This window comes from Malania oleifera, chromosome 10, assembly GCF_029873635.1.
Source record: "Malania oleifera isolate guangnan ecotype guangnan chromosome 10, ASM2987363v1, whole genome shotgun sequence".
Lineage (NCBI taxonomy): Eukaryota > Viridiplantae > Streptophyta > Magnoliopsida > Santalales > Ximeniaceae > Malania > Malania oleifera.
The window spans coordinates 77,295,615-77,439,793 of record NC_080426.1 but is presented as its reverse complement, the minus strand read 5'-3'; the positions used below and the strand labels follow the sequence as shown (position 1 = coordinate 77,439,793).

At 35.8% G+C, this 144,179-nt stretch overlaps 1 protein-coding gene across 2 annotated transcripts; it reads right to left on the bottom strand.

The window, feature by feature from the left end:
- Window positions 1-41,517: 41,517 nt before the first annotated feature.
- Window positions 41,518-141,817, bottom strand: LOC131167045 (calcium-dependent lipid-binding protein). 2 transcript variants are annotated; one of them, XM_058125800.1, is made up of 12 exons: window positions 141,605-141,817; window positions 141,265-141,395; window positions 137,776-137,877; window positions 113,950-114,000; window positions 92,864-92,984; window positions 82,486-82,607; window positions 82,241-82,339; window positions 78,040-78,120; window positions 77,858-77,943; window positions 70,816-71,041; window positions 58,768-58,932; window positions 41,518-42,194 (listed from the first exon to the last, which is right to left on the bottom strand). In XM_058125800.1, exons 2-12 carry the CDS (start codon window positions 141,367-141,369, stop codon window positions 41,844-41,846), a joined length of 1,509 nt encoding a protein of 502 aa, XP_057981783.1. In that variant the 5' UTR covers window positions 141,370-141,395; window positions 141,605-141,817; the 3' UTR covers window positions 41,518-41,843. The 2 variants fall into 2 exon arrangements, with proteins under 2 accessions (XP_057981783.1, XP_057981782.1); XM_058125799.1 differs by having other exon boundaries at window positions 141,578-141,746.
- Between the last annotated feature and the right edge of the window lie 2,362 nt (window positions 141,818-144,179).

The window sequence follows — 144,179 nt, the reverse complement described above, 5'->3', positions numbered from 1 at the left end:
ATATTCAAAATCTACCATTGCATCAATCTTGATAGTGTTGCTATTCATGCGTTAACTTGTGCTTGGCAAATTGATTGGTTGATTAAGTTTTGTTTAATTGTATGATTGTGGATTGAATAAAGAACTAAGTTTTTGTGTGATTACTAAATCAACAAGAAGTTAAGAATTCACTGAAAGAATTAAAAGAAAATTCTAATAACCCAATTCACCCCCCCTTTTGGGACAACTCCTTAAATTTCAATTGGCATTAGAGCGAGTTTATAACAAATCCTAATAAGTAGTTATATAAAGATCTAGATGGCACACCTAGGAGTAGCTCCCTTTGGAGAGGGTCAATCCTCAACTAGGCCTCCCACCTTTTGTGGTTTAAATTACCCATTTTGGAAACAAAGGATGAGAATTTATATTCAAACCATGGATTGGAAAGCTTGGAAGGTTGTCACACATGGTGACCTAATCCCTACCAAACTAGTGGATGGAAAAAAGGCACCTAAGGAAGAAAAAGAGATGACCGAAATATATCACAAAATGGTGCAAGTTAACTCTAGTGCAATAAATGCCCTATATTGTGTACTTGATATTAATGACTTCAATAGAGTTATGGCATGTAAAACAGCAAAGGAAATTTGGGATAAATTTGAAGTAACGTACGAAGGCACCGTAGATGTTAGAGACAATAGGATTGATATGTTAACAAGCAAATATGAGACTTTCAAGATGAACCCTAACGAAACCATTACTCCACTCATGAGATGATCCTAAAAATCCGTAGAGAACTTCCTTCAATATGGGAACCTAAAGCCACAGTTATAACGGAAGGGAGAAATCTTAAAAAAACATCCCTATATGAACATATAGGATCCCTTCTCACGTATGAGATGACCATGAATGAAAGAAGTGGTAAATCTAAAGCTCAAGAATCTTTAGCCTTTAAAGCATCAAAAGAAAACTCTAGTGATGGAGATGAAGAAGATGAACTAGCCTTCATATCCAAGAAACTTGCAAGAATACTAATAAGGAAGAATTAATTCAAAAGAAAAATCCAAAACTCAGGTTCAGATGAGGAAGAAACTAAGAAGAAAGAAACAAAGAAAGAACTACCTACATGCTATAATTGCAAGAAAGTAGAACACCTAAAACCGGATTGTCCAAAACTTAAGAAAGATTCTAAAAAAAAAAAAAAAGGCAATGAAAGCAACTACTTTTGATAATATGAGTACAAGTAGTTCCGATAACGAATCAAGTGACTAAGAGGTTGCTTATGCTTGCTATATGACATGGTATGATGAGGAAAGCTCCTCATCCAAATCTTTTAATAGTTCTTGTAGTGATTCATCTAATGATTCTGATGATGAAAGTATGCCTTCTTATGACGAACTTTAAAATGATCTATTAAAGGTGCATAAAATTCTAATTAATGTAACGAAACGATACACATCATTGAAAAACAAGAATGAAGGTGTAATGAAAGAATAAGAATCTTTAAAACTTACTGAAAGAGAAAAGGATAAAAAATCCATAGATTAGAAAGTAAGAATGAAAAGGTGATAAAAGAGCTAGAAGTTCTAAAGTCCAAAACTTCCATGGATAATGAAAAAGACTAATATTTCTGAATTAGAAAAATAATCAGCAAGATGTCTCTAGACCAAGTAAAACTACAAGAAAAAGGCAAAAATATACAAAATTCATAAATCTGTGATCTTAAAGGAAAAATTGAAGATCAAGCAAAAATAATTTACAATTTCACAAGAGGAAAAGAAAACTTTGATAAAATGATAGGAACACAAAGAATGTCTTTAAATAAAGAGGGCATAGGGTTCAATGGAGTGGAAAATACAAGGAGAAAGAACCTCTATATAGGGTACTTCACAAAAATACCCAAGACTTATTAACTGAAAGTTTATTTAAGGTCTAAATTCTTGGAAAGAGTGTTAGATTACATATAGAGCATCATATTGAAAAACCAATTCCATCAGTACAGGGCTTGAATCAAATTCATATACACAAGGCTTGAATCAAGTTCATATATACAAGGCTACAAGAGCTGAAACTTATATAAGAGATGGGTTTCATATCTTGATTGAATTTTGTGATTGATTACTTTGAGTTATTAAAGTACTAAATCTTGATAGCATTGCCGGAATCAATCTAACTTGTGTATATTGTTTTGATCATTTTGGTTGAATTGAATTGTTGGAAGAATATTTGAAAATCTACAAAGCATTCAAGTTACCATACTTACACTTATTTATAACAGTTTATAACTTAATTAATTTTTTGCTGAACTTGTGATCATAAACCAATTTTTTTTTTGTTGTGTTGTGTTAAGTATTGGTTTGTGGTTTGAATAATTAACTAAGCTTTGCTGGGCATTAGCTAAATAAATAAGAGGTTAAGAATTTATGAAAGGAATTAAAAGAAAATTTAATAATCCAATTCACCCCCCCTCTTGGTATCTATGAAATATATTGGTATCTATGAGTATGATAATTGATACTTGAGCATGACAACATATTTGTATCCATGAGCATGTGATGATATTGATATGATATTAATATATGAGTATGAGATTAATTATTGATCATATCAGTTTGCATGCTAAATGATGAATCACTTTATACATCTTTTGCATGATTGACTAATGGATAAACATAAGCATGATATGGCAGATGATATTGAAATAACATTGGTACTACTCTTGATATTGGTATCTATGAGCACTTAACATGAAAATAAATTTTTTTTGGAGTATGACATGTTAAATTTTAAAAAACAATTGGTATCACAATCACTTATCCTTATGAATACATAGTTTTCAATTGGTATTACAAATGAAAATTTGAATTTATTGACTATGAGATACATTTCATTCAGGAGGAGTTAGACTTGTTAAATAATGTTTGAAAACTAAGGTGTAGTCTCAAAAGGGGGGGGGGTGAATTGGATTTAAAATTTTCTTTTAATTCTCTTCAAGAATCCTTAACCTCTTTTAATTCTTTTTTATGAATTCTAATCTTCTTTTTGATTTATCAAATACACAATCAAATACTTAAAACAAAATTCGATCCACAACCACAACACAAGTACTTAAAAAATCAAACCAATCAATCTTTCAAACAACTACAATATCCAAACTAATATATAAGTTTCAGCTTTTGTTGTTAGCAGCCTGTATATATGAAAGTTTGATTCAAGCCCTGTGGTTACTGCTTTTTCAAAATGAAGTGTAATATAAAATCCAATACTCTTTACAAAAGTTTAGACGTAAAATAAACTTTTAGTTTAAAGAGTCTTTGGGTGTTTCACCAATCAACGTACTCCCTTACGGTTTCTGCAAGGTATGGATCAACCAACGTACTCCCTTTCGGTTTTTGCAATCCTAAAAACAAATTAAGCTTAAGTTTACTTAATATCAAATCCATGTAGTTTTCAAGATTAAGGAATTTAAAACATCCACGCAGTTCATATATGCTGAAAGTAAAGAGAGTAAGGGAAAGAGAGAGTGAGACCAAGGTTTTTACGAGGTTCGACTTATCCCCAACCTACGTCCTCGCCTTTGGCAAACCACCAAAGGATTTTGCAAAATCAGTTCCTTTGTTAGGTGAAACAACACTGTTACACACTCCTTCAGTAGGCTAGAGCTTGCCTCTTCAAGTGATATCTCTTCACTCGGTCACTCCTTTAATAGGCTAGAGCTACACCTCTCTAAGCAATACCCCACACTTAGCCAACGATCCAAACAATCCTTGGAGTCATCAATCTACAATAAAATCAAAAAGAATTTTTGTGTACAAGAAACACTCTCTAAAAAGAGCAAGTTAGTACAAGTTTAGCACTTTATACTTCAATGTAAAAATATCAATATGAAATAGAATGAAGCTCAAGTGTAGAATTCACCAAATTCTTTCTTAGATGAAGAATGACAGTAAAAACTTAGAGTAGTAAGGATCAGCACTTCAGAATATCTTAGCAAACGAGTTTTGCAATGAGTGAGTGAGAGAACTTTGTAAGAACAAGAGTGCTTTCAGCTTATCAATCAGATTTTTCAATTCTTGGTATGTTTTGATTTGCAAAACCATGTATTTATAGGCTTTCAAAAATATTTTCGTGTTGCCCAAGATTATTTGGAGTATCTTCCAAGTTTTTATAAAATTTGGGGCACAAGAAACCTTTATTTTGAATTTAAAATATTTAAAAACTTTGCTCATTAACAATGTTTAGATGACTGAAGTCTCGAGTTCAATCTTCTGAAGTTCTTTAAAGCACTAAAAAATCAAGTTTAGGCACAGGGTCAGACGACTGAACTTGAGGTTCAGATTTCTAAAGTCTTAGTCTAGTCGACTAAACTCACACTTCAATATTCTGAGGGTACATTGTATCCTCAGGTTTTCAACAGGAAAAAAATTCAGTCTTTTGCACTTAATGTTCAGTCTTCTGGGCAGACAAAAACTTGACAGCTTCGACCCCCCTTCAGTATTTTGGTCATAACGTTCTCTATACAACTCCAAATTAGTTGATCTTGGTATCAACAGAAAGCTAAGAGAATATAATATAATGTTTATGTTGAACATTTTTTAAAATAAGGAGTTTTTGTAGATAAAAATGCTCATCAATACGGATGTATAAAAATTAACAACATTTGAAAAATCCTATTTTTGGTGCTTTTCATTCCAAAAATAATTTTAACCTTTTGAAATAATTTTTTAACCTAATAAAAATATTTTTCAATTATTTTAAAAGGTATCTAGGTCCAAGAAATTAACCTAAGAGCTTCAAAATATTTCAAATGATATTTAAACATTAAAACACTTACATAAAGACTTCTAAGACATTTGACATTTTAAACACTTAAATCTTCATGCTTGTTTTGGCTCTTTCTTGGTCTTCAAGCTTTAATATTCTTTGAGATTTCTCTTTAACATCATGCTCTCATATTCTTCAAGCTTTCTTTAAATCATTTTTGAATCCATGATTTAAGCTTCATATGATCATCCTTCTTTGAAGTATAACCTTTCAATGGATCCTTGTGAACACTTGACATTGCTTTCTCTAAGTGGGTCCTAAAATGCCATCACTTAACCAGATATGTTAAGTTCCCACTTTTTTGTTAGCATCAAAACAGGATTTTAAGCCTTGTAAGGCCAACAATCTTCCCATTTTTTATGATGACAAACAAGGAGCAAAAATCCGAGTGAGCCTTAAAAAGACTCCCCCTTTCAATAAGCATCATCTTGACAAACTTAACAATATCATGATCAATTTTTTTAAAAAAATCTTTTACTATCATTCTCATCACATTATTCAAGTTCAAGATCATTCAATATCAAATACTTCTCCTTTCAAAATTTCAAAATTTTGAATTTACCAAGCTCAATTTTTGCTCAAAACTACTCTCCCTATTGACATCAATAAAAAAAGTAGAATATCAAAAATCATATTTTGAGCATATGAATATCAAACATGCATATCAAGCATATATCCAGTTCAAAATTTTCAATTTGATTTTTGAGATCATTTATCTCAATATATTTCTTGTCATCAACATTCTTTTGTGATTCCTATAATTCTTGAGATAATTTTCTGATTTTACCCTCTAATTTAGAAATATATATGTCTTTCTTATATTCCATAGAAGATAGGGATCGAAGATCTTCTATCATCTTTTTATTTTTGCTTTCTAGTTTCCTGATTTTTAAATCTTTTTCATTTTCAGCGAGATTTTTATATTCTAACTCCTTTGTCATAACTTCATTCTTACTTTCTATTTTCTTGATTCTTGAATCCTTTTCTCTTTCAGCAGTTTTAAGGGATTCTAACTCTTTCATTATACCTTCATTCTTATTATTCAATGAAGTATATTGTTTAGTCACATTAATTAACATCTTATGCATAAGTCATTTTGAAGTTCTTCATAAGATGACATGCTCTCATCATCGGATTCATTAGATGAATCACTATCATATTCATTTTCCGATTTGGATGAGGAACATTGTTCTTTATCATCATCCCATGCCATGAAGCAAGATAAGCAACCTCTTGGTCACTTGATTTACATTCCAAACTACTTGTACTCAAGTTGTCCCAAGTAGTGGCTTTCATGACCTTTTTCTTTTTCTTTTTAGAATCTTTCTTAAGTTGTGGATACTCCAGTTTTATATATCCAACTTTGTTGCAATTATAACATGTAGGAATTTTATTTCTTTATTTCTTTGTATTGGTTTCTTCTTCATCAAATTTGGAGTTTTGGATTCTTCTTTTGAATTTATTCTTCCTTCTTAGTATCTTTACAAGTTTCTTAGATATGAAGGCTAGTTCATCTTCATCCATCTCTTCTTCACTACTAGAGTTTTCTTTTGAAGCTTTGAAGGAAATAGATTCTTGAGCTTTTGTTTTTCCATTCCTTTCATTCATTGACATTTCATATGTGAGGAGAAAACCTATAAGTTCATCTGAAGAGGTGTTCTTCAAATTTCTTCTTTTGGTTATTGCAGTGACTTTTGGTTCCCATATTGGTGGCAGCCCTCTAAGAATTTTTCTAACCATTTCATACATTGAATATGTTTTTCCTAAGGCATTGAGGGAGTTTATTATGTGAGTGAACCTAGTATACATGTTTGTAATTGATTAATCCGGGTTCATCTTGAAAGCTTCATACTAGCTTGTGAGCATGTCTATTCTACTATCTCTTACATCAATGGTACCTTCATAGGTAACTTCTAATTTATCCCAAATCTCTTTGGCTGATTTGCAAGCCATGACCCTATTGAATTCATTCATATCAAGGGTACAATATAATGCATTCATAGCACTTGAATTAACTTGCAGCATTTTTTGATCTAAGTCATTCATGTCCTTTTTCTCCTTAGGGACTTGTTTTCCATCTACTAGTTTGAGGGGAATTAGATCACCATCCATGACTACCTCCCAAGCTTTCCAATTCATAATTTGAAGATATATTCTCATCCTTTGTTTTCAAAATGTGTAGTTTAAACCACAAAAGATGGGTGGCCTAGTTAAGGATTGTCCTTCTCCAAAGGGAGCTACGCTTAAGTGTGCCACTAAGATCCTTTTATAGCTACTAATTAAGATTTTCTATAACTCGGCTCGGATACCAATTGAAATCTAAGGTATAGTCCCAAGAAAGGGGGGGTGAATTGGATATAAAATTTTCTTTAATTCTCTTCAAGAATCCTTAATCTCTTTTAGTTCTTTTTTATAAATTCTTGTCTTCCTTTTGATTTATCAAATACACAATTAAATACTTAAAAAACAAAATTCAATCTACAACCACAACACAAGTACTTAAACAATCAAACCAATCAATCTTTCAATCAACCACAATATCCAAACTAATATATAAGTTTCAGCTTTTGTTTGTTTGCAGCCATGTACATATGAAAGTTTGATTCAAGCCCTGTGGTTACTGCTTTCTCAAAATGAAGTGTAATATAAAATCCAATACTCTTTCCAAAAGCTTAGACGTTAAATAAACTTTCAGTTTAAAGAGTCTTTGGGTGTTTCACCAATCAACGCACTCCCTTTTGGTTTTCGCAAGGTATGGATCAACCAACGTACTCCCTTTCGGTTTTCGCAATCCAAAAAAAAAATTATTCTTAAGATTACTTAATATCAAATCCATGTAGTGTTTAAGATTAAGGAATTTAAAACATCCACACAATTTGTATATGCTGAAAGCAAATAGAATAACGGAAAGAGAGAGTGAGACCAAGGTTTTTATGAGGTTCGACTTATCCCCAGCTTACATCCTTGCCTTTGGCAAACCACCAAAGGATTCCACTAAATCAGTTCCTTTGCCAGGCGGAACAACACTGTTACACACTCCTTCAGTAGGCTAGAGCTCACCTCTCCAAGTGATATCCCTTCACTCGGTCACTCTTTCAATAGGGTAGAGCTACACCTCTCTAAGCGATACCCCACGCTAGCCAACGATCCAAATAGTCCTTGGAGTCGTCAATCTACAAGAATATCAAAAAGAATTTCTATGTATAAGAAACACTCTCTAAAAAGAGCAGGCTAGTACAAGTTCAACACTATATACTTTAATGCAAAAATATCAATATGAAATAGAATGAAGCTCAAGTGCAGAATTCACCAAATTCTTTCTTAGATGAAGATTGGCAGTAGAAACTCAGAGTAGTAAGGAACAACACTTCAGAATATCTTAGCAAAAGAGTTTTGTAATGAGTAAGCAAGAGAACTTTGTAAGAACAAGAGTGCTTTCAGCTTATCAATTAGATTTTTCAATTCTTGGTATGTTTTGATTTGCAATACCATGTATTTATAGGCTTTCAAAAATATTTTCGTGTTGCCCAAGATTACTTGGAGTATCTTCCAAGTATTTAGAAAATTTGGGGCACAAGCAACCTTTATTTCGAATTTAAAACATTTAAAAAATTTTCCCATTAACAGTGTTCAGATGACTAAAGTCTCAAGTTCAGTCTTCTAAAGTTCTTTAAAACACTGAAAAATCAAGTCTAGACATAGGGTCATACCACTGAACTTGAGGTTTAGATTTCTGAGGTCTCAGTTTAGTCAACTGAACTCACACTTCAGTCTTCTGAGGGTACACTGTCTTCTCAGGTTTTCAACAGGAAAAACTTCAGTCTTGTGCACTTAATGTTCAGTCTACTAGGCAGACAAAAACCTGACAACTTCGACCCTCTTTTAGTATTTTGATCATAACATTTTCTATACAGCTCCAAATTACTTGATCTTGGTATCAACAAACATCGAAGAGAAAATACAAAAACTTTCATGTTGAACATTTTTTAAAATAAGGAGGTTTTGATAGAGAAAATTGTTCATCAATACGGATGTAGAAAAATTAATAGCATTTAAAAAATCCTATTTTTGGTGCTTTTCATTCCAAAAATAATTTTAACCTTTTGAAATAGTTTTTTGACCTTATATAAATATTTTCCAAGTATTTTAAAAGGTATCTATGTCCAAGAAATTAACCTAAGAGCTACAAAATATTTCAAATGATTTTTAAATATTAAAGCACTTACATAAAGACTTCTAAGACATTTGACATTTTAAACACTTAAATCTTCATGCTTGTTTTGGCTCTTTCTTGGTCTTCAAACTTTAACATTCTTTGAGCTTTCTCTTTAACATCATGCTCTCATATTCTTCAAGCTTTCTTTAAATCATCTTTGAATCCAAAGCTTCATTGGATCATCCTTCTTTGAAGTATAACCTTTCAATGGATCCTTGTGAATACTTGACCTTACTTTCTCTAAGTGAGTCCTAAAATGTCATCACTTGACCAGATATGTTAAGTTCCCACTTGTTTGTTAGCATCAAAATAGGATTTTAAGCCTTGTAAGGCCAACAATGTTATTACGATGGTAATCATTGAAAATTATGATGTACAATCTTTTGTGTTTTCTCATGCTTCCTTGGAACTTGTTGTCTATCTTTTTATGCATGATGAATGCAAAATTTTGATTACAGTTGCTCAATGCCTTAAATTTATATATATTTTTTGATATCTTACTCTTTTTGATTGATGTCAAAAAAGGGAGAAATTTTGGGCAAAAATTGAGTATGATCTTGCATACTTAAGTTGTTATATTGGTATTTGATCTTGAATGATGTGAATGATGTGATTACAAATATTGTTAAGATAATGCTTATTGTAATTGGGAGTCTTTTTAAGACTTACTCAATTTTTCGCTCCTTATTTGTCATCATAAAAAAGGGAGAGGTTGTTGACCTTACAAGGCTTAAAATCTTGTTCTAATAAAAAATAAGATGAACTTAACATATTTGGTTAGGTGATGATATTTCAAGACTCAAGTATGTGAATACAAAGTCAAATGCTCATAAGGATTATTCGAAGCTTATGTTTCAAAGAAAGATGAACAAATGAAGCTTAAAGAATCAAAGCATGGATTTAAAGATGATCTTATAAAACTTGAAGATTATGAAAGAATGGATGTTAAAGAAGACTTGCTAAAAGATTAAAGTATATTAAAGCTTGAAGACAAGATGGAGCCAAAGAAAGACAAAGTAAGAGAGCTCAAAGAAAGACAAGCATTAAGAATTACGTGTTTAGAATGTCAATGTCATAAGAAGTCTTTATGTAAGTACTTATTGTTTAAATATCTTGTGAAATATGTTGAAAGCTCATTAGGGTTAATTATTGACTTAGAGACCATATTTAAAACCCCGCAAAATATTTTATAAGAAATCAAAGAAAGAGAGCAAAAAGGATTTTTGAAAACAAAAATGAAAATTATGAAGTTGGTTTACCCAAACGACTGAGGTGTACCCTTAGAAGTCTTAAGATGCAACCTCAGATGACTGAAGTTTTACTTCAGATGTCCGGAGAATTTCTTTAGAAGACTAAAGAATTAGTTTAGTCAACTGAAGATTTATTTGATGAAACACAGAATAGGCAGAACACCCTCAGAAGACTGAACCTTCATTTCAGTCGTCTGAGTTGGGACTTTAAAAGACTGAACCTGTAGTTTAGTCGTCTGACCCTGTGTCCAGACTATATTTTTCAGTACTTTAAGGAACATCAGAAGACTAAACGTGATAGCTCAGTCGTTTGAACACTGTTAAAGGCTAGAAATTTTAAATGTTTTAAATTTCAAATTAAGGTTGCTTGTGCCCCCAAATTTTCTAAAAACTTGGAAGATACTCCAAGTAAACTTGGGCAACACGAAATCACTTTTAGAAGCCTATAAATATATGGTTCTACAAATCAAATTAAAATAGAACAACAAAGAATTGAAAAAATATGTTGCATTGCTGAAAGCACATCTTGCTATCTTGCTGCTCTCTCTTGCTCAACTCTTTGCACAATCGAATTACTGAATTTTTGAGTTCTTGATCCATCCTACTTCTAAGTTCTGAGTTGCTAAATCTTATCTAGAAGGAACTCGGTGATAAATTCTCTTGAGCTTCATTGTATTTCATATTGATATTTAAATTCTAAAGTACACAGTGATTGAAATTGTACTAATTTGCTCTTTGTGCGAGTGTCATTGTACGTGACTATTTCTTCTTGTTCTTTAACGATTCCAGGTTGTTGGATTGTTGACCGAGTGTGGAGTATCACTTGGAGAGGCTCTGCTCTAACTTATTGAAGGAGTAGCAGAGCGTGGGGTATCACTTGGTGAGGTGTTGCTCTAGCCTACTTAAGGAGTGTTTGAGTGTGGGGTATCGCTTATAAAAGGTTTGTTCCGCCCGAAAAGGAATGACATTGTGGAATCCTTTGGTGGTGTTTTCCAAAGGCGAGGACGTAGGCTGGGGATAAGCCGAACCTCGTAAAAAATGTGATGTCACTCTCTTTCCCTATTTTATTTAATTTCCAACAAATATTAACTATGTGGATGATTTAAATTTCTGATTATATACACGGCGTGGATTGGATATTAAATAATATAAAGCTTAATTTGTTTTTGAGAATTTGCGAAAACTGAAAGGAAGTACGTTAGTTGATCAATACAAATTGCAAAAACTGTAAGGGAGTACATTGATTGATTCAACACATCAAGACTTATTAACTGAAAGTTTATTTAAAGTCCAAATTCTTGGAAAGAGTGTTGTGTTTCACATTGAGAATTAAATTTCATTATCTACAGGACTTGAATCAAATCCATTAGTACAAGGCTTTTTATCAGCAAGCATACATTCTCAATCTTTAACTTGAGTGCTAATCCTTGCAAACCATTCATATTCAAAATCTACCATTGAATCAATCTTGATAGTGCTGCAGTTCATACGTTAACTTGTGCTTGGTAAATTGATTGGTTGATTGGTTGATTAAGTTTTGTTTAATTGTATGAATGTGGATTGAATAAAGAACTAAGTTTTTGTGTGATTGCTAAATCAGCAAAAAGTTAAGAATTCATTAAAAGAGTTAAAAGAAAATTTTAATAACGCAATTCACCCCCCTCTTGGGACAGCTGCTTAACTTTCATAAATCAATCAAAATATATAAAGGATATGCTTAAGATGTTTGATATGGAAATTTGCAAACTAATAGGAAACCCAATGAGCATGTCTATAAGTCTTGATAAGGATGAAAAAGGACAATCAGCAAATATAAAATATTATCGAGGCATGATAAGAAGTCTACTATATTTGATAGCCAGTAGATCTGACATTATGTTTAGTGTATGCATGCATGCTCATTTTCAGGCAGCCCCTATGGAATCTCACCAAATAGTCGTCATAAGAATCTTAAGATATTTAATAAGTACTATTGCCTTGGGTCTATGGTATCCTAAAGACACTGACTTTGAGATGATTAACTATTTGGATGCTGATTATGCTAAATGTAAAATTGATAGAAAAAGCATAAGTAGTACTTCCACTTTCTAGGAAAATCTCTTGTATCTTGGTTCTCGAAGAAACAAAATTTCGTAGCCTTATCTACTGTTGAAGCTGAGTATGTGGTAGCAGGGAGCTATTGTGCACAAACTGTCAACATGAAGCAACAACTAAAAGATTTCAAGTTGGAATATTGAGCTATACCTATAAAGTGTGATAATACCAGCACCATTAATATCTCTAAAAATCCCATATCCCACTCAAGAACCAAGCATATAGACATAAGACATCATTTCTTAAGAGATCATGTGCAAAAAGAAGACATTATTTTGGAGTTTGTGAATACAAGTGACCAATGAGCTGATATTTTTACCAAACTTCTTCCAAAAGATAGATTTATATCTATACGAAGAAAACTAGGATTATTACACAGCATAGAAGTTGTTTAAAGAGGATGTTGAATGAATAGTAAAGTAGAATTTAAAAGGAAAGTGAGGTTAGGCGACTGAACCATACGACACAGTCGACTGAACCCTTTCTGACTTTGTTAGTATTTTAGGATCAGTAAGGTCATGCGACTAAGCCTCTGAGCCTGAGTTGACTGACTCGATACTGTCTGGTAAAATTTAAATGCACTAAATTGTCAGGCGATTGACCCTCGATTTCAGTTGACTGACTAATGACAATTTAAATACCTAAAGTGCACGAAAACCAAACCTTTCAACTTCCTAAGCACTTAACCCTATTTTTCTCTTCTCCTCCACCTGTTCTCCTTTGATCCCAAGTGCCTACATCACTCAAAAATCCTCCATTTAAACTTTGAAGAACATCCCTCTACATCATTCTTTAACAATCATCTAGGGTTTTCATCATTCATTTTCTTCAAAATGCCAAGAACAAAACAAACAACAAATCGTGGTTCTACTTCAGGAAAGGATGACAACAATATCAAGCAATGGCTCGTAACTCCTCATGCAAAGCTATTATATAGAGAGCATATTTGTTCAACTAATCCTATTCTTGGTAAGGTTCTGGACACAACGTTCTTTGAAGAAGAATTTCTCGACATTTTAACCATGTTTAGAAATTTAGGATGGAAGAAGTTTATTACTTATCAAGACAAAGGGCTCTATCTGAACTTGGCTAAGATTTTCTATGCTAATATGGTTAAAGGAGAAACAGTAATCACTACCCAAATCATGGGAAAATCTATTGCTTTTACTCCACAGACCTTGGCAACGATTCTCAATATTCAACAAGGTGAATTTGAATGTCCAACATTTGGACAATCTTGGATCATGGAGCAAGGTTTCACCCCTGAAGAATTTTTGCCACTGATCATTACTGAGGAACCAATCTATTTTGGTCATCTTCCACTTCATAAGCAACTAAACCTTCAGAAACAGATCCTATATAAGCTAATCACATACAACATCTTGCCTCAAGTTGATTCTCACAACTACATGTCATATTTGGACTATTTTGTCATTTGGTGCTTACTAAAAGGGAAAAGGCTTGATTTATCAAGCTTGATTCTCAAATGGATGATCTCTCACACAGAAGCCCATCGAGTAATTCTTCCTTATGGAGGGATTCTGAACCTTATATTTGCTCATCTCAATATAACCTCTCCATTTGACCTATTCATCAAGCGTACCCATTATGATCTTTTCACCTCTACTACACTTAAGCAAATGGGTTATGAAAAACTAGATCAAGGTTGGTTTCCTAAGTTTAATCATAGACGTCTATAGGCTTAGGAACAACAACAACCAATTCCACAACCTGATCAGCACCTTGCTCCTCCAGCTAATGATGCACCATCTTGGTTTTTAACTTACCATTAGCAATTCACCGATTTTAGTGGTGAAATGAGTGTTGTTTTTCGAACTCTTCAATACAACTTTGCTGCTCTTCAAGTTAACTATTCTTCACTAGATCAATGGCTTGGTCGTATTGAACAACATATAGCTGGTTCTTCATGAGGAAAAGATCCTATGGAGATAAGTGAAGCTGGCACTAAAGAAGAAGTAAATGAAGAAGAATATGAAGATGATTACGAAGAAGAAGAAGAAGGAACTGAAGATGAAGATACAACTGCAGATGCTTATATATTTTTGTTGAAATTTGTCTTTCAAATAGTTGCTTTGTAATTCTTGGATGTTTCTAATTTTGTTTTTGGACTTCTTGATACTGTTGTAATTCTTACAACATGATAATTGTTGTTCTCTATTTTTGTGCTGATACTGCTCTCTGCTTTAGTTGTTTGTGTTTATCTCTTTTTGAGCAAAACTGAAAGCGCATTGTTGATACACACTATTGATGATATTATGATTATGAATTGACAATATGAACTTAATATTTATGACCTTGAAATATGAACTTAAATTGAATTTGATGATATGATATAATCTGAAATGCAATCATATGAATAAATGACTTATTTTCCAAATTATGTTAAGACTACGCTTATTGTAAGGGGGAGCCTTTTTTAAGGCTTACTTATTTTTGCTCCTTATTTATCATCATCAAAAAGGGGGAGATTGTTGGCCTAACAAGGCTTAAGAATCTTATTTTGATGAGAACAAATCAAGGGAGCTTAACATATTTGGTTAAGTGATGATGTTTCAAGATTCAAGTGGTTTTAATAAAAGATTCAAAATCTCAAGTGCTTGATGAAGTTCATTAAAAGCTTGGACTCAAAGATAGAAGATCAAATGAAGCTTAAAGTCCTTTGAAGAAAGAAGTCAAGATAGACTCAAAGAATAGAAGCAAAAGCATGAAGACTTAGTGTTATAGAAAGTTAGAATCTTAAGAAGTCTCATGTAAGTACTTCATAAAATTTCAATATAAATGGTTGAAGCTCTTAGGAATTATTATGGACTTAGAGACCCGTTTTTGAAAACCTCAGAAAATGTTTTAAAGACTCAATTAAGTTTTCTAAGATTAAAGATTAAATATTTAAAATCAAAGTTTTTGAAAATTTCTGAAAGTTGTAAGATCAAGCTACTGATAGTATTTCATCAGATGACTAACAATTTTATACTGAAAAATTTTGAGCAAATAGAATAGAATCAGGTGATTGAACTCTCAGGTTCAGGCGACTAACTCAGTACTGACTTTTGAAATATACTGAATTGTAAAAGATTAGGCGACCGACACTACATTGACTTTCAAAATTTGTTGTTCTATAAAAATCAGGTGACTGACCCTGATAGTCTCAGTCGACTGACTTTCGTAACTTTCAAATTAAAACAGTGAGGGAAAGTTTCCAAAACTGATTTCTTGGTCCCCAATCTTTTTGAAAACTTGGGAAACACTGCAAGAAACTTGGGAAATATGAAAATTAAGTTTTCTATTTATAAATACATGTTAAACCTAAAGATTAAGCACACCAACAAGCAGCTATTGATCAAATTCTCATACTTTCAAAGAGTTCTTGCTAAATACTTTGCTGAAAGCTATTGCTGAGTACTTGTTGAATTAAAGCTTGCGGTTCTCTTGCTCTAACAGAGATTTACAATCTAAGAAAGAACCCCGATGATATTTACTTTGAACTTCATCTCTTTATATTGTTTATTTACTGAAGTATATTGTGCTTTTAACTTGTACAAATATGCTCTAGCTGAGAGTGTTCATTGAACATCAACAAAGTTTAATTTTCTTGTTTTTTTTTTTTTATGATTCACGGTTGTTGAATCATTGGCTAATGAGGAGGGGTATTCTTATTAGAGAGGGATCTCCACCTGATACGGAGAGGTTATAACTTTGCTTGGTAAGAAAGTTGGAAAAGAAAATCCTTACAGCGGTTGCTTGAGGCAAGGATGTAGGCTGCTGGCCGAATCTTGTAAAAATCCGGTGTCTCTCTCCCCTTCCCTAAATCTTTTTAAATTCTGCATAGATATTAAATGCATGTATGATCTTTATATTTTGCTAAACATTTGGGAGTGCTGAAATCTTGACTCTGAAGCATATTTAAATTAAGCATACATTAGCTAGTTGGTTGGTTTGATAAATTCATTAAAGTTCTGATTTTGAATATTAAAATAGCTACAAGGTATTTTAAATTAAAAGTTTTCAAAAATCAAATATCTGAAAATTATATTGATTGGAGTCAAGGAATAAAGTCTGAGTTTTTGAATTTGGAATCTGAGTTTTATTTTTAAACTATCTTAATCTGATTTTTGAAACTTAATCAGCTGAGTGCCAATATCAAAGATTTGAACTTGAGATTGAATATTTGTTAAACTTAATTGATTATCAATAGTATTGTGGTTATTGTTAAAATTGTTGAAAGTATGAATTTTTGAGATTAAAATTCAACTAAGGAATTTTTAAATACAAAGTAAGCAAAGAAATTTTAAAAGCCCAGTTCACCCCCCCTCTTGGGAGTATACCTTACTTTTCAAAAAAGATAAAGATGATTGAAAAGAACCAGACATGGGAGTTGGTAGACGTACCTAAACACAAGAAAGCTATAGGAGTCAAGTGGGTTTATAGGACTAAGCTTTATCTTGATGGTTCTGTAAACAAGTACAAGGCAAGACTTGTTGTCAAGGGATATGCCCAGATGTTTGGGGTAGATTTTTCTGAAACTTTTTCCCTAGTTGCCAGGTTGGATGCCATAAGGATGTTGCTGGCTCTTGCTGCACAAAAAGGCTGGGTTATACCCCAAATCGATGTCAAGTTAGCCTTTTTGAATGGATACTTGGAGGAAGAAATTTTTGTGAAGCAACCTAAAGGGTTTGTTTTTTTTAGGACATGAGGAGAAGGTATATCAACTAAAAAATCCATGTATGGTTTAAAACAAGCACCAAGGTCATGATATAGCAAAATTGATGCACACTTAGTGAACTTAGGCTTTGAAAAATGTTTGAGTGAATCTACTTTATATATCAAGAAGATTGATGATGAAATACTTGTGGTATCTCTGTATGTTGATGATCTACTTGTTATAGGAACTAGCAAGGAGCTGATTGACAAGTTTAAAGAAGAAATAAAAGATGTCTTTGAAATGACAGACCTTAGGAGGATGACATTCTTTCTTGGTACGCAGGTACATCAAAAGAAAAATGAAATATTTCTATGCCAGCATAAATATGCAAAGGAAGTCCTCAAGAAATTCAATATGGAAGAGTGCAAGCCAACTGCAACTCCAATGAATCAAAAGGAGAAGTTTTGCAAAGAAGATGGAGCTGAAAAGGTGGATGAAAGGCTGTAGAGGAGCCTAATAGGCTGCCGAATGTATTTAACTGCAACTAGGCCAGATATCATGTATGCATTGAGTTTGCTATCAAGGTATATGCATTGTGCTAGTGAAATTCATTTTCAAGCAGCAAAAAGAATTCTTAGATATGTTAAGGGCAAAATTGATTATGGAATAAGATTTAGTCCAGTTAAAAACTTTAGTCTCCATGGTTATTCTGATAGTGATTTGGTTGGATGTGATGATGATACGAGAAGCACCTCAGGTTACTATTTTAGCATTGGTTTTGGAATTTTTTCACAGTGTTCTAAGAAGCAAGAATTCATAGCTCAATCCATAGCAGAAGATGAATATGTAGCTATTGTTGCTACTGTGAATCAAGCCCTTTGGATCTGGAAACTTATGATAGATTTGCATATGGAACAACAAGAAGGCACACAACTATTTGTGGACAACCAAGCTGCAATTTCAATTGCTAATAATCCAGTGTTCCATGGCAAAAAAAAAAACACTTCAAAATAAAATTTTATCTTCGAAGTGAGGTACAAAGGGAAGGAGAAGTGCAGCTAATCTACTGCAAAACAAAAAATCAAAGTGCTGATGTAATGCCTCGAACCCTTAAACCCCAATCCGATGCATTATTTCCTAATATTTCATAAATAAATAAATACATACGCAGCGGAAAACATAACTATGATCCACAATCATACAAATACCAGAGTGTACTATTTCTATCCATTATTCATAATAACCATTCATCACCTGTATTCTCATATATACACATATCTCCAAAAACATTAAGTATTCACAAACACCAGTATGTTCCACAACCATTCATATCTCAGAAGACTTAAAACATAAAACATAAAATATAACTTATATACATCCCAAAATATCATTAAAATGTTTATACCCTTTTCTTTTTCTATAAACCCAAAAATGCTATATCCAACTCGAGCTCTCTAAGCTCGATCTCGAGGAGGTCTTGAAAAAGATAAATTTGTATTTGGGTGAGACATATCTTAGTAAGGGAAGAAACAAATTTGTATTCAGGTGAGACATATCTCAGTAAGGGAAGAAACAATATATTAAAATAGCGTATGGCCAACATGAGATTTATAAATAACATACTATTTAACATTTGCAGATATTTAACATAATTTCTGAAAACATTTCTTGAGTCTAATCAAACACATGCAAAGTATTTACTCACGAGACTACCCAAGGATAGGGGTGATTACCCGCCCATACAAGTAGCATCTCTCTGTTCTGATACATTAGGCAACCCAAAGGTCATAACTGAAACATACCAGGGCACTCACCTTACTTAGTGAGCCCTCAACTAATAGATTAATCTCGTACTCACACAGTTCATACAAAAATTTACCAGCAAAGGCTCCCAAGAATTGGGAAATCTACCCGCCCATACAAATAGTTTCCCTCTACCTTAGAGCGTTATGAAGTCTACTACTACATCTAATACTACTAGTGTACTCACCTTTCTCAGCAAGCTCTCAGGCGAAGAGTTTGTTCCGCCCAAATGTAAAATGTTCTACTAGCATAAATACCGTTAATAGGATAATACATTATCTTGTCTATTATTTCAATAATTCATATCTATTCATGTTCTCAACTTTAACATTTCATAACATTTCACTTTACGTAACCTTTCACATTTTACATCGTTCACATTTCACATTTCATATCCATTTCATTCACATTTCCATTTCATTTCATTCATTCGTACTATAACTCCTTTTAGCTGTACATCAGTTAGTCCACATAGATATATGCTAGCCTGCTAACACAACTCCTTTTAGCTGTCATCAATTAGTCTACAACTCTTTTAGCTGTCATTGTATACATGGTTGCATTATCAAATACAAGCAACATAATCCTTATAACATTTCATTATCAATGCATTTCTTACATAGCCTGCATCTTATACATATAACATATGTTTACACTGCATTACTATCCACTCATGCCACAGTTTTATAGTAAAATTCAAACATTGCCTATAAAATAAGCCAATCAACATTTAACGTTTATATACTGAAAATATACCTTCATTTCTATTATAATTATCCTGAAAATATTTTTCACTTTCATCAGTCCATTTTCACATATACATAGCTAAATAAGCAGCCCTGAGCTCAGAAAACATAATTTAAATGGTTGACATTTTATACCTACATGAAACATATATATATATATATATATATATATATATATAACATATTAAATTTTCATTTAATTCATGAAAACTTGATTTAATATATTAATTTTCCCTTACCTGAATCCTTGAATTACACCAACATGTATCCCAAACTGATGCCTGTGATTCTTACCCGAACCCTAGTTCAAAACCCCTAATTTAATTCAATAAACCTCAAATAAACTACTATTTCAACAATTTCTCAATTTATAAACTTCAATTAAACCTTTAAAAACCCAAAAACTAGGAATCCTAACCCTTACCTCAACTTAGGAGCGTTTCTCAAAAAGCCCATTTTAGGAAACTGATATGCTAGATGTGTAGAGAATCTTCCCTAGAACACCGTAGCGATCTCCGATTGTCGATTCGGGCTAAATCTTGGCCAGATTCTTAGAGAGAAGGGAGAGAGATGAGTTTAAAGAGAGAGAAATGAATTCTTTTGCAGAGAAGCTACCTTAGATCCTTATATACTCGTTGTTGCCATGTGGACTCATCGACGAGAAGATAGGACTCGTCGATAAACCACTAAAGAACACTCGTTGACAAGGTCGTGAGCTCTTCGATGAGTTTCAGAACATCTCAAACCTGCTCGGTTAATCCTCATCAATGAGACATGCATACTCGATGATGAGGCTCACATGATCTCTTGTTAACGAGAAAATCCTGCTCCTCGACGAGCACCTGTTTGTTACCCTTTTAAAATTTCTTTTCCCTTTCTTCTTTTTCCTCTTTTCCTTTTTATTATCTTTCTTATTATTTTAAATAGTTAAAATTCTCAGGGTCATTACATTATCCTCTCCTTAAAGAAATTTTTTCCTCGAAATTTTACCTACTAATTCATTTTTTTCCTCATTTCAAACATTCATAAACTCATTCTATTTCGTATATCCATACTATTCATAACATAACATCATCATATAAATTTTCCAGCTATCCATAATTTAACTAAATCATTACTTTTTAAATCATAAATTCATTCTTTATTTTCTGATGGCATCCTTCTCAGCCTGAAGTGTATACATTTAGGCCGAAGCACCTCTTCCAAGTGGTACCTACTGTTTTCCCCGATCTTGGTTTTGAATAGATACCATAGGCAATGGTTACTGACAATTTTTATTGATTTGCCCTGGCTTACCGTACCTGAAATAATTAGGAGTGCCAAACCAGCATTCGCTTCAATTCCTTTTATTACATTTCTGGCATACAGAGTCCACTGCATCCTTTCCTTTCTTCCTTGATCCCTGACTAACCTTAGACTAAAAACTAGATGGTGCAGGTCTCTTCTTCTGTTCTGAAGGCTTTGTACTTCTCTAGATACTCTTCTCCAACACCAAAGCCTTATCAACTAATTCTAAGAAAGTCTGAACCTGACCTTCCTTACCTCATTCGAGATCAGAAATGGTGTGAAGCGAGAAAGCTCCACAAATTTCGCTGCATATTCCGAACGGTCATCTCCCCCTGGGTCAAATTAGTGAACTCCTCAATCTTTTTGTCTCTGATAGATGAAGGAAAATACCTATCAAAGAATAACTCCTTGAATCTATCCTAGGTAAGAGTTATCTTTACTAGCCTTTGTTCCTCAAGCAGTTTTGTAGAAAGCCACCAGCGTTCGCCTCTCCGGTCATCTTGAAAGCCGCATAACTGACAATCTACTCATCCGTGCAATCGAGTACAGCTATGATCTTCTCTATTTCTTGTACCCAATTCTTTGCAGCTACCGGATCATGTCTTCCTACAAAGGCTGGAGGGTTCATCCTTATAAACTCCTTAATGTTGCAACCCTGACCTACAGGTGGACAGATATGTTCTTTGGGATCCTTCTTCATCTCTGCCCTAACTTGGCAGGCTATACCCCACAGCGCCTTGGAGGAATCAATGTCCTATTCACTGGAAGTATCTGAACCTTCCCTTCCTTCAACCTCTATATTCTCATCTCCATGATCCATCCTGAAAATAGGACAGAAAAGAGATAAGAATTCCATATCATAACCCTAACAACATAATTATATAATTTAAATCCAACATACATCCAAGTTCTCCATATTAGGACCAGTCTCACAGCTCAAAAATGAAATCATTTAAGGTTTACCTTGGCTTTTCTGAGGCCGTTGACTGCTTCAGAAAAATCACAGGAAATCGTCGACGTATTTTTGCCTCTAAACTACAAAACAAAATCCTATACTTCCCTACACCACACCTACTTATCAACGCCTAACCTATTCATCTAGTATCCTTATCCTAACTAATTCGTATACTCTGATATAAATTATCCCTAAGTTAGCAAAACCCAAAATCTATTACTCTGATACCAAAATGTAAAGCCCCGAACCCTTAAACCCCAGCTTGGTGCATTATTTCCTTATATTTCATAAATAAATAAATACATACACAGCGGAAAACATAACTATGATCCTCAATCATACAAATACCAGAGTTTAATATTTCTATACATAATCTATAATAGCCATTCATCACTTGTATTCTCATATATACACATATCTCCGAAAACATTAAGTATTCACAAACACCAGTATGTTCCACAACCATTCATATCTCAGAAGACTTAAAAAAGAAAACATAAAACATAACTTATATACATCCCAAAATATCATCAAAATGTTTATACCCTTTTCTTTTTCTATAAACCCAAAAATGCTATATCCAACTTGAGCTCCCTAAGCTCGATCTCGAGGAGATCTTGAAAAAGATAAATTTGTATTCGGGTAAGACACATCTCAGTAAGGGAAGAAACAATATATTAAAACAACGTGTGGCCAACATGAGATTTATAAATAACATACTATTTAACATTTACAAATTGTTAACATAATTTCTGAAAACATTTCTTGAGCCTAATCAAACACATGCAAATTATTTACCCACGAGAGTACCCAAGGATAAGGGTGATTACCCACCCATACAAGTAGCATCTCTTTGCTTTGATACATTAGGCAACCCAAATGTCACAACTAAAGCATACCAGGGCACTCACCTTACTCAGTGAGCTCTTAGGTAATAGATTAATCTCGTACTCACACAGTTCATACAAAAATTTACCAGTGAAGGCTCCTAAGAATAGGGAAATCTACCCGTCCATACAAATAGTTTCCCTCTGCCCTAGTGCGTTATGCAGTCTACTCGTACATCTGATACTACTAGTGCACTCGCCTTTCTCAGCAAGCCCTTAGGCGAAGAGTTTGCCCGCCCAAACGTAAAATGTTCTACTAGCATAAATATTGTTAATACGATAATACATTATCCTGTCTGTTATTTCAATAATTCACATCTATTCATGTTCTCAACTTTAACATTTCATAACATTTTACTTTACGTAAAATTTCACATTTTACATTGTTCACATTTCACATTTCATATCCATTTCATTCACATTTCCATTTCATTTCATTCATTTGTACTGCAGCTCCTTTTAGCTGTACAACATTTAGTCCACATTGATATGCGCTATCCTGCTAACATAGCTCCTTTTAGCTGTCATCAATTAGTCTACAACTCCTTTTAGCTGTCATTGTATACATGGTTGCATTATCAAATACAAGCAACATAATCCTTATAACATTTCATTATCAATGCATTTCTTACATAGCCTGCATCTCATATATATAACATATGTTTATACTGCATTACTCTCCACTCATGCCACACAGTTTTACAGTAAAATTCATACATTGCTTGTAAAATAAGCCAACCAACATTTAACGTTTATATACTGAAAATATACCTTCATTTCTATTATAATTATCCTGAAAATATTTTCCACTTTCATCAATCCATTTTCACATATACAATGCTAAATAAGCAGCCCTAAGCTTAGAAAATATAATTTAAATGGTTGGCATTTTATACCTACATGAAACGTACATACATACATACATATATATATATATAACATATTCCATTTTCATTTAATTTATGAAAACCTAATTTAATATATAAATTTCCCCTTACGTGAATCCTTGAATTACACCAACAGGTATCCCAAACTAATGCCTATGATGCTCACCTTGACCCCTAGTTCAAAAACCCTAGTTTAATTAAATAAACCCCAAATAAACTACTATTTCATCAATTTCTCAATTTATAAACTTTAATTAAACCTTTTAAAACCAAAAAAATTAGGAATCCTAACCCTTACCTCAACTTAGGAGCATTTCCCAAAAAGTCCAGTTTAGAAAATTGATTCACTAGATGTGTAGAGAATCTTCCCTAGAACATTGTAGCGACCTCCGATCGTCGATTCAGGCTGAATTCGAGCCGAATTCTTAAAGAGAAGGGAGAGAGACGAGTTTAGAGAGAGAAAAATGAAGGAAAAATGATTTCCTTTGCAGAGAAGCTACCTTAGATCCTTATATACTCGTTGTTGTCACGTGGACTCGTCGACGAGAAGATAGGACTCATTGATGAACCACTGAAGAGCACTCGTCGACAAGGCCATGAACTCATTGACAAGTTTTAGAATAACTTAAACCCATTCGGTTAATCCTCGTCGATGAGACATGGATACTCGGCAACGAGGCTTAAAAGATCTTTTGTCGACGAGAAAATCCTGCTCGTCGATGAGCACCTACTTGTTACCCTCTTAAAATTTCTTTTCCCTTTCTTCCTTTTCCCCTTTTCCCCTTTTCCTTTTTATTATCTTTCTTATTATATTTTAAATAGTTAAAATTCTTCGGGGCGTTACAGTTGACATCCTAACAAAGGCACTTTTGAAGATTAGATATGAATTCTCGAGGTAGAAGCTTGGTGTATATAGCTCCAGAGTCAAAGAGGAGTGTTGACTGGTGTGACTCATAAAGCTAAATCAGTTTTATTTGCTGCTATTCTTTAGGAGCTTAATCAATTTTATTTGTTGCTATTATTTAGGATTATAACCATTTCTTTATACTGATTTTTAAGCACTTAGCTTTTATCCTCAACATGTAGTAGATTTTTCTACAATTCAGTTTTAGCAAATTTTTCAACAATTAAGTTTTAGTAGATTTTTCTGCAATTTAGATTTAGCATATTTTTATGTAGTTCAATTTTCATTATGCTGTATAAATAGATAGTTTATTACTCAATAAAAATCAGCCTTCTGCAGTCTCTAAATCAAATTCTCTCATTATCCTTAGTCTTTGGTTTTTTTGCACCTCACTCTGCAGGTCTTTTGTTTACCACCTCTACTTTATTTTTTTAGTGATTCTGCAAAGCATAGGTTTCGTACTCAATATGTTCACCAAGAAGGGTTTATTTTGAAAACTCTTTTTTACCAGCAAAGTGGACCAACTTTGGTTGTATCTTTGGCCCCTATACCCAAGTCTAATTAAAATCTTTTATGTCAACTTAGTAGTCACTTGTTTCAATTCCAGTTCATCATTGAAAAAGCTATATGAAAAATGTGACATTGGAGTTATCTTTAGACAACTTGCTGACTTTTTTCATTTCCAAGCATTCGCGTTTCTTTGTTGAACACCTAACACTATAGAGGGTCTACGACAATGCTTTTGAATATTGACTTGTTATTTCTCCAATTGATGAACTTACCTCATTTTACTCTTATCTCACGCAATCCCTATGGCTGTGTTTTATCCTCCTTGTATCTTTCAGCCAACTTAACCTTTTAGGAGAATATTCTTTTCTAACCCTCAAATCATATGCCTATGGCATTCATTAGCAACCATTAGGTTTGTTAGAACTGAGAAAAGATGCGAAAAAGAAGGAGAATATTCTACTCCTTCTCACACATTTATACCCTCTTTTACTCCTTTTATTATCCCTCTTCTTACTCAATCTGGTCCTCCACATCCATTGATAATTAATATTCTCTAGCTATCAATCCCTATGTTCATATGCATAATGAATACATTAAGGCAAGATCTTTGTACTTGTCCACAAGAAAACTCATCTTCCAGGTTCTAGGGTGTAGAATTTTAGCCAGGGATAGTCAAATGGGATTGCACAAGGACTATAGAGTGCAAAGCACTCATCATCCAACAAATAAGAGGAGCTAGATTCTCTTCTACACAACTTTTATGTCAAGGATTTTGAGTATGTGCTCAAGTGTTTTTAAACAATTTGTATTAAATAACTTATTTTGTTTTGTTCAACACACTTGTTGCCTCCCTCCTAGTTCCTTTTGCTAATGACAAAAAAAGGAGAAATAGTCTTGGTTTTTTATCGATAGTTTTTGCTAACTTGATATTTGTTGTTGGTGATGATATTATGAAACATATATGATCGTTTTAATTGATATCTGATGTTGTCGATCGAATAATATTTGTGAATCTAGATCGAACACTATTGTTGACATATGTTATGTGTGCTTGTTTAATTTCAATATATTTCATTTAGTTCATGTTTTGACGATTTTCAAAACACATTGATTTATGTCTTGGATAATCTCTTTAAACTATATTTTGTCAAACTTATATGTTATATACCCACTGTTAGATGTCTTATTCAACTCATCATGAGACCACTCATCATTCCTAAGGACCAGTCGGCCAGGTAACTCTCTGCTAAGGTTGGTTGTGCATTCCTTAAGGGTGATTAACTAGTCCATCTTAGTAACCCATATTAGTGTATTTTTGTTCTATTTTCAATTGTGTCATAATGTGATTGTCCTATGGAGTTAAATGCACATAACATTACAATTGAAAGAGAAACAAGTACAAATAGACAAATAGAAGATCTCCAAACTCTCTCACTGTCACGCCCCGATTTTCGTACAAATTTTTTTTCTCAATAATAAATAAATAATCACTTGTCATTAACCACAACCAAAAATCAGCCACGTCAACAACCCTACTACCATTCGTACGACCCGACCCCCATTGGGTATTGGGTAAAAAGTCATTTTATTTATAAAACGTAACAGCGGAAGACAGTGTATTTATATCATTTAGAATACAATACCCAGAGTATCTACATACACACATATACATCATTATCACAAACTCAAAAACTACTTAACACTATGGGAATTACACCTCTCCTAGTTCAGAAACTCATCCTGTGTGTCAGGGTCTCAACTCCCAATGGTCACGGAGCTCTATCGCTTGGCCTATCTTTGTCCCCTGAAAAATTTAGATAATTTGGGTGAGACACATCTCAATAAGAAGAAATAAATTATTTACATTATGTGGCCATATGAGTACAATTATAATACACTTTACTTTTCAAATCATCATTTCACCTGAAAAAATACACTAGCAAAGATATTCTTATAGTCATATAGATATACAACACAAGCTTTTATAAGCTTTAAAACCATTTCTCAAATTCAATGATTTCCAACACATATTTACCGGTGAAGTTCTTTAGAATAGGGAAGATTACCCGCCCATACAGGTAGCTTCCCTTTACCCTAACACGTTATGCAGCCGGGTATGGCCATATCCGATACCTATCAGGGCACTTACCTTACTCAGTAAGCTCTCAGGCAGAAAGTTTCACTTTGCCATAATTATTTATGTTATTAACTCATAGTTCATTTCCCATATTTAACATTCTTTACTTCTCAATTTCCATTCTTTCTTTCATTTTTTCATTTTAGACAATTTTATCAGTCTTTCACTTTTCGTGTTCATTTTACTTTCCAGCTCATGGGTATCCTTGGTATCAAATACCAACATCGCATCTGTAACTCATGGCCACCCAGAGGATCTTTCTATCCATGCCATGCTTCCCCCCATGGTCAAGATTGTGCGGCCCAAAGGCTGGATCTAACAGTGGTTGGCCGACCTGATTAGATCAAAATATCATATCATGTCTGTAATACAACTGGGTGGCCTATAGCCCTGATCTAGATTCAGGGGGCCCAACAACCCTACAAAATGGCACAGTTGACTGTCACGCCACACGCTCCAAGAGTCTGTGTGGTTGCACTAACACCATTAGCAAGGGTATCATGCTCAATATCATAACCATCCATCAGGGTTCACTACCACATACCCGCAATCATTATGCGGTATTGGTATTCCTTCAATCATATTCCAGTATATCCCAATTCAGTTCAATATAAATATTCTCATCGTTTTCTGTGCACATTTCATCATCTCGTAATAAAATATATCATATTTCACATATTTTTCACTTTTTCCCAAAATACTCATATCAATAATTTGTACAAACTCATTTCTCATGCAAATAATTTCCACTCACAAATAAATACCACATTTCATTATTTTCCAATATCAGAAATTCACAAAATCTCATCTTTCAGGCAAAACATTTCTACTCACATATAAATACGATATTTCATTATTTTTCACTAACCGCATCAATAATTCTCATTTCAATATTTTCTCAAAAATTACTCATCGTTATATTTCACACTCCAAAATATCACAATTTAAAATTACTCAAATGCCACATAATTTATCTGATATTTATATCATAATAATTTTTAGACAAAATATCATATGCTCATTTTCACATATTAACTCAAATAGTAATTCTAAAAATACTGTTATAATTTATTTCCTTTATTTGACTTACTGAGAGACTCGTTAACACCCAGATTCTACGCCCTTGGCGCCTGAAACTCAAATCCTGAAATTCACATTTTTCCTAAATTAATTAACTCATTTCCCCCAAAACAATACTCAACTAACCTTCCCTAAGCTCCATATACCCCAAATTATCATTTAAACTATTATTTAACACCCCCACTTAATTTTTCTGAATTTTACCTGTGGGTCCCAAAATTACACCAACGGCGCTCACTCGGACCCTAAATTCCAGAAATCCTACTTCAACTCTAGATGCTCAACATTTTAGCATTTTTAAATTAATCCTAATTAATTAAAAATAAGCCCCTTAATAACCCCCATACCCCAAATTTAGGGTTTTGCCCACGACGACCCCACGAGAATTCCGTCCCGCTAGACTTGTAGAGAATTAGCCCTAGATTTTCGTGGTGGTGTCCGTTCGTCGATTGGACTTATAATTTGCAAGAAATTAAAGAAAAAGGGAAAATTGGCTTACCCAACGTCTATGCCGCTCCTACCACCTATCTGCTCCTGTAGAAATGACGGCAGCGGATAATAGAGTCTAGCGGTATCTTCCGATGTTCAATTAGGGGAAATCTGCCACAAAATTGAGAAAAAAGGGAGGGAGAATGAGAGGAGAGAGAGTGTGTCTGTACGCAGGAAAAGAAGAAGAAAAGAAGAAGAAGAAGAAGAAGGGGAAAGGGGAGGGGGCCCTAGAGCTTACCTGAAGCTTCAGGTATGTTATAATAATAATAATAATAATAATAATAATAATAATAATAATAATAATAAAATATTTAATTAATATTAATAAAAATATATTTTATTAAATAAAAAATAAAAATAAAAATATATTTTAATTATTATTATTTTTATTTAAAATATAATTAATTAATTAATTATTATCATTATTATTATTATTTTTGGAATCACTCCACTAATCTTCTATATCCCTTTTTAGGGTTATTACATTCTTCCCTCCTTATAAAAATTTAGTCCTCGAAATTTACTATTCGTCTACTTCTTATTCTTAGAGAGAAACACCCCATTTTTATTAATTATCATCACTTATTGTGGAGGAATACCATGGTTACAAAGAGGGTTCTGGGAGATTACAACTTTTCCAAAATTCTCCCAAAGTCATTCATATTTCAAAATTAAAAATCCTATCTATCCTACGTTACACTATACAAATAAAAATATATAATATTATTCCTTTCACTTGACTGGCTCAACTCTAAGCTCCATTGAATAAGTGTGGATATCTCTGGTGCATCTGATCCTCCAGTTCCCAGGAAGCCTCCTCAACGTCATGTTTGCGCCAGAAAACTTTCACCAGTGGAATCTTCTTTGTGCGTAGTTCTTGTTCCTTCCAGTCAAGAATCTGCACTGGCACTCCTTATAAGCTAAAGTATCACCCAACTCTAGTCCTTCATATATGATCACATGGGAAGGCTCTGGGACGTATTTCCTCAGCATAGAAACATGGAATACGTCATGGATCCTAGATACCGGTGGTAACGCCAAACGATAGGCAACCGGACCTACTCTCTCAAGAATTTCGAATGGTCCAATATATCTAGGGCTCAACTTACCCTTCCTCTCGAGCCTCATAACTCCCCTCATCGGTGCCACCTTCAAGAGCACATGATCTCCTGCGTTAAACTCTAGTTCTCACCGATGAGTATCAACATAACTCTTCTGCAGGCTCTGCGCTGTCCTAATCCTAACTCTGATGAGTCTGACTTTATCTTGAGTCTGCTGTATCAGCTCTGACCCCAATACCTGTCTCTCTCCAACCTTATTCCAGTATAACAGGGATTGGCACCTCCTGCCATACAGTGCCTCATAAGGTGCCATCCCAATGCTAGTCTGGTAGCTATTGTTATATACAAACTTGACCGATGGCATATACTGTATCCAACGACCTCCAAAGTCCAGCACACATGCTCGCAGCATATCCTCCAGAATCTGTATCATCCTCTCTGTCTGCCCCTTTGTTTGAGGATGAAAAGTTGTGCTGAACGACAACTGAGAGCCTATGGCCCCTTGCAGACTCTTCCAAAAACGAGATGTGAACCGTGGGTCTCTGTCTGAAACTATGGACACTGGGACACCATGGAGCCTAACTATCTCCTGGATATATAACTCAGCCAATCTGTCCATGGAGTAGCTAACTCTGATTTGAAAAAAGTGGGCAGTCTTCGTCAATCGATCCACCACTACCCAGAGAGCATCCTGTCCATGCAATGTCGGCGGCAATCCTGAGACGAAATCCGTTGCTATATGCTCCCACTTCCACTCAGGAATGTGGAGTGATTGCAATGATCCCGTCGGTCTCTAGTGCTCAGCCTTCACTTGCTGGCACGTCAAACACTAATCCATATACTGAGCTATCTCCCTCTTCATGTTGCTCCACCAGAAGGACTCTCGAAGATCCCTGTGCATTTTAGTGCTACCTGGATGTACAGTATACAGGGACCGATGTGCTTCCTCCAAAATGACCTTCTTGATCTCAGGATCGGCAGGAACGCATAACCTGGTATGGAACCTCAAGGCTTCATCATTTGAGATGCTGAACTCTATTTACTGACCATCCTGTACCTTTCCCATAAGCTCTACCAATTCTGCATCATTCCTCTGAGCTACTTTAATCCTCTCCGATAGAGTCGGCTACAAAACCAAGTCAGCAATGAACGCATGATGATCGCCCTCTTCCAGCTTTACACCAAGCCTCTCTAGATTCATCTGGATCGAATGTTGAATCTCCACTGCCGATACAGATGAATCCACTAATTTTCGGCTCAAAGCATCAACAACCACATTAACCTTTCCCAGGTGGTAGTTGATAGTGCAGTCATAATCCTTTATTAGCTCCAATTATCTCCTCTACCTCATATTTAAATCCTTCTACGTGAAGCAATATTTTAAGCTTTTATGGTCAGTATATATCTCACACCTACCCCCATAAAGATAGTGCCTCCAAAACTTCAGTGCGTAAACAACCTTCGCCAACTCTAAATCATGGGTAGGGTAGTTCTTCTCATATTCTTACAACTGTCGTGAGGTATAGGCTATCACTCTCCCTCGCTGCATCAACACGCATCCGAGCCCTTTATGGGACGCATCACTATAAATTACGAACCCCTCTTCTCCTGAACGAATCGTCAACACAGGGGCAGTGATAAGTCGCTGCTTCAATTCCTGGAAGCCCTGTTCACATTCATCAGACCATTCAAACTTCACTCCCTTCCTGGTCAATGGGGTAAGTGGGCCTGATAATCTATAGAAGCCCTCAACAAACCTGCGGTAGTAGCCAGCCAATCCTAGGAAACTCTTGATCTCGTGCACGTTCTTTGGTCATATCCAGTCTACTACCACCTCAATTTTATTCGAATCAACAGAAATACCACTCCTGGATATAACGTGTCCAAGGAAGGTAACCTGTTCCAGCCTGAACTCACACTTCTTGAGCTTTGCATATAATTTCTTTTCTCTCAGCACCTGAAGCACTATCTTCAAATGTTTCTCATGCTCCTTTAGGCTCTTCGAATACACCAGTATATCATCAATAAATACTACCATAAACTGATCCAAAGACTGGTGAAAGACCCTATTTATCAAATCAATAAACACTGCAGGAGCATTTGTCAAACCAAACAGTATAACTAGAAATTCATAATGGCCATATCATGTTCTAAATACCGTCTTCGGAACATCTTCCGCCCTGACTTTCACCTGATGATACAAGGAGCGTAAGTCTATCTTCGAAAAGATTAGTGTCCCCTATAACTAATCAAACAAATCATCAATACCCTGGAGTGGGTATTTATTCTTGATAGTTACTTTGTTTATTTCCCTATAGTCGATGCACAACCTCATCGACCCATCCTTCTTCCTCACAAATAAAACCGGTGCTCCCCAAGGTGACACATTGGACTGGATAAACCCCTTATTTAATAGTTCCTGCAGCTGTTCTTTCAATTCTTTCAACTCTATCGGTTCCATTCTATATGGCGCCTTCGAAATCGGCACTATCCTCGGAACTAGATCAATAACAAACTCTACCTTACGATCAGAAGGTAGTCCCAAAAAATCCTCAAGAAATGCATCAGGAAAATCCCTCACCATTGGGATCTTCTTCACCCTCAGCTCCCCTTCTAATACTGCCTTCCCATAGGCTAAATATCCCTGACAGCCTTCTGACAGCAACCTACGTGAATGAATAGAAGATAGTAACTAAGGTAGGGTGCGCACACGTGATCCCACAAATTGGTACTCCTGTCCCTCTGAAGGTTTGAATACTACCACTCTCTGATGGCCATCAATGCTAGCACAGTGGGCAACTAGCCAATCCATACCCAAGATTACCTCAAACCCATGCATGTCTAAAACTCGTAGATTAGCTGAGAAAGACCTCTCCTGAATACCCATTGGACAGTCTCTGAGTACCTTTCTACATATCCCAATAGCCCTAGTTGGTATAGCAATAGACAAACTAATATCTAATTGCTGAAGCTTAAACCCACACAACTTCACATATTCTTGGGAGATAAAAGAATGCGTCACCCCAGAATAAAAAAAAGACAGTAGCTTTAAATGATAATATTGAAATAGTACCTGTCACCACATCTCCCGTAGCCTCAGCATCTCCTGCCGTCAGTGCATAAACTCATGTCGGGGTAGTATTCCTCTGTTGTCCACCTCGAGGTGCCTGATAGCCTCCTCTGTATGGTCGAGGAGCAGCTGCTACAGCTGGCAGTGCATGACAGTTCCTCGTAATATGCCCAAGCTGGTGGCACTGATAGCAGACAACCTCCTTCGCTCGGCACTCTCCTGGGTGCCTCCTCAAACATCTAAGACAAGGAGGGGGCATCTGTCTGCCCTGCACTGCTCGCTCTCCTGCTCCCTGTCGTAGTCCCCCTATGCTATCATATCTCCTCCATGACCCTCGAATGGACCCTGCCTGAAAATCAGAAGGCGCAAGTCTCTTCTTCTAGCTCTATGCTGCTGCGCCTCTCTGTATATTGCTCAATCACCGCAGCCTTGTCCACTATCTCTGAGAAGGTCTGGTCTCGGAAGCCTACCACCTGGTCATACAGATTCTACCTCAGGCCCTCCTCAAACTTCCTCGCCTTCGTCTCCTCATCTAGCACCATTAACGAGGCAAATCGGGACAGCTCATCAAATCTCGCTACGTACTGCTGCATGTCATAGACCCCGGTGTTAGATACAGAAACTATGACGCCTTTGCACTCCTGATCGTAGTGGGAAAGTACCGCTCAAAGAAAATCTTCCTGAAGCGACTCCATGTCATCGCTACAGGGTCAGGCCTCTGCTCCTTAAGTAATCTCACTGACCTCCACCAGCGCTTTGCTTCCCTGGTCAATTTAAATGTAACAAATAACACATTCTGCTCATCCATACATAAGAGGACTGCTAGTATGTCCTCTATGTCCTGAACCCAGTTCTCTACTACTAGTGGGTCTGCTCTCCCAGCGAAAGATGGGGGTCGCATATGCTTGAACTACTCGATCGTGCAGCTCCACTCCCCCGAGCTCCTGGCCATCTCAGCCATCACCTGCTAAGTGACGCTACACAACACTACGTCAGGGTCTGCACCACCCATACTAGAAGGTTCTACTCCGTCACCTCCCGCACTCATGTTACTGTTCCCTCGATCCATCCTACAAAGGAAATAGCTAATCTCAACATACAATCACTATCACACAACCCATACACCATAATAATTCATAAACTACTTTTCTATCCACATCCTTAATCCCCATTTAAGAGTCAGTCCTACCACTTAGAAACACAACTCAGCAATAGTATCCATGGTTTTCCTGAAATTGTCACCCCAAGTAAAACATAGAAACAACCCCAGTACTCCTGTCTCTAGGCCGCAAGACAGAATCCTAAATTCTTACCTCATCCTCTAACAATCACTAACTCACATTTCAATCTACCCATCACCTATTTTCCTCAAAGTCCACTCCTATACTCTGGTATTCTATTCTACTGTCTACTAAAGTCTACAGAACCTAGCAACCTAGGCTCTGATACCAAACTGTGACACTTCGATTTTCGTACAAATTTTTTTTCTTAATAATAAATAAATAATCACTCGTCATTAACCACATCCAAAAATCGGCCACGTCAATAACCCTACTACCATTCGTACGACTCGACCTGCATTGGGTACCGGGTAAAAAGTCATTTTATTTATAAAACCTAATAGCGGAAGACATTATATTTATATCATTCAGAATACAATACCCAGAGTATCTACATATACACATATACATCATTATCACAAACTCAAAAACTACTCAACACTAGGGGAATTAAACCTCCCCTAGTCTAGAAACTCACCCTATGTGTTAGGGTATCAGCTCCCAATGGTCACAGACCTCTATCGCCTGGCCTATCTTTGTCCCCTAAAAAATTTAGGCACATCTCAGTAAGAAGGAATAAATTATTTACATTGTGTGATCATATGAGTACAATTATAATACACTTTACTTTTCAAATCATCATTTCACCTGAGAAAATACACTGGCAAAGATATTCTCATAGTCATATAGATATACAACACAAGCTTTTATAAGATTTAAAACCATTTCTCAAATTCAATGATTTCCAACATATATTTACTCGTGAAGTCTTGAGAATAGGGAAGATTATCCGCCCATACAGGTAGCTTCCCTCTACCCTAACACGTTATGCAGCCGGGTATGGCCATATCTGATACCTATCAGGGCACTCACCTTACTCAATAAGCCCTCAGGCGGAGAGTTTCACTTCGCCTTAATTATTTATGTCATTAACTCACACAGTTCATTTCTCATATTTAACATTCTTTACTTCTCAATTTCCATTCTTTCTTTCATTTTTTCATTTTAGCCAATTTTATCATTCTTTCACTTTCCGTTTTCATTTTACTTTCTGGCTCACGAGTATCCTTGGTATCAAATACGAACATCGCGTCTGTAACTCATGGCCACCTTGAGGATATTTCTATCTACGCCATGCTTCCCCCCATGGTTGAGATTGTGCTGCTTGAAGGCTAGATCTAACCGCGGTTGGCTGACCCGATTAGATCAAAATATCATATTGCGTTTGTAGTACGACTAGCCGGCCTATAGCCCTGATCTGGACTCAAGGGGCCCAACAACCCTACAAAATGGCACAATCGACTGTCACGCCACACGCTCCAAAAGTCCATGTGGTTGCACTAACACCACTAGCAATGGTACCGTACTCAATATCATAACCATCCATCAGAATTCACTACCACATACCCGCAATCATTATGCGGTATTGGTATTCCATCAATCATATTCCACTATATTACAATTCCGTTCAATATAAATATTCTCATTATTTTCTGTGCACTTTTCATCATCTCGTAATAACATATATCATATTTCACGTATTTTTCACTTTTTTTCCCAAAATACTCAAATCAATAATTTGTACAAACTCATTTCTCATGCAAATAATTTCCACTCACAAATAAATACCACATTTCATTATTTTCCAATATCAAAAATTCACAAAATCTCATCTTTTAGGAAAAACATTTCTACTCACATATAAATACCATCTTTCATTATTTTTCACTAACCACATCAATCATTCTCATTTCAATATTTTCTCAGAAATTACTCATCGTTAAATTTCACATTCCAAAATATCACAATTTAAAATTACTCAAATGCCACACAATTTATTTGATATTTATATTATAATAATTTTCTAACAAAATATCATTTGACTATTTTCACATATTAACTCAAATAGTAATTCTAAAAACACTGTTATAATTTATTCCTCTTACCTGACTTACTGGACTCGTTAACACCCAGATTCTACGCCCTTAGCGCCCAAAACTCAAATCTCGAAATTCACATTTTTCCTAGATTAATTAACTCATTTCCTCCAAAACAACACTCAACTAACCTTCCCTAAACTCCATATACCCCCAAATTATCATTTAAACTATTATTTAACACCCCCACTTAATTTTTTTGAATTTTACCTATGGGTCCCAAAATTACACCTGGGCACTCACCTAGGCCCTAAATTCCAGAAATCCTACTTCAACTCTAGATGCTCAACATTTTAACATTTTTAAATTAATCATAATTAATTAAAAATAAGCCCCTTAATAACTCTCGTATCCCAAATTTGAGATTTTGCCCACAACGACCCCATGAGAATTCTGTCCTGCTAGACTAGTAGAGAATCGGTCCTAGATTCTCGTGGTGGTGTTCGTTCATCGATTGGACTTATAATTTGCAATAAATTAAAGAAAAATGAAAAATTCGCTTACCCCAGGAGATACGTCTACGCTGCTCCTACCACCGATCCGCTCCGGTAGAAATGATGGCAGCGGAGAATAGAGTCCAGCAGTATCTTCCGATTTTCGATACCCTCTCTCCTCGATTTCGTGGCAGATTTTCGATAGGGCGAAAATTTGCCACAAAATCGAGGAGAGAGGGAGAGAGAATGAGAGGAGAGAAAGAGTGTCTGCATGCAGGAAAAGAAGAAGAAATGAAGAAGAAGAAGAAGAAGGGGAAAGTGGAAGGGGGCCTGGAGCTTACCTGAAGCTTCAGGTAAGTTATAATAATAATAATAATAATAATAATAATAATAATAATAATAATATATTTTATTAAATAAAAATAAAAAAATAAATTTTAATTATTATTATTTTTTATTTTAAATGTAATTAATTAATTAATTATTTTAATTTTTTTTTTCAAGAATCACTCCACTAATCTTTTATATCCCTTTTTGGGGTTATTACACTAATCTTCCAACTATTAACTTTTTGTGTCCAATCCCTGTTTTGATGCTGACCTTTTATCTATGCATTGAGTGCTTAAATAGGTCTATAATTTAGCACACACATATGATAAGGGAAAAATGGAAGTCATAAAGAACTTTGAGCTATGCAACTTGGCTTATTCCATGGAAGACGGAAGATTAAAGAATAATGAAGATATTTGATTATTTCATTTGTAATTACATTTTCAGTTTTGGTATGTAATAATGCATTTCATGCATGATGTGATTGAAAGCTTAGGATGACCATAAACTAACCTTAGGAACCATACCTTTCACGAAAACCTTTTTTCATAAAAACTAAAATCATACAAAAAGGTTTAAATAATTTTTGAAAAACAAAAGAGGGCAAAAATGTAATTTTACCATAGCCCAGTTAATCGACCCTTTCAAAGCCTTAATGGCTCGATCGACTATCCTTGCCATGTGGCTGTTCTTGTAAAACATCGGCCGACCGACTGTTTCCTTCTATATAAGGCTAGCCGACTAACCATGCTCAGTTGACTGGTTTAAATGACCTAAGAGTGCCCTAGTCGACCGAACATATGAAGGTTCAGAAAATTGCCTTTGGCTCAGCTGATCGGCCCTCTCCTCAACCAACCAAGCCTTGCTAAAATTTAAAAAATATACAAGGGTCAGTCAACCGATGGCTTGCTCGGTCAATCGACCCATTTGGGTTGACTTTGTTTTTCACATGGTCAGCCGATCGACGATGCCCCTGGTCGACCAAACCTCTTGGGTTCGCGTGATTTTTCAGCGCTAATCACGTTTAATTTTTTTAATTAAACAAATTTAAAAATACCAAGTGTGTCCCTACGGTCAAAATTTTCCAAAATCTATATATACCCCTTTCATAAGCTTAATCAACAACAAGATTAGCTAGAAATTTCTTCTAAAACATTTCTAGTGCTTTATTCATTTTTCACTCTCTTTTCATCATTCATTTGAAAAATCTTTTGGAGAGAGCATTCATTTTGTACATTCATTTTTCATATCAAAGCACTTACTCTCACTCAATCTTTATTTTGAATATCATACTTGAGAGTAAGCTTATAAGTTTTCTCCATATATTTTCTTGATAAATATTTATTGGAGAAACCACTTCTAACTTGTGAATCTTTGCACATCCATTGCAAGATTTAAAAGTTCACTTGTCTTTATTGCAAAAATCATTTTGAGCTAAAACCCTTACTTTCCTTTAGCTATATTTTTTAAAATCACTATGGGGAATATTTCTTAAAGGTCTAAGATCTTTGACATATTTATTGTGTACTTCAATTTTAAATCAAAGATCATATATTTTTATTTGGGCAAAAATTACTTGAAAGCAAAACCTTAGGTTCTCCTACACTTGAAAAAATATTTTTGGACAAAGTTTTATTTGGGTTTAAATTTTTGAAGTACTTATCATATATATATATATATATATATATATATATATATATATATATATATATATATATATCTTGCGAAAAGATTGCAAAAATTATTTTGAGAAAAATACCCATACTCACCATAGCTTAATTTCATATCATACGTGAGTGCATTTTGAGCTTCAACTTGTATATCTCTGTTTGTTGTGAGAAGCATTTATATGTACAAAAATATTATTTGTTGTATTCTAGGCATGGCCTGAAGAGGGAGACTCTCCCAGTGAAGAGTCCCAATTTGGCTCGAATCCGGTTAGGTGAGTTAGAATTTGCACCATCCTATAAAATGTGCACAATTTGGTTCAACCTGATAATTGAGCTGAGGTGTCTCCATCTCGTAAGGAGAATTGGTTGTGGCTCAGCCCCTATAATTAATCTAGGGAGTCTCCGCCCCATAAGGAGAGTGTAAACAGCGTCGCTCTGCCCATTAAGTGAGCACTTAGTGGAATCCTTTTGCTTGTTAGCTTGAGGCAAGGACGTAGGTTGGTTTGGCCGAACATCAATAACAATAACTATGTTATTCTCTTCCCAATGCTCTTTACTTTCTGTACTTTAATTTTAGAACATGTATGTTTTATTATTTATTGTCTTGATCATTTTACATACATGCTTTATATATTCGTACAATTGGAATCTGCTTAGAAAGACCCTAGGTTGCGAAATACTGTATGTAATTTAAATTTAACCCAGGAAGTTTAAAATATTCCAATTCATCCCCCTCTTGGGAATACACCATTCCTATCACCAACTCTAATGGTCTAAATTCTTGTAGAACCATAGCTTAAAAATGAAGTCATTAGTCCAAAATAGTTTAATATCATCAAAACAAAGTAAACCTTGGAGCTAACAATCTCCCATTTTGATGATGACAAATTATTTTCAAAAAATGGGAATAATTTTAGATATTAGCAGTAAAAAGAGTTTCCCCTAAATTAATGCATATCAATTCAAATTGCAAACAAGGTTCCTATTTTTCATGCTTTTTCCCATTTGACATCATCAAATTCAAAAAAAAAAAAAATGACAGATGAAGCCAAATAAAATTATAATCCAATTAAGTGTAATAAACACAACATATTTAAACTCAAAATCATGATTTTTCAATGAACATTCAATCATAAGTAAATCTCAATTTCATAAAAAAAATGTTCATCATAAACAAATAAACAATCATTAATTTATGTCACATTATGAGCATTATATTTAAGTATTTTTTGAATTAATATGGTCAAAATATATCAAAATCATTTAAAAAAAGCGCATCTTTTTAACTTCATGCTTCCTATGTTTATCAAAAGTTTTCAAAATTTTCATTTTTTTCATTGTCAATAGAAAAGGTAATGGAGGATATGATTTTTTGTTAAAATAATTATTCATAATTAAAATTCAAGTTTCAAACTCAAATCAAAATACACAATTTTTTCTATAGTCAATTAATATTCACAAAATTTTTCAAAAATCATATTTCTATATGATCATAATCTTAGCAATATTTTCAATAGCCTCAATTTTATATTCATATTTAAATATTAACAATCAGTCATATTCAATATATTCAACAATGAACATGATATTTGCTTATATACATGTACCCTTAAATCAATGCATATTGATTGAAGATATCAACATAGTTCCACAATGAACATTTTAGTATAATAAATTGATAAAATCATTGATATCATGTTCAAAATTTACCCTCAACAAATGATTGTTGGTTTACCCTTATTTTGAAATATGCTGCAGGCTCGGGAAATGCTACCTATTTGCTTTATGATAACTGGCATATCTTCAGTCCTCTCATTAACTATTGTGGGTTTTAGCTCAAGCATGATCTTGCATTACAAAATTTGAATCTATCAGTTGCTTGGAAGTTGATTAACAACAATTTATTTAGTCTTCGCAAAACTGGAATTGAGTTTAAAAATCATCTATTCTTTGGTTGTTCTTACACAAGCCAACTTTTCTTAAAGGTAAATGAAGAATGTGGAATAGTGTAGGGGTTGTTAATGACAGAAATTCAAATTTGGCAAAGTTAAATTCTCTTGTAGGCCAAAAAGTTAAAAAGAAAGTGATTATATGGGCTACAATAATTTACTACATATGGAAGATAAGAAATGATCAAGTTTACGGTCCAAATCAAAATGTTACCATTCAACAGATTCTAATGAATATAGAACTCAATTTTGTGAAGAGTTTGTTAGTTGATGTTGTATTTATAGATGTTACTTTTTGTTAGGCTATTTTCTTTTTATCACTCTTTGGCAATATAAGTTGCTTACTTTTTGCCAAAAAGGAAAAATAAAAATTTTAATTACACAATTTAGTAATTACATAAATCTAACTGTAATAATTTAGTAAAATAATTTTAAAATTTAATTTTATATTAAAAAAATGTGCAATTACATATAAATTCCTAGGATAAATTTATACATTTGCATCAAATTATACATATAATCTATAAAATATATAGATAAAATTCTTGTTAAGAGATTTATATATTTTAATAATATATAAATCAACAATTCATACAATTTTTAGAAATACATTTATAATAAAATGAAATATGAATAATTAAATTTTTAAAAATAACTTATATTAAATTACAAATTTAATAAAATTGAATAATGTTGACCAAAGTCACCAGCTTGCAACCGAATCCGAACAAGAACAATTATAGTAAGCGCATCTCGAATTGCTCCTATGAATCCACAGAAAAATAAGATTTTTCCTTTTAAAACACTAGCTAATGTCCCAAACACAGCTTAAAATATTGCCAAACAAGGGTCAAAAGCTTGGATCATCATCAGCAGGTAAAAAAGTACAGCCTTCGATTTAGGTTATCAAGCAGCAAACTGCTCGTCTTTTCTTTCATTTTTTGGTTTTCATTTCTCATTTTTCTGTCTAACGTTTCTTATGTTTTATTGATTTATTTAAGCAGCCTGTTGACGGGGGGGAAATAGCTAAAATGATTCCTGTCCTCCCTCGGTCTCTTCTTCAGTCTAACAATTACAATTCATTTTGAATTATTCATATATATAGTTTTATGGTAGATGAAGTTGATTCAACTATACTGAAACAAATTTCAAACAAAGTTTTAATACACATCTACCACGCAAGTATGCGATGAACAACGCTAAGACTTAAACAACAACTATATTGGTGGCACAGAAGATATTTAAACTAGCAGAAGACACAGGTGAAGACACCCGAAAAGAAAAAAAGAAAAGGAAAAAGAAAGAAAGAAAGAATGAACAAAGGCATAATGTCACTCCAACCATCGAGGCCAAGAAAGGACGCAGCCAAATTCACACACTACACCAGCATATCTGCAGAGGAGCTTAGAGTGGCTTGGCACCACCATTCTCTTGGGCGCTATTCACTGGAGTTGTGGAGCCACTCTTCTTAGTGCTGCTAGATTGCCCCGTTATACTCCGGCCCATGAACTTCCCAGCTTTGCTCAGGCCACTGCCAACAGCTCCCAGGCTGCTCCCAACAATCCCAACTCCAGCACCGAGACCAGTTCCCACTAGCCCAACCCCAGAACCAACAAGAGATGCTGCTCCATCAAGTGCGTCCATTGTGCTCCCTATGACTCCTGCCTCTTTCAGTTTCTTTCTCTGCTCCAAGATCCTCTTCTCTTCTTCCAGAGCAGCCAACTGCTCTTCCTTGTTGAATTCATGGTACAAGACCTGAAATTCCAAGCCAGACTTAAGATCAACTATGAGTCTTTAACACCGGTACATACATGCAACAAGAAATTATTATATCATAGGGTCCCTAATGCTAATTTATAGGTATATAAACAAGATTTGGGTTGGTGGATATCCACCTTCTGCCCCAAATACCACCATGCTTAACTAAAACCCACCGCAAATATAAATAAATAAACAAATATAAGCATGCATGTATTATGTGTATATATGGGCGGCGCCAATGTATAAATGTAATATTTTCATTTGATTGTTTATAGATTCTAAATGTACTATTTTATTTTATCAGAAAGGTTATGTTTTAGCAATAATATAATTATATTAAAATAAGGTAAATTATTTTATTTTAATAATACATAGGCATTGTTTTTTTACTTTTCAATATTTGGTGTGTTTATTTTTTATAGTTGGCAGTGTGGATCCAGATCCCCAACAAGAGACAGATCCCCTAATGAGGCAGTGGCTTGGTTAAGAGAACCCATTAGAGCCGTAGCGAAAGCAAGTACGACGATATGGAAAAATGCTCCAAGGGGAATTTGGAGGGCGGTAGGGGGTGGGTAGGTGGATCATTCTTGGTAGGATGGATTTGAGTGATGCCCATCCTGCCCCAAATCCCTACAAATTTAGGCACATTGCAACGTCATCTTATTTATTTTTCCACTTTAACATATCAAGTTAAATACCATAAAATACACAAAAGGATGACAAAGGCCACACAAAAGTGGGTTACATAAAAATTCCCTAAATTTTTACTAAATTGCACTTCAGTCCCTAAAGTTCAAATTTGGCCCTTAAATTATCAGTTTCAGCATTAATGAAAATACGACTTGAGTTAGCCGGAATATGAAATTTTAAGATTGAAATTATCAAAATTTAAACTTTGAGGGGTAGAAAGCAATTAAGTGAAGCTCTAGGGACTTACGGTGTAACGAACACAAGAAACCAAATATATTTTCCACAGAATCATTAAAGCATGCAAAAGAAGCAAGCAATTGAGGATAATCAAAAAATCGATGGAAACAAAATATCTATTTACGGCTTGTCCAAATATGAAACAAAATTTTTTTTATAAAAAGAAGAAATTTCATAAAATAAAATGAAAAAGAAAGTGAAATAAGGACCATATGAAATTGGGAAAAAAAAAAAAAGAAAAAAAAAAGAAGAATAAAATATTACAATGAAAAATAACACTGCCAGCAAATCTCCCTGTAATCCGAAAAACACAACAATTTAAACATCTTCTCCAACAACCAAATGTGAAGCCAAATAATGAGTCCCATTACATACAATAGAACACGCCCTCTTCTTCCTCATAAAGATATAACCATTCTCTTCCAACCAAATACCTGAGAAGACAGTAAAAGTCTACACCTCCATGAGGCCAAGGCATCTGTACCTTTCCCAAAACCAGTAAAGACATACCGACAAATCCTCCACTGATTACGCACAAACCCTACTCTCTCCAAGCAAACCACACAACCTAAGAGACGGGTGCAGAAGAAAATGAGATGCTGATTCCAAACTTTCAAAACAAAGAGAACATATATGGAGACAAAGCCTTAGAAGTTCTACTCTGCAATAAATTGTTGTGTTAACTCTATTAAGAATCACCAACCAAATAAAGTCCTTTAGAGGGGGCATTGTGCCGTTGCCTTCCAAACACTATGATGAAGTGGAAAAGACATGTTTTCACAAATCAAGTGCTCAAAGAAAGATTTACAAGGGTTATCCCTATGAGCAAAGATCCTCCTGTGGAAGGACAACAACTCTCCAATAAACACAACAAAGAAGAAAGCCTTCCACCTCCCTATCATATGGAGACGTATGAAAATAGAAATCTCAAGACAAATTATATCTGAAAATATAAAGGAAGATATAATTCCATTATGCAGTGAGGGAAGATGATAGAGGTGGAGAAAAGAAAAGAAAAACGCAAGAACACCAACCAAAAGCTCTTCCTTGGAGAATTGTTAACCACAACAAATTTGGAACAAAGAATAATACATATATGATATACACCTTCAAAGACTCAAAAACATTTTTCATCCAATCTTGCATCCCATCTATTTATGCATGCCAAGTTTACTTCTAATAAGTTTGTGCCAAAAGGAATTTTCCTCTCAAGGAAAAACCAAGGCATTTACCCAATAAACTAGTGTTTTTAGACACTAACTAACCAAGTCCCAAACACTTCTCCTTAGATCGACAATCTCTCAACTAACCAAATGATCCCTCCAAACTCCAACCCTAGACAAAATAAAATCTCTCATGCTCTCTTAATACTCCTAGCTACCCTTGTAGAAATTCATAAAAATAGATAAAAAAAGAACAAGGGATACTAGAAAGACAAATAAGATGATGCAACTATCTAAGAAAAAATAAAGCACCATTCCACCCATCTAGATGCTTAGCCCCATCATAGGACCCCAAAAGCCAACATACCTAAGTTATCACCCAATGAAAACCCTAAATAAGTCAAAGGCCAATCTAGAACACCACATTGAGGACCTAAATAAAGAAACTCTAAAGATCTCGTCTCACTAATATTCATCCTTGTAATTCCACTACAACAACAACAAACCAAGCCTTAAGTCCCACTATATGGGGTCAACTACATGAATCCTTTTCTGCCAATTTATGCGACCATAACCAATTTCCTTCAATAGATTCAAACTATTAAATCCTTACTATCACATTCTAAGTTATTTTAGGTCTACTCCTACCTCTTCTACTACCCCTTGTAGTAACTAAGTCACTCTTCCTCATTGGCGCACTATTTGGTCTATGCTACAAGTGCCCAAACCACCTGAGTCGTCCCTCCCTTATCTTTATCTTCTACAAGAACTATGCATAACTTACGGCAAATATGTTCATTCCTTAATTTATCTTTTAACGTTAAACCACTCATCAATCTCAGCATTCTCATCTCAGCAACTTTTACTTCTTGGATATGTTATTTCTTAGTTGCTCAACAAATTCGTATAAAATAGCTGATCTTACAGCCATCCTGTAGAACTTCCCTTTTAATTTTAAAGGTATTCTGCAATCACACAACACACTCGGAGCACTTCTCCATTTTACCCAACTTTCTTGAACTCTATGCATCATATCTTCTTCAATTTATCCTTCAACTTGCATAAAAGATCCATGGTATTGAATTCCACTAATGACATTGATTTTTTCATCATCAAGTTTAACTTTGTCTCTAGTATTCCTCCTATTATGACTGAAATTACATTTCATATATTTTGCCTTATTTCTACTCATCCTAAAGTCTCTAGATTCTAAAGCATTTCTCTATAATTCAAACTTAGATTCTACTCCACCCCCAGTTTCATCAATCAAGACAATGTCATCTACAAACAACATACACCAAGGAACCTCATTCTGGATACTCCTGGTAAGTTCATCCATCACTAAAGCAAAAAGATAAGGGCTCGAAGAATATCTTTGATGTACACCTACTATGATTGGAATTCTCTAGTCTCTCCACTTGTAGTCCTAATGCTGGTCATTACCCCTCAAAAAACAGGAAAATAACATTAAAAAAAAACTATTTACGATCTTCTAAGGAAACCGAATGCTTTCTTTCCCGAAAATTTTACATTAAGTTTGCAAACTAAAGATGAGACACAACCACCTCCTCATTCCTCACACCAATCCCTCTTACAAACCTCCTATTCACAGCCCTCTCTACAATTCTGCTCAAGATATCAACCACAAGAACAAACAAAAAAGGAGATAATAGACCCCCTTATCAGATACCCCTCGAAGCTGTAACCACAACTTAGGTTCGCTATTAATAATTACTAAAAAAAAAAAGCATTAGACCCAAGCCCACCATATCACACCAAAAAACATTCCTATCAAAGACCTTATCTAAAAATTCCAACCGACTCAATCATAAGCCTTTACAAAATACAGTCTAAGCACACCCCCCTTTTCTTTCCTCCAATGAACATCCTCCAAAATCTCATTTCCTATATTAGGAGATAATGCATTATTTTAGTAATTTAAGTTGTGTGAGGGGTATTTTTATCCTTTAACTCTTCTTGATTATCATTAATATGTAAGAGGGAAGACCTGGAGCTGTATGTATGCTCCAAGAAAATAGGCTCCTCTTTTTCTTTTCTTTTTTTTCTTCCTATTTTCTTCTCTTGTACTCTTAATCTATTCCTCCATTCATAACTTTACAGCATGGTATCAAAGCATTAATCTCCACCGAATCTGATTTATCTGAGTTGCTCTTATACACTCGTTTTTTGTTTCTCTTATCGTCCCCTAATCAGTTCTCAAATTTGACTTTTTTGGTTGGTTTGAGTTGTTGGACACTTCATCTCGGGTAGGCCATGTAGCACCCACCAAGAATTCACTGTGTGTGTTCGTGGTGGTTTGCTGATGTGAAGTCAATTACTCTGATTTTGGCATACTGCTGCTGGTCTGCTATTCAATGGATGATTGTGGTATGGTATGCTGTCTTGATGTGGCGTGTGATCGTGATTGATTGCTTGCAATCTTGTATAAGTTTCTGATAGTTGCAACTGGTGTTCAATGAATTTCATGTTCTTGCCTAAACTCACTTCTAGTCGCTGCCAGATACAGTGCCCACAGCTGCTGTGCTACCATGTTGTTTTAAGTGCCTGCAGAGCTTGTTGAGGTCTGTCTGATGTGGCGTGTGTTAGTGATTGATTGCTTGCAATCTTGTATTAGTTTCTGATGGCTGCGACTGGTGTTCAATGACTTTCATGTTCTTGCCTAAACTCACTTCTAGTCGCTGCCAGATACACTGCCCACAGCTGCTGCGCACCATGTTGTTTTAAGTGCCTGCAGTGCTTGTTGAGGTCTGTCTTCTTCTGCATGGTCAACTAATTCCTCGCAGGATTGTAACTTCACTTTTATGATCAGAGCTGCCTCTTGAAGTTTGGATCTTTGTAGTTCTGAAGTGCTGTTCTCTGTTTGTGTGCCACCAGACTCTGCACACTTTATTCATTCCCAATACTGGTAAGGTAGTTTGATTACTTCGGGCATATTTGCCAAATGGCAATTGGTACATACAATACGACCAGTCACTTCTCACGGATTCTCACAACCTTGCTGTACAAAAATGGGATATGCATTTGAAATGGATATCCAAAAAGTCTTTACCTTCTTTATTTTGAAGTATTTTTCTATATACCCTTAGAAAAGGGGGAGATCTTCCTATTCTTTACATAAATTCAATACAATACAATACTAACTAAAATATAAAGTATGGCTGGCAGGCAATGTTGGAATCTATATCAACCTAGATGAGCTAATTGTAGTGTATAAAGGGTGACTTTGATCTCCATAGAGTGATCTTTGACCAATTCTGTTACCCCCCTGTCCAGTTTGCAGAACCGAATTAAAAGCAGAAAATGAATTGAGGGAGGATTGGAATCGAAATTGGAATGCGATCGCTTATTGGAATGCTATTACTGCGTTTGGTTAGTAACACAAAATGATTGTAGGAATCACATTTTCAATTTCTTTCCAACCTTTGATATTCTTCAATGGCAGCTATAATGGAATTAAAAATAATCAATTTTTTTTATAGATACCTCTAACACATAATTATTTAATTTCCAATTTTTCAAATATATGACTTCATTTCAACATTATTTTTGTTGGATTTTTTTTACATTTTCAGATCATAATATTTTTTTTTCATTTTTAATAATAATAAAAGATAATGTTCTTGTTTGGATTTTCTTATTATATTTTCAAAAGTAAACAACACCAACAATAACAATAAACTATTATTAATTATTTTTGTTGTTGTTGCTCCTATTTCTATTATTTTATTGTTGTTATTTTTGTTTTTTATTTTTATAATATTGATTATTATTAGTGCAATTATTATTTTTCCTCTTATTATTATTATCATTCTTTTTTAAAGTTGGTGTTCCTATTGCTGTTCAAAATGGAATATGCACTTGTATCCAACATCCAATCTATGTGTTGACTCTACGAGTCCAATCTTGTTTTGATAATGACAAATCACTTGATATTTGATCTGTGCATTGAGTTTGTGAACATGACTTACACTAAGCATGCACGGAAAATCAACAAATCTTAGCAAGATCCATGGAACTTAAAGAGTACGAGAATCAAGATGCAAGCGATAAAGTTCAAGAATATCTTGGGAAAGGGTATTTAGAATTCATGTACTTACATTTTCGTATGATTTAATTTGAGGCTCATTATAACTTAGAATGGTTTTAGGATTCATGCATTTCATGTACATCATTAGGAAACTCTCATGGACCTTGAAATGTTTTCAAAATCATGGAAAAATATGTTTTATGAAAGACCCAAGAAAAGGAGCCAAGCATATTTTTAATTAGAAATGAAAATTTGAGAAAATGGGGACTTCGGTCGCCTGAACTCAAATCTCAGTAGCCTGAAGAATTTCTTCGGTTGCCTGAAGATTAAGTTCAGTGCCTAAAGAATTAAAAGGGAAAGACAGAACCTGGCAGAGGTACCTCGGTCGCCGGACCTTGGAACCTCAGGCGCCTGAAGTCACCACTTTGGTCGCCTAACCCTGTATTCCAACTTGATTTTTGCTTAAGGAACTTCGGTCGCCTGGACCTTTACCCTCAGGCACCTGAAGTCGCGGGGCTGCTAAAAACCAAATTTTTATTAAGTGAACTCGCGAGCCATTTGATTGATCCAATGGCTGAGATCAATTCTAAGGGTCATTTACTATACATATTAAATGTCTAAACCCTAGAAGCAAGCTAAGACACACAACAAGAAAAATATACATCTCATTGCAAGACTTGAACCCTAGAGCTGATTTTCTGCACTCCTTCCATCTTCTTTTGGGCAAATCTTTACTGAAATCAAAGGGCATTCATTCATCAAACTAAACTTCAATCCAGTATTAAGGTTTGATCTTTCAAGTTATTACTTTTCAAGAACCTCTCATCTCTTTACGTGTTTATCATTACAAAGAGGTTTTGATCTTGAGTGTGTATTCACATATAAAAACTGATTTTTGAAAAATCATGTCTTGAGAAAAACTTTTTAGCCTGGTTGATTGATTTGTGATTCAAGAAGTATATAAACACATATATATATTGTTCATAGGGCTTCTTATTGAAAAACCTACTTTGATTAAAATATTGGAACTTGAAGGAAAATTTTGTGATTTTTGTTGAGTTGTATTCAAGTCAAAGTTTTGTTAAATAGCTCACTTCAAATATACTTGTGTATCTTTACAAAGTGAATCAAAAACTCTAGTTGACTCCAAGGCATTTCAAATATATTTTCACTTGGGAATTTTGATTAAATAGGGATTTGTGTGTTCAAGCATATCATACATAAAACGAGTTTATCGTTTTCATACATTCACGAGCTTCAAGTTATATCATATGTTAATGTGCTAGGAAATTGAATTGTACTCACAAACTTTTGTTAGAAGCATTGTTTTGAGTGTTATTTTCAGATTTCATTGTAAACATGGTTCGGGTTGTGAACCGGGTGTGAGGAGGAAGCTGTACCTCTTGTGACCAGCGAATAAGGAAGGAGTTGTACCTCTTGTAAGCAGCGGTTTGTAAGGGAAGCTCCGTCCCACTTTAAGGAGCAGAGTTTTTTTTTTTTAGTGAATCCTTGAGTGGTTGCTCAAGGTGAGGACGTAGGCCAAGTCAACTGAACCTCGTAAAATCACGTTTGTCTTCTCTCTTCCTTTTACTCTTCATTTTTCGTGTTATATTTAAATTGAGTATATTGCATGCATAGATAGGATTGCCACACTCATACATAATTGAGCAACAAGAAGTAGTTGGTAAATTGATAAGAAGTGTGTAAAAGGAAACTAAGTGGTTTAATTTTTTTTTATATCCAATTCACCCCCTCTCTTGGGATTACACCTTAATCAACATTTGGTATCAGAGCGGGTTTACATAGACTTGATAGTTAATTTGTAAAACGATCACATGGCACACATCGGTGTAACTCCATTCGGTGAGGGACACTCATCCACTAGACCACCCATTTTCTGTGGTGTAAATTACACCTATTCGAAACGTAGGATGAGCATATATCTATTGAACGTAGATTGGAAGGTTTGGAAAATTGTGACTAAGGGAAATCACATTCCCATGAAAGTAATTGATAAGATTAATGTACCTAAAACTGAGGATGAATATACTGAAGAGGATTGGAAGTTTGTTCAAATTAATGCCACTGCCATGAATTTACTTTTCTGTGCACTAGATGTCAATGAATTTAATAGGGTAATGTCATGTAACTCAGCTAAAGAAATTTGGGACAAATTAGAAGTTACATATGAAGGCACTAAGGAAGTCGAGGATAGTAGGATAGACATGCTCACTAGTGAATATGAAGCATTTAAAATGACGGTTGATGAATCAATACAATCCATGTACACTAGATTCACACACATCATTAATTTTTTAAATGCTCTTGGAAAAACTTACCCTTCTTATAAGTTGATCAGGAAAATACTTAGGGGATTACCTCCAGTGTGGGAAGCTAAAGCTACTGCAATAGTAGAAGGGAGAAATCTCAAGGAGATGTCGGTGGACGAACTCATTGGATCACTTATCACCTATGAGCTAACGATAAATGAGAGGAAAAATGAACAAAGCAAAGCTAAGAAGGTCACTGCACTTAAGGCATTATCAAGCTATTCAAGTGAAGGAAGTGATTTCGAAACGGATGATGACATGGCCTTGCTAACAAAGAAGTTTGGAAAATTCTTGAAGAAGAACAAAAAGTTCAATAGAAAATTTCAGAACTCTAAATCGGAAAGAGAAGAGCAAAGCATGAAGAAAAAGAAAGAGAATCCACCAACATGCTACAATTGCCAAGAAGTTGGACACATCAAGCCCGAGTGCCCCAAACTCATAAAAGCTTCAAAGAAAAAGAAGAAGGCACTGAAAGTCGGCTGGGATACACACAGCACTAGCAGTTCAGAATATGAATCCAACGACGACGAGGTTGTCAATCTGTGTCTAATGGCACATGATGACTTTGAGGTACAATCATCTCGTTCATCATCTTCATACTACTCTAGTGAATCTGAAAATGAAAACGATATGATGTCATATGATGAACTGAAACAAGAATACCTATACACTATTAAAATGCATGAGAAGAAAACAAAGAAAATTTCTGAGTTAAGAAGTAAAGTCAAAATACTTTCAAATCTAGTTGCAAACCAAAATGAATCTCATGCATCTTTTGTGAAAGATAAAGATTTGAAAATTGAGGAGTTAGAAAAGGACTTGAAAGACAAATATGAAATTATCTACAAATTTACTGAAGGACAAAACAACTTTGAAAAGCTCTTAGGATTTCAAAGAAATTCTCTAGAAAAAGAAGGGCTCGATTTTAATGGTAAAGAAAATATAAGGAAAAGACAACTTTATATGGGGTATTTCACAAAAGAATCAAAGTCATTTGTTCCAACTAAGAATCATTATAGATATACTACATGCTTTAAATGTAGAAGGTTGGGTCACATACAATTTGATTGCCCTTTCAAAAATAAAGATGTAAAAATTAAGAGAGTATGGAAGGTGAAAGGTCAAACTAGCACTAACCCTCTTGGACCCAAGACAATCTGGGTACCAAAGCTAGTTGTTTAATTGTGTCTTGCAGATTTGCTTAAGATCCACATCTTCAAAAGATAGATGGTATATGGATAGCGGATGCTCACGCCACATGACCGGAGACAAATCAAAATTCACATCCTTCACACTCAAGGATGAAGGGTTTGTTACTTTTGGAGATAATGCTAAGGGAAGGATCATAGGTGTCGGTAAAGTCGGTAATGATTCCTCACTCATTATTGATGATGTTTTATTAGTTGAAGGTCTAAAGCACAATTTATTAAGCATAAGTCAACTATGTGATAAAGGCTACAAAGTATCATTTGAACATGACAAGTGCATAGTTGAACACAAAACTGATAATAAGATACTGTTCATTGCTAAGCGACATGAAAACGTATACACCACAAGTTTTGATAACCTAACTTCACAAAGTGTAACATGCTTATCTGCTATGAATGAAATAAGTTGGATTTGGCATAGGAGACTAGGACACGCAAACATGGATTTAATTTCAAAATTAGTTACGGGACTGCCCAAGACAAAATTTGTGAAAGATAAAATCTGTGATGCATGCCAACTAGGAAAACAAGCAAGAACAAGCTTTAAGAAGAAGAAAGAGATCTCTACTACTAGGCCACTTCAAATGCTGCACTTAGACTTATTTGGACCAAACCAAATTCAGAGTTTAGGAGAAAAATCATACGTTTTTGTCATAATTGATGACTTGTCAAGATACACATGGGTACTATTCTTAGGTCATAAAGATGAAGCATGTGAAAATTTTATAAATCTATGCAAGAGAGTACAAAATGAAAAGGGATACACAATTACCAAAATTCAAAGTGATAGGGATAGAGAGTTTAAAAATCAAGGCATGGAAGACTATTGTAACTCATTAGGAATTGCCCATAATTTTTCAGTTCCTAGAACACCTCAACAAAATGGCGTAGTTGAAAGAAAGAATAGATCTATACAAGAAATGGCCAAAACTATGCTCAACGAACATAAATTACCCAAATACTTCTGGGCCAAGGCAGTGAATACCGCCTACTATGTACTAAATAGAGTTCTAATTTGACCATCACTTAATAAGACTCCTTACGAGTTATGGAATGGCCATAGACCAAACATATCATATTTTCATGTTTTTGGCTGTAAGTGTTTTGTGCTTAGAGATAATGAGCATTTAGGAAAATTCGATGTAAAATCTGATGAAGGTATCTTCCTAGGGTATGCCTTAGATAGTAAAGCCTATAGAGTATATAATAAACGAACATTGACGGTCATAGAATCTATTCATGTAGTGTTTGATGAGACAAATCCATTCTTTAAAAGAATTGATGAAGATGAACCTGAATTAAACAAGGAACGAAAAGAACTATCAATTGAGAATGATTCAGAAAAGAAAATTGAACTTAATGAACCATCCATTAAAATTGATCAAACTACAAATGAGGCTAATGAACCACCTAGAGAATGGAAATACATAAAGAATCATCCCATAGATCAAATAATAGGTGAACCATTACGTGGAGTATCCACTCGCTCCTCTCTTAGGAACATGATGAGTCATTGTGCATTTTTATCACAAGAAGAACCTAAGAATGTGAGTGAAGCTATAGAGGATGAATCTTGGGTGCTATCCATGCAAGAGGAATTAAATCAATTTGAAAGAAATAGAGTATGGACTTTAGTTCCCAGACCAGAGGATAAATCAATCATAGGGACCAAATGGATATATACGAATAAGAAAGATGAAAATGGAATAGTTGTGAGAAATAAGGCTAGATTAGTAGCTTAGGGATATAATTAAGAAAAAGGTATAGATTTTGAAGAAACATTTGCCCCAGTAGCTAGGATGGAAGCCATACGAATGTTATTAGCATACGCAGCTTTTAAGGATTTCAAGCTATATCAAATGGACGTGAAAAACGCATTTTTAAATGGCTACATAAATGCGGAAGTGTATGTAGAACAACCCCCAGGTTTTGAAAATCATAAGAATCCAGATCATGTTTATAGACTGACGAAAGCCTTGTACGGTTTAAAGCAAGCTCCTAGAGCTTCGTATGAAAGGCTAAGCGGTTTTCTATTAGAAAATAGATTTATAAGAGGAAAGATAGATACAACCTAGTTCATAAAGGCTAAGAAAAATGATATTCTCCTAGTGCAAGTATATGTAGATGACATCATCTTTGGCGCTACTAATAAAGAATTGTGTAATGAATTTGCCAATACAATGCAAAATGAATTTGAGATGAGCATGATGGGTGAACTAAATTTCTTCCTAGGACTTCAGATTAAACAAGCAAATCATGGAATATTCATAAATCAATCAAAGTATATTAGAGACCTACTCAAAAAATTTAACATGGAAGACGGAAAAATACTAGGTACACCTATGAGCACTTCATTGAAATTAGATACAGATGAACAAGGTATACCAGTAGATGTCAAACTATATTGTGGAATGATAGGTAGCTTGTTATACCTGACTGCCAGTAGACCAGATATAATGTTTAGCGTATGTTTGTTCGCAAGATTTCAGTCTGCTCCAAAAGAGTCTCACTTGCTAGCTGTTAAACGTATACTTAGATATTTGATAGGAACCGTGGACATTAGGTTATGGTATCCTAAGCACACATTATTTGAGATTCTTAGTTATTCAAATGCTGATTATGCGGGTAGTAAAGTGGATAGGAAGAGCACTAGTGGTACTTGTCACTTCTTAAGACACTCCTTGGTCTCTTAGTTTTCCAAGAAACAAAATTCAGTCGCTCTTTCCACAGCTGAAGCTGAATACATAGCGGCAGGTAGTTGTTGTGCTCAAACGCTTTACATGAAGCAACAACTGAAGGATTTTGGATTAAAATATGAAACAATTCTCATAAGATGCGATAATACGAGTGCAATAAATATCTCAAAGAATCTCATATTACATTCACGAACTAAGCACATAGAAATACGACATCACTTTCTTCGTGACCATGTACAAAAAGGGGATGTAAGACTTGAGTTTGTATGCACGGATGAACAATGGGCCGATATATTCACGAAACCACTTGTGGAGGATAGATTTATACAAATTAGACGTGAATTAGGTCTCATGCATAGTCGAGAGGTTGCTTAGAATCTTTTTAGATGATATAATTAAGGGGGAGCAACATCACTTAATAATCATCACTTGGTATCTGCATTATTCAATATTTGGTATCAACAATTGGACACATTTCAAAACCGTAAAGTTTCTAAGGGGAGAAGAACATAAGGGTACGTTTACTCTTGATTTAGTTATTATACACCTTTTTGTTGATGTCAAAAGGGGGAGAAAAAATAATAACACACAAAAATCAAAAGCAAAAAAGAATGAGCAAAAACTGTTATTAATGCTATGCAAAGGGGGAGAAATTGTAATGATGCCATAGTTGAACATCATGAGCATATTTCATATCTCATTTGGATTCGAGCTAAATATTGTGTATATGAATCTGAGCATTAATTGAGGGGGAGCCTTGCTAGGCGTAACCCATTATATATATATATATTTTTGCTCGTGCATTTGTCATCATCAAAAAGGGGGAGATTGTTGACTCTACGAGTCCAATCTTGTTTTGATAATGACAAATCACTTGTATTTGATTTGTGCATTGAGTTTGTGAACAGGACTTACACTAAGCATGCACGGAAAGTCAACAAATCTTGGCAAGATCCATGGAACTCAAAGAGTACGAGAATCAAGATGCAAGCGGCAAAATTCAAGAATATCTTGAGAAAGAGTATTTAGAATTCATGTACTTACATTTTCGTATGATTTAATTTGAGGCTCATTATAACTTAGAATGGTTTTAGGATTCATGCATTTCATGTACATCATTAGGAAACTCTCATGGACCTTGAAATGTTTTCAAAATCATGGAAAAATATGTTTTATGAAAAACCCAAGAAAAGGAGCCAAGCAGATTTTTAATTAGAAATGAAAATTTGAGAAAATGGGGACTTTGGTCGCCTGAACTCAAACCTCAGTAGCCTGAAGAATTTCTTCGGTTGCTTGAAGATTAAGTTCAGTCGCCTGAAGAATTAAACGGGAAAGACAGAACTTGACAGAGGTACCTCGGTCGCCTGACCTTGGAACCTCAGGCGCCTGAAGTTGACACTTCAGGAGCCTGAAGTCACCACTTCGGTCGCTTGACCCTGTATTCCAACGTGATTTTTCAAGGCTTAAGGAACTTCGGTCGCTTGGACCTTTACCCTCAGGTGCCTGAAGTCGCAGGGCTGCTAAAAACCAGATTTTTATTAAGTGAACTCGCGAGCCATTTGATTGATCCAACGGCTGAGATCAATTCTAAGGGTCATTTACTATACATATTAAATGTCTAAACCCTAGAAGCAAGCTAAGACACACAACAAGAAAAATATACATCTCATTGCAAGACTTGAACCCTAGAGCTGATTTTCTGCACTCCTTCCATCTTCTTTTAGGCAAATCTCTACTGAAATCAAAGGGTATTCATTCATCCAACTAAAGTTCAATCCAGTATTAAGGTTTGATTTTTCAAGTTATTACTTTTCAAGAACCTCTCATCTCTTTACGTGTTTATCATTACAAAGAGGTTTTGATCTTGAGTGTGTATTCACATATAAAAACTGATTTTTGAAAAGATCATGTCTTGAGAAAAACTTGTTAGCCTAGTTGATTGATTTGTGATTCAAGAAGTATATAAACACACACACACACACACACACATATATATATATATATATATATATATATATATATTGTTCATAGGGCTTCTTATTGAAAAACCTACTTTGATTAAAATATTGGAACTTGAAGGAAAACTTTGTGATTTTTGTTAAGTTGTATTCAAGTCAAAGTTTTGTTAAATAGCTCACTTCAAATATACTTGTGTATCTTTACAAAGTGAATCAAAAACCCTAGTTGACTCCAAGGCATTTCAAATATATTTTCACTTGGGAGTTTTGATTAAATAGGGATTTGTGTGTTCAAGCATATCATACATAAAACGAGTTTACCGTTTTCATACATTCACAAGTTTCAAGTTATATTATATGTTAATGTGCTAGGAAATTGAATTGTACTCACAAGCTTTTGTTAGAAGCATTGTTTTGAGTGTTATTTTCATATTTCATTGTAAACATGGTTCGGGTTGTGAACCGGGTGTGAGAAGGAAGCTGTACCTCTTGTGAGCAGCGGATAAGGAGAGAGTTGTACCTCTTGTAAGCAGCGATTTGTAAGGGAAGCTCTGTCCCACTTTAAGGAGCAGGATTTTTTTTTTAGTGAATCCTTGAGTGGTTGCTCAAGGCGAGGACGTAGGCCAAGTCGGCTGAACCTCATAAAATCGCATTTGTCTTCTCTCTTCCTTTTACTCTTTATTTTTTGCATTATATTTAAATTGAGTATATTGCATGCATAGATAGGATTGCCACACTCATACATAATTGAGCAACAAGAAGTAGTTGATAAATTGAAAAGAAGTGTGTAAAAAGAAACTAAGTGGTTTAATTTTTTTTTATATCCAATTCACCCCCTCTCTTGGGATTGCACCTTAATCAACACTATGGTTTTTTTGCAACAATTTCTTGTCAACCTCATGTTTAACATTTTGTTAGTACTATATCAATTGGTACCTCTTTAACTAAGGCATAAGAAACTTCAGAATTCTAAAACAAGTCAATGGAAAATTGGTTTAAGGGGTCATTGCCAATACAACTTATCTCTGATTAGATGGTCTAGATTAGTACCAGAAGAATGGAAAAATGAAGTCAATCAACATTGTATGGTCCACAATAACAAAATTAAACCAAGGGGATTTATATTTAAAAGTCTAATTAATTCATTATGAACAAGTTATGAAGAAAACTCTATATCAAATACAACAACAAAATAAAGCCTTAAGTTCCACTAGGTGGGGTCCGCTATATGAATCCTTTTCCGCCAATTTATGTGATCATGGACTATTTCTTTTGACAGATTCAAGGCTATTAAATCCTTAGTCACTATCTTCTTCTAAGTTATTTTAGGTCTACCCCTACCCCTTCTACTGCCCCCCATAATAACTAACTCACTCTAAAACTTTATATCAAACAAAATAGAAAATTCAAAAATATCATAGATACAATTTTCTATCATATAAAGCTATTAGTTATAGGGTGATAAGTCTGTGGTTGGTTGTCGCTAGGTGTATGCTACAAAGGTTAATCCTGTTTTGTAGCTCGTTTGAAGGCTTGTCTTTATTTTTAAATGATATATGTACAATTTGGATTATTTTGATGCATTCTCCATGGTTGTAACTTGCCTTGGTTTGTTCATTGCCTTAGCCACAACTTGTCATGGCCTCTGCATCAATTAGATGTAAAAAAATGCATTCCTCCATGGTGATCTTCAAAAGGAGGAATATGGAGAAACCACTTGGATTTGTTGCTCAAGGGGAGTATGCATTGGTGTGTTGCCTAAGAAAAATCCTTATATGGTCTAAAGCAATCTCCTAGAGCATGGTATGGTAGGTCTAGAGTATTTGTACCAGTAGGCCTTCAGCGATGTGAACTAGATCACTTTGTATCCTATCACCATACTCTATTAATAAGAACCAAACTACTGTGACTTGATCGAGTGCTAAGTCTGAATATATGGCCATGGCTAAGCTAACAAATCCTAACATATTTAATTGCTTCTACTATAGTGAAAACTAAGAGACATAAAAACCTAACAAAATGCTAATATTCTAATATATCACTCTGTAAGCATCGTATCACAAACAACACTGCAAGCATAACATAAATGATACCACTATAGTGCCAGCAGCCATATCAATAAATAGGAAAAATAGCTTTAAAAAGAAAAAATGCAGAGAGAAGCCATAAAAGATTTATGAGGGAACAATAATAAACTATAGATGAAGAATTTATAAATATTAGATCAAAATGTCTACCTTTATCATAAGGGTTCCTCTATCCTTCTTATCTTTTATTTTAAGCATATCGAGTGAAGGTAGCAGTCTTAAATCAATATCCATTGGAGTTTCGTCTTCTAGCCCAGTCAAAGGTAATTTTGCTATGCCCAATCGCTTGTCTTGCCCAATGTCCTCATCAAAAACCTAAGGCATCCATAAGCATAGTTTGCATAAATAATAGCAAATATCATGTGCTAACAGCATAAAATAAAATAAAAACAAAACTTTCAGCTAGCATCACTCTCTCTCTCTCACACACACAGATGTTGATGTAGAAGCACTTAACATATTGTCTTAAAAAATAAAGCCACATCACAACAACACTTAAATATAGTAGACCCTTAAACTCTGACTTTCATTCCAATTGCTCCAGTATAGAAGGTTTTGCAGCATGAACATCACTAGTTCTTTTACAAGAAAAAATATATCTTTCCTTCATTTCGTAAGTTGTATGCCCTAAAACCTGATTGTTTGGCTAGGACATTTTATATTTTGCCCGCAGATAATTGATAACAGCAAGTTAATTATCCATACCAAGCAAATATTATCTATTTTATGTGAATATGTACATAAAGTCCAAGTTAAGAAGATAAATTCTTAAGAACACGAGAATTATGTACTTCTTTCTTTTGCTCTATAAAGAACAAATGGATCTTGTAGGATTCCCAAGAAATTCTTCAATTTCTTTTGGAAGCAAATATACTATATTCATTTTGAGCTATTTATAATTCTATTTAAGTTAAATATTTCATTTAGAAATATAAAAGAAAATTAAAGCAGCATCTAGGATCTGTCTATCACCTACAAAAGCACTCTAGCTAAAGGAAATATTGTCCTCTAGAATTGTAGCCATGCTCTTAGATAACACCTTATTCAAAATCATATAAACACTCATACCAAGCTAATTGGTCTAAAGTCCTTGACTTTAACCACATAATCTTTTTTAGGCACCAGGGGAATAAAGTAGAATTCGTACGCCTTCCTACCACTCCATTGTCAAAGAATTCAAGAAAACTTTAAGAAAATCTCCCTTAGAGGTCTCCTAAAAATCCTAAAAGGAAATCCATAATAAAACCATCTGGCCCAAGAGTCTTCTCTCTATCCATCTCAAAATTAAGCTCTTAATCACCTATTCCTCCAAAGGTCTCTAGGCAAACTACTTTACAGATAAAACCAATCCAACCCCTTAACCAAAACTCTCACCCTATCCTCCTCTAAAGAGATTCGTATAAAAATTAGTAATCAACCCCGCAATATGGTCAAGATCTATAATAACCTCTTTATCATGCTCAAGATCATTAATAAAATTCCTTCTTCTCCTACCATTCCCAGCCTATGGAAAAGTCTAGAGTTACAATCTCCACTCTTGATCCAAATCATTCGAGATTTTTGCCTCCAACTCATCTATTCCCTTGAACAAATTGTTCAAATTCATTAGAGAATTGGATTCATCTTCCAATGTCCTTAGAAATGTGTCCCTTCTCAACTAGTATATCAATCACTCCCTAAATCCTTAAGAATAAATTGAGTATCCCTTAAATCACACTCCCTGATAAAAGTAATGAATCCCCTTATGTTTGAGGTAATTTTGGAGCCTCACAATTTCTTATTAGTGGATCTAATGACATTAAAATCATCCTTTCAAAAGCCACTGTGAGTCGAGGCACGGGGGCAAGGGCAGGGAGCGTACATGCCATAAATTGAGCTAATTCATCCCACAAAATTCCTCTCAGCCTAGGATCATTCAGTACATAAACCGAGGTAAACCACCACTGGGCCCTACCTATGACATCTAAAGGGATAGACAAATAAAAAGAACTAGTGAGAACTATTAAAGCGTGATATACATTGTTGGCCCACAACCTAACAACTTATACTTTTAGGTAAAGTGGTAATCTAACATGATATTAGATCTAGTTACCAAGAGGTCCTAGGTTCTAATCTTGTAGCATGTGTTTGTTGTGTAGTGTTTAAAAAATTATTATATTTCCTCTCCTGGGTGTTATTTATCATGTGTTTATCTCTCATTCGTGAGGGTATTAAAGCCTGATATACAGTGTTGGCCCACAACCTAACAACTTAAGTTTTTAGGTAAAATTGTAATCTAACAAGAACATCCAATTGTGAGCAAATTTGGTGTCACAAATGATCATGATACCGCTGAAGGAATCAGTAGAGGCTAACCCACCTCCATTTTAGACTCTTGACGCAGAACAATGTTTGGGACAACCTTAACTATAATATCCTCAATTTGACAACATTTAACAAGCCAACCCAAACCCCTAATATTCCAGTTCAAGATCTTCATTATACTACCTAACTGCCCCTAACTCTTATATCCTTCTCCCCTTCATAGTCTATATTAGAGGCCAATTTTTTGCAATTCTTTCTCCACTTTCTTTTCTTTTCCTTTCATAGGTTCTAGGGGAAACAACAATCTTAACAACCTGGCCTAAAGGTATCACTATAGAGCACCCCATTCTATCTAGAAACTCATGTGATTTCCGATTGTCCGCCTTACCTACAAACCTCGATTTAAGATTAATAAAAGAATTGAGAATAGAATGAAGTCCACGTCCTCAACAATATGAAAAGATTTTGTGAACCTATTGAAGAATTTGAAAACATCTTCCAGATTAATTTTAAAAAGGAGAATAGGTAGAAGTCCCTTAACTCCTTCGTAAGTGCATCTTGCTTTGAGATTACAATTGGAAACTTATCCAGATAATTCTCTAGTTCTTCAACAGCCTCTGCATTCTCCACATTTTTGGATTCCTGAATGAGTTTCAGTAGTAGATTGTTGTCTTCTTTATACCATTCGTCCACTTCAATGTAGGATCCATCTATAGAATTTTCGATTCCACCCTGTGGCTGCATCTTTGCTTGTTAGAATCTATATTTTCCATACTCGACTCCTTACATGTATCCTTGTTGGATGTTGCATTGCCTTCCAAAATATTCTCTGTGGCTGCAGCCTTCTTTGCATAAGCTTCCCAAATTGCAACCTGTAAAATCTTTTGTAAACCTATGTCCATCTCTTTTGGTATGAGGAATTGAAGACACAGCAACACCTATCCCTTTCTGCTCTTGCAGGACTCTATGTGATTATTCTAAGGTGGTTGAAATGTTACTAGGAACCATTTTTGCTTAATCAACCCCCCTACTCAATTTTGCTCATGCCTCCGATGTCCCTTCTAAGGCTACTCTCATTTTCCCCAACTGCTGTGAACCTGCCCCTTAGACAATTCTGGACTTTTAGTTGCTTCAAAATTTTTTTTTTCCCACCCAAGCTAGGTCCACCCATTTTCCTTGGGCTCATCGGAAATATGAACTTCATAGTAAGGCCTCCTGGCCCAAAACATATAATGTAAAATTTATTCTCAAGTTTAATTACCTTCGGCCCATAACTCAATCCATTACCCTTAGGAGAATATTTCTTAAAATTAAAACCAAATTTGGGCCTTGATACTACCCAAAAATCACTCCCTTTGAAATTCATGATTCCAAATTCGACGACTTGACTTGCTGAATTTCCCAACCGGTGCCACCAAAATTATCCCATCTCCAATCACTAGAATACTTCCATTCTTTACAGTCTTTGCATGACTAGGCTCATTTGGAAGCCCATTATACACGAGACTCTTGCCCTCTTGCTTCACTATATCTATAGATCCACAATTTTTACCAAAAAGAATCTAGAATATGCTGTGCATTTTGTTGTATTTTACCTTTATCACCTTTCAATGATTTGCAGAAAACCCACCAGCCTGAGGCTTCCTTCCACCCCCCCCCCCCCCCACCACTGCGGGGAATCCTTGGTAAAAACTTCCCCCGGGAGTCCACAAGTTTCTTGATAACAATCATATGTTTGAATTCAGAACTTATTTCTACATTGAAAATGATTATTGGGTATTCAATGCTCCCAAATCTTAGGGATGGAGTGGTGCCAACCGTCAAATGCCAAAAAAAGTGCCAAGAAGGCACTTGAATCTAGCTTACACAGCCCTTACGAAGATGTTGATCAAAGTTCTGCATGTTCAACCCTTGGACCATAAAAAAGGCAAAGAAGAAAGAAGATGAGCTTAGTGGCTTTGAGATATGAGCAACCTTGCTAGATCCAACTTTTAGTTGCAAGGTGGAAGCCATTGCATACCTACAGTTAATGCAAAACAAGTTGCTCTAGAAAAATGATACAAGATATTTTACACTAGAAACAATCCTTTTGTTTTGTTTGGGAATCCCTTGCAAGGGACGAGGGGAATGGAGTTGGGTCCACTAAACTAAGCATAAAAAGTTCTACTTACTATCAACATTTTATAGAAAAATCCACCACCGAAAATATCATTTTGCACTCTAACAATTTCCAACTCCAATTTTACAAGTAAACAAATGGAGCTTTAGTTAGATAACATTCTTAATTGTATGGCTGCAAACGACATGTAGCAATAGTAAAAGAAATCTCAAAAATGACCAGCACTCCCAAACCCAATGCCCACCCAAAAAAGTACATATACGCAAATATTTAGGTCAACTCAAGCAGATGCACCTATATATACTAGGCTCCAAAAAGGGTGGACTGTGGGTAGCCTTACCTTCATTCAACTGATTCCTTAACCAAGATCCAAACTAATGTACTTTTCATTTTGGCAAATCTGACTACTTAAAGACTTAATCAACGCATCATCCTAAACAATTCGGCAATTTTTCATATGATCAGTAAATAGCCATATGGAATGTGCACATAAGAGAATCTAGGTTGAGTAGTCATGGTTCCACCCAATGTTACATAGAAGGAGGAATGTTATGGTTCAAGGAATGGAACAAGAATCATGGTGCAGCACCCAGGCAATAAAGGAATGCTTAGGGTTGAAGAGATTAAACCAAATTTGAGAAGCTCCAAGGGACAACACTCTTGGCCCTAACTAGATTCCAAGCATATTTGAAGAAGAGACTTGAGGAAGAGAGCAGCCATGTTACGTGGTCCTCAAAATTCATTATGGGAAGAAAAGCATCAACAGAGTCCAGAAAGGCAGTTTTGGGGATCCATTTGTCATAGAAGAAAGTTTCTTTGCCATTTCCAACATTTACTTTAAAGCAGGGGTAAGCCAAATGTTTGGCATTATTGAATTTTCCTCCAAGTACTATTTAAGGAGGGCTTCATTGCCCAGATACTCCTGCCTTTTAACTTGTAAGAATGAACTTAGGCAACCCACAGAAACAGATAAACCATGGCAATTTGAGAGCAAAGCTGCTCTCCATTCAGAAATGAGAATCAAGCTCAAGTCACCTTCATCCAATGGTTTACAAACATCATCAATTTAACCTTTCGGCATTGAGTGTTGCTCATATCCTTTCCAAAGGAAGGTCTGAATCGCTTCTCAATCTCCTTAATCACAAAATCATGAAGAAATAATGCAGAAGACCAATAAGCTTGAACACTCAAGAAATTATAATATCCCAACACATGAAAAGGGATATGAATGAATTGCAGAAGAAATTATTTTAACCAGTAGGTCAGTCCCACCTGCTCACCCTCTTGGTTACAAGAGGGAGGCCTAGGTATTTGACTGCCAAAATGCCCACTAGATTATTGTTGTTATTTTGGTTGTTATTATTATTATTGTTATTGTTCGTTATTGTTGTTATATCGTTAATGTTTTAATTGTTATTATTTTTGTTATTATTGTTACTGTTATTGTTTATCATTATTAGTATTATCAGCAATGGCACAGTGGAGAGACGGTCAACTTGTGTTTGTTCATAATTATTGTCTAGAACTACTGGTGGAGAAGTACTTTGTAAAAAATAAGTACTTATCTAAAATTAGTCTAGAATTACAACAATTATAAGTACTTTGATAAGACCCTAGTGTTTTATCGTGGAGAAATTGGGGAAATTGAAATGATGGAAAATAGAAAGAGAAAATAGGGTTGATCACTTTGAGGGGATCCGCCTCCAAATTAGGCGAAGGCAATGAATTATGTTATTGCTTGAACGCAAAAGCCCCATAGGATTACATTTATAGAGGATGGAGAACCCTACTCTTACTAGAAATGTAAAATATCCCAGTCCAAGTCCTTAATGGACTCCATCCCAATCGATTTGGGAATCCTAACATTTAAATAGAAATCCCAACATTAGATAGAATCTCAATTGATAGAGGAATCATAACACATTACTTAGAAACCCAACTGATTTAGGAATCATAACATTAAATAGAAATCCAAATTGATTTGGAAATCCAAACATTCCCGCTTCCTTCAAATCAACCCTGTCCTCAAGGTTGAGCAGCATAAACTCTGAGAATTTCTCCTCCACGGATTGATAAGTTTCCCAAGTTGCGTCTTCAGCTAGTAAGTGAAACCAACGAACTAAAACTTCTATGATGTCTCGACTTCTATGTTTGACCACTCGGTGGTCCGGAATTGCTTGTGATTGCACTTGAACCTCACTAGTAGGTGCAATATCAAACAAGTGGCGTTGCACAATAACTTGCAGCCCTAACTTCTTTTTAAGGCAATAGATAAGAAAAACTAGATGTACCTTAGAAACTGTTGGTAAGCGGAGCCAATAAGCCACAAGGCCTATACGTTCCACGATCTTATAAAGCCCATAGAACTAAGGAGACAACTTCATTGAAGAACAAGTAGTCACTGATATTTGTCTATAGGGGTTGTAGCCACATAAATACTCAATCTCGAACACTGAGAATTTCCTTTCACTATGGTGCTTATCAGCTTACTATTTCATACGAGCTTGAGCTAAATCACTTTGTCATGATCATGTGACTCCTTGTCAACTTGATCAATTCTAGATGATCCAACTAAATACCTAGCAAGAACAAGAGGAGCTCAACCATCAACAACCTTGTCAACTTTGTAACCGCACGCACAATGGTTTGCATCTCTTTGTCATAAACAGACATGTTGAAGTGGGATGGAGGAGCCTTACTAGTAAAAGCAATAAGGAATCCATCTTGCATTAAAATTGCACCAATGCCAGCTCCTGATGCATAAAACTCAGTGATGAACATCTTGTTGAAATTTGGCAAGGCAAGAACTGGTGTGGTGGACATTACATGATTTATCTTGACAAAGGCATCTTCAGCTTCCTCACTCCATTTGAATGCATCCTTTTTAAGTAGAGTGGTAAGTGGAGTGCTAATCTTCCACAATACTTCACAAACTTGTAGTAGTAACCTATCAACCCCATAAATCCTCGCAGCAATTTGATTGTTTATGGAGCCCATCTGTCATCGCTTGTATTTTAGAAGGGTCAATTGATAGAAAGGTCAACTAAAACACCTTCTTGGGAAAAAATATGCTCAAGGTATTCCACATGCAGTCAAGAAAAACTTCATTGAGATTTCTTGACAAACAAATGATGCTCATGAAGAGTGGTGAGTACAGTTCGCATATAACATAAATGATCTTCAAGAGATGAGCTATATACCAGGATATCATCAAAAATTTTGAGAACACGCTTATGTAGGTAAGGTTGGGAAATGTCATTCATGAGACTTTGGAAGGTAGAAGGCGCAATGATTAACCCAAAAGCCATAACCAAGAACTCGTAATGGGCATCATGAGTTCTAAATGCATTATTTTGAATTTCATCCTCGTGTACCCGAATCTAGTGATAACCTGATCTCAAGGCGAGTTTGGCAACTATTGGGCACGTCCCAACTCATCTAACAATTCATCCACAATGGGGCAGGATATTTATCCTTCATAGTGTTCTTGTTCAGTGCTCAATAATCAACACACATCCACCAAGAGCCATCCTTCTTCTTCACCAATAAGACAGGAGAAGAATATGGACCGACACTTGGTTGAGTAATGCCAACATCTAACATTTCACTATCTTTTCTATTTCTGATTTTTGAAATTAAGGATAGTGACAAGGATGGATGTTAGTAGGGAGATTACTTGGCAAAGGAATGCGGTGATAATGTATTCCTTGAGGTGGCAATCTCTATGGCTCCACAAATAGGTCAAAAAATTATGATTCTAACTTTTCATCCTAGCCAAATTGATGTTGTAACTCCTTTGGCACTTGAAGTTGAACCACGAAACCATGTCGCTCCTTTCTAAGGAGCTTCTCCATATAATGGCTAGAAACTATAGTGACATTGCCACAACATTTGCCCTTAATAGTCATTCTCTAGCTGGTAGTTGTTAGAATCTTACTATTCGCAATTCGATTCATACAATTCAATTCACTTCTACACTAGATTGATTTGAATCTTACTAGAAAATCTTAAGAAAAAAATCATTGTCAAATGTATCAATTCACCTCATGAATTTAATGATTCAATCCGAATCCATCGATTTCACATAATTCTAAACCTATCATATCTTGACAAGCCTAATTAGTTTGACCTCCAAAACAAAATTTTTCTCTCTTTTTTAATAGATTTTATTTTTACATGATTACCTTTCATTCCTTGTCTATGTCATTTTTATACTAAAAAGGGGAGGAGAAAATAGGATTTTAGGTCTTATGTTGTCTTCACGAAATCATTCTTCACTCTAAAGGAGTACAGTGTCCTTCCATTGAGAAGAAGCGGCACAACACTCACCCGCTATGGCTGTACACTTGTTTCATTTTGTTGTTAAGATTTCGTCTTTTAGTAATTTGCTCAATTGTTATCATTTTTTAGGTTAATTGTTTCAATATATGCATGTCATTTTAGAATTGAATCTTATGATTCGATTCGATTCAATTGTCGATTCCCAAAATTGGAATTTTAATTCACGACTAGAATCTTGATTTGACAACCATGCTTTGGCCATTCACAGTGAACTTCACAACCAATTTAGAAAAATTCCAAGCTATATTACCTATAGTCCTTAACCATGCAATACTCAAAACCACTTCATAGTCAGTGGGAGCAAAAGGAAATCAACATAGAACCATGATTCTGCATAGTAAGTTTAACCTTTGGATACTTGCTCTAACATGTCAACGTCTTTCCATCTGCAACCTTCACATCAGATTTTTCACATCACTCCACAAGATAGGCTAGTTGTTTAGCAATTTTAGACAGTGTCCATGAAATTATTAATACTACCCATCTCAATTAAGATAGTAACAAGTTGGCATTTTAGGAAGTCATTAATTTTCATGGTTTGAGGATTAGCATACCCAGCTAAAGCATGAACTGAGGAAATGATAGATTCATCATTACAATCAAATTCCATACCTTCCTGATCTAAATTAGTGCAATTATGCTCAACCTCTTCTAGCTCCTCCACTGGTTCAATCATCAAAATTCGCCCCTTTTTGCAACAGTGCCCTCTGTCACTTCTCATCACAGTGCCAGCACAAACTCTTCGTCATTCTCTCTTTATGTTCATCCTAAGTCAATCGTTTGGCGAGAGGATTATGAGCAGTGGGTGGAAATTGCAGCAATCATAGTCCATGGCCGACGTACTTTGACTTCATGTCGAATTTTAGGCCAAAGACCTTCAATAAAAGATCCTACAAGTCGGCTTTCATTCCAATTTTTAGTCCAGTTTGATAACTACCCAAATCATATCTTGTACTCTAATATAGTGCTAGTTTAGCACATTTTGGCAAGCTCTCCATCAATATTCTCATATCCAGTGGACCCAAATCGAACAAGTAATAGGGTTGATCACTTCGAGAGCATTTGCTTCCAAATTAGCCAAAGGCTTTGAATTATGTTATTGCTTGAATGGGTAGGGAACCCAACTCCTTTTAAGAACGTAAAATATCACAATCCAAGTCCTTAATAGACTCAATCCTAATTGATTTGGGAATACACATTAAATAAAAATCCCATCATTAATAGAATCTCAATTGATATGGGAATCATAACACATTAATAGAAATTCTAATTGATTTGGGTATTATAGCATTAATTAGAAATCCCTACTAATTTGGGAATCCTAACACATTTTAATTAGAAATTCCAATTGATTTGGGAATCCTAACATTCTTTTTCAAATAAGTATTTTTTTCAGAAAAAGAATTTTTCAAAAAATACTTATTTTCTTAAAAAAGTAGTTTGGAAAAGTACTTTTTGAAATAATTACTTATTTATGCGTAAACCAAACACTAATTATCGACACAAGTACTTAATTAAGTACTTTTTAAAATAAGTACTTGTTTTTTGAGACGTTCCAAACTGGATCATATTATTTAGTGGCTGTGATAATTGTCCTCAAAAAAAAAAAAAAGAAGAAGAAGAAGAGACGATAATGGCTCCCTCCTGTAAGAAGAGGAATCACTATTCCATTGAATAAGGGAATGAATAAGTCAATCTAAAATGCAATTTCACCCACATTTTTTTTTTTAGATGAAGGTGTATTAAGATTGGATGAGAACACAAGCAGAGGACAACAAGAGGTCCTTAGAAAAGAAAGCTAAAAACAAAGAAATAAAAACAACTCCAAATCATAACTGCCCACCAATCCAAATACCTAACCAGCACAACCAAAGAAAGCCAATTTTCAGACTCTTTCTATCATAGTTAATAGAGCATTGCAAACTTGTCAATTCCCTTTGACCCTCCTTGGCCTGCCTTATACCACCATCCAAACAGACGTTCTGTCCCTCTGAATTAGCTAACTGCAAACCCTTATTATCTAACAATTGTTGGAAACAAGAACCACGAACAAGCTCAGTCTGCTTATCCTTGCCTATTCCATCCTTTTCTGAACCTTAAACTCCCAAAGAAGAGTTTGATCAGACCTCACGAACCTCATCGAAAAGTAACCATCCATCATAATAAATGTCACTATCCAACTCACTCTTCTCATTTGAAACCCCAGTTCTTCCCAATAGAATAATATCCTTACCTAACACTTTTCTGTAGATCACCTTCAACCCAGTCAAAGGTTCCTCGATATAAAAGCTGCCATCACTGTGTCCTCCCAAAACTTAACTTTCCTCACATCTGCATTAGAAGACCTGTCAACTGAGGAGCCCTTTATTCAATACTCTTCTACCCCTCATCAATAAAAACCACATGGTAATCTGACCTTCTGGGAATCCAAGATTTTGTCTCCCCTTCCATCCCCATGTTGTTATTATCCAAAGTCGCACCGTCTCAATTCCCATCCTGATACACAATCAAATCAGCCTCATCCTGCACATTAAGACCTTCATCCTCCAGAGAAGCCCCTCTTGAGGGCTCTTTAGATTTCATAAGATTCCTTCTGTCATCTCTCTCCTCACCAAAAGAGGATATACACTGCCTACTCAAACAAACCCTTCTATTTGGAGAGGACATCTTATGAAACTTAATTTTTAGAGACCTTTAATGAGTTGGACACACATTTTTCCTTTTTCAAGACTACAATATTGGCATGCAATCATTTGACCAATTAAAATAAAATATATAAAAAAAAAAAAACGTACCCATTTTGAAGCATATTGAAGGAAGTAAAACTAGTCAGCAAAGGTAATCCAGGAACTGTTGAACTACCTTCAACCCTGCATATGATACTTTTAATACGTAATTTTTTCATTGCAACATTTTGAACTTTGAGTTCGCATTAAGCCTCTTAACATTTCCCAAAATTGATTTAACCAATGAATGCCTTCAATTTCAACACAATGTTAGCAATTTCTTTCCAGAACTTCAAACGTCTCAAACAACCAAACCTCAATATATAGCCCAGCCCATGTTTACCACTTACAACTTCTTACACCTCCTTCCTGGCTTCAAGCTCCCCCTCAACCTAGAGGGCTTTTGGGCCATGAAAACAAATCTTAAAATCCAGAATCAAGCTATGCAACATAAAATTTTCATCTCTGAAAATTTTTACGAGGTTTCCTGTGCCAAGGTGTGGAATTAAGAGCAGCTCTTTACAAGTTGGAGTTGGTCCTATAGCCGTATCTAATTTCCATTTGCCCTATTAATGAACAAAAAATAACTCTAAGCAGAGAAATTAAATCCTAGACAAACAAAAATGCAGTTTTTTTCACCTGAATTTATAAATGGCTAGAAGAACATATCAAAGAAAAATTAAAGAAAAAAACTTTGATTGATCAAACCTCAAGAATAAGAGATTGAGTCTCCTTGTCTTCTGCAATCAACTCAAATGTTTGATTCCAAACAGGATTCAGGTTGTTGTCAATAACCTTTGTTTTGTACTTATATAGTGGTCGAATATGCACAACCACATAAGGATCAGATTTTCCAATCATCTCCATGTTCTTCAAATCATTTGCTTTCACAACTGTCACTGTAAGCTTTCCCTGTGGTTTAAGTTCTAATTCACTGCAAAAAAATAAGAAAATTTGTTCCCTTGATAACTGCCAAAAAGGTCAATATTTAACAGTCTACTGATTCACATAATAAACCTATATGAACTTGATAGACAATAGAACATCTACATATCAATGCTTGAAAACAATATGGTTGAGTTCAAGCATCATAACCCAAAAATAGAACACAAAAGAGCAAGTTCCTACTTCTATTGCATGGGTAATGTGATGTTCGTAAAGAGAATTGACAAGTTGAACTAAATAATTGACAAAGAAATGGAACATAGGATAAGATACCAGTAAAAACTCATGCCTAAACATCTGAAAGTCAGTTGCACAATTAGTGGGAATTCAAAAGAAACTATACATGTATGATCTCTCTCTCTCTCTCTCTCTCTCACACACACACACAGAGCCATATGGTAGTTGTCACTGGTTACTGGTTATTTAGCCTCAATTATTTAGTATAACTGCCATGTGTTAATAAGCAAGAGTTAGTAACGGTATGATGGTCATTTTAATGTACATGACAAAAGAAAGATTAGAAAGACAAGATTTTTTTTAGATGATAAAAGAAGATTAGATTGAGAAAGAGAACTTACAACCTAAGGCCACAAGAGGTCCACCTGAAAAAAATAAAAAGCGGAAACAAAACAAAAAATAATAATAAAGATGAAAATTAAAAATTAAAAGATTAAAAATTAAAAATAACTGAAAAGTACTCCTAACCAAGAAAACCCCTTTCAATCCTTTTCCATCATAATTCATTGAGCACTTTAAATTTGCAAACTCTCTCTGACCCTTCTTCGTTTTGTACTTAAAGCCATCAAAGCGCACTTCAATTCCACCAGCATCACCACATTCTTAAATCCAATTTATCCATTATATCTGGGGCTTCTAAGTCCTTCCTAAAAATCACCTCCACTGGTGTAGGTAAAATTCCATTATTGCGCTACTGGTTATTATCCAACCCATTGGTCTCAAAAATAGGAACCCTCCAATCCTTCCAACCGGGCAGGATGTACATATGATAGATCCCCTGAGAACATCACAGGAATCAGAAACATATCCCTATTGTTCCTGAATCTCATCCAACAGCAAGCCGCCACCAGTCAAGCTCGCTGATGTCATCACTATTGTTATCTGAAAAATCTCCCCATTTCTTAGCCTCCTTTCCTTTGCTAACTCCATCACTTGCTATATCCTTCAGTGCATCTTCCACAATGTTCAACTCTCCCTCCTTATAAGCTTTGGCCTTATCCCATTGGAATGCTCTCTTTCTGTTTCATATAATTTCTTCATTTCCGCACCCATCATTGCAGCCTTCTGACGCACAAACACCATAGGACCCTTAGATTTCTCAGAATTAAATCCTGAAACACCAGATTTCCTACCCAATCCAGCTTCTTATTTTTTTAATTAGTGCTGCTGACAGCAGCCACTAATCCCTCAGAAAAACCAGAATCAACAGCCAATCTGAGACTTCTATTAGTATCATCATTTTCTCCACAAACTGATTTCAAAACCAAATTAAAATCATCCTGATTATAGACTGAATGTTGATCCATTCTATGCTTATCTTGGAAAGCTGGAGAAAAGTTTTGTATGCCATTAACATCTTGCTGAATACCCACCTCTACCGTATGTAAATTTTGTCCAGGAAAACGGGCTTGTTCAGAAACAGGGTCATTCAAGAGAAGGGCCTGAACACCCATATCCTTGCCCTGGGCCTTTTTTAAGATAGGAGGCCTGTCTGTGCAAGCCCCTGTTTATAAGAGACTTCTTTTGAATCCAGAGAAAGGCCCACAGCATTCTTGTCAAAACACTGGTCCTATTCTATTAAATGGCTCAATTTTGTTAAAAAAGAAGCACCACCTTTGTCACAAACTTGGCCCCAATCCAGGATGAGTAACCTCATCATCCCCTATTGCAGCCCTAGCCGCCTCTGCAAGATTAGCAGCAACCACTGGGGCCCTAGTACCCTGCACCTTATGGATGTTAACCTCCGATGGAGCAGCACTGTAATCTGGAAACGGTGCACCCGATTCCTTCAATCGCAGATCAGACCCGCAACTAAGACACAATTTTCCTGATTGTGGACTACTTGAACAGCCTTTGCCTATCTTTCCTTCCATTACCACCTTACTCCACGATATGGGTACTGAAGTGCTTATAATGCCTGCTCCTTAAAAAATGGGACAAATTTCCTTGGCAAATTCGCAGAACTCATTCACAAAGCTTTGCCCTCGAATTCCTTTTACACCTCCAGGAATGAACACCAAAAAATTCTTACCTTTCCCTCTCAGCCCTAATTCCAAAAACTTCCCAACCCTCATCCACCTAATCACCATGCAGCAATGGAAGTTTCCCTTACAAATGCTTCTAGAGCCCCTTTCCAACCGAAGTAAAGCTGATAAACCATCAGCAAGCCAGGAAACTGCCTCCTTCGTGACCCACCTATTTCGAGAAACATTATTCTCAAGCACACACAGTAAAGGGGTTTTCCCCTCCTTATCCAATCTCAGATCGAAGGATTTTCCTTTGATCTGCACTGAACGCTTTAACATCATCTCCTGCTAACTCAGCCATGTTCGTGTTTGCACGAGGATGAGAGTTGTTATGCAAGAGAAAAAGAGACCCATAGGTACCCATGAGTCCCAGACAAACATTTTTTCTTTTTAGTAACATGTACATGACAAACATTATAAATAGAGAGGATGATCTATTATATCAAGACATGATCCTCAGACCTAAATCCTAAGTGCCTAAGCCACCTATGAACCAACCCACAAAACCCAAAATCCTAAGCATGTCTACCACCACACAAGAGCTGCTAGCACCATCATAGGCATGAAAATCAGTCCAGTAGCTGCACGAAGTCACCAGCAATCACAGCAGCTTCAAGAAGACATAGCAGTTGCTGGGAATTTCCTGGATGACACTGCCATTCAGGAATAATTAAACTCCTTGAGATCTTGCAAAACCAACATCATGGCCAAGCACAGACACTGCTGATCTGCCAAGCCGTGAAATCCCATTGCCAGAGCCTCCCTCAAGCATTCTCAGGCCCCAGTTGAAGGCAGGCAGCACCGATTCCATGCACCGGCATGTGAGGCCTCATACAGCCATGTTTTTGGCCTGAACCGGTCCTATATTGTTTGAATCCCTCTATAAATCATTTTATCATGTTTCTGGTGATGGATTTTTCTCCAAAGATCCCACCCTTTAGTTGGTGATGCATGGCTCTTTGAGAATGATCATATGTTATTGCTGGAGGCTGTTTGTCAGTGGTAGCTGAGTTCACTGAAGACTGAAACAGTGTCCTGTCGCTGTGTGTGATATTTCTTCTGGTTGTTTATCCTACTCATTGGTGGTATTAGTTGTGTGTGTTGAGATGAAATCTATAAATCCCAAAAGTATGTTTTCTTCTTCATTGCTAGATTTCATCCTGAAAGCAAGGTTTAAATTTCAATTTTGAATCAAATTTCGAAGCTTCAAAAGTACAGAAATTTCGATTGAAATTTCAATTTCCATGTCAATTTCAATTTCGATCTGTAAAAATAATGAAAATCAGTAGTAAAGCATGAAATTCTTTTATGAAGCTTTAGAAATGATTAATAAATATAATAATGTAAGTTTTAGAACTAATATATTACAAGTAAATACATCTATGCTGTGTATGAGGTGGAGAAGTTGTCATATAATATGTGCATCAAACATACATTAAACATATTTAGTGAATAGTTAATACAAATGAAATTTATAAATCATTTAAATATTATTTATTATACAAATAATGAAAATTTAGACATGAATGGATAAATAAAATGTTGTTGTAGGCAAGGTCTTAAATTTCAATTTCGACTCAAATTTTAAAGCCCCAAAAGTACAGAAATTTCTATGGAAATTTCAATTTCGGTTCAAAATAGTGAAATCAATAGTAAAGCATGGAATTCCTTGTGAAACTTTAGAAATGGTTAACGGACATAATTATGTAAGCCTTAGGACAAAAATAATACATCCATATTGAGCATGAGGTGGAGAAGTTATAATATAGTATGTGTATCAAACATAATTGTAAGATAATGTACATTAAAGATATTCAGTTAATAAAAATGAAATTCATAAATCATTTAAATATTATTTATTATGCAAATATTGATAATTTAGATATGAATGATTAAATAAAATGTTGCTGTAAGTTTATTTTTCATATAATTTCAAAAGCACTCATAATAATCTTTTGTTTCGAAAAAAAATAAATAAACGTCACTCCTAAATCTCTCTTTTGAATTCTGCGGAAATTTCATTGAATAGTTGAAATTTTGACAAGTTTCACTAAAATTTCGACATTTCAATAAATTTTAGATTAGTCATTGAGATTTCGACGGAAATCATGCAAGACGGAAATCGACTGCTATTTCGATTTCTAGGGTAATGGAAATAAAAAATTTAGATGAAATTTCGACAATTTTGTCAAAATTTAAGACCATGGTCGTAGGTTTATTTTTTCATAATATTTCAAAAGCACTTGCAATAATCTTTTGTTTCAATAAAAATAAATAAAATAATTTAAGAGAGAAATTTCACTTCACTCCTAAATCTCTCATTTGAATTTCAAGGAAATTTCATTGCATAGCTCAAATTTCGACAAGTTTCGCTAAAATTTCGATATTTCAATAAATTTCAGATGATTCATTGAGATTTTGATGGAAATTATGCAAGAAGGAAATCAACTAGAATTTTGATTTCGAGGATCATGGAAACAAGAAATTTCGATGAAAATTTGAACAATTTCATGGTTTTTTAAGATCATGCCTGAAAGTATGTTTTCTTCTTTGTTATGAAATTACAACTCAGAAGTTGATGGAAAGAATTACGTGTAGTAATCCAAGGTTGTCAAGATCTATTTGACCAAGTTAGAAAAATCTGACCACTTGTTTTTGGATCCAATGGGCCCAATGACGATTAACAGAAACAAGAATAGGTTCAGGAACATGCGTTGATTATCTCCTTATCGCAGAAGTTGATGGAACTCCAAATTGCACTAATGTGCATGCATGTGGATGTACGCAAGGAGATTTGGTATTATACCAAACTCTTATATAGGAGTAACGTTACTCGTTTGTATAATCTCTCCTATTAGTACTTTCAGTTACAACATGGAGACATAAGTATCACAAAAAACTTTGCAAAGGCAAAGGCACGAAGCGCATCCATCAAGAACTCAACATCGAGCAACTCATAACAGCGGATGCCCATTAAATGCACATGACAGTCCTTCGGATCGTAGCAGGTCTAAATCTTGAGTTTGGAGTAATTTGGTCCCAAATTCTTGGTAGTGCAGAGTTATCATCCTTTGCTAATTTTTATTTTCACCTAACCATTGGAAGAATGCTTTTGTTATACAAGGTTCTCATGGTTTTCAACCAAGTAGTCTCAAAAGTTCACCGGGTGGTTTGAGTACTCATGGTGGGAAGGGATGAATGTGGTGGAAGTCCCCCATGCAAGTGCACTCAATAGGGAAGAGGAGCTTATATGCAGTTGGGATTTTCATGGTAAATCACCACGCTTCACAAATGCAGCCACCATAGACTCCACTCCCCACTTTCAAAGGAGGATCTTGAATTATTAGGCCTCCTAGTGAGCTTCTATTCACATTACATTTCTTGCTAAAAAATTTACATTACAGCTACCTTCTTGTCAAGTATTTCTCCCATTAGTCATTGGGCCATAGATTAAGTCACTACTAACCACATGACATGTATGATCATTTTCTCTTCCACCCTCTAGTATTCTCAAAACTTACTTAGCGTTACCCTTGCTGATGGGCCCACTTCTACCATTAAGGGAAGATGATCAATAAATCTTAGTTACACTTATCTTTATTTTGTTTTGTATAAACCAAAATTTCCCCTTAAATCTTATGTCAGGTATTAAAAAAATGTAAAAAAAAAACACTGAGTAAACAAACAAAACCAAGCCTTAAATCCCACTAGGTGGGGTCGGCTATATGAATCCTTTTCCGCCAATTTATGTGATCATGGACCATTTCTTTTGACAAATTCAAGGATATTAAATTCTTACTCACTATCTCCTCCCAAGTTATTTTAGGTCTACTCCTACCCCTTCTACTGCCCCCCACAGTAACTAACTCACTCTTCCTCACTGGCGCACTATGTGACCTACCATCTAAGTTGTCCCTCTCAACACTGAGTGGAATTAAATGTGAAATATCAATAGCCAAGCTCAAAAAATATAAACCCCCCTCTTCGTCGTGCAAAATTGTATTATACTCCAAAAATAGAGAAACTAGAGTACTATGCTTCTATGTTTCTTTAGAAACCTCAATCCATGAAATAGCATCCCATCCAATTCAAAAATTTTTACTCGGCAATTCACATACTATGTTCCAAATTCCTGCAATCCCGCACTGTTCCATATTGCCAAGAAATTTGAGTTGGAAATTGAAACTCTTTCTCATAAAACAACATTGTCAATAACTATGACGAATATATTATGTAGACATAAAATATATAGCTCAACAGCCAACTTGGCATGTGACACCTTGGGGTGTTTGGTGGCTCCTCAAGTGAATGATATAGGTAAAGCACATTCAAGAACCTTGTATATAGAAATTATTCTTAGAATGCACATTATCTCCGTTAATCAGAACAATTTAGAGGCATACATTTTACTTGAACGGCATATATTTTTGAAATAGTAACATACAGTGACAAACATTAAAGTTAAAACACAGCAAAGCAGACTAGGGTAACTTCACACTCAAATTCTGAGGAAACAGGTTGACCATAAAATTCATAATTACCTTGTATCTACAGGTATGCCACCAATGGGAACAACAATCCTGTGTGGCCATTGAAGCATATCTGAAATGATTGTGTTTACAGTATCCTATTCATTGCAACAGGACAGCATAATGGGGCTTAGTAACCACACCAAAAAAAAAAAAAACAAATACAATTAGAATCGTGACACATACAAACTTACATCAATCATATCTGAAATTCCAGGAATGGCTGTTAAGCTTCCACCAACGGCCTTCAGAGTATAATCAATTCTGGGCTTTGGCTGAGTGAATTTAGCATGAATGTTAGTTTTTCCAGAACAACTGTAACTGATTCAAATGCCAACAACTACAACATAATTCAGTTTGCATATGATGCAATTAAAATATCACTTTTCCTACAAGAATTAAATTAATTGGATAATCTTGGCAGGTTTTGACAGCATACTGCTGAACACTAAAATATTCTTTAGGATTTATAGGAAGGAAGATTAAAAATACTTCAAGTACTTTGCAGATAAAAATGATAGCATTCCCTTCAAACACTTCGACTACATAAGTTCCTAACTATGTAAAAGAACACTCAATCCATGAGGCTCCTGAGCAGGGTCTTTCATTCAGGGTCAGATACATCCAACCTTAACCCTGCTTACATAGAGTCTCCTAGAGGGTCAAATCATGAATCAACAAAATCCCAAAAACAGTGACTAAACAATGTAAATGCTTAGTAAGTGTACTGACAAGCATGATGTTAAATGGAAAAAGAAGGAAGGAACGAAAGAGAAGATAAAGAAAAGGAAGATCCTGATTTGATAATCCCAGTGCCACTAACAGATGTAGAAGACACATTGCTGAGGATGACAATATTAAGTGATTTGAATATTGAAGGTGAGACCAGATATTAGAAGTACCAAGACTAGCAGCTAAATCTATCGGCCAACGTCTAGAAGGACAAGACTGGAGGAGATATGGGAGTACTTAGCTAGGCAATGATGCAATAAGGAGAAACGCTTGTAGGTTTCCTTGATACTGTAGGAACTTAGCATATCCATCCTCTCAGACTATTAGGTTATGCTTGGTTCACAAATGCCAACACCTAGGACTAAAACTAGTTACAATAAGTTAGTTACAATTATTTATCCAAAAAATTATGTTGTCACAATAAAGCAAATCACAAGCTGAAACTTTTTATGAGCCATAACAAAAATTAGATAAAGAATAACCATTCCCAAATTTCACCATGGGAATATCTATTCCTTTCTTATTGTATATTGGATGAGATAATAAGGAATATACAGGGAATAGCTATTTCCTCTATTCCCAAATTTCTCACTGTATTCCTCTATTCCCAAATTCCTCATTGTATTCCATCTTATTTCAAGGAATAGCTATTCCACAAACCAAACATAACCTTAGTTTTGTTTCCACATTAAAGGATTTGGAGGGATCCAACCTATAATGGGGCTACCAATCAAAACCCAAAACTTGTCATGGCTCGTGAGCATGATTGTCTACCCCACAGTTAAATAATTACAAGGTGGACTTCTGCTACACCAACCTCTGCCACCACAATTACCACGTTCACCACAGAAGCCTCTATGACCAACAGATTCAACACCTTTATATGATGTGTGTGACTAGTGCAAATGGGTCCACACTAGACGTCTAGAACTAGAATCACACAACAAACCATCTATAGAAAAATTATCTCTAGAAGAAGCGTACTTGAGAATAAACTCCAATAAATGAGAGTTGTTAAGCTCCTTCTAAGACATGATATTTCACCAGATAAAATTCATGTTTCAAATCAGCCAGAAACTTGAGTGCATCCATTTTTTCCCCTTTTATTTTGTATCTCCAATAATAAGTGCAATCAACTCATCATAGACCTGTTTCACCCCTGCACAATATTATATAACCCCTTTATCTTCCTGGCACAACTAACAAAGAGGTCTAAAGAGAGATCATACATACTCATTAAAGTACCGGAAAATAGTCACTTAACATAACCCCATATTTCTTTAGATGTATCTAAATGTGTACACAGATCAGCAATATGGGCTCCATCGGGTTCCACAATTAACCAACAACTTATTTCTCACTGTCAGTAGGTACTTTATCATTTACATGGCATCATCCCTCGATTAGTAACATAGATTTTAACAGCCTTAGACCACTTCATATAATTACTACCATTTAACTAGTTTGTGGAGATAACATGTAGACGGTACCCTGCATATGGTTTTTGGAACCCAAGAGTAAACCCAAACAAACAGGAAGATCTGGATAAAAGCACCCTGATATTGCACTCAACAGAGGACTAAAACATTGATTACATGGCACTGCACAAGAGAATAAACTAGTGACATTGAACCTGGTCAGCACAGAGATTAGCACATCAGTCCACCCAGATTTGCTATTTGGACTCCCTAGATGCATCTTTGATTGATTTATGCTAAAAGGCTGCCAAGGATTCCAGTCCAGGAAAAAAAATGGAGAGAGAGAGAGAGAGAGAGAGAGAGACTCCAATTTGATAGACCTAAGAGCACTGAATCCTCAAGTTTCTTGAGGGATTTTTTTGGAGGTGTCACCATGTCGCATCAGAGACCTGACTGTAGAACAATGCCAATCAACAGTGATGGAAACAGTAGACATAAATGGTGATTGTGAACAGTAACAATGAACAGCAATGATGAAACAGTGACTGTAAACAGTGATGATGAACAGTAGTAGCAAATGGTAGAAAAAGATATCAAGGATGTGGGATAAAAGTTTATTCTGATGTTTCATGGTGGAGAGAGAGAGAGTGAAGAAATAAGTTAATGTAACCCAAAGATGTGAGGCTGCCTTTCATCCCACTTATACCAAAAAATTATACACAGCAGACATGAGATTCTGGCAATATGCATTTTCTACAAGTTCAACAAAATGTAACTGAACATCTGTCATAGCAGGTCAAGATATCTTCATCTAGCGCCAAGAGAAGTTGTTGGGATGCTAGAAGGTACTTCCAAAGCCGTGTTCTATGGCAACAAACCCATTGTTAAGGTTTGCAGTCCTATTTAAACAAGCTCAAATTATGGTATAGTTGTTCAATGAGAATGTTTGGAAGTTATTTGTTTTGGTGCCTCAAAAGAAGCTAACAATGTGTTTAGTGGTATGTATTGAATCTTGAGAAAATGAATTTATCTACAGTTTGGGGACTCAACAATTTAATCACTGAGGTGCAAAGCTTGCATGTGAGAACATGAATGCGTGACCCCAGGCTTATAAGGCATTTCTGGTTGAGTGTGTTACTTATAATGTTATTTGTGTTGTTGCTTGTATTTTGTCTGATGTTTGAGATGAAGAAATGAAGGTGATAAGTGTTCATTTATGCCTAGAAAATTCCTTTTGCTGCATGTCAATGCATGACAGTAAATGGCATAGCGTTATTTTCAAATGAATGCATGGAAATCAAACATGTGCTACCCATTTCTTATGGAGTTCTATGACAGCCAGTCAACAACAAATAAGATCAAAGCTTTCCGTGGATGGTCACCAGGAGTTAGGGTGGCTCAGCAGAATGAATGGAGCAAGGTTGTGAGGACTATGTGTGAATATAGAAATAAAATATAATTAGAAATTGTTAGTGATGTTAGCACAGGCACTTTTGAAAATTAAGGTCACATCAACACATCCTGCTAAAATTATTAATAGCTGATTGATGGAGCAGTAAAGAGTGATCCAAAAATAAATGAGAAAGATCATCAATGTGATTTTTAAATGCACGGAGAGGTCTGTGTCTTTTTAGCAAAACTCAAGGGGGCTGGTCCACATTGTCTTACTACTTTCTTATGTTTTGGTCAATTGGTTAAACTGGTTACGTTCTTTGATGTTAAAAAATGAAAATAATGTTCAATAAATAGGATTATTTATACACATTGTTGGCATAGGTAATTATATGAAGCAGTTATTCATCAGTAAATTATAATTTTTCCCTTTAAAGTGCTTAACTATGATCAATGGATAGTTCTAATTGGTGAATCCTCACAAATTAACATTAAAAAAAATTAACATTAAAATTAAAAACACACAAATTTTGACCAGATAATCCAAAATTTTTCTCACTAGTTTAATGAAGTCCAAACTGCATGCTAGCAGCTGTCGTCTCTACTAAAGCTTTAATTGCACCATGCCAAAAGGAAAAATATTTAACAAGACATGAGGCCTTCAGTTTAATCTGTAGACCCTGTTACTGTTGTAGAAAAGAAAAAGAAAGGCAGCAGGACGGGAGGGGCTGGGTGTCGAGTCCCCTGGAAACTAATTGATCTCAAAGCTATCTCAGAAAGTGAAAATAGGCACAGAAAGCACACTGAGACTTTGCAAAATTGCAAGCAAATTGAAAATTTTATCAATAAATACCTCTGAAAGCAGTGCAACAACAACAGCAGAAATGCAAGGGATCTCTTCCGCAAGTTGGAAGATAACACGAATAACAGTAAAAACTTGAAGATCCTTTAACTGCAGTCAACAATAAAATAAACTGTTCAAATCAATATCACCTCAAAAGTAAAGATTTGAATTGGCAAGGAAAATTTTTTTAACTAATAGAATCTAGACAGAGATTTTTCAAGAAAAAAATCAATCAAAATGATTAATACACTAACCTGAATAGGTATTGATGCAACAAGTGCAGCTTCAACACCTAATATGATGCTCGGATCACCCCCCCATCTGAAGTCAATGTCCATTGTGATTTGACCTTTCTTAAGGCTCTGAACACGAATTCCTGCATTGATTAAGTAATGCAGGCACAGAAGCTAAAATAACTATATTCAACAACACAAATGAATAGCACATGCAGGATCCATCAGCATAGTGACAATAGATGAATGGATTAAGGCAATCATGACCATCTAAATCATGCCGTTGAGAATTTAAGTATGCACACGCACACGGAGACATACCTGCATACATACATGTACCAGAACTGGAGAATAAAATCACTAGAAAAGCAAAAGAAATTAACCCCAGTACAACCTAGAGACAAGGTATGCAATAAACAAAGCCAACATTTTATTAAGCTTCCATACCTTATTCTAAGCATGTTCTTCACCAAGATGGCATTTAAATCAAATTTTGTTCCAACATTCAATAATTGAGATCTTTTAGCATTCCAAAAGCAGATGAATAATCATCTCTTTCTCACTTTCCATGAATAGCCCGGATATCGAGGAATATCCAGAAAGGCATTTCAGGAATCTGTCTGGTTCTATCTCTGTTCGCTCAGTCAAGTATTGAAGTGCTATTTTCCAGAGATTTTTTATTAAATAAATGACCTAACTCAAAGATAGCGCACTGCTTCTATTTATAAGACATATCAAATATATTCTGATGACCACAACACCCTTTCTAGCTCTCACTAGTTAACATAACACTAATACACTTAATAATACTAAAAGACCAAAATAACCATTAACTCCTAGCTTGTTACAAATAATTTAACACGACCCCCCCCCCCCCCTTTTCCCGCCCCAATTCAAAGCTTTGGTAAACAAATCTGTAAGCTGCATATTGGACTTCGTATATGTGGTAGTAATGAGCTTATGCACAAGTTTCTCCCGAACAAAATGGCAATCAACTTTAATGTGTTTCATTCGCTCATGGAAGACTGGGTTGGAGGCAATATGAAGAGCAGCTTGATTATCTCACGTCAACTCCATAGATTGAGAATGTGGAAACCCCAAATCTTCCAACATATTCTTCAACCAAACAAGTTCACACATACTATGAGTCTTAGTCCTATTCTCTGATTCAGCACTTGACTTAGCCACCACAGTTTGTTTCTTACGCTTCTAAGAAACCAAATTACCCCCAACCAAGAAATAGTACCCAGTTGTGGATCTTCAATCAGAAGGCGACCCAACCCAATCTCCATCTGTATATCCCTAAATATAATTGTGACCATTGTCTTGACATAAGAGACCTCTCCTAAGTGCATCTTTGAGATATCTCAAGATGCAAAGTACCGTGTCCCAATGACTTGTCCTCAGAGAATCTAGGAATTGACTCACAACTCTTGTCACGAAAGATATGTTTAACCCAGTGTCTATGAGATAATTCAACTTTCCAACAAGTCTCCAATATCCATGATCTTAAATTTCCATGAAATTGTTGGAAATTTCAGGTTTCTGTAACCCTCGAAATTGAAATGCCAATCCACTTCCTTCTTGCATAATTTCCATCAAAATCTCAACGAATCATCTGAAATTTATCGAAATCTCAATTTTTTTGCGAAACTTGTCAAAATTTGAACTATGCAATGAAATTTCCTCAGAATTCAAATAAAAGAGACTTCGGAGTGAAGTGAAATCTCTCTATTAAATTATCTTATTTTTATCGAAACAAAAGATTTTTACAAGTGCTTTTGAAATTATATGAAAAAATAAACCTACAAAAACATTTTATTTAACCATTCATGTCCAAATTATCATAACTTGTATAATCAATAATATTTAAATGATTTATGAATTTCATTTGTGTTAACTAATTCACTAAATAGGTTTAATGTACATTATCTTACAAATATGTTTAATGCACATATTATATTACAACTTCTCCACCTCATACACAGCATAGACGTATTTACTTGTAATATATTAGTTCTAAAACTACATTATTAGGTTTATTAATCGTTTCAAAAGCTTCAAAAAAAATTTCATGCTTTACTACTGATTTCAATTATTTTTCCAAATCAAAATCGAAAGTGACATCAAAATCGAAATTTCCATTGAAAATTCTGTACTTTTGGAGCTGCGAAATTTGAGACGAAATCGAAATTTAAGACCTTGCCAATATCTTCCAGGATTGGACAACAAATCATCTTTATCCAGCACTAACTCCTTGTTAACATGATCTTAAATTTCCACAAAATTGTCGAAATTTCCGATTTCCATCACCCAAGAAATTGAAAGGGCAGTCGATTTCCATTTTACATAATTTCTATCGAAATTCCAACAAATAATTCGAAATTTATCAAAATCTTGAAATTTTAGCGAAACTTGTCGAAATTTTAACTATAGAATGAAATTTCCTTGGAGTCAAATAAGAGATTTAGGAGGGAAGTGACTGCTCTAGCAAAATATGTTTTATCTTTTTATTGAAACAAATAGATTATTACAAGGGATTTTAAAATTATATGAAAAAATGAACTTACAACAACATTTTTTCTCCAAGCATTCACGTCTAAATTATCATTATTTGTATAATAAATAGTATTTAAATGATTTATGAATTTCATTTATTATTAACTAAATATTTTTAATGCATATTATCTAATACACAAATTATATCACAACTTTTCCACCTCATACACAATATAGATGTATTTAACTTGTAATATACTAGTCCTAAAACTTATGTTATTGTCTATTAACCATTTCAAAAGTTTCATAAAAGAATTCCATGATTTACTACTTATTTCCATTATTTTTTCAAATGGAAATCAAAATTGACATCAACATCGAAATTTCCATCATAATTTCCATACTTTTGGAGCTCCGAAATTTGAGTCAAAATCGAAATTTAAGGCCTTGGTTATTAGGATCCATAGGTGTATCAACAAGTTTGGATCTCAACAACCCAGTCTCATCCAACAATTGAAGAACATACTTCCTCTGTGACAAAGAAATTTCCATATGAGATCTGGATACCTCAATCCCAATAAGTATTTCAATAATCCCAAATCTTTGGTTTAAAACTTAGTCTATAGAAAATGTTTAAGGCTTTGAATAACTTGATCTTCATCACCTATAACTACAATACCATCCACATACACAATAAGAAGGAATCCTATTCGATGAAGTATGATGTTAAAACATAAAGTGATCCATTGCACACCATCAAAGGCCAAATTCAAGTACTATAACACTAAGTGCCTTTTTAAGCCAACACACTAAGCCCGACTCCCCTTGAGCAACAAACCCAAGTGGTTGCTCCATGTAGACCTCCTCCTCAAGATCACCATGCAAGAAGACATTCTTCACATCTAACTAATTTAGAGGCCAAAAACAAGTACCGGCCAAGGATGTTCATACTGATATAAGTTTGGCAACTAGGGAAAAAGTGTCGAAATAATCAATACCATACACTTGAGCATATCCCTTAGCAACAAGACATGCCTTCAAACAAGCCACAGAACCATCAAGGTTGACTTATTTAGTGTACAACCAACCAAAAATTTGTCCTACAAAGCATTCATCTCTTTAACCATGGCATTCCTCCACCCAGAGTGGACTAAGGCTTCCGAAGTAGATTTAGGAAGGGAAGCAGATGATAGAGTCATAACAAAACAATAATAGGAGGATGAGAATAAGTCATAGCAAACATTGTTGAAAGTGGGATGTTGTGTACATGCGCATCTACCTTTCCTGACAGCAATGGGAGTACCAACATCATGGGGAATACGATCATCAAATGAGGAAACCAAAGGCGTGGTTGTAGAAGCTAGAGAAGAATCTCTTCCTTGGAGGGGCCATCGTGAATATGCTTGCAAATTAGGATGATTGAGACAATAAGGACACAACCTACATAAAGACATAGGTGGTTGATTAAGTAGGGGCAGCAAACTAGAATCTAGAAGATTAGGCAGAGGAAGAGACTCATTAAGATCATAACCACCTAGGGACTGAGTGTAGCATGATGTAGAATCAAAGAAGGGAACATCTATAGAAACAAAGAAGTGATGCAAAGCAGGACTATAACAACGATATCCCTTTTGAGTCCATAAGTAGCCCAAAAAGACACATTTTAAAGCACGAGGATCCAACTTATCCACCTCAGGGAAGTTAGTTGATAAACAAGGCACACACACCTGAATATACAAGGGGGTAAAGACTGGAGAGAGTAGAGGTGAATTAGGAAAGATAATGGAGTAGAGAATTTCACACTAAGAATAAAGACAGCATCCTATTGATAAGATAGCAAGTAGTAAATGTAGCATCACTACACAATACTTTAGGTACATGCATTTAATAAAGTAAGGTGTGAATTATTTCAAGGATGTCTATTTTTACCTCAACAAACCCATTTTTTTAGGAGTGTGGGCATATGATGATTGATGAACAATACCAAATTGGGTCATATAAGTACTAAATTGAGAATTAAAATACACTTTAGCATTATTACTCCGAAGTATTCGAACTGGAAAACAAAATTGAGTCTTTTGTTTTAGAACAAAAGGCACAAAATATATGAAATAACTCAGAACAATCTTTGCTAAATATAGCTAAGACATCCTTGAATAATCATCCACAAAGGTTACAAACCCAACTTGGACATAACTCTACTAGGACCCCAAATATCATGATGAACTACATGAAAGGGCTTGCAGCCCATTTATTGACTCACGAAGACTCTCAATCAGGGCTAGACACTAAACTCAAATAAGGAACAAAAAGTTTCTACTTTTCCAATGAAGGATGACCAAGATCCAATGAATTTAGAGAGGTGTCGAGCAACAGTGGAAGATAGCAGCTCAAAGTGACGAAGTCCACCAGCTTCACGCCTTCTGCCAATCATCTTCCTCACCTTCAAATCCTAAATGACCACAGAATCAGAGAACAATGTTACTAAACAATTTATGGAATTGGTAATCTTGCTATTTAACAAAACCAAATGAAGAGAAATAGAGAAAGTGGGATTTGTAGTCCCAATTCCCTTAACGACAATGGTGGATCCATCAGCAAGAGTAACACAAGGTAAGTTTTCAAGATACTAAAGAGTAGAGAAGAAATCAGATATACCTGTGATACAATCAGTGGCAACAAAGTTTATAACCCAATGACTATGACGTGAAGTATTGGATGAGGAGCATGTTGGGGGATTACCTATTTGGACAAATATGCAATGAGAAGGGAAGCTTGGTGTGACGTTTGATGCTTGAGGAACATGGAACACTCTTCCTCTAACATAGATATAGTATGCTGCCCCCCACTCAACCCCAAAGGTGTGGACTCGGTGGTGTATGCATCGCCAACACGTGAAGTTTTACCATGGAGATTCCAACATTGCTCAACAGTATGATTACCTGGTCCACAATGAGCGCACTTGTGAGGAGTGCCTCTACCTCATCCATCTCTGCCACCACAACCACTCAAACTACCTCAATAACTTCTTTGGTTGCTTGGTTGAGACTAGAATCACCATGTGTGGCAAAGATTGTCCTTTTGGAGCCAGATGCAAGATCAAGCGAATGTGTTTTGAAGAAAGCACAAAGGATGCGAGAATAAACCTCAGCAAATAATGACAACTCTGCAATACTAGGTATCTGAGACCAAACTGCCTCAGACTCGGGTTTCAAACCCGCTAGAACTCGAAGAACTGTCATCTGCTCCATTTCCTTCTGCATCTCACAAACATCAGCAATTATAGGTTGCACGATGTTAAGCTCCTCATGAATAAGTTTCATCTATCCAAAATAATCTATAATGCTCCTATCTCCTTATTGTAACTGAAAGTACTCCTAGGATAAATCATACATATGATAAATGTTGCTAGAGTACAAAAGCTTGGATAATCCCGAACCTACTTGCATGTATCTAGATGGGAGCACATCCGTGCAATCTGAGGCTGTATTGCAATCTGCAATCCTACTGAATACACACTGCACTGCTTTTCTCTTCTCATCAAAAAGACCAGATTGGATTAAGTGGTTAGATTTTCCTAATCCTGCTAAAAAAAACCCTAATAGTCTTAGAACACTGAGCATAATTCTTTCCATCCAACTTTTCAGTTGTTATATGTGGCAGCGATTAAGGAAACATGTTTTTGGGACTCATAGATGATCTTGGCAATACACACAAACCAAAAGCAACACCGCTGTCAAACAAGAACAATCAAAACTAACTGAGACAGCCACAAACAAGGTGAACCACTGAAACAACCACAGATGAGGTGAACCACCTACGAATTGATATAACACTTCCACAACCTCACAATCAACTTATGAACACTACCACTGCTCCAAGAGACTCACAACTAGCCTTTACGAACACCAAACAACAACTAATGGATTACCACGAGTGCATGGTCCAAAAAGGTTGGATCTCAGAGAAAAAAGCATGCCATATAGCAACTGATACAAGATTTTAAGGCAAGCAAGAAATCATAAACACATCATTAAAACAGCAAAATCATCATGCCACAACCAGCCAGAACAGCAATAGCAGTATACCTGAAACAGAGTATAACTGCATTACATCAGCAAGCCACCACAAACACACAGCATCCTGCCAAGGATGCCGCACAAGCAAACCAAGATGGAAAAGGGTCCCTAAACGACTCAAATCAACCATAAAATCAGTTTTGAGGGTAAGATAGGGAAGAAAAAAATAAACAAAATATGGTGTGTTTAAAAAACTGCTCGGACAATGTTGGGGCTGTCAAGAGACAGTTGAGGAGTTTTTTGCAGCTTCTTTTGTCAGTTTTGGCAGGAAAAAAGTAAAGACTGCACTAAGTAAGTGTGCTTTCTTTGCAGTATTTTGGGGGTTGTGGATGGAACATAATGTGCGTATTTTCTCAGGGAAGAAGTTGTCGTTTCTGCTGGTTTGGGAGAAAATTCATTGTTTGGCTTCTCTTTGGTGTGTGGTCATGGGAACTTTAAGGGAGCATGCTTTTCAGATATTTGGCATTTTTTGATGAATTGTTAGGGCACTCTGTGCACTCTTTTTGCTTTTTCGTTTTCTCCTTTGTATTTTTTCTGGATTATCCCCAATTTTGAAAAGGAGATGTCTCCTTCTCCCGTTTGTATGTTTTTAACCTATCAATGAATTTCTTCGTTTGCTATAACAATTTAAAAAAAAAAAAAAAACAACCCTGATAACTCAGATTTAGAGGAGATTAATGCTCTAATACCATGTTGTAAAGTTAGAGATAAAGCAGAGAAGAGAAAACGAGACGACGAGAAAACGAGAATAAAAGAAGAAGAAAGCAAGAAAAAAACAGGCAGCAGTTTCCTGGAGAATTATGTAAAGCTCAAGTCTGCCCTCTTACATATTAATAATGATAATAAAAACTTAAAGACAAAAATAACCCCCCTCACGCAACCTAATCACTAAAATAACACATTCTCTTCTAACAATTTATTATACAAATATTGACAGTTCAGATATATATAACCACATAAAATGTTGTATATAATATCTAACTTCAAGTTTCCATACAATTTGAAAGGTATGAAAGTAATCATTCATATCATTTTTGCAAGAATCTTTAACTTCAATAATTTTTTTTTTAAAAAAAAGGATTAATTAGGAGAGAAATTTCTGTTGAGTTTCGAATCTCAAATTTTAATTTCAAGCAAATTTGTTTTATAATTAAAATTTTACTAAAATTTCAAGGTTTCAATAAATTTCAGATGATTCGTGGAAATTTTGACAAAATTTTTGTAAAACAGAAATTGACTACCATTTCAATTTCGAGCATGGAGGAAAATGTAAATTTCAACAATTTCAGGGAATTTAAGACCATGTTAGTCGCTATGCCATTCCAGATTGTGGTATGCGGATCAGCACAGGAAGCTCTCTTCTTCCTCTCCCTGGCAGGCTTCACAACAGCACTGGATATTTTCGCATGAGTTCTGAATTTTTTGAATATTTTTTGCATAATTTTTTATTTGAAAATGGTTAAAAAATCTGGGTCATCACTTTTGGGGATTTGGATCCCGACCACATTGATCCAGGGAACCATTCACCCTAGAATCGGTACGTGCAATCCATATCACGGTTCCGCAGGGGCAGCAGCCCAGGTAACTAAGGAATTAGCACTCTTCCCCACCATTCCATTCCAATGAAACTCGAGGAAAAAACTCCATACCATCCTCCCGAATCACCTCTCAGTTATCATGGAAGAAAGCCATAATTAAACCAATTCTGTGGAGTCACACACCACACCTCCCAAATCTAACTCCAATTCCTTGATAAAACGTTTCCTGCTCTTTCCATTGGTGACTATATGAAACAACTTGGTATTACAATTCCCCTCCATCACCCACTTAACCTAAGAATTCTATATCCAACTGATGCCTCCTCAAAAAAGGATCAAGTCAAAGCCATTACTTAGGTGACCCCTCGCAATCCTATCCTCATCACCAGCCAAACCACACTCCTCTCACTTATCAAGCACTCAATTTCATCAGAAATACTTCCTTTTCTCTTTTCAGTCACCATCAAAATCTTTATTCCACACTTTCAATTTGTTTTCCACAAACTTCAACTCAACTTGCTCATAAATTTAAACCCTGGTCACCACTGGACACACCTTTTCTCCACCAACTTTTAATGGACTCCCTAGACAAAGGAGGCATAAGCCACATAATTTCCAATCTGAAGGGTAGGGCCCCATTTCATTGGAGTAGCATCCAACAACACCAGCTGATAATCCAAAGTTGGCCTAACAGGAACCTTCTGAGCAACATTGGGGAAAATAATCTTGCCAGTCATCAGTAAAAAGGAAACAACCAATACAAGAAAAAGATAACCTACAACAGGAAGCCACTCAAGAAAAATGCTCATTATTCAAAGCTACATCCTGAGCCTACAATCTCGAATGAAAGTGTCAAATAACTTCATACTACTAGTCACCTCAAACCCTAGGATGTATTATCTCTAATTCTCTATTATAGGTTTCAGGAGGAGTAGAGATGGTTTAGCATTGTGGAGGACAAATGCTCATTTTCTTTTTCACTAGGAAGAAAATGTCTTGCTCTATACTTTGGGATAAAATTCAGTATATGGCCTCTTAGTGGATTTCCATAGATAGTTGTTTTAATAAGGGCCGTCTTTTCCAGTCTTTAGTGTGATTGGATGGCAGTTCCGCATCTTCTTTTTTTTTTCGTTTCTTTTCTCTTATAAGGAGGTTTACTTGTCCTTTCACTTTTTGTATTTTATCTCCTTTTCACTAATTCTTCCTCTTTTCTCTATCCTCTAAAAAAATGTTCTTCCTACAGGAATTTGCATGCTAAGGTGAATTCTTTATGCAAGCATGAGAAAGAATCCAAGGACTTCAACCATACAGATAAGAAAATTGGTGGGTAATCCCCATGAATATCCCTATAATGATTGAATTCCAGGACTACAAAAAAACAAAAAAGCAATTAACTGAGCAGCAGAAGCAACAGATGGAACACCTTTTGATTTCAGGAGTAAAGAGATGAAAAGTGCAACATTTGAACACACAACTATTAGTGACAAAAAAGTTTGGATGAATATGCATCTGCACCATCTAGAAGGATTTAACAGGATATCATGGAAGCAACTTGCAGAAGGCTTTCATTTTCCATCTAAGAAAAAATGTAGACCATGTGCTCAAACATATTGACCTAACTACCCTCCCAGCACCATTAAAACTTGCCTAGTCCAACTTTGAATGACTGCCAAAGGTTAAGAAACATGGCCTAGTATAAAAGAGTAGTCCAGAATCAAAGTCGAAGGGACCACATTTTATGATATCATGGTTAAAGCTAAACATTGTTGGCCCACAACCTAACAGCTTAAGCTTTTAGGTAAAGTGGTAATGTAACATGGTGTCAGAGCAAGTTACCAAGAGATTCTAGGTTCTAGTCTCGCAGCCCATGTTTATTATGTGATGTTTAAAAAATTATTGTATTCCTTGTAATGGGTGTTTTTTATCGTGTTTTCCCTCCACATGTTATTGGGCTGCAAGTGTGGTTGATTGTTAAGCTTGATATATATTGTTGGCCCACAACATAACTGCTTAAGCTTTTAGGCAATGTGGTAATCTAACAATCATTATACCAGCTCTTGAAGGAAACAAAGTTGGCAATTTCAAATAGGATGCATCTGAAACATAGCATATGACCAAGTCACGATACCAACTGGAACTTATCTTCTCTAATATCTAATGCATAAAATGAAAAAATAAAATGTAGACTGATATAAGCATGAAAAATGACTCGGGTTGGAATGCTTCCAATAATAATAATAGTAATACCAATAATGATATGTAAGGATATTATTTTGTCCATACCTTCAATCTTTGGTGCCACATTTCCAAGTGACAATTTGCTAAATTTCAGAGAAGTTATTCCCGGAGGTCGATATTCTTCTAAGAGCGGCTCAACAGATTCTTTTATTACCAATGTCGCTGCCTGAGAGCAAACAAGTACAATAATATACCAGGCTTGAAAATTCAACAGAGGACAGCATCAGCAGCAAGGATACAAACAGCATCTAAGACCTAGTCAGGCTTAAGGTGGCAATGTTAATAAATGTCCCTATGTAAGAATTACCAATTGGATACTTGCATCACCTCATTAATGTGTCGAGAGAAGGAACAAAAAAAATGATACAAGATGATCCTGAACTAGCCAAAAAAAGTTCAATTCAATTCTGTGTACATTTTTGTTGTTTAGGCCCAACATAGTCGCTTTGTTTTCTTCTATCTATTCCTCTCCTTTAGTGAACACCTCCCTTTCTGAATCATCCTCCTCCAGTAAATTATATTTTTTACCCTGAAAAATATCGTCCACCTACACATATATCCTAAGCTATTAAGGGAATTCAATAAAAATTTTCAGCTCAAGAAAATAATGTGAAGGGAGGGACTGTCAACAGCCATACAGCTCCTACCTAGATAAAATTTGAAGAATTAAAGATCATTTTAGTTAAATCAAATTTGCTAATTTGTACACATGGGCTCTAGAAACACGACTCTTTTGGCTAAGTAGCTCTGGCGTTTCCCGCTAGAGGTTTCTTCATTGTGGCATAGAGTTTCAAAAGTAAATTTGGACTTGATGGGAGTAGATGGGATACTAAGTTTAGATTTAGATGCTCTTCGGAAAGTCCATGGAAAGCTATATCTCAGATTTACCCTCTCTTTATTCCCCATACTAAATTGGTTTTGGGCAAGGGTTTTAATTTCCGCTTTTGGAAAGCCCTACAGATGAGGAATGTTGTTTTGTCCACCTCCTTTCCTCACCTTTTTCAATTAAGCTCAGGGAAAAATGATCCCATTTCTTTGTTTAGAGTAGACTCAGACAGTCCTTTACACTCTAGAGATTTCCATTTCAGCAGAGCCTTGAATGATAGGGAAACTATAGAGTTATCTTCTCTGTTGATTATGTTGAAAAATTGTAGGATATCCTCCGAAAATGATAGCCAATATTGGTTGTTGGATTCTTTAGGAGTCTATTCTTGTAAATCTTTCTTTGAAGTCTTGCTTCGGACAAATACCTCTTTTCTACTTTACAAGGTTATATGGAAGGTCAAAATTCCCCCAAAATCAAAGTGTTTCTTTGGTTGGTTGTGCTTAATAATATAAATACTAATGACTTGTTGCAGATGTGGAGACCTTTAAAGGCTCTCCTTCCTGATATTTGTATGCTGTCCTTTAATTGTTCAGATTCTGTTTCACACCTTTTCCTGCACTCACTTATGCATGGAAGGTTTGGAACAAGTTATTCAATTACGTTGAAGAAAGCTGGGTTTGTCCTAGAACAGTGGAGGGGTTCTTGGCAATTTCTTTTGAGGGGTTTGGGAGGAAGAAGGAAGGAATTGCATTATGAAATTGTGTTATATTTGCAGTGTTTTGGGGCTTGCGGAAGGAACATGATGCGTGTATATTTGCAGGGGAAGAAGTTACCATATTGGTTGCTCTGGGAGAATTCTGTTCATGGCTTCTTTATGGTGTATGGGCTATGGAAATTTCAAGGGAATGTGTGTTTCAGAAGTTCAACGCGATTAGAAGTCTCTTCTAAGGGCATCTTGAGTTTTTTGTCATTGTTTATTTTTGCAAATTTCTTTTTGGTTTTTCTGTGGATTATCAGACTTTATCAAGGAGATGTCCTCTCTCCTGCTTGTAAATTCTATCATTATCTAATGAATTTTTTTTCTATCAACAAAAAATAAATAAATAATATCTCATTTGGGCTGCCACAAGGTTATATCATGACATCATTTTAAAACTCCGAAAGTGTATCTCTGTCTTCCATGTGCTTTTCCTATAAACAAAGAAATGTGTTAATAGAAAAAAAAAAAATGAACATACAAAATGGGGGGCAAGCATGGTATTAAATTCCAAGAAATGGTCAAAGTTTCCATCAAAATTTCCACTTTCCATCACCCTCAATATCAAAATGGCAGTTGATTTCCATCTTACAAAATTTTGTCAAAAATTCAACAAATCATCCAAAATTTATCGAAATCTCAAAATTTTAGCAAAACTTGTACGATTTTTTTACTATAGAATGAAATTTCCTTGAAATTCAAATGTGATGTTTAAACGCAAAGTGAAATTTCTCTCTTAATTTATATTATTTCCTCATTGAAACCAAAGAGTATTACAAGGCCTTTTGAATTCTATGAAAAATTAAAGTTAGATATTGCCTACAAACATATAACATTTTAACAATTTATGTCTAAATTATCTTTTTTATAATTTTATTTAATAAATAATATTTAACTCTTTGTGAATTTCATTTATATTACTGAATATGTTTAATTCAAATATTGTACTACACCTATTGAACCTCATCCACAACATAACTATCACCAATGTATTTGATTTATGACATTCTAAAACTGGCTTTATTATGTCTATTAACCATTTCTAAAGTTTCATAAAAGAATCCCAAGCTCTGCTACTAATTTCCATCATTTGTTTCAAATCAAAATCAAAAGTGACATTGAAATCAAAATTTCTGTATCTTTTTAACTTTCAAAATTTTAGTCGAAATTGAAAATTAAGACCTTGGGGAAAGGCCTTCTCCAAGCAAACAACTTACCAGAATAATAAAGTAAAGCACTCCAATCTCGATGCAGGGTGCAAACAAAATCTATTTTAATTTCCTATAAATTTCTGTTTTTTCTTTTTTTTCTTTAGGATAATTTTATTATGTCATATTTTCAAGATTCTATACTATTATGATTTAGGTAAACAATTCTAGGGCATTATTATTTAGGAAACTGGTATTTTTGTTTAATTAGGTTTTATTTTAGTTTCCTTTCCCTCCAAGCACTTTACCTATAAAAGGCCCCTACGAATTGGGTTTTACTGAAGATTGGAATTGAGATTGAAATTGTAAGATCTAGGTCCAGCATCAAGTGGTAGTAACTCTGATCCAACACAACTGTCAGTTTTATTTGACAGGGTTTATTATTTTAACTTAAATCGCCACAGCCTCATGAAAGCAAATAAGAAGACAAACACACACAAAAGAAAATAATGTCACAATTTACAATGCTAATAAAGCAAAAAGCATTCCAATCTTGACACAACACGCAAACAGAATCTATTCAATTCCCTATTTTTAAGGTTTTCTCATTTGTTTTATTTAGGTTGATTTTATGAAGTCATAACTTCAACCTAAATAAAACAAATGAGAAAACCTTAAAAATAGGGAATGGAACTTCAAAATTCTAGGATGCTATTATTTAGATAGCAAAATTCTAGGGTATTATTATTTAGAAAACTAGCACTTTTGGTTTAAGTGGGTTTTGAGTTGGTTTCCATTCCCTCCAAGCATTGTAAGTCTATAAAAGGCCCTTGTATATTAGGCTTAAGGGAATATTGGAGTTAAGAATTGAAATTGTTGGCCTTGGTTCTGAGTCAAGAGCCACTAGAGAAGACTCAGATCCAACAGAGCCGACTGTTATTTGACAGGGTTCACAATTTTAACTTAAATCACCACAGCCTTCTAAAAGCACACAAGAAAACAAAAACAAATAAAAATGAAAAGGAAATAGCGTCACAATTTCCAAGGCTAATAAAGAAAAGGACTCCAATCTTGATGTTCTCTGCAAACAAATAAATTTTAATTTCTTACTTTTATTGTTTTTTTCCTTTGTTATATTTAGGTTAATTTTATTAGGTTATGTTAACAAGTATTTTGGTCACTAGTATTACTAATATGAGCTAGTTTTATGTCAATAAGTGAGAGTTAGTGAGGGTATTATGGTCATTGAAATGAAAACGACATTATAAATAGATGGAAGGACCTATCATTGTGATTACCATTTTACCTAATATCTTAACATGGTATCAAAGAAAATTCCAACCTCAACCCTATGACCAAACCAAATCCTAAACCTGATCGTCCTATGCAATTCTACCATTAGAAGAAGATCAGCCTAGAAACCAATCCAGCAATTGCCAGAAACTCAGCAGTTGCTGGAAACAACCTGGTCGTTACTTCCCTTTTCAGAACCATCTCCATATTTCACAATAAAAACCACATCAAACGCACACCCTCCGATCTATAGGTCTATAAAATACCATTGGCAGGGGAGTCCTCATACATCCCCACACACTGGTTAATTGCCAGAAGCTACAACCCCACGTGCCAGCAGGTGAGACCTCTTCCCCGTGGTTTTAAATAACGGCCGTGACCATTATGTAACACTGTTACATAACTGTTTTTTGGTTTCCCAATAGCATTACACACCGTGAAATTGGTGGGAAGAAAAACCACAGCCGTAGTGGCCGTCACAGACTGCAACCGTTACATAAAGGCCACTACAGCTGTTATGTAACTGCTACATGACCATTATGCCAAAAAATTTTATTTTATTTGTACTTTTTCTTCTCACTTTTGCTTTTTCTCCCATTCATAAATCATTCTTAATATACTATGTGGCAAGAGGGGGAAAAGATTATAATGAGGATGATAATGATACAAAATTTACTATTTTTTTAAATACTCACAAGAGATGCATTAATTAACAATTTCAAAACACTTACCTTTTAGGAAAATATTTTATTTTGATAATATTAGCAATTTGGTATTTATATTCTATATTTTTCAACTTAAAACTTCTTTTTTTACTAGTTATTGTATACTTGTACTAGTCTTATGTCTTATGTGTTTGATAGATTGATAAAGTGCATAATGTACTTTGTTTTACTAAATAATTTATCACACATAAGAATTTATCACGCAAAAGAATAATGAGGAAGTATAAATACACACATAATTTTTTTGTCAATGGTGGTTTAAAACAAGTGCAAATTTATTGCCCTTACCAAACAACTTAGTTGAACTAAAACTCTTTCTAAGAAGGTTTAAGAGCTTAAAACATGCAAATACACTAATACACATAAGGTCGTGCGTGCTTGAAAAAATTCACGGCCGTTACACCCACTTCCCGTTATGTAACCTACCCCCACTTCCCGTTACACCCGTTACCGCTACGTTACGCTACCCCCTACCACAATTTAAAACCATGCTCTTCCCAGCCTGATTTTGCTGCGATCTTTTCCAAAATGCTTTGGTTTCTTCCATAAATCATAATATCAAGTTGTTGGCCATGTTTTTTTTTTCTTTTCAAAAGTGCAACCCTTTTCAATTGTTCACTCATGGAAATTCGTTAGATGTCGTTCAATACCATAAAAGGTCATTGATGAATCTCTTGGAGCCGTGGCAGTGTTTGTATGTTGTTTTTATGTGGGGCTGTGGCAGCGCAATGTCAATTTGTTCATGACTTGCTCATGGTTGATCAGTTGTTTACTTTGTTTGTGGTTGTTCTGGTTATTCTGGTTGTTCACCTTGTTTGTCATTGGTCTAGTTTGTGAGTATTGGCATAGAGTCCATGAATCCCAAAAGTATGTTTCCTTCATCACGGCCACCGAAACGTTGGATGGAAAGAATTATTTTTAGTACTTTCAGGCTGCTATGGCCTATTTGACAGGATTAGATAAATCTAAACACTTGTCCCAATCGAGGTTCCCTGATAAGAAAAGGAAAGAACTGTGGCTTCAAGAAAATGCATTGATTATTTCCCTCTTAAGGAACTCGATGGAACCCCAGACTTCATGGATATGTATATAGATGTGTGCAAGGAGATTTGGGATTATGTCAGGCTCCTGTATACCAATAATAGTACACAGATATATGACCTATCCCTAGAGTACTTTCAGTTAGAATAGGAAGATAGGAGTGTTACAAAGTACTTTGTAGAGATGAAGCATATCCATGAGGAGCTTAACATCGTGCAACCTATTAATGCTAATGTTCACGAGATGTAGAAGTAGAGGGCGCAGATGACAATTCTTCAAATTTTAGAGGGTTTGAAACTAGAGTTTGAGGTAATCCTACATAGTAGCACGGAGTTCCCATCCTTCATCACTGTTTGTTCTTGTGTACGTTGTGCTTCCTCCAGTGCACATTCCCCTTCCCTTGCATCTAGAGTTTCAACTCCTAGCTCTGAGAGGGTTGCTTTCCTTACATAAAGCAATTCTAGCATTCAACCAAGCAACCACAAAAGATGGACGAGATCGAGGCCTTCCTTGTAAGTGCACTCATTGTGGACAAGAAGATCATACTATTGAGCACTATTGGCATCTCCAAAGTAAATTGCCTGGCTCACCAATGCAGCCACTACAAATTCCACACTCATAAGGCCAACTAAAGAGCACACACCATATCCATGTCAACGGAAGAATATTCTAAATTTCAATAGTATCAAGCATCCTAGCAAGCATCCCTTCCCATTGCATCTCTTGCTCAAACAGGTAACCCAACACCATGCCTATCATCCGGTGCTTCTTGCCCTAGTCCTTGGATTAAATTCAGCTCTGCGGACCATGTAACAAGTAAACACAATTTCTTCTCTACTCTCCAATATTCTAAAAGCTTACCCCTTGTTACCCTTGCTCATGGGTCCACCACTGCTGTTAAGGGAATAGGGACTATAAATCCCACTTCCTCTATTTCTCTTTCTTCAATTTTGTATATTCTTAAGTTCCATTTCAATTTTATGTCAGCTAGCCAAACTACCAAATCTGTGAATCGTTCAGTAGCATTCTTGATCATTCACGATTTGAAGACAAGGAAGATGACTAGCAGACGACATGAAGCTTGTGGACTTTACCACTTTGAGCCACTATCTCCTTTTAACGCTTGCACTAATGCTGCCACACCTCCAAATCCATTGACACCTAGGTCATTCTTTGTTGCAAAAGTTAAAACAATTAGTTGCTGCTTCGAGTCTTGTGTTTATTCTTGAGTGTGAGGCTTGTCAGTTTGAAAATCATATTCATGTTACTTTTCCTTCCAAAGTCAATAAACGGGTAGAAGCCTCTTTGTGTTAGTTGATTTAAATCTTTTGTGCCTTCTGCTCTCAAATAAAGACTCAATTTGGTTTGTTTGTTTAGGTACTTCAAAGTGATAATGCTAAAGAGTACTTAGTGCCCAATTCACTACTTATAAGACTTAGTCTATTATTGTTCATTAGTCATCTTGTGCCCACACTCCACTACAAAATAGGGTTGTAAAGAGGAAAAATAGGCATATCCTTAAAGTCACTCGTACCTTACTTCATCAAATGCATGTTCTTAAAATGATTTTAGAGTGATAATGTATTCACTACATGCTATCTTATCAACAAGATGCCATCCACTGTTCTTGGTCTTAAAAATTCCCGAGTCTGTTCTCCTCTCAAATGCTCCTCTATTCTCTTTACCTCATTGTATATTCAGGTGTGTTCATCAGTTGACCCCGAGGTTGGATAAGTTAGATCCTCATGCTATAAAATGTGTCTTTCTAGGTCTTGTGTAAAAAGGGATATTGTTGCTACAGTCCTACTCTACATCAGTTTTTTATCTATGCCGATGTTAACCTCTTTGAGTCCACACCATAGTATTCTCAATCCCTAAGTTCTTCTGACCTTAATAAGCCTCTTCCTATGCCTCATCTTTCAAATTCTAGATTGTTGTCTCAGCCCAATAACCCACCTATGTCTCCACGAAGTTTCAATCCTTGTCACCTCGATCATCCTAATTTGCAGGTGTATTCACGACGTGGCTCAAAGGAAGAGAGTCCCCTCCAACTTCAACTACTACAACTTTGGTTTCTTTGCATGATGATCCCATTTCCCAAAAAGATGATACTCCCATTGCTGTCCGGAAAGGTAAACGTTCATGAACAGAGCATCCCATCCCTAACTTCGTTTGCTAAGTCAACCTCCTATTATTGTTTTGTCACTACTCTATCTTCTATTACTCTTCCTAAATATGTTTCAAAAGCCTTAGTTGGATGGAGGAATCCAATGGTTCAAGACATGACTGCATTGTAGGAAAATGATACTAAGGAATTGGTGCCTCTTCCTCCAGATAAATCTTAAGTTTCTTGTTGCTAGGTATATATTGTGAAAGCAACCCCTAACTTGTCTAAAGGCACGTCTTGTTGAGCGATATACTCAGGTGTACAGTTAGGATTACTCAGACACATTCTCCCTACCCACAAACTTGCTTCTGTGCATCCGTTACTCCGTTCATCTCCTTAGCAACCACTTTGCACTAGCCTTTGCATCAGTTGGATGTGAAGAGTGCTTTCATGCACAATCATCTTCATAAATCATAAGGAGGAGAACTATTAGAGAAACCGCCTCATTTTTTTGCTCAGGGTGAGTCAAGATTAGTATGTCAACTCAAGAAATCATTATATGGCTTTAAAACAATCTCCCAAAACATGGTTTAGTCAATTCAATCTTGTGCTACTTGATTTTGGCCTTCGATATAGTGCAGTAGATAACTATGTATTCTATCGTCCAACTTCAGCCAGTTGGATTCTCCTTATTGTGTATGTGGATGATACTATGATTACTATTACTGATGATCAAGGTATCCAGGGCCTAAACATTTTCTACAAACTAAGTTTCAAACCGAAGATATTAGACCATTGAAGTACTTCTCGAGTATAGAAGTATTTAAATCTCATACAACAATTGTTTTGTCATAGAGGAAGTATATCCTTGATCTTTTGGGTGAGACTTAGATTGTCAGGATCTGCTAGAGGTTATATATGTGTTTTAATATTATTATTATTAAGTGTGTTAGTACGTTAATTAGTGAGAGTTAGTAAGGGTGTTATTGTCATTAGAATGAATTTAAATTTGTATTATAAATAGAGGTAGAGACCTATCGTCAAGTTAGGTCATTCATTTTAATCAAATCTTAACATGGTATCAGAGCATAATCTATCTAAACCCAATTTCCCTCAGCCGTCGCTAGAAAACACCATTCCCACGGCTGTACATCCCTATTCCACCTCCATCACATACTAAATCACAAAACCAACAATATACCCACAATCAGACCATCCCCCAACGAACCACTCCATAAAATCCAATCGACGAAGGGCACTCCATGCGCCCCCACATTCCAGCCAAATGCCGGTAGGGCCGACCCACGCACTAGCGCGTGAGTGAAGTTCTGGCCACTTTTTTCTTTTTCTTTTTTTCCTTCTGCCATGTTTTAATTCCTTCTTTAGATTATATCATCATGTTGTTGGGCTAATTTTTTGCTCGAAAACTCAACTTTTGTGAAGGCTTCCTTGTGAGTTTTTTGGAGCCACGGCAGCGTTCGTATGTTTAGTTGTGAGGCTGTGGTTGTGCTATATCTGTTGGTGAGTCATTCACCTCGTCCGTGGTTCCGTCAATGCATCACATGGTCAGTGATTGTTCCGATTATTGATTGTTCTCATTTTTTGTGTGGTTGCTGATTTGTGAGTGCTCTGGGGACGCTATATCTATCATTGACTTATTCACCTCGTCCGTTGTTGTGTCGATGCTTCACATAGTTTGTGATTGTCCCAATTAATTTTGATTGTTCTTCTTGTTTTTGGTGTGATTGCTGACTTGTGAGTGCTAGCATGGAATCTATGAAACCCAAAAATTTGTTTCCTACACCGCTACCGCAAATAACGACCCAAAAGTTGGATGGAAAGAACTATGTTCAATGATTTAAAGTTGTTCAGATTTATTTAGCAAGATTAGGGAAATCTGACCACTTGCTCTAATTTGATTCTTCTTATGAGAAGAGAACAGACGTGGGTTCAGAAAGATGCCTTGAATGTTTGCCTTTTATGGAATTTGATGGAGCCACATATTGCATGGACGTGTATGCATCTAGATGTGTGCAAGGTGATTTGGGATTGTATCAAACTTCTATACACCAGTAACATTACACATATGTATGATTTATCCCAAGAGTATTTTCAAATACATCAAGGAGAAAGGAGCACTACAAATTATTTTGGAGAGACGAAGCATATTCATGACGAGCTTAACGTCGTGCAACCTATAATTGCCAACATTCGTGGGATGCTAAGGCAAAGGGAGTATATGACAACTCTTCGTGTTCTAGCAGGCTTGAGACCTGAGTTTGAGGCAGTTCGGTCCCAGATACTTAATAGTGCCAAGCCGCCAACATTTGCTGATGTTTATTCTCATGTCCTTTGTGCTTTCCTTTAGCACGCATTCTCCCACTCTTGCATCTGGCTTTGAGAGGACAACCTTTTCTACAAAGAGTTATTCTAGTTATCTACCAAACAACTGCAAAAGTTATCACGATGGTTTGAGCAGCCGCAGTGATAGAGACGGACGATGCAGAGGTACTCCTCGCAAGTGCCCTCATTGTGGATGGAATAATCATGCTATTGAGTAGTGTTGGGATCTTCATGGCAGACCTTCACGTGTTGCCAATGCAGCCACCACCAACTCCTCACCGTTGGGGTCGAGTGGGGGGCAACGTACTGTCTATATGTCATAGGAAGAGTATTCCAAGTTCCAGCAGTATCTAACAACACAACAAGCTTCTCTTCCCATTGCATCTCATGCCCAAACAGGTAATCACACAGTATGCTTGTCATCCAATACTCCTCGTCCTAGTCCTTGGGTCATAGACTCTGCAGCCACTAATCATATTACAGGTATACCTAGCTTTTTCTCCACTTCAATATCTCACAAATTTACCTTGTGTTACTCTTGCTAATGGATCCACTACTGCAGTCAAGGGAATTGGGACTCTAAATCCCATTTCTTCTATTTCTCTTCCTTCAGTTTTATATAATCCCAAATTTACTTTCAATCTTATGTTCATTAGCAAAATTACTAAATCCATGAATTGTTCAATGACATTCTTTCCTAATTCTGTGATTATTCAGGATTTCAAGACGAGGAAGACGATTGGCAGAGGACGTGAAGCTAGTGGACACTATCACTTTGAGCAGCCATCTCCTTCTACCACCTGCACTACTGTGGCCACACCTCTCCAAATTCATTGTCGCCTCAGTCATCCATCATTGGAAAAGTTAAAATGTCTTGTTCTAGTTTGAGATCTGTGTGTACTCTCAATTATAAGTCTTGTCAGTTAGGAAAGCACCATCATTTTTCTTTCACTTCTAGCACCAATAAATGGGCTGCAAGCCCTTTTATGTTATTTTATTCAGATGTCTAGGGTCCTAGTAGGGTCGTGTCCAAGTTGGGTTTCTAGTACTTTGTAACCTTTGTGGATGATTATTCAAGAATGACTAGATATATTTAATAAAAGATCATTCTATTTCATGTATTTTGTGCCTTTTGTTCTGAAATAAAACTGAATTTGGTTTGCCAGTTCAAATACTTCGAAGTGATAATGCTAAAGGGTTTTTCAGTGCACAATTCACTACTTATATGACTCAGTTTGGTATTGTTCATCAAACATCTTGTGCCAACACTCCTCAACAAAATGGGCTTACAGAGCGGAAAAACAGACATCTTCTTGAAATCACTCGCACTTTACTTAAAGTCTATGGTTGGCTGTCATTGGGTTTACACTGTGAAAGTCAACCCCGAAGGTTCTGTGGCTCGTCGTCTAAAGGCCCGCCTTGTTGCTAAGGGATACACTCAAGTGTATGGACTGGATTCTTCTGATACTTTTTCTCTGGTTGCCAAACTTGCATCAGTGCGTCTGTTCATCTCCTTGGCTACTACTTGTCACTGGCCTTTGCATCAGTTAGATGTGAAAAATGCCTTCTTGCATACTAACCTTGAGGCGAAAGTTTATATAGAGCAACCACTTGGGTTTGTTGCTTAGGGGGAGTCAAGCTTAGTGTGTCGGCTCAAGAAGGCTTTATATGGTTTAAAACAATCTCCCAAAGCATGGTTTGGTCGTTTCAATGTTGTAGTACTTGAGTTTGGTCTACAATGGTGCGTTGTGGATCATTTTGTGTTTTATCATCATACTTCATCGGGTAGGATCCTTCTTGTTGTTTATGTGGATGATATTATTATTACAGGTGATGATGATAAAGGTATTCAAAGTCTCAAATTTTTTCTACATACTAAGTTTCAGACCAAAGATTTGGGACCATTGAAATACTTCTTGGGTATAGAAGTATCTAGATCTCATACCAGAACTGTTGTGTCACAGAGGAAGTATGTTCTTGATCTATTTGATGAAACTAGCTTGTTGGGATCTGAACCAATTGATACACCCATAAAATCCTATCAAAAAGTTCATGTCAGATATGTGAAATTTGCTACCTAATCCAAGATAATACCAAAGACTTGTTGGAAAGTTGAATTCTCACAGTTACTCAATTGGATATATATTTTGCAACGTTTTGAGTCAATTTCTAGATTCTCCGAGGACAAGTCATTGGGACGCAAAAATTTGCATGTTGAGATATCTCAAAGGTGCACCTGGGAGAGGTCTTTTATATCGTGATCAGGGTCACACTTATATCCATAAATATATAGATGCAGATTGGGCTAGATCGCCTTTCAATTGGAGATCCACCACCAAGTACTGTATCTTGGTTGGTGGTGATTTGGTTTCTTGGAAAAGTAAGAAAAAAATGTGAACTAGTCTCTCCACTCATCAAACAAAGGGCACAAACGTCAATTGAGAAGGCCTTATTAAGCCTTCTCTTCTTCAGAAAATCATTATTATTAATTCAATCAAGAACCACAGTACAAATAAAAAGTTTTTATTTTTAAAGGTGCTTTACCTTCCAATTCAAAGAATACGAACCAAAAGGATCTACATTAGGATCACAAGTCAAGTAGGAGAAAAAAGATTTACAAGAGAATTCCCCATAAGCATCTAAACTCCAAACCCTTTTACCACTCCTCAAATGAGCATGAAAAGAATCAAACAAAGTGATTAAAAAAGCTAACTAATTAATGAACAATGATTAATAAGGGAGTAGGCATTGAGTGATGACCCTTTTCTCTATTGAAGGCTCAAAGCTCTCGTACAACTCGCAAATCATGACCCACTAAACATCTCTGCCTTAGGCAAAAGCTTTGTTAGAGACCTAGCATGTCTTGCAACCATCTTCTCTTTCAAAGGCTAGAAGCCCCCTTTCTCGTTAAGGCTTGAAGCATGTTCATTGCTCAACCTGTAGCTCCCATCCTCACCACCAAACATCCCTGCTCCCCAACCGCAACTATAGCAGCATTTAAACTGAGGACTCACAGTTTTCTCTCTTGCATGGAGGACTATCGCTCACTCTCCTCAATCTCAATTGGGATCATGGTGCTGTTAGTCATTGACAATGGGGATTTGTTTAGTTTGAATCGAAGAGAAATCCTTCGATATGAGATAGGATAAAGTATGCAAGGTTGGAGCTTTGTTCATTCTCGAGAAGAATCAGCAATGCAATCAGTGGGTTTATTTTCTTTAGCTGCAGCAAAATGGTTCTCACAAGAGTTCTCATCTCTTATTGGAAGTATAAGTAAGGGTTTTCAGAGCTCTCAAGTGGGTTTTGTTGATTATTGGATGGTGAATCATGAGACAAGGACAGGGAAATTCCTAGAATTAGGGCAAAGATGGAGAGACAAAAGACATTCTATCTCTGTCCCTAAAGGATCCCAAGGTGATTGGGGGTCTTTGTTTGGGGAAGGGTTTGATGTTTTGGTGAGCTCTTGGCTGTCAGGCATCAATGGAGTTGATAGTAAAAAAAAGTAATAAGAATAAATCTTTGAGTTAGATAGCGTTAGGAAGAACTAATAGTGAAGGAGTTTGTTTGATTCCTAAGGTTGGTGCTTACTCAATTCCTAATGATGGAGTTCACTTGATTCTTAATGACGGAGTGCACTCAATCCCTAAGGATGGGTTGGAGGTGGTGTGTGTTCGATGTTAGGGGAAGATGCAGAAGGAGATCCTGCTGACAGCTCTGCAAGAGCAATCAAGGTTGCTAACAGAGAAGGAACTGGCAGAGGAGGCTAAAACAGAGGCATATAGGGTGTTCTGCAAGGACAATGGGATATTGGTGGTCAGGTGGGCTGCACCTGGGTCCTTGAAAATTAATATAGACATGGGCCGGCTGATTGAGAACAAGAAAGGCCTTTTAAAATCTCTGATGGGCCTGTTGAATAAGGAGGCTCAGGAGCAGAATTTTGATTCTATATGGGGCCAGTTTACAGAGAAGATTCAGCAGGGTAAATCGCAGTTGGGCAAATTGAATGGGCAGGCCCAAATGCTTAGTCAGGTTTCCAACAAAAAAGAAGGCATTTTCATGAAAACCTGTGAGCCTATGGGAATTAATCTCTCCTGAACCTATGGGAATTAATCTCTCCTGAAAACAGAAGAAAGATGTGCACAAATCAGCACTTTGATCATCTTCAAACAAGATCTATGGTGGCCAATAGGAGAGAAACAAATGCCCCGAAAACAAAAAAGATGAAAGGCAGAATCAGATAAGTGGGTTGCTAAAAATTCTACTAATTTTCTAGAGAGTGATGCGTCTCCCATTTGATAGGAGGGATTCCAGGATGGAGTCTGGGGAATCTTAAGCTAAGAATTTCAATTCTTGTGAGTTGAAAATCAAGACTTTAATGTTGGTTTGGAATGGAATTCAGATGATAAGGGAGTCAATTTGAATAAGTTGAAGAGTCGAAAGGTCTACACTCATCGAAAAGAAACAATTGAGTTTTAAGAGCAGGAAGTATTTTGAAGACGATCGGAATTCATCATGTGTCACCTCCTCCTCTAGAAGGTTTAGATGGAATTAATATTTCTGAGGATGATGTTTCTAAAGAAAACTTAAGGTAAAAGATAGAATTCTTCCCACCCCAGTTCAAAAATCTGCTGAGGAAGACATTCAAACTCAGAATTTGTTTGATAGCTTAGGCCTCACATTGTTTGACCATGGAGGAAATAAAGTTATGCTTGATGGTGGTAAATGTAAGGCGAAGGAGGATCAGAGAGAATAAGAGAATTTGAAGTGTTCAGTGAACTATAATGTGAAGGAATTAAAGAGGGGCTTTATTGGATAACTTTAGTTTTTTATTTTTTATTTTTTATTTCTTATTATCTATGAATTTATTTTACGGTTCTTTGCTTTTGTTTTTCCTTTTCTTTGAGTATTAGAATCCTCACTCTGATTGTGCATTCTCTTTCTTACTATATCTTCCTTTACTATCAAAAATTAAGATGTCCTAAAATGAAAATTCCAAAAGAGACAATCCCTTTGCAAAAGGAAAAAAAATAAATCAGAAATATGGGTATAATGAAGAATAAAATCTCGATAAAGACGAGGGGAAGCAATAGCCAAAGGCATCTCCCTGACCCAAAGGTCCGAAAAACAAATTCGCTCCCCATCACCCACCATATACTAGACTTTTGGAAAGAAATGTCATATATCTGAAACATTATCTACCAAGGATTTTTGGAAGAAACGAAAATAATCAAAACCACAATCCCAAAATCAAACTAAGAGTACTCCAATCTCACTGAACTTCCAGAAAGCTCACACCATTAAAATTCCCGAACCAACACACCACAACAAAGCCAAATTGTAAGTTTTCTCCCAAACCAACAACCAATTCAACTTCTTCCCCCAAAAGATCCATGCACTAAGCTCGTTTCATCATCGCGTCTAGCTCTTCCTGCAGAGAAGCCATTAGCCACACCATCACTCCCAAGCAATGGCCCTGAGACAAAGCAGAAGCAATGGCCCCTGTACTTCAAGTCATGTCCCTGCACGTCGTCCAACAAATACTCCTTCGATATCTCTCACCAAAGCTTCTACCTTCATTGTGTAGGAGCGAAGATGGAGCTGCAACCCTCCCCCCTGACCAAGCATTGAAGAACCACTACACTGCGTGCTCACCTCAACTAGTACAAGAGGCTGAGCATGCAACTATTGAGATTAAAGGGTCACTAGAAGAAATGAAGGATGCCTCAAAATTGGGGTCTAATCCTCAGTGAGTTGATTTCATCATCCCATATAAATTTGCAAGTTGGACTTCCACGGCCTGCCCACTCATACAACCCCATTTCAATTTAAAGCAGGTACAATGTTGGAATCTCTCAAGCATGGCCATGATTTTGCATCCTCTAAATTTTTAAAATTCAAAGTAGATTTTTTTCCAATTGGGGAGAATGATGCATCATGTAAAAAATATATATTCTCATTTGCAAGTATTTACTGCATTTTCATTTGTTTCATTTTGGTAATTAGGTTAATTTTTTATACGGGTCATATCTTCAAGATTCTAGGATATTATTATTTAGGAAACTAGTATTAGGTTAGTCTAGTTTCCTCTCCCCCTGTTATTGGTTATATTGGTCATTTAGCATTACTAATATGTGTGTTTGTTATGTTATTAAGTGTGAACATAGGGGCATTATGGTCATCGTAATGTACTTGACAGACAATATTAATAGCGAAATAGACCAATCATTGTGATTAGGTTTTCCAATTTACCCAATACTTCAACATGGTATCACAGCAAGATTTGATGTAAACCCTAAGTGTGTAGTCATCGGCAAATTAAAAAAACCTAAGCCCAATCATCCTATGCAAACCTGCTGCCATAGGAGGATCAAACACATCATTGGAGATTAAAACAAGTTCAGGAATCACCAGAAAGCGCAGCAGTTGTTGAAAAAATTCCTGGACGTCTCTGCCCTTCCAAATCCCAAGAAACACCTCAGGTTCTGCAAAACAAACTCCCTAACCAACCACAGAACATTCCAATGTATAGGCTGTGAAATCTCATCGCCAGATGAAGTCCCAAGCACCAACACACACTGGCCGACATCCGAAAGCTCCAACCACACACACCAGTACATGAGAGGCTTTCAAATTATATCCCTTGCCATTACATCTCTTGCTCATGCGCGAACAGCTTAACCCTTCTCACATTAGTCGTTAAATTACAGATCCTGCTGCTACCAATCACATTACAGTTATAACTAATTTCTTTTCCACTCTCCAATATTCTGAAAGCTTACCACATGTCATCCTTGCTAACTGGTTCACTACAGCTGTTAAGGGAAAAGAGACAGTAAGCCCCACTTCCTCTGTTTCCCTTTCTTATGATCTGTATATTGCCAAGTTCCCTTTCAATCTTACGTCAATTAGCAAGAATATAAAATCCATGAATTTTTCGGCCACATTCTTTCCTACCCTTCAGGATTTGAAGACAAGGAAGAAGAATAGCGAAGGATGTAAAGCTAGTGGACTTCACCACTTTGAGTCATAATGTCCTTTTATCACCTGCACTACTGCTACTACACCACTCCAATTCCATTGTTGCCTTGGTCATACTTCATTAGAAAACTTCTAAAAATTTACCCCAAAAAAAAAAAAAAATTATACACTAATTCCTTCTTTGAGTTCTATGTCTAGTCTTTAGTGTGGGTCATGTCAATTGGAAAATCATTGTGTTTCATTAGCTTCCCAAGGCAATAAACAAGCAGCAAGCCCTTTCATGTTAGTCCATTCTAATGTTTGGGGTCCTAGTTGGGTTGTGTCCAAGTTGGGTTCCCGATATTTTGTAACTTTTTTTGATTTGTTGATAATGATTATTCAAGGATGACTTTGCTTTATTTAATAAAAGATTGTTTCGAGTTATTTCATATCAAATTGTCTTTTCTGCCCTCTGTTATGAAATAAAGACTATTTGATTACTTTGTAGTAATAATGGTAAAGAGTACTTCAATACCCATTTAGTACTTATATAACTCAGTCTAGCATTGTTCAACAATCATACTATGCCCACACTCAACAAAATAGGGTTGCAAAGAGGAAAAACAAACATATCCTCGAAGCCGCTGGTACCTTACTTTATCAAATGCATGTTTCTATAATGTTTTGGAGTAAAATTGTGTTTACTTTCTGCTCTTTTATCAATAGAATGCCTTTGTTCTCATCGCAAAAGCTCCTTTGCTCTCTTTACCTCCTCGTATATTCATGCGTGTGTCCTTTGTTCTTCAGCTAACTCTAGGGTAGATATGTTGGATCTTCATGCTATAAAACATATTTTATGGGCTAGTCATGTACTCAAAGGGATATCATTGTTATAGGCCTATTTTGCATCATTTTTTTGTCTCTACCAATGTTACCTTCTTTGAGTCACCATTCTATTAATTGTCCTTGAGTGCTTCTCACCTCCGTCAGTCTCTTCCTCTACCATAATCGTCCTGAATCAAACTTATTATCTCTGCCAGTCATCCACCTACATCTTCATGTAGTTTGAGTCCTCATCACCTCAATCATCCTAATATACGTGTATACACAATGGCGGCTCAAAGGAGGAGAGTCCTTCCCACTTCTATTGTTACACTTTTGGTTTTCTCATCCCATGATATTGATCCTCCCATTGCTGTCCAGAAGGGTAAATGCACGTGCACACAGCATCCATCTCTAATTTCATTTCCTACGATTTCTTGTCACTTACATTATTGTTTTGTTAGTATTCTTGTATTGCACTTCCTAAATTTGTTTTTGAAGCCTTCGCCAATTCTAGATGGAGACGGCAATGGTTGAAGACAATGCTTTAAAAGGCTCGATCGAGGCTCGCCTCAAGGCAAGACATGCCTTAAACGCCTTGATGCTCAATCTAAAATATCAAATCCCAAAAAGGCAAACGCATTGCACACTGATGCTCATGCAATTGTTTGAAAGCACGCCTTTGGTGTCTTTTCAGTTGAGTCTTATGCATTTTGGCAGTGTGATTCTCAAGTTAGATAGGCTAGATAATTTTAACTCCATGTTTATATAAAAGGAATGTCATAATATGAGTTGATTTCAAAAACTCGTGAACCTCCACTTTACCAAAATAATCGAGACTTGTATCTTAGATTTTCAAAAGAATTTGAACTTTGTAACGTTATAGCTATCTCATCATGACTTACATAATGAATTCAAATTAACACCCAACAAGTATTATGCATTTTTATTATTATTTTCTTTACATTATATTTGAGTTTAAATTTTTATTTATTTTTAAAATATATATAATTTACTTACATATTTTTACCAAAAATTTAATTCCCAAAAGGCTTATGCAACAACTCTTAAAGGCTTACAGCTCACATCTCAAGGGTTTAAGCACCTTGCTTTATGCCTTCGCACTTTAAACCATTTGTTGAAGAGATGCGTGCATTTCAAGATAATGTACAGTTTGGATTATTCAGACACATTCTCCTTGGTCACCAAACTTGTCATTTGTTCATCTCCTTAGTCACCACGTGTCATTTGCCTCTGCATCAATCAGATGTGAAAGAGATCTTCAGGAAGAGGTCTATATGGACCAACCACCTAAGTTTGTTGCTTAAGGGTAGATAGGCTTAGTGTCAGCCCAAGAAATCATTATATTGTCCATCTAAAGCAATCTCCCAAAGCATGGTTTGGTCAACTCAACATTGTAGTACTTGAGTTTGGCCTCCAAAGGTGTGCAATGGATAACTCTGCATCTTAACATCATACTCCAAGTAGGATTCTGCTAACTGTGTATATGGATAATGTTGTGATTACACATGACAATGATCAACGTATCCAGGGCCTAGAGTATTTTCTACAAAAAAAGATTCAAACCAAAGATTTGGAACCATTGAAATACTTCTACGTCATAAAGGCAACTTTGTATGGGAACCATTTTGTAATAGAGGAAGTATGGTCTTGATCTCTTAGATGAGACTAGGATATTGGGGTCCAAACCTATTGATACACACAGGGATCCTAATAGTAAGTTAGTGCTTGATATGGGTGCTTTGTTGCCCAACCTTGGACAATATCTGAGACTTGTTGGGAAGTTGAACTATCTCATAGTCACTCAACCAAATATCTCTTTTGTGCAAGTGTTGTGAGCCAATTTCTTGATTCTCTGAAAACAAGTTGATGCAACAATTCGCATCTTATGATGCCTCAAAGGTGCACCAAGAAGAACTCCCCTATATCGGGATCGAAGTCACATTTATATTTAGGGGTATACAAATGTAGATTAAGCTAGATCACCTTCTAACAAAAGATCCACAAACGGGTATTGTGTTTTTATTGGTGGTAACTCGATTTTCTAAAAAAGTAAGAAACAAGTTGTTATGGCTCAGAGTCAAAAGTATAAGAGTCATGGCTCAGAGTACATGTTAACTTATTTGGTTGAAGAAAATATTGGAAGAACTTGGTTTTCCACATTCTCGGACAATGGAATTTATGTATGATAATCAAGCTACTATTCATATTGCCTCCAACATAATCTTCCATGAGAAGACAAAGCGCATTAAAGTTGATTGTCGCCTTGTTCAAGGGAAACTTGTTCAGAAACTCAATACAACCACTCATGTGAAGGGTGAATTCCAACTTGCTGATTTATTCAATAAAGTGTTTGGAGGTGCTCGTGTTAAATTTGGGACATTATAACTATGCCCCATCATGAGGGGAGTGTTACCAGTTTTTTTATCATTAGCATTATTAATATGTGTTATTGTTATGTTTGTAAACGTTAGTAGGTCTATTATGGCCATTGCTATGTACTTGACATACATTATAAATAGAGGAGGAGACCTATCGTTGTGATAGAGCCTTCCAATTTGAGTAATACTAACACCCCAAGCAATGTAAGCCTATAAACCCTTACGTATTAGGTTTCAGGGGAGATTAGAACTGGGAATTGAAATTGCTGGACCTTGGTCCTGCATCAAATCTCTTAGGCAAATCTGCTACAAAAACCCCTCTTAGAAAAACATGTGGAGCGTCCAAAGTTAAAATTGCTATGATGTAAGACTTTCATTTCTTTTTTTCCTGAGCTATTTAGTACCTCAATTATTGAAAATTTTGTTTCCACAAACAACCTGTGAAGATATAACTGAAATGCAGATTAAGAAAGTTTTTTCATTTAGAAAACAACAAAAATGATGGCTATAAATGATATTCTTTAATAGAAAGAAATATTGACATCATTTTAAGGGTTTTAAAAGCCTAAACGGCACAGGAGAAATGCAAAACTTTGAATGGACATGAGATTACAACATACTGTCAAGGAAGCATATTATAAAATAAAGATAACAGCGTGCATTACATTATGCATGAATATGCATACAACGTAAATAAACAAGAAGCTTACATCTGCAACAAATGGCCACAATTTGCTTAGTTGCTTGTTCATCCATTTCACCTAAAAAAGCCAATCCATGTGAAAACAAAAAAAAAAAAAAGGATAAACAGGAAACCAACTTGAAGAACAATGCTATTAAACAAGATTATAATAATCAAATAATCAAGGAAAATATCCATGCAAAGCATTACATAGCAAAGTTGCACTTACTCTGCAACCACGTTCTCTGTTCATGAAAAAAAGTAAATTGAACGTCCAAACATAGGCCCAGAGCCATAACAACAAATTACTTGGGAACAAAAAATAATAATAAGCTGATGATAAATCCAATGAAGAGTCTTCTTCACCTTTTTTGGACAAAATAAACCCAATGAAGTTGTATTCATTCTGCAGGAAGAATTTAAAAGTTCAATATTCAAAAACCTCTAGTTCTTGAGATGATCATGTTCCTCTAAAGAAATATCTACAAAGTGACAGAATACATATCAGAAATGTTTCACATGTTCTTTCTAAGATCCAGTCTTAAAAAACTACACCTAGAACACAAGAAATTATTCGCTATAAATTGAAAGAAGCAAAACTTAATATGAGCAGAAAGTTCCAAGGATATTAACTGAAGTTAGATGAATATGGTATGTTCCAAGCCCCTGTCCCTTTGTTTATTTTTTCTTCAGTAGCATTTACATATCAAATATTGCCTTCAGTAGTTGCGTATTGCATATTGTTTCTCTTCTCTAACCCTCTTCCATGAAGATTTCCTCTTCCTCTCAGTCGTCAATAAGGAAGATGTTCTAAACAGTCATCTAGCAACTCAGGGTGACCATGCCAGAGAAGCGCATGCACACATCCTGCTTACAAGCGTTGCAATCTCAAAGCATGGACATCATCAGGTATCTCATAAAAGATTATAGTGGACCCGTAACTCATCCAGCTTCTGCACCAACCAGTTAATCAGTTACAAGGTCCCAAGAAACCCTACTACAAATATAAATGTATTGACATAATCAAAACATATATTTCTCCACAAACTCGCTCACAAGAAATTCAGTCCTTTCAATTAAGCCACTGAAGGCTTGAAGCCCTAGCTTACTCGCTCTCTCTCAAAGACTCGCTTACAGAAATGGCAAGACTCACGACCCTCTTCTCTGTTGAAGGGCAAGACTCGCGACCCTCTTCTCTGTTGAAGGCTTGTAGCCTCTTCTTCCCCACAGGCTTGACACCCTAGCTCCCTCACTCTCTCTCAAAGCTCACTGCTTCCCATCCTTTGTTCCACTTCGAGCTTGGATGCTGTCAAAATCTCTTCTCTCAAAGGACAACAACGACAGGAAAGGAGGACCTCTCAAAGACTCTTTCTGCTTCCTAACCACAACTATGGCAGTGTTTTAACTAAGGAAAAATATTTCAGAAATTACAATTTAACTTTAAAGGAGAGGTGTCTGACTTTCTCTCTCCCATTCTCTCTCTTCGACTCTCAGGAAACAATCTGCATACACTGCAACAAAACCTACTGCTGTAGGGCATGTTGAATCGAACGTTACAGATCAAAGGAAAATCCTTTGGTCTGCAGCTGGACAAGCGTAGGGGGTCTCATCTTTGCTCGTGATCAAGTAATGTTGTTCGAAACAGGTGGGTTAGGTTTTTATGAGAGGCTGCATCCTGGCTCGCTGATATATTGTCAGTTTTCAGTCGGATGGAAAGGGGATTTAGATGTATGCACAAGGGTATCACGCAGTTTCGGCTTTCAATTAGTTGGCCGAAGGTGGGAAAGTTTTTGGAGTTAGGGGTGAGGTGGGGTGGAAAGGTAAGAAATTTTCAGCATTTATTCCTGGCAGTGCAAAGGGCGATGAGTGGCGACACTTTGCGAGTGATTTTCTCGAGTTGGCTAAGGAATTTCAGAATGATTTGGGAGGTGTAGCAGCAGATGGTTCTTCACATCCCAGATCATGGAGTCAGGTGGTGCTGGAAGGTAAAAAAAGAGAGAAGAAAGGCGTCGGCAAGCATTACGGCGTCAAGATCTATCTGGAAATCAGGTTATGGAGGTCAGAAGAGAAGTGCGGTGCTGTAGGTGTAGAGGAACACTAATCAGAGGGATTATGGGATTTCAAAGACAGTTTCCAGCACTAACCAACCAGACTCAACTGACTAAAATGCAAAGGAAGTTAGGGTCCAGTGGGAGCTGGCTTCTCTCTGAGGCAGCTAGTGTTTCTTTCAGGGAGGAGATTGTGAAGAGGAGCGGGCCAAGTGGTTTTTTCTTTTGTTGGATCTAGCCCAAATAATTAAAGAATGAAGTAAATCTATCTTGTCTAAACTGGCCAATTATTTGAGCAGGCCCAATGTTTAGGTAAGTCCGATGCAGGCAGTAACATGGAGTTTAAGGGAGGACCACATCTTTTGAGATCCATGATGAAGGAAAAAAGTGATTCAGTTACTTCCTCACTGGACCCCAATAATGGGCAGGCCCAAAACACTATTCCTAGTACTCAGGAGACAAACAGCTGGAAGGAGGTCTCTATTCCTTATGATAATAGACTTCCTTCACAGGCTCCAGCTCTCCAAGATACAAGTTGAACTGAACAAGCTTCGGAACAAGACCATGATATTAGTAGCAGGTTAGCTTTGAAACGAGATTGTGATGTTAAAGATGAGACAAGTAATGAATGGAAAAGAGCAAAAAATTAGGAGCTGTCTTGAGGAGGACTTCTGATGTCTTTTATCCAATTTCTAACAGATTTAAGGGCAACAAGGTTTATGCTCGTTGGAAGGCAGCTCGTATGGGTGCAGAGATGAGGGAAGTGTTTGATAATAAGAGAAAAAATCTTGTAAGTCAATGCCCAATATATTAAGGAGAGATTCTAAAGGAGAATTTAGCATAGTGGAAGACTCTCATGCAAAGGAGGAGATTGAGGGTAGCAATGTAACAACTAAAGAAAATGAGATAAAGAAATGAGGGGCTTTTTAGATTTTTTAGATTCAAAGAGTGACAATATTAATGAGTTCAACAGTGGTAGGGGGTTGTTGTTGGATGAGATTCAAGAACAAATATGGTTATGCTTCTGATTCTTGCAAGGGACTTAGGGATTTATCTTATGTCTATCCTCCCTCGCTGGAAGGTTTGAAGGGAGTGTCTATTTTTGAAAATGATGAGCTGGTTAATAATTTACACTGTAGGGACAGAATTTTGCCCACACCTGTGGAGAAGATTCCCACAGCGGAGGTAGAAACTCAAGATCTTTTGGATAAAATGAATTTAAAAGTTGACTGATTTTAGGGGAAATGAAATGCAATTGGATTGTGGCAAAATTCAAAAATGAAGGGTCAAAGAGAATCAGTAAATTTGAAGAGCTCAGAAACTTATGAAGGAAAGGGTTTGAAAAAAGGTTTCCTTGGTTAATTTGAACTAGTTTTATTTTGTGATCTTGAGTTTTTTGCTTCCTTTTTCTTTTTCCTTTTTGATGGCCTTTTGTTGTTATTTGTGGATTCCTTGCCCCTGCATGTTGTACCTTCTCTTCATTCTTTCTAATATAGCTTCTATTGTTATCAAAAAAAAAAAAAAGTTTAAGCAAAAGAAGAGTAAGCTTTGGACTTCTATGCTGGTATACCTTATCAAATAAAGAGTTCTAAGAGATTATGCTTCCAGTAAAGCAATATAAAAAGAAAAGACTAGAATTAAAGAAGAAATGACAACTTCACCTAACTAGTTAATGTTTTAAGTTTCACTGTTCCGTAGAAGAAAAGAATCTCATACAAATACTTTACGTGGGACTTATTGGAGGGAATGAAAGAGAAGGAAGAACAATAGTCAAGTCAAAATGCTGGACAAACCAACTGTGAATCTTCATTCAAATCTAACTTGTCGATGCCCATCTTGACCGGGCACTTTTTTAATTTGTTACTTTCCTCAAATTTTGGGAATAGCCCATGTTCCCTTGTTTATGAGAGAATCAAAGCTAATTTTTGTCAATTTTGAGCTTTAATCTCATGTTTGTGGGGTTAGAGACCAATTTTGTGGGTTTAATTAGGTATTTTTAGCGTACTCTAAGCATTAGGTATTTTTTTTTTTAGGTTATTCTAAGGCTTTCGTTTGTTTCCAAACTTTAGGACAAGGAGAAAAGGTCCCTTGTCTTTCAGGGGTATTTTTAGAAATGGGTGATCTTATGGCAAACCCTAGCCCAATCTTTTTTATAAATAAAGGCTAAGGAGCTTAAAACAAGAGGGGAGGAAGGGAGTGTAAATTCAAACAAACAAGAAAGAGAGGAGATTGAAAGAGAAGGGTATTGCTTTTGAGAGAGAGGCTAGGGCATTAGTGGTTTTGACACTTGTTTCTTGGCAATGTATGTATTCCATTTGCTCCTGTTTCGAAATCATATCTTGATTGAGTAAAGATTAAACTTTGAGAACACGTTATTCAATCTATATAAGAGATTATCATGTCGTGCTTAGACAATGTATGTGATCCATCCTCTTATTGGATTTGAGATAATTTAAACATAGTTTGCTCTCTTATCTTTTTCTTTCTCCACTTTTCTTCTTATTTTCATGCTTGATCATAGGTTTGATTCTTCTCAGAACTGCAGAAAAATACAGAGAGACAGAGAACTAGATAAGGAGAGAGAGAATGAGAGAGTATTTAGTGAGAAAGTAGGACCCTAAGAGAGAGATGGTTGGGACAACAGCCATGGCTGCATATGCCCTCACCGTAAAACCTGCAAATACAAAGGAGTAGAGTCCAGAGAGAGATTTAAGAGAGAGAGAGAGAGAGAGAGAGAGAGAGAGAGAGAGATGGGGCGAGCATGGAAGGTTACCAGCAGCAGTGCCTGTGACGGCAACCATTAACTGGCAAATGCATGGCAGAATAGGTGGGCGGCAATGGTGGTTGACGGTGGCTGTTGGTTTGTCAGCAAGGAAAGCAGGCAGGCAGGTCTGCTGTGAAAGAAGCTGCTGCAGCCTTGAGGTGAGCAGCGCCAAGGGCACCACCGGTGAGGTCCTAGATGACCGCATGTGACAACGGCAACTAGGATGGTGGAGAAACTGGATGTAGTATTAAAAATCAGAGCATAACAGCCATTACTCGAATGTTACATAACAATAATTGGTGGTTTCCGAGACCGTTATGGGGTAATATCTCAGATTTCACAACCATAATACCCGTTATGGACCAATACAGTATCATAAAGGCCATAACGAGACGTTATGGTCTGTTACAGAATGTTACGGGCTGTTTACAATGCCAGATTGACAGTGAATGACTAAAACAGGTTTTCAAGTCCCTTTTTCTTTTTTTTGCATTTCCCCCTCTCTTTTCCCTTTATTGAAGCTTAGAAACTCCAATTTAAGTTTTATTTAGTTGGTTTTCTATTTTTTTTAAAAATCATTTTTTGGGTTTATTTTCCTTGATATTTAATATGCATTTTTTCAATAAATACCATTAAAATAAACCCAACATTTACTCTCATTAAATTACATATATTTGTATTCTAAGTTCTTTCAGTTTTATTTTTTTATGTTTTTCTTACACCTAGTTTGGAGGCTAAAATACGTTATAGTGCTTGCATTTTTGTTCTTATTTAACATATGAGCATTCTATGTTTTATTTTTTGGATAACAGAAACTCCATTAAAGACTGAAAAAGTACAAAAGATGGCATTCTATATTCTATGTTTTTCATATTTATGATTTCTTAGCTTGAATTTCTCTTATAATCAATAAAGCAGCGAAAAGAAACAAATGCATGCTTCTTCACACCAATAGCAACTAAAACAACCAAGATGACATCAAATACTTATATGTTACATTTAAATTGATTCAAATTTACTAAAAATCTTTTAAAGCATTAGTCTATAGGACTTTAGGATCAAAACATGTGAATCTATATGCTTCTAAGAAGTTTGCTAAGGTAAAAAAAAAATCACAGAAGCATTGACCATTATCTATTACGTAATGTCTATGACGGCTGCAACCATTGCACCGCAACCGTCACCATTACGTAGACCGTTGTCACTTGTCACTATTTAAAAACATGACAGCGGCAGCTGGTGCTGCAACTAGGGTTTATAAACGCTAGCTCCCCCCCCCCCCGGGCGGGTCCCCTACGCAAACATGCACATTTATTTGTTCATCATCATCATCATTATTATTTCTATGTTTATTCTCACTTATTATTATTTTTTTACCATTGTTATTTTTTGTTGTTGTCATTTTTGTTGTTGCTGTTGGTTCTTTTACTTTGTTTTATTGAATTATTTTATTTTATTTTATTTTATAAAAAAATTACAAAAGAATCTATAGATTGCAAAATAAATGTAAAAAAATCCCAAACACGCATGAAGAAAATATATAAAATTAAAATAAACTAAAATAAAATAAAGGAAAAGCCAAGAAAAATGAAAAAAAAAAAAAAAAATTGTTAGAAGTGGCTCTAATTAAAAGAAAATTTATATTTAAGCCTTATTTAGCCTAGATCTTATACATGATTGATCATATTGCCTGCTTGTATTTACTTTTCATTCTTTATTGGCTTTGTTTGGTTAGTTTAGGGATTTGAGCGTCCCCTGTGTGTGTTAACATAGAAATATAGGCAATCAACATGTTGGTTCTTCATGTTTTCATCTCGATTAATGATCGGACAGTTCAGAGAATCCTATCTGATGGTGTTTTCTCTCATCTCTCCCTACGCATCATAAGGGTACTCTTCCTCAGAACCGGACCCTCAAGGGAAGTATATACTCTCAGCAACGAGAATGAGTCATGAAGGGCCAGCATGGAATCCTCTGTTTTTGAAACTTGATTTTTAAGAATCTTCCTAAAAAAGATGATTTCAAAGTCTTCTTTCCCCATCTGGCTAATGATGAAACCCCAGATCTTTTCAATAATTCTCATTCCAATCCCCAGTTTTTTTAACTGACCTCAAATCCCAACAAATTCCCATTCAAATCCTTGTGCTTGTCAATTGATTTCAGACCTTATCAAATCATTCCTTTCAAATCCTTTCCTTTTTCAATTGATTTCAATTCTACATACAAAATCAAATCCCTTTTTTCAATGCTTCACTCTTTCCAAATATATCTACATTCATATCATTTTTCAAATCTGATTTTTCTTCAAATTCATCAATTTTAACAAAAATATATCTTACATCCTTCCATTTTTCTAATTTCAAAACTTAGGATTTTCTGAGGCCATCCATTTTCTTAAAGAGTAACTTGAGTTTTCCCAAGAACCCTATTTTGCTTTTTGACGATGATAATATCATCACAGGATTGAAAAGGAACTTGCTCTTTTCTTTTTTTTTGCAATAACAAAAAAAATATCATTAATGAAAAGAGAATTTTCAAGAGGGAGCATAAGAAATCTCCTGAGACAAACTGAGACACTCCAAGACTAAACAAAAAAACATAAAAAATTTCCAAGGGAAAAAATCATCCAGTTAATGTGTCCCTCCAATCGATTTCAAACTCCTGAAAGCTTGCCTCCTAAAAAAATCTATACCCAACATACCACAAAGAGGCCAAAAACTTTATTTAATCCCAAACCAGCATCTGGCTTAATTTTTTCCAAGAAAATAACCAAGTATTACGTTCCATCCAAAAACACTATAATATTGAGAAAAAAACACACTTCCATAAATTTGCCTTGCCCTTTCTTCTACTAAAGCCAGCGAAAGATATTTCCAAAAAGTCTTCCACCGAGGGAGGACAAACCCAGCTTTCACCCATAAGGCCAAAAAGCATATTCCAAATACTCCAAGCAAATTCACTTTGCAAAAGAAGGTGAACTTATCTCAGAGTTCTTATAACAATGCACACATACATTGGGAGAGAGAGCCTTCATAGCTCTCCTAATTTGCAACAAGTTATTAGTATTTATCTAATTAAGCACAACCAAGCAAGTGAAAGCCTTTATTTTAGGGGGAACCTTAGCCTTCCAAATAGTAGAATATAGCAAGAAACAAGAGTTGGAACAAATCACAAATTCAAAAAAATTTGCAAGAGAACACCTTGACTAGTCCAAAGACCAAGAATGAACGTCCCTCCTCGGAGAAAGGTTACTCCCACTCAATAAAGATAACAAAGATGACAATTCCACCATCTCCTTATCATTCAGAGGTCTCTGAAAATGAAGATTCTAGGAAACCAACGAACTACTCAATTCACCAACAAAAAAAAAGGTTTTATTTAGTTCAAAACTTAGATGAAAGAGACGAGGGAAAGAAGTAGAAAATGACGCATTTCCTAACCAATGGTCTTCCCAAAAATGAATATGAGAACCCCTCCCCACCTCGAGTTTAGTGTGGGGAATAAAAGAAGGATAGATCTGAGAAATGGATCTCCATGGAACCCCCAAAGAGCCTCTTAAATACCAATCACTTGTTCTCATCCATCCCAAACTTACTTCTTATTACTTTATGCCAAAGAGACAGCTCCTCTAGAGGGAAGCGCCATTGCCATTTAGCTAGAAAAGCAGTGCTTTTAGACACCAACTTGCCAACACCCAAACCCCCCCCCCCCCACCTTTTCATTTTTAGATCTACAAACCTCATTCCACCTCAATAAATGGTCCCTATAATTCCCCCCACCAGACCACAAAAACGCTCTCATGATCCTCGCAAGCTTGCTAGCAATCCCCACCAAAATCTTAAAAACAAACAAGAAATATAACGAGATGCTAGCAAGACAAACCTAAATCAAAGAAATCCTACCCTCAACAAAGATTAGGACTCCCTTCCAACCATCTAATCTCTTCATTGCCCTTTCCACTACCGGGTTCCCAAAATTTGTAGCTCTTGGGTTACCTCCAAAGGGATACCTAAGTTAGTCAAAGGCCAATCCAAAATACCACGCCCCACTTTATTAGCCCGCTCCCTAACACGCTTAATTGGCACATTCATAACCGCTAAACCACTCTACCCCACATTGATTTTGAGCCAACTCAAACACCCTCTCAAAAATATGAAGAATACGCAAAATACTCGTAAAAGAAAGACTATCATCGCCTACAAAGAAGATAGTGCCATTAACGAACTAGAGGTGTGAAACCACCATACCCACTCTCCCCACTTCTAGACTTCTAACCAAACCCCTCTCCACCGCCCCATCCACCAACCTACTCAAAAAATCTACAACAAGGTCAAAAAATAAAAAAGAGGATTAAAGGGTCTACTTGTCTAGTATTCCTCGAAGCACCAAACCAAGATTTAGGCTCACCACTCACAATTACCAAAAACCACACATTAGACAAACAACCCCTAATCCAACAACGCCAACGCGCGCACCAAACCCATTTCTCGTAAAAACTCTATCCAAGAAACTCCAACTCACTTTATCGTAAGCTTTCTCAAAAATATATTTTAAATATGAACCCCCTCTTCTTATTCCTATGATTATCTTTCACAACCTCACTGGCTACTATAAAAGCATCCACTATCTACCATCCAAGTCACCCCCTCCCCCCCACAAGCACGTTTTGAGCACTAGAGATGGTATCATCAAGCACCACGCTCAACCTATTAGCTAAGGCTTAAGTAAAATCTTATACATACTAGAGACAAGGCTAATAGGTCTAAAGTCCCCCACTTAATAGAAATAGATTTCTGTTGGAACCAAGGCTATAAAGGAGGAATTAATACTCTTACTAAGGACTCCGTTTTCAAAGAACTCGCAAAAAATATTTTCAGCAGATCCTCCTTTACTATATCCCAACACTTTTGAAAGAAAGCAATATTAAAACCATAGGAACCTGGAGCTTATCCTTTTCCATCCCAAAAACCACCCACTTATCATCCTCCTCATCAAAAGGTATCTCTAACCAATGCATCTGATCAGCAGATATAGGGTTCCAATCTAATCCCTCTATTATCGACCTACAATGATCCTCCTCAAAATACAAGTTTTGGAAGAAATTGGTGATAACAAAAGCAATATGAAATTGCTTATTAGATGTAGTATAGTGGTGAATATTCCTGCCTGTCACGTGGTTGACCAGGGTTCGATCCCCGGCAACGGCGCCAAAAACTTGTTGTGAAAATTCGCAAGTGCACGAAATCGTAACAACTAATATAGTGATAAAGAAGGATGTCAAACCCACAAGGACTATTTACCTATTAATTATTGAAATTGTTCTAATTCTAAATTATTTGAAAATCAAGAAAGAAAAACAAAATTAAATTAAATCAACTAAATACTTTTATAAAAAAAAAGAGAAGATTTCACCCAATAAGAAAACATTAAGGCATCCGACTCACCTAACCAATTCAATCCCAAATCCTAATCATGGAATCAATCAATTATCATCCTATTTGACGACAAAATATTCTAACTTATCTAAGACCCTCACTCAAGTAGAATTAGAATTACCCAAGATATGATAACCCGCAATATGTCTATAGGAATTTAAAAGTATTTGAGTACATTAAGATTAATAATATTTCACATAAAAGCCACACAAATCACATTGGCACATTCCTGTCTTTCGTTCAATTCATGGCATACATCATACGAAACTAAACTAAATGCATCATCTCTTGAATTAACATGCACAACAAACCATTTAACTATTGGCCAGATAATTGAAAGCATTAAACTCAATGATGTATACTCAAAAGGAATGATAAAACTATGATCACATAGAAATAAGATTTGGAATTGTCATGGAGAGGTTACATCGTAGCCTTAGCAATAGCAATTAGCTCATAATAAAATCAAAATAAACCATAATTATTCTAGAATTCAAAATGAAAATTGTACAAAGAAAAGATGAAAGAAGCAAGAAGAAAATTGTATGTAGATCAAGAATCTCAATCGTCAACAACTCCAATTCAGCCTCTCTCTTCTTCTTCTTTTTCCAAGCTTCGAATTCCTCTCTAATGGTGAAGAAAATCCTCCTTTTATAAAGCTCTGGTCGTCCTCCCTTCTTATCTCCCCAAAACAAGATCATCCAAATCCCCTCCTTTTCTGCCGCTGCTTTGATGTGCAATTTTCTTTATCGAGCTCTTCCCATCTTCAAAAATCTTCAACACAAAAGTTATGGGATTTTTTTTTAGCTTTCCATAGATACCAAGATCTCCCTTTTTGGTGTTATCTAGCAAAAGTTATGCTCCAAATACTAAAGAGTGTTTCAAGAAATTCAAGAGAGGAATCTAAGTTTGAAAAGGACTTTTTATGAAGGGAATTTGAATTTGAAAGGAAAGTTTCCTCCTTATCCCATGACTCCTTTAATTTATTTATTCCTAAACAAAAAATAAACAAAATAAATCAAAACTCTAATAAATAATAAAATTAAACACAAACTAGCATAAAAATAAGAGTGAAAGTATGACAAAACTTGTATAGAAATTAAAAACATCATTAGACACTATCCCCTTCCCCACATCTAACTCCCTATTCAAATTCTTACTTCTTTTCCCATTTGCTAATCTATTAAAGAAAGAAGAGTTGTAGTCACCATCCATAACCCATTTGCATTTGGCCTTGTCTCCAACTCCTCATTTCCTGAAATATCACCTCTTCTAGCTCATGTTTGAGGGAAACTCTCCTAATCTCCTCACTATCAATGAGATTACAATCCTACTCCTTCCTATGCAATAAAGTTAACTCGCTCAAGATGTTAGATTTTCTAACTCTAACGTCACCAATGACCAAACACCTCCTTGTTCCTAACTTTCAACTTCTTCTTCAAACGTTTCAACTTTCTCATGAAATGGAATCCAACCCAACCCCTTTCCAATTCCCCTCCCCAAGAGTCCCCAACCAAAGGCTTGAACGCTGCATAATCCAGCCACATATTCTCAAATCTAAAAGGTGTAGAAGCTCAAGACTCATTTTTGGATTCCAAAAAAAATTGAAAAATGGTCAGATGTAATCCTAGGAAGAACACAGTGAGAAAGGTTTGGAAATACATACTCCCACTCGCTGAAAAACAAACACCTATCAAGTCTGCCAACCACTGCTCAAGCCCCCCCCCCACATACCAAGTAAACGGAGCATTCCCCAAGGAAATACCTCTCAAACCAGTCCCTAATAAACAAATCAAAATTCTACATGCTAGATGTTACTCTACCACCCCCTTTCTTCTCACTGGAAATCTCACTGCACTAAAATCACGTCCCATGATCCACCTAAGGGAACTAAAACCAAAAATTCCTCCCAAAAAAAACTCCTAAGAGTTGGTGTAGTAGACCCATACACAAAGGAAACCAACCATTCACCCCTCCCTCTCACTTTGAATAACACGAAAAGGGAGAAAAACCATACAAAGTGTCCAACTTGGAAATATTATGAGAATCCCACATAACTAGGATGCCACCGAAAGCATTGCGCAAGGGTAAGAATTCCCACTCCGTACTGCAACCCCACCCCCTCCCCCCAAAAAAATATATATATATATATATATACTCCTAACAACCCCCTCCCCCATCAACCTCTTCCAATTTAGTCTCCTAGATAAGGACAATATCCAGAGAGTATTTGTCCAAGACTTTTATCAAACTCCTCTTCCTAAACCCCTCTGGTGCTCTTACAGTCCAACTAACAAGCTTCATAATTTAACTTGCTTATGCCCCCTACCAACCCCTTTTCCGCACTCGTAATTAAAAGAAGAAACAAGATTTTTAAGCTCTTTCTACACTTCCTTTTCCTTCTTTCATAAGTCCTAGGAGTTAGGCTCAGTTTCACTAGGTTTCCAGCATGATCCAAAAGCTCCAACCTTAGATCCCCCAGGAGTTTAAGTGGCTCTAGATGGTCTCTCTCACCACCCTCACAACTAAACGCAACCCTTCCTCCGATTAGAGTCCTCCTTAAGGCATAAATTTTCCGAAGAAAGAATGTGTTGGGTAGGAATATGTAGAATACCTTTGCTAATTCTAGACGGGGCAAGGAGTCCTCCACAAGAAGATCTCCCTTCCCAAAAAGACCCCTCAACATCATAAGAAAGAATTATCCACAGGAAAACAAATGAACCCAAGGCCAGTATTAGAAGCACAGGCTCCAATGTCAAGATTTTCAAATGATCAGAATTGTAATTAATGAGATTAATACCGACTTGAGCATTTTTAGGAGGCGAATGAAGGCAATCTCTATCCAGCTGCTATAATTTCATTACTAACTTGACACCATTAGCCAACTCTTCCCCCTCATTCTCTCTATTATAACTTTCTAATTGACCTAAATAGATAAAACTATTCTCTGTTTCTTGATAGGTAGTCTCCAGGCCTCATGATTTCTCTACCACCCCTTTCCAAAACATTTAGGAATCTTTGATTTATCCAAAGCTTTCAACTGAGAAGAGCCCATATACATGTCTTCAAATTCTCGAATCAATTCCAAAAGCAAACCATTATCATCCTCTAACCAATCTACCAATTCAATATTGAAGTCTTGCAAAATACACCTTTGTTTGGCCTCACAAAGTTGTGTTGTATTTTTCAAAACGTTTTGAAGAATCTTGTTCTTTTTAACCGCTTCTTCCATATATGAATATTCAACCTTATTAGCTACTCCCCTTTCTCCTTACACATAAGACATACAACTAATACAAATATACAATAAATAGAGGGGAAAAAAAAAGAAGGTTTTAGTTGAAAATATAGAATATAAATATCAAATTGCTAATATTATCAAAATAAAATAATTTCCTAACAAGTTAGTATTTTCAAATCGTTAATTAATGCGTCTCTTGTTAGTATTTAAAAAAATAGTAAATTTTGTATCATTATCATCCTCATTATAATCTTTTGTCCCTCTCGCCATATAATATATTGAGAATGATTTATGAAAGGGTGCAAAAACAATAGTGAGATGAAAAAGTAAAAAAAAAAAAAAATTTGCGTAATGGTCCTGTAGTGGTTACATAACGGCTATAACAGCCCCTATGCAACGGTTGTAGTCCGTGACAGCTGCTATGACTATGATTTTTCATCCCACCAATTTCACAATGAGTAATAGTATCGGGAACCCAAAAAAAAACATTGCATAACAGCGTTTCGTACCGGTAGCGGCGGTTATTTAGAACCATGGATGAAGGACTACAATTTTCCATCTTGTCAGTCATTGGTGCCTTCGGCAAGTGACAATTGTGTTTACCTCCTAGAATCTTACTCGAACTAGATTTTCTTTCTCGACCCACCCAAGGCCCACTAATCCAGCCTGCTTCAAATTTTTTGGGCCTTCTAGGAAAACAAACTTCAATACGACACCTCTTGTCCCAAAGCGAACGACATAAAATTGTTTGTCTAGTTTCACGATTTTCAACCCACTAATCAAATTAATTTTAGGCGGAAAGCTTTCAAATTTTGAAAGGAACTAGGCTTCAATAATGCTTAATATACCCTCTTAGCTAATTTTTCTCTTTCCAAAAACAATCTTACTCTTTTCAATCATTTGACGGGGTTCACCAGAGAAATTCCTTCTTCGATCATGCACAGCTCCATGTTGTACGACCTCTGCATAACTAAGCTCGTTAGGTAATCCCTTAAGTACTTTATCCATTCCATTTCTCTGCTCTATATTTGTAGAACTGCACTATCTACATGCCATGCCCAGTAATTTTCAGTGGTTCCTTTTCAAGCTATCTACGTCATCTTTCAACAATTTGTAGAAACTCCACCAACCTAAGGCTTCACTGCCCTCTAGAGTTCTCAGAAAAAATCTTTCCCCCCAAGTACAGCAATTTCTCAACTAAGATCATTCTTCCGAATTTGTTAGACGTAAATCTGACAATCAACAAACATCCTAGAAATTTCATCTGCTTAATCCACGAGACTTTTGTATTCTACCACCAGAACTCTAACATTTATTCCTGGAACCAGTGAACCTTGTTATTTAGCAAAACACAGCAAGACATCTTCCTTCCTGACTTCTCCAAAATTCAAAGGGCTTCCAACACCAGAATCCATTCAAAAGAGAATAGTTTTTTTGTCTATTAAAATGGATTTTGGCATTATGGAACGCCCGTGCTCACTCTGTACCTTCTTCCACACCCCATAGCCTCTAAGGAGCTCATAAATGGGAAGGCAGAGTGTCACAAATTTAGGCTGAGAAAGCACTTCATCAGATTATCAGGAGCTAGGTCTTCTGAGTTCACAGGTCCCCCTTCCAACAAAAGAGGGCTTCTTCGAAAAGGAGAGGTTCGAATCTGCTAAAAGTGTGAAGAAACCTTCTTCAAATCGCTGGCCAAAAAACAACTCTGGGTTGTGACATGATAGACTTTGTCAAACCCACAAACTTGCAACTGATCTACAGGGATGAAGAAGAGTTGCAACGATGGAGTCGTTGTCGTCAAGAGAGGGATCAGTTCGCAAGAATCGCAATGGTGGAACAAAGTCTCTTCCGAAAGTTGTTGCAAGCAAGAAGAGGCTTCAAGTTCTAGTGGCCGACCCTTCGTCAAAGAAGAGTCTTTGATTTGGATACATTGTTACACAACCGATTTCACCTATTATTCTTCTTGTTTTAAGGCACACACAAACCTTAGAATGGGTGTCCATAGGAGTTCTAGTTGACTAATTCTCCTTAGGATGGTTAATCAACCACCTTGGCACCTTCTTTATGCACAATTGTACTCCTGAACTCATTCTCTATTTTGTACATCTTTCTGGATTTTTTCTTTGTTTTCCCTTCTTCAAAAAACAAGGTGACGACTCCGCTTTCTAATTTTTGTGTTTTTCTTAGTTAGAATCTTACTTTCCCTTCGGTTTTCTTGTTTGGAAGATCATGCAAACCCCTTATTGGCATTCCTAGATGGAATCTAGTGTCGACAAAACTCAAAATTTTTATTAGATTACCACTTTAGCTAAAAGCTTAAGCTGTTAGGTTGTCAGCTGACCATGTGCATCAAGCTTTAACGCCCCCCCCCCCCCCCCCCCGGACATGGGACCCAATAGCACGTGGAGAGATAAACAAACAATAAATAACACCCATTTCAAGGAATACAATAATTTTTAAACCCCATACAATAAACGTGGACAACAAGACTATAACCTAGGAGCTACAAGTAACCATACTAACTCTAATACCATGTTAGATTACCAGTGCCTGAAGCTGTTAGGTTGTGGGCCAACAATGTGTATCAAGCTTTAACACTTTTAGTATGGTCATGGGCTATACAGACAAAGACACACAAGCCAGATACGAAGTTATTAGGATCATAGTTTTAAATAGTAGCTGCGACCATTATGTAACGTGGTTTTTAGGTTCGCGATATCAATACACGACATTGAACCAATGAGAAGAAAATTCACAATTGTACCGAACGTTTTTATTCCTACGGCCATTATATAACCACAATAGCACTGTTAAGGCAAAAATTCTTTTTCGTTTACTTTTTCTTCTCTTTTTTTATCTTTTCCTTTTTATAAGTCATTCTCAATCACCTATGTGGCGAGGGAAGAGATTATAGGACAATAATGATACAAAAATCATTTATTTTTATTAATATTCACAAGAGATGCATTAATTAACAGTCAGATATGAACACTATTTTGCTGAAAATTTTATTCTTTGGATGATATTAGTCATTTGACATTTCCTTTTTATATTCTCAGCTTCAACTTTCTTTTCCTTCTAGTTTTTATGTGTTCAAATTTTTAATAATTTATTTAATGATAAATTTATGATTATATTTTATAATTTTAAAGCTTATATTATAATTGAAGGGAAACCTTGGCACAACAATTGAGTTGTCATCGTGCGACCTGAGCGTCACAAGTTGGAGGTGTAGAAACAATCTCTTGCACAAAATGCAAGTTAAGCTTGCACACTATAGACCAATTGTGGTTCACCCCTTCCACGGGCCCCACATACACAGGATTTTCATGCACTAGGCTGCTTTTTTAAATATACCTTATTTGTCTAAATTTATTAGATTTTTATTACTTTTACAAATAAAATAATACAACTTTTTTGATTTATTGTATTATTTGTATGTCTAATGTGCCTAATAGATTAATGGAGTATATTTTTTTTAATTAATTAAGTAATCACATAATATTAATGAAAAAGGTAAACATACATGTATGTATGTATGTATGTATGTATGTATGTATCTATAAAATTTTCTATATAGCAGATTTAAAATAACTGTAAAATTTATTGCCCTAACAAAACAACATTAATAAATTGAACTAAAGGATCCAAAATGCACTAAAACTCTCTTTAAGAAGGGTTAACAGCTTAAAACATTCAAACAAATTGATATAAATAAGACTCTACTTGAAAAAATCACAGATGTTACACGTGTTATGTAACATCAGCTAGTTACATAACCAGCTACCGCTACATTGAACCATGATTATGATCTAAATAAGTGCCCCACCCCCACCTTTTCTCCCGCCAATGCAACAAGAAAAAAAAGAGACTCTTCAACTTGCACATCATGCATAAAATGGGGAATCACAACATTATTTTCTTATATAAAAAATATATAAAGAGAAGAAAGAAAATACAAGGAGAATAAGAAATGCTTCTAAATAAAACGAAAAAGTAAAAAGGAGAAAATAAAATAAATACAAAGAAGAAAAAGATGACAAAATCAAGCTAACAAGGCCAACCAATCACACTAGATATCAATAGAACCCACATTCCAAAAGCAAGATGACAAATAAAACCACAAAAAGCAAAAAACACAACCGAATCAAATCACAATGATATCTGATATTGGAAAATAGTAAAATACAAGCAACATGACAAATAAAACCACAAAAAGCAAAAAACACAACCGAATCAAATCACAATGATATCTGATATTGGAAAATAGTAAAATACAAGCACTTCTTTCCAACCAACGCTGCGCCACAATAAATGGATAAAATTGTGCACCACAACAATTCCCTCACACTGTTACCCTCCCAAAAGCGATCAACGAGAAATCTTTTAAAGAGAGATGACAATCCCAACACTCTCCAAATAGAACAAGAACTTTGCTCCACAAAGTCCAAGCCACAATACAATAAAGGTAAACATGAGCAAGCATCTCACCACTAGCATATTATATCAAACACGCATAAGAAGACAAAGCTTTATATGGTCTTCTGATCTATAATAGATTGTTGGTGTTAACTCTATTAAAAATCCCATCCACACAAAAGCCTTAGCCTTAAAAGGAATCTTAGCTTTCCACAAATGGGACGAGACAAAACTAAGGGTTGTATAAAAAGAAATCCATGAGACAACACCTCAGGTGAATATAAAAAGAATTGCATGACAACACCAGAAGCCCCCAAAGTCCAATATTGAGAACCACGCTATAGGAATAAGGGAAGGAATCCAAGAACAAAAGAAAAGAAGAAAGTTCCTCCACTTCCCTATTATTAATATCTCCATAAAAATGAAAATATCAAGAAGCGGGACCATCAACCACACAAAAAAATAAAAAGAAATGGGTGCATTATGGTATAAAGAGAGAGAAAAAGTGAAGCCAACTGTAAATCATTGCTCCCTTAACCAAAGAACCTCTCAAAAATGAACCCAACTACCATCTCCCTCTTTAGTACAAGGAAAAGAGGAAATACGTGCGAAATGAATTTCCATGGGCTTTATTGAGTCACTTCTATAGCACCCCACACATTATCATGCAGGCCAAGTTTTCTCTTGCTTACTTTGTGCCGGAGAGAATAATTACATTTTCCCACCAGCCAAGGTAACAGACCAAGCACCCCCTTTCACTCTTAACCCCCAACCCATCACCACCCCCCAAGGCAGCTAACAAGATGATCTCTCTTCTCCTCCCCCCCACCCCCCACCCTAAAACCTCTCCACCTTCATAATCTTCTCCAAATTATCTGCAACCCGAACAATGAAAGGCAAGCCAAATTAAAGTAATGTAATCCCCTAAGGAAAAATAGTTCCCTTCTGTCTATCAAGATGTTTGGAGACCTTAGCAACCACAGGATCTCATAATATGATTCCCACCCCCAACCCCAAAAAAAAAGGAAAAAGATTGTCTTCCCACCTATCAAGATGTTTGGAAACCTTAGCAACAGCAGGATCCCACTTGCCAAGCAAGGGCTACCACCTAAAGGAACTCCTAAATAAGTTAAAGGACAAACACCCCACAGCCGACAAACCTAGCCAACGCCCCACAGCCGACAAACCTAGCCAACACCCCACATCTATGGACTAAATGCCCTTCCACAATACAAAAATTAACCTTAAGCCTTGAGGCCAACTCAGAAAGCTGCAAAATAGTAAGAAAAATACAAAAGGGCTATCATCAAATAAAAGTAAAATAGTATCATCCACAAATTGTAAGTGCAATACAACCACAGTATCTGACCTACTGCAAACCCTAAACAAAAATCTAACAATTGCCCTCTCAATTATCCTAGGCAACCCAGTTGCAAGATAAACAAAAATGAAACAGGATAAAAGATCCCCTTGTCTTGTCCCTTTTAGACATAGAAAACCAAGTGGGCTCTCTATTAATTGTCCCTACAAAAGTAGTGGAAAGACAACCACTAATCCAGTAATCCACCCTCTACATGTCACCAAAATCCTTCCTAACTAAAGCTTTTTCTAAGAAGCTAACTCACCCCTTCATAAGCCTTTCCCAGAATTTGATTTGAACACCAAGCCCTTCTTTTTACTCCTCTTAGTTTCTTCGACAACCTCATCAACAACTAGACATGATCTAAAATTTTTCTGCCTCCAACAAAAGAATATTGGGAACAAGAAATAGTATCCCCTATCACTTCTAGAGGCCTATTAGTAAGGGCATTTACAATAATCTCAAAAAGACTCATTCAAGGTCTTAAATTTCTATCTCGACTCAAATTTCGAAGCTCCAAAAGTACGGAAATTTTGATTTCAATGTCAATTTCGATTTCGATTTGAAAAAATAACGGATATTAGTAGTAAAGCATGGAATTCTTTTTGAAACTTTAGAAATGGTTAACAAACATAATAATATAAGTTTTAGGACTAATATATTACAAATTAAATTCATATATGTTTTATATGAGGTGGAAAAGTTGTAAAATAGTATGTGTATCAAACATATTTGTAAGATAATGTACATTAAACATATTCCATTAATACAAATGAAATTCATAAATCATTTAAATATTATATATTATACAAACAATGATAATTTAGACATGAATGGTTAAATAAAATGTTACTTTAAGTTATTTTTCATATAATTTCGAAAGCACTTGTTATAATTTTTTGTTTCGATAAAATAAATAAAATAAATTAAGATAGAATTCACTTCACTCCTAAATTTCTCATTTGAATTCTGATGTAACTTCACCGTATAGTTAACATTTTGACAATTTTCGGTAAAATTTCAAGATTTTGATAAATTTTGGATGATTCGATGAGATTTCGACCAAAAATTTCAAGATGGAAATCGAATGCCATGTCGATTTCGAATATGACGGAAATCGGAAATTTCGATAATTTTGTGGAAATTTAAGACCATAGACTCATTATCAAACTCATAGGCCAAAAGTCACTAACCTTGACTAAACGATCATTCTTAGGCACTAAAGTAATGAAAGTGGAATTCATATTCCTAGGAATCACTCCATTAGCATAGAACTATGTTAAAACTATATCAATACATTGTTGGCTCAATCTAATAGCTTAAACTTTTAGGTACTAACCTAACATGGTATCCAAGCCGTGGTTTCTAGGAGGTCCTAGGTTGGTCTTATTGCCCACATTTTTCAACTACTTGTACTATAACAAGCACTCATTGCAAAAAGTGACTTTTTTTAAGAAGATCTTAAGTGAGCTTTGAGATGCAAATCCACATAGCTTTTTGGCCACTTAAAAGTGGTACTGTTCACATGCGGTGGCATCTTTGTAATTAATCTGAACTTCTGCGGCAGTCTGGTAATTTAAAGAAATTCTCCTCCCCTCCCTCCCACTCACTGAGCGATCACAGCACAGAGCATCTTCTCCCTCCCTCCCTTTGCAGCACAGAGCATCTTCTCCCACCCTTCCTCCCTCCTCCCTTCGTAGCACAAAGCATCTCCCTCCCTCCCTCCCACATGCGGTGGTATTTTTGTAATTAAGCTGAACTTCTGTGGTAGTTTGGTAATTTTAAGAAATTCTCCTCCCCTCTCTCCCTCTCATGGAGCAAGTGCAGCACAGAGCATCTTCTCCCTTCCTCCCCCCTTTTTCTGGCTCCACAATCACCACCATTGCCATTGCCACTGCATCCCCTGTCCTTCATGCAACTGCCTCTCCTTCGTATATCATGGTGGTTCACAAAATAGCAGTGAACCCCAGCTCCTTCTCCATCTCTGCCATTGACACCACTGCCGCTGCCTCCTCGCTCCATGAGCCATCACCATCTCCATCACCGATGCAGCTGCCACCACAAAGCCATCAACATCCCCATGGCAAGAGCCATTTAATTTAAATTAGGACTAAATTTTAGTCAATAATATTATATTTAAAATAAATTAACATGATAATCATATGTTATAAACATATAAAACAAGATTATTGTTAAACTAAAAACTAACCTTATATTATTTTATCTAAAAAATTATTTAAACATTAATTAAAATTATTAATTAGAATAATTTCTAATTAAATTGTTAACTAGAAAATATTAATTATTTTTATTTAAAATATTTTAAAAAAATAATCATAATTTTTAAATAGAAAATAGATTATTCTATTTTATTACTTACTATAACATACTAATTAATAATGAAATATAACAATAAAAATCTAAAAAACTGGCATGCCAAACAGTGGCATCTTAACCTCCTCTTCAAAAGGCCACCCTAACTTCACACCCCAAACACGGCCCTAACCAATTTTCCAATCATAGGACAGCACAAAACCTTCTCTGAGTACAGATTCCTATAAAAAATAGAAACCTCCTCCACAATGACCTCCTGATCTCTAACAACAACTCATCCATTGGTCTCCAACTCTTTAATCACATTTTTCCTCCACCTACCATCAACCATCCCATGGAAAACTCAGTGCTATGATTCTCCATCTTCGCCCATTTAAGCCTACCCCTTTTAATGCAGCATGACATTATAATAGAATAATAATCATGCTTACACAATCATGTCCAGTGCTCCACTACAATCAGACCTTTACTGCAGAATTCCCTTAGCAAAGAAACAATTGGTTTCGTCTTTATACTCAAAAAATTCACAAGTAAAAGCAAAGCAAGGGGAAAATTTTATGCTACATTAAAATATATGATAGTGATGAGCCATGAAAATTACCATGGGATCTCTTAAGATCGAGACACTCTGAAAGTCAAAGATGTTAAAAGTAACAATTAATGATTATATATAAGCCTAAGAATTTAGAAAAACTAATTAAAAATCAATACATTTTAAACACTTGATCAAATTAACTATTAAACTATTTAATGAGATGCATACTTAGGCAAAAAAATTGGAAGAAAATGTCATCCACATCAGCATCCATGGACAGCCTCCACTCTGTTGTTCACACACAGAGGCCAAAGGGGTATTTGAATTGAAATTCAATTGAGTCTGTGCTAACCTTGGATGTTATCATCCTCAGGTATCCCCTTCCTCCTGCCTCTTTCTCTGCACTACCCTTAGATGTTGACATCCACAGATATCCCCTTCCTCCTGCCTCTTTCTCATTCTCCCTATTTTCTCACTTTTCCATCCCTATCTCACCATCAATCTCCCAATTCTTCAGTTTATCCTTCTCTCCATCCTACATCACTTTTTTCTAAAAGAAATAAGTTATTATCATGAGTATGAAACTAAGCCATATTGGCTTTATAGTTTCCAAAGTCGTACATGATTTCTCCATTCTAATCTATTTAGATTCATTTAGTTGGATGAAAATTACAAAATATATATATACATATATATATATCATCTCATAATTAAATATAATACTAAAAAAAACCAACATGCTAAATCTTTTGATGAATTATTTTAACATGACAAGCATATTGAAGAAAAAGGTAAAGTCAGAAAATAATTTATTGTAATTTTATTTTTATTTATTTTTTTATGATATGAGTTTTGATCAATGCATTTAAAACCATATCTAGAATAGAGAAAAAAACCCAATTTTATATTTTGCTAAATTCTCAGAAGCTTAAACATCATAACAGAAAAGGATTTTTTTCATTGACGAAGGCAAGTTATTTTCCAGTGTATGGAGGAAAATAATTGATTTAACAGCAACTGTCAACCACACAACAGAAAATACTTTAAATACAAAAACAAAACAAAAAACATTTTTAAGGAAAATATTTTCTTGTCAGTCAAACAAAGTCTTGAGGCTACATATTTTCTATATTACTGGCTATTAAATCTTTTCACCACATTCTTCTTGGTTGTCATCTTGTCCTCAAAGTGCCCTTCATGACTTCACCCCAATCAAGGCACTTTCCATAGCTGTGTGTGCAGCCAATAGTAATTATTATATCTTTCATTCTGTATCCATCCATCCTCAGCATCCTTATTTGAAATACACATTATCTGCACACACTTTCTTAGGTGGCTTAGCGATGACCTGCATGACATCATCGGTCTTGCAGTCATGAATTTTCCTTTTTTCCCTTATGGGCATTCTATGATCATAAAACACTTCAGAAACACAAAACAAAAAAGTGGCAAACTGATGGCTATGTTTAAATGACATAAATAAAATCTCATTGTAGCTGGGTATCACCAAAGCAAATGAAAAATGGAAACCATGAATTACTAGTTTCTAATTTCTAATCCAACTTGAATCTCATTATCCCAAGTAGCAAAAACATTAAAGCTAACCTTTAAAAAATGTCAAAAATCATGCATAGGGCTGAAAGCTGTCAAAAAGGGGAAAAGGAGGAAAATGCTACCATTCAGAGCTTTATTGACAATGGCGCAATAAGAAAGCTAACCTGTTCATACACAGGAAAAGAAATCCATTCAGGAAAATTATCGCCACAAATTTTCTTCAGATCATCCCTATTGAGGGACCCAAGAAGCTTTATATCAACTGCCTGTGAGAGAAAAGCATAATATATAATATCATATCACGTGCAGCATCTGCTATAGTCAGTCAAAAAAAATTTACCATAAAAAGGCATGTAGATAAGCACAGCTATGTAACCATATCATTCTCATAAAGCTGGGAAAATCATAAAAAACTATCAGAATGTAGATCCACCACCTTATGGACAGCACATAGGTATACAATGATTGAACAAATAATAAGAACAGGAACACATTATAGGCTACAATGATAGCAAATACAGACAAACCTACATCCCATATCTTTCTTCTTTTTTTTCTTTTTTTTTTTGTTCTTTTTTTTTTTTTGATAGGCTTCTTCTACTAAATGCTTTCATATTTTATAATCAACTAGTTATGGGCACATGTGTTGCATGTGGGACATATTTTATGTTATAAATAAGAATTAAGGAAAAAGAGTCTAACCTCCCTCGAGTTTTGCCAAAACTACATTGAACTCCCCTGAAATTTCAAAAATACCAAGGACCTTCCCTGAGGTTTCAAGAATTCTAGGGACTTCCCCTGAGGTTTGCCAAAAAGACACAAACCTCACCTCATATTTTACAAAAAGGCAAGTTTTTTTAGGAAAAATTTGTGTCTTTTTTCAAATTTCAAGGGTGGTCTGTGGCATTTTTGAAATCTCAGAGGAGATTAATGGAATTTTTGAGACTTTAGGAGAAGTCCCTATCTTTTTGCCAAACCTTAGGGGAGGTAAGTGTCTTTTGCCCTAATAATTAATATTTCCTTAGGTAAGAAGAATCAAACTCTTAGTAAATTATCCAATATTATTGTTAGCACAATAAGATGCAAATTTCAACTACTGATAATAATGATTTAAGCTATAAAATGAAATTCTACAAATTGTATGATTAGTCATTGCATATATATTTTTGAAATTAACCAGATTTTTGTATGGTCATCGAAAATTCCCTAAATTAGAATTGGTATACGCATAACTATATTAATTTTTTAAACAAATTATTAGCCACTACTACATTCGTAATATCCAAAAAGCAATATTACTATTACAAACTTAGTCCTAAAAAAGAAATATAATTAACACAATAAGAGGAAAACAAAAATGTCCTTTCATATCTCATCCTTAGTTTGCACATTTCATCAAATCCATGTGCAAAGTAAAACATTTTTTCAAAGCTACAAAATCCTTGCGCAAAGTTATTGCATAGCATTGTCTTAAAGTTGGTTGCAGCAAAAAAAATTTGAAAGTGTGTGATTCTTCATAAAATGCCTACTAAAAGTAAAGTTGGCATTTACAATAAACTCATAAGTACCCCTCCAAGGTAAAGAGTCAAGATTGCAAGCAATCCAAATGTAGGATCATGAACTATTGAATTAGAGCACCTCTAGACTTACCCAACAAATTGGGGACAGCATCAATAGATGCCTTCCCTTCAAACTAAAGGTGAAGACTAAGTTCAGAGTTGTTGAACCATGTGAACAAGATTGTTATACTCTTGCCAAGACACAATATATGATGGACTTAACTCCTCAGTCGAGTGGCTAGGTGCACTTGAAGTAGAATCACCTTCAGCAAGAGATTTATTGGCCGAAGTAGATTTCCATGGAGATCCCAACAGCACTTAGTATGACTGTCCTCACCACAATGTGTGCAAATGCAAAAATGCCACAAAAAATTCCTTGTCACAAAAGAGTGAGCTAGAGTTTTTTGGATAGAGTTCTTACGAGAAAGGGTTTTGGTGTGCATTGGCATCGTTGTGTCAGGGACTGTTTGTTTAATGTGTGGTTTTCGGCAATTGTGAATGGTGAGCCTAAATATTGGTTTGGCACTTCAAGGGGTTTTAGACAAGGAGACCCTTTATCCCTTTTTTTGTTTGTTCTTGACATCTTGTAGCGGATGTTTTGAGTAGAATACTGGATAGGGCAGTGGTAAGGGTATTATTATCATTAGAATGTATTTGATTTGTATTATAAATAGAGGGCGACGCCTATCTTCAAGCTAAGTCATTCATTTTAATCAAAATCTCAACAAAAGGAAGTTTGCATATTAGTCGTGGACATTCCTCTGAGTTTAAGAACTCAAGTTTGCTTAATTTTCATCAAGTAATTGACTTCCCAGAATTCTTTCCAAAGATGATCACAAAGATGGCAAAAAGATTTTAGTGTTCATGAGCTTAGCTCAATAAAGCCATCTATCCTACTAATAGAGCCCATTCTGCACAAAATAAAGGTTCCTTCAGTCAATATAGTTATAAAATCTAAATGCAAAAGAAACCATTAAGGCACCATGATACAATGTTATTAGAGGCATTAGGTACCAAACAAGCACTGGCCTGAGGCACTAATTTCTACATCATCAATCCTGTCACTCATCTAACAATCACAAAATTCTATAAATAATTTGTTTTATGCCTAGTGAGATCCACAAAAAGATTATATGTTTAAACAATGGAATGCTAGTCATGTGCAACTAGGCAGAAGAAAGAGAAACAATATAAATGACAGGTTCAGCAATTATACCAGAGAGAGAGAGAGCATCCATGTAGGCCCCTTTAACATAACTCTCAGTTGCCAATATTTAGAGCATTCAGTAAAAATAAACTAAGCTTTTTATCATTAGTAAGGCCCACCCTCTGAGGCCTAGCACCTTTGCACAGGGCAGTCACTTGGCTAAGGAAGTGAAGACAACTCACCGGAGACTTTATAAAGCAATTGGGCCTGGTGAGAAAAACTTTTGAGCTGTCTATATTTCGAGCATCTTGTAAAAATAAAGGTCCTTACATTCAGTGAGGCACACACCTTGGTCTAGTGCCTCTGGCACTCTGCAGAAGCCACTCACTTAGGCAGCACCTGAGTGAAGACACCCCACCTATGTCTCCATAAGGCACATCAAGGTGCCACACCAGACCCAGAAGGATTGAAAGATGTTCAAAATGTATGACATTCTTATCCAAACTCCTATGGATTTCCAATTTCCGGCCTTCCTCCCTTGTTCCAAGAAATGTTAGGTTTGTACTGAAATTAGCCGATCTCAAGATTTTTATAACAGCGTCCAATTTGGGAATTAGTTGCTGTAGCAGGATAAGAATCAATTAACTGCCTGTTCTTGCCCACACAACTAATTCCATCTGAGACTTCCAGCTAATTCAGCGATCCCAAAATTTCAAGTCCAAATGAAGCAACTCACCGTCACAAACTTGCCTTTTGATCTTCCCATAAAAATCAGTTAGTTAGGAGTGCAAGAAACCCGGAATCACTGTAGTGTTAGAAATGACTAAACAGCTAAAGCCCAAACACCTCAATTTTGAAAATCAAAAACCCAACAAAGCTTAAAATTAATGAAAAAAAATCAGCAAATGAATCGTAAATTTTTAAAAAGAATCTCAAAACTACTACACCTTCCCGATGCGCTTGGTGCTTCGGTACTGCATCATGTGACGCCATCCGGCCATCAATGCAATCCCAAATATCGTCCCCATCAAAATTCCCGAAATCAAACCCATATTTCTTTATTTGAACCAGAAATTTCCTGATAAATTAACCCACACACAAAAAAATCACATTTTCCGTGAGAAAATCAAAGAAACATCACATGCAAATTATTACGAATTTACTTGCGCACACGCGCAGAGAGAAATGGAGAAAGAACTACAGTGAAGAGAGAGAGAGAGAGAGATTAGGGATCAGAAGAGAGAATAAAATAAATCGAACATTCATTGAGTTCGTAATGAAACCCACACTTCAATCCCTCAATCAAGCGAGTAATTCTCCTATGGAATCCTGTTTCTCTCTCTTCCCTGTGTCTGCAATGTCATCTCAAAACGTCTTCCTTGCATTCCCTCCACAAGAACAGAAGAATAACTATTAAGTCAAGCAGGCCAAGGGGCCTGCTTCCCATCACCTATCTGCATTCAATTTTTTGGTTAATTACATAACAGTCCCTTCGTTTTTATTTTTTTTAACCTTCCCTCCGTCTTTTTTTGAAGGCTTTGAAATTTGCCATCATTATCATGTCATGACGACCTCTTCCCTTCTTATTTTATGAGGTAAAAGGATACTAAGTTTCCCTTAAATTCGGTGAAAAGATAATCATCTTTTCTAAAATTTTAATCTTTCCTAAAATTTATTAAAAATATATAAATATTATTTTATAGTTTGCGAAAAGATAAATTTTTCAAGAGAAGATTTGTGTTCATCCATAATTGAATTTTATATCTAATATCTAAGATGATAAAAGAGACTAACACAATATGGGAAACAAACTTCCAAGGACACGCATGAGTGGCATTACCACTCTCTTTGGAATCTCATCTATTCTAATGTATTCGGTATTTATCCTAGTGTCATAAAGAATTAGATTCCAAGGGAAATTGTCGTAAACATTTCCCTATTAAGGATATGCTCATAGAAATTACATCACCAAGCACTAATCCTCCCCTCCCATTAATTTAGGTCTCTTAACAACATCCCAACTTACTAAATGGTTCCACTTATTCCCAAAAACATCTAATTATAGGGAAATTCCTTAGAATCTTCTCCAACTCCAGAACAACTCTAAAAGGAATATTGAAAAGTGATAGAAAATAAATAAGAATATTAAACATTATAAAAATCGATCTTTGGTAGCGTCTCAATAGCAAGGTCAGACTAGATATAGCCAAAAAATCGTAAGTTTTGGCAATGTCAAGGCTCATACGTTGTTAAAACTCATTAAAACTATGACGACCCGCTTAATTTTTACTTTTTTTTCTTAAATAATTCAAATCAGTATAATAAATCCAACAGATCATGATCAACCTGAACTCGTGAGTATTAGGGATAAAACAGAACACATAATGGAAGCCTAAGCAATAGGAAACACAAAATCATAATATCATAAATACAAAATCATCCATCTCAATACCGAAATTACCACATCCATTGTATTTAGGTATAAACATCTCAAAAGAAAGACTTAGGGACATTTCCCACAAAAATTGTTGAAAATAGTAACCTTAACTGAATCTAGAGAGGGCCGGCAGCCCACCGCTGTTGACATTGGAGATTGGCAGGCAACTTACTCCACCTACCAGCCCACCTTCATTGAAGTTTAACTCTCACCATTGTTGATTATATTGTTGTATGATTTACTATAAATAGGTGTGTGTATGTGTTGTGAAAATGTGGTGTGTTGAGAGTGTGAAGCAAGTGAGCGTGAGAGAGAGAGTTGTTTCCTCTATATTGTTTCTGATTGAAATAAATTGTTCTTGAATTTGTTCTCAATGAGTTTTAGTCACAACTAGTGACTGAGTGTTCCTCTCCACCCATCAGTGGTATCAGAGCTTCCAGGAACGCTGAAATCCGTCAAACAGAGGCAAACAAAGAAAAAATCCGATTTTCTACCAGTTTTGAAGTTACTCAAAATTCCAAATTGAGCCTACCATTGTGAAATTCGATTCGATACTATTCCAAAGGTGAAAACCACGTCTCAAACGGACACCGGAGGACTCTTCACGCGCTCCCACGCGCCGACCACAAAGACAACGCCCTTACCACGTGCCGCACGCGCCGACGAAGACTACGGCCACCGGCGACACGCGCCTCACGCACCCGCACGCTTCTTCTTCACCCAATTGGCGAGATCCGACCCGGACAGCGACCCGCAACCTGGCCCGGCTACCAGCAACCTCGATCCGCAAGCCGGATCCGTACCCGAGATTTGACCCGCATCCAGCCCGCGCGCCCAGCAGCTGACACGCGCAGAGCACGCCATGTGGCATAACGGGAACATTAACGCCGTTAAACGGCCGTTAAGTTAAACCGGTTAGTTTAAAAATTCACCAAAATTTCCTGTAACCGGTTCAATGATTTCTGTACCAGTTCTTTGCAACCCAAAACCGGTTTCTAAGGTTTTTCGACCTTCTGAACACATTGGTGGCATCAGATTTGCCAAAATCAGTCCCCATTTCTCTATTTTTATATATTAAAGTCGATGGCTAACAGTACTACCCAATCGGTCATTCCAAAATTGACCCGAGAGAATTATGACAACTGGTCGATTCAAATGAGATCCCTTCTAGGTGCTCAAGATGTCATGGACATCGTTGAAGATAGGTACAGAGAAAGCCCATCAAAAGAAGTCGAAACAGCTATGTCGGATGCTCAAAGAACGACCTTGCGAACCGATCGAAAGAAAGATTGTAAGGCGAAGTCCATAATCTACCAAGGCCTTGATGAAGCCACGTTTGAAATTATCGCCTCCGCCAAGACATCCAAAGAAGTCTGGGACTCTCTCCATTGCACACACAAAGGTGCAGATAAAGTGAAAAAGATA

Coding starts and splice junctions, on each gene's coding strand:
- LOC131167045 (XM_058125800.1), bottom strand. CDS start 141,369: ATGGGTTTGATTTCGGGAATTTTGATGGGGACGATATTTGGGATTGCA. Junction 114,001..137,775: donor CTTTTCCTGTGTATGAACAG/GTTAGCTTTCTT, acceptor TGGCTTTTTTAG/GTGAAATGGATGAACAAGCA. Junction 92,985..113,949: donor TGTGGCCATTTGTTGCAGAT/GTAAGCTTCTTG, acceptor GTTTGCTCTCAG/GCAGCGACATTGGTAATAAA.